Raw genomic sequence first — 112,021 nt, 5'->3', positions numbered from 1 at the left:
GATTGGACACGCCGCCCACGGGGGCCAGGAGCCGAAGCTGGTCCTTGGAGCCCACCAGGAGGTGGCCCCTGGGGAGCGTGGCAAGCGAAGTGCGCGCGCCGCTCTTCTGTTCCGACGACGCCGAGGACTGCGACGGCGGCGGCGACGCGTGATTCGGGAGGCCGCCCAACATCTGAAAAACGGCCACCGCAACAAATTCTTTAGCTGGCATGTCATCACCGTGGCACTCACCTTCTTCAAATCTGGACTTTCATTCATTTTTATAGAGTCCTGTTACAAAAAAGGAGTCTCCTTTGGGCACCTGTGTGTACACATGTGTCTCTTTCCTTGATGTTTAAATTCAGTTGTGTGTTTTTATCCATCCATGTCTCTCTTTTTTTGGTTAAGGAACATGCTACAAAAGCAGGTTGCATCTCTATATACACTTGTGTGTCTTGATGTTGAAACTCTTCTTCCTAAGGGAGTTGTGTGTGTATAGATGCACTTGTGTCTCTAGTTGATGTTTGAAGTTGTGCACCAATGTCTCTTTTCTTGGTGTTCTTAAGTCATTTAACAAAGGGAATTGTGCATCGGTGTGCATCTGTGTCTTTTTCCTTTGTTGTTTTAAAGTCACGTTATGAAAGGAGCTACGTGACTTTACACACCTGTCTCGGTCTTCGATGTTTAAAGACAAATTGGACAGCGTACGTACATATGCAACTGTGTCTATTTTACTTTTTAACTGCTGTTACAAAGGGAGTTGTGGGTCTATATGCGCCTGTGTCTCTGATACTTAAATTTGTGTTAGGAAGGGAGTTGTGCACCAGTCTCTCTTCCCTTGATAAAGTTGTATAACAAAGGGAGTTGTGAATCTTCATATATGCGGCTGTGTCTCTTTCTTGGATGTTATAACACTTGTTACGAAGGGAGATGTGCACCTGTGTCACTTTCCTTGGTTTAAAGTCGTGTAACAAAAGGAGTTGTGCATCTATGTGCGCCTGTGTTTCTTCGATATTTAAACTTGTGTTACGAAGGGAGTTGTGCGCCTATGTCACTTTCCTTGACGATTCAAGTCACGATACAAAGGGCGTTTTTGCAATTATGCACAGCCGTTACTTTCTTTGGTCTTTTCATGAGCCTGTATCTCTTTTATGCTTAATGTTATGAAAGGAGTCATGTGTCTTTAAGCACCTGTCTTTTTTTTTGTAACTCAGACATGTTACGAAAAGAGGTTGTTTATCTACATATATGCGCCTGTGTTTCTTTCGTGGCACACAGTTACAGTTAGCCTTGTTTTTAGCATTAGCATTCCCAGTCCACAGACTTCTAATCTTTGCGACTTGTTTGGTCCTTAATACTGTAATTGATGTAGCACGTTAACCGGCATTTCAGTGTTATGGAGAAATAGTCCTGAGAACAGGTGGTCGTCGTGCAATGTGGCCAAAAGTGGTGAACATAAGCAACAAGAAAAGGCGCAGGCATGTGTAACCACTCCATATGTCAAACGTAAACATAGCGTCCACAGGACAAATAGAAACAAAATTGGCAGGCGTAAAACGTGTCATGTCAATGTCGGGCTCGCACACGCGAGCCACTTTACTGTTTGTTTCCATGGCAATGGCTCAGGATGACGCAACTTGTTGTTTTATTTTGCCGTTTATGGTTCTGTTGTCTTTGACTATTTTTTTGTGCAATGCCTTATTCATAAAATGTCATGACACAGCATTTCAAATCAATCAATCAATTACACACACACACACACACACACACACAAGGAGGGACATCCGGGCTGTTGCCATGGAAACTGTCTCTCCGTAGCGATATAGCGCGGAAAGGCAGACATAAACACGTGATCTCCATGACGACAGCCTTTTGTTGCCACCCGTGCTTCCTGTCTGGTTGACGGACGCGTGTGTAACGCATCAACAAAAACAACAACATGGATGTCATCCCGCTTCGTCTCTCTTTGTTGTTTAAGGTCACAAAAACACAATCACAATATTTTTTTTTTATTTTAATCAATACGTTTACTTTGTATTGAATTTGTTTACTTCACATTGTGTGAAAATATATATGGGTAATTTTCACATAAATTTTCACATAATGTGATCAATAATGGTAGACATAACCCAGTGAATTTCAGTTCATCAAACTCAATTAATTTTACCGATGAGTGAGTTATTGGCAGTTGTTTTCATTCAAAACGTTCTGATTGTTTCGAAGGAAAAAACATTTTTAAAGTACAGTAATACTTTTCATGTTACATTGCGTGTTTTCTGATATGATTTGCCATTCAAGTTTAAGAAATCTTGCTGTTCAGATTTCAGGGCCAATATCAATGCTGAATGAGGCCGATAACCGATATTTGGAGCCAATATTCATTTGAAGAAAAAAGGAAAATATTGGCGTCAACATTTTGAATTATACAAACTCCAATACTTAACTTTGTTTAAATGAACATGAATGTATTAACAAGCTTTTCAGATTTGCAACATGTTAAAGTTGTTTTGTTTTGGTTTTTTTCTGAGACAATAGACCTCTTTGTTTGAGAGTTCTAACAAAAGGTGCAGGGAGTTCCCAGGTTCAGCAGGATGTCTTATGAAGATGTCAATGACAACTTCAATAAATAAATCGTTTCCTGAAGGTTAAACAGCTTAAATTGATCTCTTATCAATAGTCAGATTTGTGTCAAAATACCAAATATCGGCTGAGTTCAGATGACATTTTCATTGGACTGCAACGAAATGGGCGGCACGGTGGACGACTGGTTAGAGCGTCAGCCTCACAGTTCTGAGGACCGGGGTTCAATCCCCGGCCCCGCCTGTGTGGAGTTTGCATGTTCTCCCCGTGCCTGCGTGGCTTTTCTCCGGGCACTCCGGTTTCCTCCCACATCCCAAAAACATGCATGAATTGGAGACTCTAAATTGCCCGTAGGTGTGGATGTGAGTGCAAATGGTTGTTTGTTTGTATGTGCCCTGCGATTGGCTGGCAACCAGTTTAGGGTGTACCCCGCCTCCTGCCCGATGACAGCTGGGAGAGGCTCCGGCACGCCCGCGACCCTAGTGAGGAGAAGCGGCTCAGAAAATGGATGGATGGATGGATGCAATGAAATGACCATATTTAGCTCTGGATTGGCGGCACAGTGACCGACTGGTTAGCACGTCTGCCTCACAGTTGTGAGGTTGCGGGTTCAAATCCGGCCTCACCCCTGTGGAGTTTGCATGTTCTCCCTGTGCCTGCGTGGGTTTTCTCCGGATACTCGGGTTTCCTCCCACATCCCAAAAACATGCATGCTAGGTTAACTGAGGACTCAAAATGTTTCCCGTAGGTGTGAATGTGAGAATGGTTTGTTTATATGCGCCCTGCGATTGTCTGGCGACCAGTTCAGGGTGTACACCGCCTTTCGCCCGAAGATACCTGGGAGAGGAGGCCCCGGCACGCCCACGACCCGCGCTGTGGAAAATGGATGGATGGATGGATGGCTCTCTTGATTGTTTTTTTTACAATGGCCTAAAATTTTAAATCGTCAACTTTTTGAAAATGGGACTTTAAGCATTGCTATTCAGCATGGGAAACATTTTCCATCTCATATAAAACCAAGGCAGCATAAAAAATGCTTACAAGTCTCTTTAGTGTAATTAATCGAATTATATATAAACAAGCATAAAAAATGTATATTTTACAATCAATCAATGTGTTTGATGTATACATTTAATTGAATCTGTATGCATTTATTCGGTTTTAATATGTATATGTAATCTATCAGTTTCTTTTTAATTTTGTACAGTATTTATTAATGGATTTTCAGTTTAACTTTAATGTATTTTTTATGGTTTAATTTTATTGAATGATACAAGTACATAAATATACATTTTAATCATCCTTGGGTCCCTTGAAAGGGGCTACCTAAATATTAAATTTGTATTACATCGTGTAGGCTAAAATTAGTTGCTACGCTAACGCAGGCTCAAAAAGCAGAAACACACACGAACGCATGCACTCCCCAAAAGACACACAATGATTTGGATCACAGCTCACTGCGCCTACATGGATGACGTCACACCGTTGAACACGCACGCACGCGCGCGCGCGCTCACAGCACCATGCTGCAGTGTGGTGGCGTCTGCCAGCCCAGGAAAGCCCAGCGAGCACAGCTGCAGCTTGCAGTCGCACTGCCGATGAATCAATAACACACGCACACACAAACACACAAAGAGTGCGCCTCTGACAAAAATAAAGAGAGCGGCTCTGCAGTTTCAGCGCCGTTGCGGCGGCCAGGACGTGGTTAGCATACATGCTAAGCTAACCTGCTCTGATAGCAATATTCCCATTCACTGTGCTCAGGGTTACTTTAGCATTAGCGACATTCAAGTAGTACCGAGTGCTGGCACTGTTGTCGTTCCCAGCTAGTTAGTACACAAACCGCTGACTACTCCCACCCCTAGACAAAATGACACAGGAGCCATTCGACAAAGGTTCCACTATGACGTCATCACCTTTTTAAAGAGCGCTGAAGGCTAACACAACAAATAGGTCATTTGCTTAAGTACTTTCGGACATCCCTTCATGGCACTGTTAGCGTGTTAGGCTAAGATGTCATCACACTACATTACACGATAACACACACCGCGACACGCTCAGTCACAAGCACACGCTCTCATGTGATTGGGCGATTGGGCAAACAGACACACAGTCACAAGCACGCATACACTATATATACAAGAGCATACACACATACATATATGCAACACAGTCAAACACAAGCAACGGTCACATATAAGCAAGCAACACCCAGTCAAACACACACTCACATTTTCTCACACATAAGCAATACCCGGTCACATGCACACTCACACAAATTTTCACAGGCACACACACACTGTCAGACATGCACACACACGCACTCAGCACTCACATGCACACTCAGTCATGTGGGGACACACACACTCAGTAACTCTCAAACTCACACACACGCACGCAATCACTCACACGCTACACACTTGTACACACACACACACTCTCACAATTTCACACAGGCACACACAGAGTCAGACAGCCACACACACTATCATACACTCTCCCATAAAACACACACACACACACACACACTAGACTTTACACCGATCTGATCGGTTTGATTGGTATCGGCTGATAATTAGCATTTTATACTGATCGACTGATTGGCTTTTGTGTCATAATTCGCCGATCTGATCAATGACGTCAAAGTTTCGGTATGTGTGAAGTAATTGAATTACAATAAAGTAATTTAATTACAGTAAGTTGGCACCCATTATCGGATCGTTGATCAGTTATCGTTTTTTTAAACTCTGTGATGGCCCCCAAAAATCCTGATCGTGTGAAGCCTAACACACACACACAAACACACACACACACACACACAGGTGTTTTTGGAGGGAATTTCAATTCTTTTCAAGGAGCAAAATGTATTTGATGTCACAAAATACTTATATATAACGAATCAAAGCCATTCACTACCATAATAAAAAAAACTCCACTGCTGCACAGAAAAAACGTTTTTACGAAGAAGGGATACAGATTCTACATTCTGCGTAATTTAGCAACTGAATAGGACAGCTAAAAAAAAAAACAACTGCCACTGGATTGCTGGATCCACACAAGGCTTGAAACAATAAACTCAGTGTGTACATGTGCATGTGCATGTGTATGTCTGTGTGTGCGCGCGTGTGTGTCTGTGCGTGCGTACTGGATAACCAACCTGCTGCTGCTTGTCCTTCTTGTGAATTTTCATCTTCTACGTCGTCACTGCATCTGTCTCACACACAGACACACACAAGATTACGCACAAACCCCTCAACTTGTTGATGGATGCCCGCAAGTCAACATGGAGCAGGCGACATCAACGATCTCCCAAATCAACATTTTCTTCCGAGTGGGGAGAGAATATTTGGTCAAGTCAGTTGTCCTGAAGTCGCGACAGGCAGGCAGCTGCCGTTTAGGTAGGGCTAACGCATTCGCTCCATTCTAAAATCAGAGGAGCGAGTCCTTTAAAAGGTAAAATACATTTTTTTTTTAAATGAAAATTCGATTAACTAGCCAATAGTAGGGTTGGGCATCGTTTGAATTTGAGCGATTCCGGTTCCTTATTTCGATTCTGGTTCCAAGCGATTCTCGATTCCGATTCTTTTAGGGGGCTGGGTCAAAAAAAGTTTGCATGGTTTAAATAAAGGGTGTCAAAATTATGAACATCCATTTTCTTAGCAGCCCACAGCATAGACTAAAATTAACATTTGACTCGAGGGTCTTTCTAACCAGTATCAATATCAAACCTATGAACTAAAAGGCAATGTGTGTGGGACTAACCCAATTGACTTAATATTCATTAATGAATGTTTCATCTATAAGTTAAATATAGCATTGTTAAAGTCATTATTTGGCATTATCATTATTTTATCACGTCAAATGGCTTATATTTGAGAGTTTTAACTTGACTTCCTGTTTTAAGCTTGTAGCCTTTTATTTTAAAGGGTACGCACCGGAACTCAGCATTTTAGCACGAAAAGTAACATCACACGGCACCGGTGATTTTTTTTTGTTGTTTTTTTTAATTTTAATGGATGGACCCAAATGCTATTTTTATTCCTTTCCCTACCCACCTATAGGGCACAAGGTTAGTGTTTGTGATACCGTGAGACAACGTTTGTGTGAATTTTGTCACAATTCATTGTGATGTAAAGTTGCTACAGTGAAGTTTTAGTTTGGGTTTTTTTGGTCATCGGCGCTTATGTTGGTTTGAAGACTAAAATAAATGCTAGAAACCATCAGTGCAAAAGTCCAAGTAACCGTTTACCTTGTTAGCTGTCTCAATGTTGGCATAGACATATTTTATTGTTTCACTCACCCAACTGACTGAGAGTTGACTTGACTGAAGCTCCGCGGGGTGAAGGTTGAGGCTCGGAGCGGTCAGACGGTACGCATTGTGAAAGCCTCCTTTGCACAATATAATCTTATTGTGTTGCACTGAGGCGACTGGTCATTAATTTTAACAAAGTTAAGACACACACGCACAAGCACGTCATCGTGCGCGTTCTTCTTCGTTGGTTTACGCCGCTTCTTCGTTGTTTTTTTGCCACTTCTCCTTCACGGCTGGAGGACTCGGCATCGAAACTGGGAACCAATTATTTTTTATTTGAACGGTTCCAGGAGAACCGGAACGTTCGTCCCGGCTCCAATCGGTTCGCGATTCTCGATGCCCAACCCTAGCCAGTAGCCAGTCCCTCATGATGGTGTTAACTATGTATGGTTTTTGGCCACAAAAGTTGAATTTCAATCGATTTATCTCCTTCAACAAAAAGAATAGGCAAATGATAATGTTGAAAAAAAAAATCATAACATTAAAAAGTTCTTAATGTTGGTTTGCTGTTCAGCCACTTTAGGCCATTATTGATAGGGAATTTTTATGTAAGAGAGCCCTTTGCAGTGGAAAATAAAACATTATGCATGTTGTTACGTTATTTTGTTGTTTGTTTCAACCCTAATTTGGACTGTGAAATATATTGAGATACTGTGTTGTACATTGGTTCAATTTAAAAAAAAAAAGACATATTCTCATCATTTGTTCCTATTTAAAATGGCGTTAGGAAGTGTGTTGTTTGTTCCGCACCTCTAGAAGGGCTGACGACAAATGGTGGCCCCCTCGAGCATTTAAGTTTTAAACTTAAACAACAGAGCACCCAAAGGAACTGTCAACGTCTACAATAACTTTTATTCAACACAAAATCTCACCACAGAGCCACCAAAGATGACAACTTTCCATTTTTTTCTTTTTGGGAAATGGTTATTGCGGTTTATCCCCACTTGTCCAAGAACGTTTTTGTTTTAAAATGTTCGTCTTTTTTTTGTTTGTTTTTTATTGCAATTATAACAGGCGTCAATTATCCACAGATTTTGGCTTATTCGCAGCCCGGCCGGGTCCCTAACCCCCACGAATAGCAAACTTTCTTGTGTTTTTTTGACATACTTGGCAAATAAAAATGATTCTGATTTTGATTCTGTAATCATGCTTGTTAGCGCAGCATAGACATGGAATCCACAAAATTGTTTTCCGGCCACGTGACGTTTTGCGTGTGGCAGACTGATGAGGCGTCGCCGCTCGGACGGCCTGCTGGCACTTTTTCACGTTATTTTTGTTTGTTTGTTTTTAATCGAAAGACGTTACGTCATATGTGTGGGCTGAATCATATCTTTCCTATATTTAGTGTGTGTGCTGTTAGCGACTGCTAATCTTTATTTTTTTCATACAAGCGGATTTATTTATTTATGTATTTACTGTCTAGATAAGTTCAATGTTGAAGAAGTGCAGTCCACATGTTTGCATTTCCTGTTTCGTGAAATGTAAAAAGTCGGACATGTTGAAGTGGTCAAGCCACAGATTTGTTTGCATTATTGTTGTAATCTGATGTATATACTTATGTTTGCGCCTTCCTTGTTTGGCACAATTATGCCACGTTGTTGTGGTGAACGCTTTCAAGAATGCAAGTCAAATGCCTGGCTTACATGGAGCCTTCTCTTGCGTTTAGAATCGCTTTCGAAGCCCAAACTGAATAGAAATAAATGCCCCAAAGAAACACCTCCGTCGGAATAAACCGGCCGAATCTGAATGGCATTTCATTTGGTTTCACAGGGGTGGAATATTCCTTTTGCCGAACCGATCAGAAGTAAAATTTCGCCGTGTATGCTGTCATTCAGAATAGAGGCGGGAAAAGCTGTCTGGGCATGCTTCGTCTCGACGTAAAAGCGCGGTGACGTCATCGTTACGCACAGCGTAAATATGACAGCTCCCGACGGAGCTCGTATGCGACGGAGATCTGCTTTTAATGACTTATAAGTTGTTTTGAATCAAGCATTTTTTAAGTTTGCGTATAAAAACAATCCCGACAACTGCGCTGAAGAGACGACGCAACTCCATCTTGATAAATGACGAGACGTTGACGACGACGTGCGCACGTCACGCGGCTGTTCTGATGAAATATCGCACACAACACTGAATGAAAACTTCAATCTTCTTTTTGAGGGGAATCCAGGACACTTCAATTGTATTTCACTTTTTTTAAAGTACAACCCATATTTTGTTTTCAAACATTTATTTAGCTACCATTTTTATTTTACTTTTATGTGCATTACATTTTAAAGAAATTTAGTTTTTTATTTTTCTATATTTTTAGTGCAGCGTTAATGTTGAAACTGTGCCTAATGTTACAGTGACTTACGATAACATTTAATACACTTTTTAGGAGTAAAACTTATGCCTCATTTCTTCATGAACACTTGCTGACAATGAAGTTTTATGTTTATGTAGTTTAATGTTGGTCATTAAGAGCCAAGTATTTTTTGAGGTGCTACTTGTTGTAAAAAGTTCAATATCCACTGTTTTATTGTAATCCAGATTAATTAATTGTTTGTGTTTGTTGAAAAATACATCAGAAGAGGACCTTGAAAGAAATAATCGCATATTAAATCGCAATTGCAGTACTGAGGGGGGAAATATTTTTTAGCCCTAACTCCACGTACCAACAATATGAAGAAGTTCCTGGAACTTTAGGTGGAATAATCAAGTATTATTGTTTACTGTTGCTTTGGGGGCGTGTGCCTCTTGATATCTACATGGAAATAGTGGAGTCGGCACACATGTGCCTATCCGCCGCTGAATGGCGCCCGAAAGCAGCCAATCAACGAGTCACAATCATAATCGCGCATTTTGAGTGGCGGCGCAAGCGCTCCTTTCCGTGTTTCACTGCGTTCACTTTTTTACCTCAACAATATACAACATAGATGACGTAAAACAGGCGTCCTAGGCTTGATTACGGCTATGAAATTTCTCAAAATAACAATGTTTTGCGTTATAAGACTCGGACAACATTTCCCGAATTTGCAGTCAACAAACACCCTGTCAATAACCAGATTTTATAGATACACATCAAGAAATTTATGAGATACTTTTTTATGTTTCTGCCAAATTTGAAGTCAATTGGAGTCAAACAGCTGGCCAGGCGATGACAGCTCATACTTTATGTCACCGCCAACAATAAGTTCATGAATTTTATCAACTATACAGTATGTGCACATGCATATATTTATCCACTGTTTCACAATGTTACTGTAATTACTTAACTAATTACTTTATCTGTTTTTGTATTAAGCAAGCTTTCCATTGAAAATAGAATAAAGATGAGGAAAGTTACAAAAGTTTAAAACTTGGATTCAACAAAAGGTCACACCTAATGCCCGGATCAGACTACACGACAAATTTGTTTTTTTTGCGATTGCGCTATGTCAGACTACTGTCATCAAATCTTGCCGGATCTCGGGCAGAAAGTGGCAACACTACACCATGTTTATTCCGATTCCGCCGCATCCCGTCTTTTACGATCAGTGCGCTTTATCTCGTCAAATCAAACATTGTCGGGGAGGCGGGACCAGAAAACACGTCACATTACACCACAACCGGATACAACCGTTATTATGGCGACAACAAATTGTTGTCAAACAATGGATCACTGTGGCAATGTTGGGGGGAAAAATAAAGAGGAAAAAAAACATGCAGCGTCACCAAGTCCTCGGGATAGGACGTTTTCGGCTCTCCATTCAAGGATTGCTTGAGTTATGTTCACGTACTTTTAGTACAATACGGCTCGCAAGCAGGCAACAAAACGATATGTAGCCTAGCAAGCTAGTGCTAGCACTAACAGTTGTACATAGACACGCCGACGTTTGGTCGAATCACGCGCTAAAGCTTCGGTAAACATTGGTTGGTGCACGTGAATAAATGTTGACAACGGCAAGCACAGGAAGCGATGCGCCGCTCACAATACGCAATCCTATTGGTCGGCGTCAAGGTGCGCTGTCGGAGAGTTGTCGGTGATATGTCGCACTACACGGAAGACATCCCCCCAAAAAATTATCAAACATGCTCGACTTTTCATTTTGGAGTCGTAGGACCAAATCGATGGTCGTGGATTATGTCAAATAACAAGACGTTTTGTCGTTCCCGACAAAATACGTCGGGCCCGATCTGGGAAATCGCCCGCGATAGCAAACCGGGCCAATATCTGGACTGAATTCCTGTAATCTGATCTGGGCATAAAATCTGGACCCCACTGAAAATTGCATTTTCACCACTTTAAAATAGCAATAACTTTCTTCATATTTAATCACAGGAAAATGATACTTGTATCACTGCAATCACTTTAAATGATCTGTTAAATTCTACACATACCTAGAAATATAAACATAAAATTGGAATTGGGCACTTTTTCCATTGGGGCATTTTATCATTGGGGGTTTAACACTGAGGTGCATAGTTCATTTTGTAATTGTATTCCACCCTTTTATGTGGTTTAAACTCGCATTATGCCAATTTTTACAATTGTTGTGCGTTTTGTGATCGTATTTTGGTGGCTGCGCTAGTAGCCTAAAATCCAAGCGGCATCTTCGACCTCACACCTGGCCAGGTGAAAGCGAGTGGACGCGGGTCGACCATTCGCCTACAGAATCGTTTATTACACAGCTTCCAGGGACTAAATGTGAAGATAGTCGCCTGAGAAGCAGGCGAGCAAGGAGGCTGCCTAGCCACCTAGCCAGCCATCTAGCGAGCCAGCTAGCTTCCACATCGCTCGGGGGGCTCGGAGGGGATGCTAGCCGTCGCGGTGGCTAACGCTCGGCTAGCCCGCCTCCGTGTGCGGGTATGCCGTCAGTGAGCCGCTCGTTTGCGGCCGAAGGGGCTTCGCGAGGAGTCGGTTAGCATTTCAGAGGAAAAGCAGACGCCGGACGAGACCAACGCGCGCGGGGAAAGAGGAGACCCTCGCCGGCTTGTGTCTAGCTCCTGCCGCGTTAGCCACCTAGCTCGGCGGCTCTGCTAGCTCCGTCGTGCGGGAGTAAACGCATCCCCAACAGCCGCCTCCTTACACGTGTGGAGCTCCGAGGAAAAAGTCCGTCCGGGGCGACGCCGCCGCCGCCGCCGACGACGACGACGACGAACGAAGCATGAAGCACGAAGCCCGACCGGCACGCCGCTCACCTGCTCCGGCGGCCGCAGCGACGCTCTCTCTCAGTCCGGCGAGACGTCCGCCTCCCTCGGCCCGGTGAGCGCGAAAAACCGCCGCTGCTGCTGCTGCTTATTTCCAAGGACACCAAATCGCCATGACAGTTAGGAAAAATGCATAAAAAATGAGCGGGCGGGCGGCCGGGTAGGGTGGGGGAGGGAGAGGGTGATGGGGAGGAGGGGAGGACGGAAAGGAAGAGGAGGAGGAGGAGGAGGAGGAGTGCATCAGTGGTGGGATCCACATCCACCAAAAAAGAAAAAGAGTTCACTCCGGCTGGATGTCGGACGTGGAGGCCGCCATACCGACTCCAACGAGCCGCCGCCGCTGTCGCTGCATCCCCCCGAGCTGGACGAGCCAAAATGGCCCCCAAAAAAGAAGCGCTTGCCTGGATGGATGCGCGGGAAGGTCGCCAGCTGCGTGCGCGCGGCGCACGTAGACAAGCACGTTAGCGTAGATGTGTGTGCGCGCGTGCGTTTCAGTGTTATTGCTGAGTTTTACCTTTGACCCCCAGGTAAATCTAATCACTCAAAAATCATTACGGTTCTTGCATAGACAACCAACAATAATCTTATTGTTTACATATATACAATACAGTATACTATGAAAAGTACTACTAGAAAAAAAGTCATTATTTCAAGAAAAAAAAACTTTTACACAATACAAGCAGAATATAGTCTTGAGATTTTCGCGGAAAAAAAAGGTTGTACTATTATGCGCCAGAATAAAATTGTACCCCTTCCCCAAGAAACAAATAAATCATATGAAGTGAATAAAGTTTTTTTCACAGGAAAAAGTAAATGTATAACAACATTAATGGTATATATTTTATGAGGGAAAAAAAGTGAACAAACAATGCTTAATGGGTGAAAGCACACGCACAGAATGTATGGAAGCAGAGGCACGCAAACACACGCCTCACCTTGGGCAGCCATGTTGGCTCAGACAAGCCGGTCTGAGGCAGTTGCCATGGCAACTGATGCTGAGCTCCTGTGTCGGGCTCGTGCGTGTGTGTCACAAGAACAAAGCACCTCATTTGCTACACGTTACATGTTACTACCCGTGTTATTTTACTCGTCCATCCACTTACATATATAGATATATGTCAGGGTTTTGTGCTGATGGGGGGGGGAAAGTGGAGGACCCAAATGCAGGGAAACACGCAGGCAAGGGAGTCTCAAAAACAGCATTTATTTTCAAAAACAAAAAGGCACACAAGGCACATGGCATAATCAAAAATCCTAATTAACAAAGCAATAAAACAAGATTCAAAGTAATAAACTCACCACAACAGGAAACAAGACATGACCACGGAAACGACAACCGTGATCTGACACCAACTGACAGAAAGCCAACTGAGGAGACAACGAGGCACACCTGGAGAAGACAGGTGTGGCTGAAGGGAGCTGATTGGCTGACGCAAGGAACGGGGCTGACGAGAACAGGTGCAAAGGAAAACCTAATGAGTTGACAAGACGTGAACGACGAGGGACACGAAAAGATGAAATAACGAACCTAAAGCATCAACAAAAAAAGATTGTGACACAATGCTGTTCTATATGATCAGTCAGTGGTCATGTGATGACGCTTTGATATCCAGATTACCATTTTTAAAGAACAAAAAAAAAATCACATTTTTCTCCCCTTTTTTTCATTTTTCCTTTTAAAAAAATATTCACGTGAAACGTTTTTTCTCGATTTTTTGTTGAACATATTAAGCACAAAATAACCGTAGGGGGCGTCATCGCACAATAGTATGCTGCAGTCCAAATTTGCCTCACAAACGTGGCAGCAACATGCAGGCTTTTTTTGTGTGTGTGTACTTCATTATAAAATGTGCATAACAGTTTTAATTTGCTGCTTTCATGCGTGTAACGCTGCACCTCAACTTGAAAGCTTTTTACAGCCACTGAACGCATGACTTGAGTGATTTATAACATTCAAGATTGTATTTGATCTAATTAGAAAAATATTTAATTTTAAAATTGGTTTACTCTAAATGTGCCATTTAATTAGCATTTATTCATATCCCACAATTGTGTCTAATTCAATTTTAAAATATTTTACAATTGATTTAAATAAAACCATTTAACAGTAATGAAATAAAAAAACACTCATATGGATTTGATTAGGTCTGCTCAGAACATTCCAGAAATAACACACCAAACCTTTGTGACAACAGATTGACTGCAAGCTCACTGTACATGTGACATGTACAGTACACCATAGTGTACATACAGTACACATATGTATATATTGTGTATGTGTGTGCGAATGTACGGTGTACATATGATGAGTTGTATATATGTCAATGTTTATGCGCTGTGTGTTACATATCCCTCTGCAAATTTGGTCAATTTCATCTTTTTAACACATGGATACTATTGGTCCCTCCCCACGTGGCTATGTTGTTATTTCTGACTAATATAAAGCGTTGAAAATGGCGTGCTCTGTTTGACGAGGCAAACAAACGTGCAGTTTTGGGCTTTCCTGAGAGCTGATGCTTTTGGAGATGCGAGGTTTCCGCCCGACGCCAGCGATGTGTACGCTACGTACGTACGTAAGCGTAGAAGCTGTGGAATTGGGTGAGCGACGAGAGTGCGGGGGGAAGGGCACTGTGGAAGCAGAGGAAGGAAAAGAGGAGGAGGACGAAGCAAAGCAATGTCAACAAAGAGGAGGCAGGAAAAGGAGTGCAGCTGGAATCGGCAGAGGTCGAGAAAGAGCGGCAAGAAAGTGCAGGGGGGAAAGAAGCAAAAAAGAAAAGTGGGAAGAGAGCAGGTAGGCGAGAGGAAGCCGGATGAAGAGGAGGAGAGAGGCTCGAGGGGGAGTGGTGACGGCGAGAGAAGAGAAGGGATGAGGAGGAAAGGAAGAGTGGGAGTGGTGAGCAAAGCACAGCCGAGGCCAGAGAGTCAACAAGGCGAGTCGGCGATCGAAAACCTCCACAAAGTGCTATCAGCGACACACACGCCAGCATGTTTACGCAACACAGGCGGAGGAGCGCCCCAGAAGTCCAGGATGGAACCTCCGTGCTGAGGAAGCCTTGACCTCGGAGCCAACTTCTTCTCAAATTCTTCTTCTTCGTGCGCTCCACAAGTAAGTGGCCTGCTGCTGATCTTTGAATGTCCTAAGAGCAATCACCAGAGAGATGAAGAACATGTGCGTGCATGCGTGTGTGTACACAAACAAAGTTGAAATCTAGTTTGGAATTCCAAATATCCAGAACCATTCATCACAACCACATGGAAATGCGCAGTCAATGACAATTGTCAGTAGCAACAACAACTTCTTTGCCTCATAAATAGTCTATTTACAAGCCGTATATCGTAAATAGATACTAAAGATACACAGGTCAATGTGTACAGCAGCAATAATCGTCAGTAGCGTTGTATGTGGAAAAATAACGACATCGATCAATCGATAGCATATGTCAGTCAATATAGCAGCAGTAATGGTCAGCGTGGTATGTAGCAAGTATTACACATGTATCACAAGCACTCAATAGATATGGGAACAACAGCAAGAAAGGGCAGCTGTGGCTAAACTATACACGCTATATGTCCAGAAGTAAACGTTGTATGGAGCAAGAACGACACGTATCGATAGTCGAAAAACATCGATACTACTGGGTGTGAACAACAAGGTAACAATACAGGTGCATGAATTAGAAAACTTCACCCATTTCTGTAGTTCACTTCCAAAACTCATCTACTTTCACGACACAGAGTAAACTATTTGATGATTTGATTTGTTATTATTTGGATGATTTTAGCTTACAGCTAATGAAAACCAACATTTTAACCTCTCTGAGAAATTTGAATGTTACATAAGAAACGTTTAAAAAGATTGTATTATGGAAATGGGGTTGGAATTGGCCAGGGGCAGCGCAACATGGGGGGGGGGGGGGGGTTGACTCCCTCTTGTTCCACCACCTCTGGATTTGGCCTTGTGAAAAGTCTTTTCTTGTGTTGAATGAATTTGTATACTTTTGAGTTTCACTTTTGGAATGGCAATGGTGAAATACAATCAACTCTCCTAGTAAGTACTGTGTAATAAATACATACTACATGTAAAGATGTGACGGTGGACAGCAACAAGAATAGTCAGCAGCATTGCATGTAGCCAAAACACGAGACATGGATCAATAAATAGTCTTTATGTGAGCTGTATGTCATAAACACTATACGGTGGAGTCCCGCTCTTGGAGAAACTACGTGGATAATTGACACCCATTAATTATCTGCATTGAAAATGTTTTGATTATTTTTTTTGTATATACGAGGTAACCACTGAGCCTGTGTGTGTGTGTGCGTGTTTACATGTTGCGCTTCTCAGCAGGCGTCGCTCGTCTGTTGGCCGCCGATAGCCGAGCAAAGATAACAGCGAGCGCATGCAGCGACTTGTGACGCCACAAACGTTGTCGCATTCACGGTGGAAGGTCGCCTTTTTGTGAGCAAATGTTGAAACATAAATATGTCATTGAAATGCTGAAGCCTGTTTAAGGCAAACTATAAGACAGTTGTCATGGCAAAACATTTACATTTCCATGCCGAATGTAGCTTCTTCTTTTTTTTTGTGATCAAAATATTGCATTTACTTGGAAAATTAGCACAAATCTATCATCATTTGAATGGCCACATATTGGCAAATTATGAAGCCTAATGTCAACGTTTCTGACACTTTCATGCCTATCGTAGCCTTTTGTGAACAAATCTAGTGTTCTCATGGCAAAAACTATACCATACCATTTCCCTTGCTCAATTGTATTGTTTTTGTGACAATATGTCGTGTTTAAGGGACAAAGTATGCATTGCTTAAATACAACTTTTTTGTATTTAGCTATTGAATTTTAGTGTGCAAATGCGACACTTCAGTCATCATTTTCCCAGTTTCGTTTGTCAGTGAATTTCTGTCCATTTGTGATGTTGATCATGGCAAAACGCTTTTCCTGGCCCAAAGAAATCACTTTTTGTTACAATATTTTATGAAAGTACAGCATCTCGGAGGCAAAATATATCTTTATCTTCAACAATTGAATTTTTGTGCACAAGTATGACACTTGATTGCCATTTTATTAGTTTTGTGGCCAAAAAAATGTGCTTTGTGGGAAGACTTCCTACAAGATGTACATTGTAAATATTATAATTAGAAATATGATATTATTTTGGGCTGAATGCAGCCTTTTTGTGAGCAAATATCTAATGGCAATTTGGAGGTGACCTGTGACGATCGTCCAGTATATGTTTTGGGGGCGCCAAGTCGTGTGTGTCAAAATACAACTTTTTGCGATGAATTATTGCCTTTTTTGTGCACGTTTGTCTATTTGTCATGGACCTGAGACAGGTTCTGAACCAACCTCGAATAGATGAATTGAAAGATTGATTAGCAGTGGGAGAGGTGTCCCAGTAATTGTGTCAGCAAAGTGTACAAGTTTGTACAACTGTCATTGCTACCAAGTCACATTGGTCTGCCTTGTCCAACATCCTGCTTGTGTGTGTGTGTGTGTGTGCGCGCGCGTGTGTGCAGCATAGTTGCCCTCTCTGGGGAGCATGAGTCATTTCTAACCTCTGAACTCTGCAGCAAGCCGATGTTGTTTGAGTTGGTGCAGACCCCGAACGAAGAAGATAAAAGATAAATCCTGAAGCTGCATTGTTTTTAAAGTTGCGTTATGTTCTTTCAGCGCTTGTCCTCAGTTACGAGTGGAAACGAGAGGGAAGTGCAGACAGAGCAAGACAACAAAAGGAGGAAACGCGGCCTGGCAGTCGAAGATGACTCAGTCGTATGTGTGAGAGAGACGGAATTAAGTCGTACAATAGAAGAGGAAAAAAAGATGGGCTTTGCCTTCATCGGTGCCGGAAGTGGGAAATTGTGGTTTGACCGCAGAAAAAGGGGAGAGTCGCAAACAAATGGATAAGATCGAAGAAGCCAACATATGTGCGTGTCCGAGGTCTGAAGTCAAAGGTCCGAGGTCTGACATCTGAGGTCTGATGGGTTGAAGTCTAACATCTGTAGTATGAAGTAAGAGGTGTAAGGTCTGAAGTCTCAAGGCAAAGGTCGGGGCCTGAATTCTGATGTCTGAAGTACAGGCTCTGAAGTCTCTGATATTTGAAGTCTCAAGTCTAAATCTGATCTGAAGTCTAAGAATATTTAATGTCTGAAGTCTGACATCTGAGGTATGAGGTATGAGGTCTGAGTCTACAGTAACAGCTGTAGTCGGAATTATGAGGACTGAAATCTAAGGTCTGCAGTCTGAAGACTTAAGTCAAAGGTCTGAAGTCTGATGTCTGAAGTGATTTGAGATCTCTAATCTGAGATCTGAAGTGTGATGTCTAAAATCTGTGGTCTGAACTCTGAGCTGCGAAGTCTAAGATCTTGGGTATGAGGTGTACTTTCTTACGTTTCAGTTCAAAAGTCTGGAATCCCACGAGTGAAATCGGAGGAATGAAGGCTCAAATCTGAGGTCTGAAGCCTGAGAACTGAGGTCTAAGGTCTGGGTTCTGAAGTCCATGGATGAAATGTGAGGTCTAAGGTCTGAAGTTTGAGGTCTATGATCTGAAGTAATCCATTTGTGATTCTGAAAGAGGACTGTACCATTCACAGCACACCGACTCAAACGGGAAAATCATTTCCCGTGTCCTTTATCCACACCTTTATCTCGACCTCTGCCAAAACCTTCTTTCTATCAAATTAGTTTTTCCAGCCCATTTTGGAGTGTTTTGTGTTTCTAATAAAGACAAATAGCACCGTATCATAGAAAACACAATCAAACAAAAGAGAAGTTAAATAAATCAACTGTTTTCATGCAGTGTAATTACTGTTACATACTGTAGTATTCATGTGTCGGACGTGTGCCTTTAAGGGGCGCCGCCTGTTACGTGACATCAGTAGCGGGTTGGTTAGTCTGCGTGTGAGCGTCTGAGCGTGAGTTGTGGCCTCCAGCAGCTCCCTGCAAGTTTTCTCATTTTGTATTAACAGTATGTGTTTGTTCCTTTGAGTAAACATCTGAAAAGGTTTTGGCGACTGTGGCTCTCCCTTTTTTTTTTCGTATCTGAAGCTCGCTTGCAATTTCAAGCAAAAAAAAAAAAAATGACCAGGTGACGGCTCATAACTCAAAAAATTGGTAAGTTTGGGCACTGGTAAGTCAGGGAACCACCGTATTATCTTTGGGAAGGCCAGTGGTTGCCGTCACTGGTGACCGAGGCTGTGGTTGTTGTGGTTTTAGGATCAGGCGTGCGGTCTTTGCCATCAGTGAGCTGACGTGCGCGGAAACTGATCAGGAAACAGGAAACAGGACGCTTGACAACCACTTTTCTTGCTTTCAGGATGTCAGTCAAGCTGCGATTCGACTCTCCCTCTGAGGGAAATCCGATCCGGCGGAGTCGCTCCTTCACGGGCTTCGGCTCTCTGACAGGACGACGGCGGTGAGTGTTAGCATCGTTAAGGGCAGGCTAATGGGGAAAAAAGTACAAATACTTGGTTACTGTACTTAAATGACATTTTCAGCTATCTGTACTGAGTATTTATTTTTACGACAACTTTTTCACTTTGTCCCCCGAACATTTGAAAACAGATATCTGTACTTTCTACTCCTTACTTTGTACAAAGAGACTTTTTTCAGCCTCCGCGGATGGCGACGCTACGTTAAAAAAAGATGTAAAGAGAGAGAAAGTCATCAGCGGTTGACATCTCGTTGAACCAAGATCTTGTGGTGTTTTTTGGTGGGGGGAGAAAAAAAGGGATGGCAATGACATGGAGGAAAGGTGAACCAGGAAGCATTAACGACCACTGCTCCAGATTTGGAGAAGGAAGATATTCCCCATCAATGGCTCCAGGAACGATTTATGGCAAATACGTTGTGTCTTGTGGCAGCGTAAAAACTAGCAGGTTTTGACGTTCAAAACATTCTCAGTCTAATTTCAAAACAAGTAAGGTGTATTTTTTCAGTTACAGTTCATTAGCTTATTTAGCTTTTTTTTTTCTTTTTTTTTTTTGTGGGTCAGTTTGCAAGGTTAGCAAAGCTACCATTCATTCAGTCATTCATTCAAAGCTATGGGAACACGTTTTGATTGTATAAAAGTCGAGCCAATGCTAGCGAGCTCTTGTTGAAACAAAATAAAATAAAATAAACGTGACATATGACATCCATTTTTTTTGTATGAGCACTATTCAAATAAATAAAAGAAGGAAACTATTATTTGCAGAGAATTATTTTTTTTGTGCCAAGTTATCAAAATGGGTATTGTACATAAAAACAAACAGCGAAATTTGATTTAGACTTCTTATTTTTGTAATTTTCAATGTCTGTAGGTTTTCTTAAGTCAAGGAGTTGAATCAGTACTTCTTTTTTTATGCAAGTATCTTCACTTTGACTTAAGTACAGAGTGTGAGTACCTTTCCCCTTGTCTGGTCTTTTCAGGCCTTCCTCTGCTCGGAACTCGCTGCGCTCCAAAGTTGTCTCTGAAAGAAAAACTCCACGTGCTCCTTTATCTCCCAGAAGAGGATTCGGATCTGTCTGGTCCCTGCAGCCAGAGGATGTGGACCGCATCTTCCAGGCGCTGCGCAAAGGCCTCAAGTGGGTTTACTCCGCATCCCATCTTCTGCACACGTGGCCGAGGTAGAAGATCTGAGGTCTGGGTTCTGAAATCTGATGTTTAAGCTCTGTTGTCAGAAGTCTGAGGTCTCAGATCTAATGGCTCAGGTCTTAATTCTGAGTTCTTAGGACCGAGATCTGAGGTTTGACATCTGAGGAATAATATCTGGACTCTGAGGTCTAATATATGAGGTTTGAAGTCTCAGATCAAGGGTCTGAAAACAGATTTGTGGTCTTACATTTGAGTTCTGAGAATTAAAATCTGAAGTTTAAAATCTGTTAATCTGATATCAAAGCTCTGTTGTCAAAAGTCTGAGGTCCGAAGTCTGAGGACAGAGGTCTAGAGACAAAGGTCTTAAATCTGAGGTCTGTTATCTAAGGTCTGAGAACTGATGTTTGAGGTCTGGGGTACGAGGATTGGTATCTAGGGTCTGAAGTCTAAGGTTTGAAGTCTGAGATCAGTGGGCTCCAAACTGATTTGTGGTGCTATACAGTATATTGTCTACTCTCTTATATGTTGTCTTGTATGTTTTGAGGATTGAAATATGAAGTCTGAATCCTAAAGTCTGTGGTCTGAAATCTCAGATCTGTGGTCTGAGATCTGAAGTCTGCGGTTTAAAATCAGAGGTCTGGAAACTGAGGACTGAGATCTAAGATGTGAGATCTCAAGATTGATGAATATCAATCTTCCGGTTTAAAGTCTCAAATCTAATGTTTTAGATTGAATGTCTAAAATCTGAGGTCAGATGTCTATTGTGTGAAGTCTTTTTCCTTAAGTGTGTGTGCACGTGTGTGTGTGTGTGTGGGCAGGGAGCATGTGCAGCACCACCAGACTGAGATGGACTTCCTGTCGTCACGCCAGCGAGAAACCAAAAGAAACTCCAGACTGGTGAGCCAACAAGAAGATTATTTATACTCTTACCGTACACTATAGACCAATGCACCACGACGTCACACAAAGTTCAAATGACTTACTTCAAACACAACAAGGTGGTTTCAGTTCATGTCAGCGGTCCATACAGTTGATGAATGGATGTAACTTTACGCTTGGCCTTTTCTGTCTCTGCAGGCTTTCCAGTACGATCTGGAAAAGGTGAGGAACTCTTAGCTTCAAGTCTCCCAGAAGAAACCAATAATCACTTTTCATTTTTCTTTGCTCGTGCAGGAGATTCGAGCACAGGAGAGGATCCTCCGAAGGCTGGAATTCCAAATCAGCAAGGTAATCGGCAGAGTTGGGAGGTAGTCACATCAACGTCTCAAGTCTTGACCTTTCAGTTTCCGCCAAGTCCCAAGTGACTGTGGTTAAATAAAAAATAAAAGACAAAAACAAGTCAAATTCGGCTTAAGCAAGTCATAAGTCAAGTCATGCAACCTTGCCAATAGAAATTAGCATTACTGTAATGCTAAACCTTCAAAACAACTGCTCCTTCGCGCGAACATCATGGTCCACAGGGATTCAAGTCTAACCTCAACTGACTTCATCTGTCATAGGGTTTCTCTAGATATACAAAGCCACAATGTAGCTCCTTCTGACCTTCTCTGTACTTCCCCATCAACACCCTCAAGGTAAATAATGCATCTGTGGTACTCTTTCTAGGCATGGAACCACACTGTTGCTCGCAAATACTCAGTCCTGTCCTGAGTCTAGCCTCCATTACTCTTTCCCATAACTTCATTGTGTGGCTCATCAACTTTATTCCTCTATAGTTCCCACAGCTCTGCACATCACCCTTGTTCTTAAAAATGGGCACCGGCACACTTTCCCTCCATTCCTCAGGCATCTTCTCACCCGTCTGAATTCTGAGGAACAAGCTAGGAACTCCACAGCCACCTCTCCTAGATGCTTCCATACCGCCACAGGAATGTCGTCAGGACCAACTGCCTTTCCATTTTTCATCCTCTTTCATGCCTTTGTAACTTCCCCCTCACTAATCATTGCCACTTCCTGCCTCTTCTACTCTTCCTTCTTTCTCATTTTCCTCATTCATAAACTCCTCAAAGTATTCTTTCCATCGATCCAGCACACGACCGACTGGCAGTAGGCAACACATTTCCATCTCTATCCTTAATCACCCTAACCTGCTGCACATCCTTCCCATCTCTATCCCCCTGTCTGGCCTGTAGAGATCTTTCTCTCCTTCTTTAGTGTCCAAACTGGCATACATGTCATCATATGCCTCTTGTTTGGCCTTCGCCACCTCTACCTTCGCCTCATGTCGCATCTCCATGTATTCCTTTCTCCTCTCGTCAGTCCTCTCACTGTCCCACTTCTTCTGAGCTAACCTCTTTCTTTGTATGATTTCCCGTACCATTTATTTCTCCCCTTTCCTACCAGAAGATACACCAAGTACTCTCCTGCCTGTCTGTCTCTCACCTTGGCTATCGTGTTCCAGTCTTCTGGAAGCTCCTTCTGTCCACCGAGAGCCTGTCTCACCTCTTCCCCAAAAGCTGCACAACACTCGTCCTGTCTCAGCTTCCACCACATGGTTCTCTGCTCTGGCTTTGTCTTCTTAATCTTCCTCCCCACCACCGGAGTCATCTTCTTTCCTGTCTAGCCACACTCTCCCCTACCACTCCGTCAGTATGCTCCTTCAGATGACATCGTCTGCACAAGATGTAATCCACCTGCGTGCTTCTACCTCCGCTCTTGTATGTCACCCTATGTTCCTGCCTCTTCTAGTGTTCCCTGCAGCCATTTCCATCCTATTTGCAAAGTCTACCACCATCTGTCCCTCCAAGTTCCTTTCCTGGATGCCGTACTTACCCATCACTTCTTCATCACCCCTGTTTCCTTCACCAACTTGTCCATTACATTTTGCACCAATCACGACTCTCTCTCTGTCTGGGATGCTCGGAACTACTTCGTCTAGCTCCTTCCAGAATTTCTCTTCCACCTCTAGGTCACATCCTACCTGCGGGGCATAGCCGCTAATCACATTATACACCCTCAAGTTCAAGTTTCAGCCTCATCACTCCATCTGATACTCTTATCACCTCCCAGACATTCTGAGCCAACTCTTCTTTTAAAATAACCCCGAGTCCATTTCTCTTCCCATCTACACCATGGTCAAATAATTTCAACCCTGCCCCTAAACTTCTAGCCTTACTGCCTTTCCACCTGGTCTCCTGGACAAACAATATATCAACCTTTCTCCTAATCATCATATCAACCAACTCCCAAGCTTTTCCTGTCCTAGTCCCAAGATACAAAGTTCCCACATTCAGTTCTAGGCTCTGTGCTTTCCTCATCTCTTCCTGCCTAAGAACCCGCTTTCCATCTCTCCTTTGTCTTCGAGCCACAATAGCTGAATTTCCACCGGCGCTGGTAGCGGATTTTGTCAGCCTGGAAAACGACTGATCCGGCATGAAACTCTTTGGATGAATGCTGATATTTGTTTGGCAAAGTTTTAAGCCGGATACCCTTCCTGAGGCATCCCTCTACATTTATTCGGTCTTGGGACACGCCTACTGTTTGCACGGCTTTGTGCCCCACATAGGGCTGCATTAAAGGGGGCGTGTCATAGCTACCTATTCACATCTGTGGATACAGTACTGTAGAACGTGACGATGGTGACCCCAAGTGGACAAAAATACTACATGCACCTCACGTGCCTATTGCTGTGATATTTTGCATAACGCTTTAAAATATATGATAACAATAAAATGAATATATGGCTGCTACTTCGCGGATTCCGTCGACCGCGGGGGTGGTCTTAAACGTAAGCCCCGTGAAAAACGAGGGATTGCTGTAAAAAGACAAATGTTCCATTCTACTATCCGAAACTAATAATATTTAGATTCATACAATGAATAATCCTAACCGCAGGTGGACGAGCTCTACGAGAACTATTGCGTCCAGTGGCGCCTCTGCCAGGGAGCCGTCAACATGAAGAGAGCCTTTTCCCTCACGCCCTCCACCAGGGAGTCCAGGGAGAGCCTCCTGGAGCTTGGACGCAACCACAGGGACAGCGTGCAGGTTCTTACTCACCACCACACCACAATGTAAAGATGCTAAGCTAACTTAGCATACTCATAGCAGAGCACAGAATGATCTCAAATATCCACTGACTGCACTCTGGACAGTAATACGATTCAATTTTCAAAAATGACGTCCATATCATTTAAGTCACACAAAACAACATCCAGATGCTAAGCTAACTTAGCATACACAGAGGGCAAAAGAAAAGCCTACACCTGTCATCTTAATTCCTTGCAGGAATTTAACCAGAACGACAACTCCCGGTGTTTATTCCGCAGTTGATCAAGTTCCTGACCAACACGACTTGTGTTCTCCCTGCAGGACATGTCGGCCATGGAGGGAGAGCTAGAGGTCCTCCTGGGAGAACTTCACGTCAAGATGAAAGGTAGCGATGGCAGAGGCGAACTTTAGAGTTTGACCACAGATGGTAGTTTGGAGTTAGGGCAGCTTTAACGTTTTTTGCCACTCACAGGTCTCATTGGCTTCGCCCGGCTATGTCCTGGAGACCAGTATGAGGTGGGCATGTACAGCCAGCCACATACTGTCCCTACCAATTGAGCGACCTATCTACCGTGCCTTGTTTGTTCAGGTTGTGCTGCAGTTGGGCCGTCAGCGCTGGAGGATTCGCGGTCGGATCCAAAGCGACGACGCCCAGTCCTGGGACGAGGAGGAGATGCTCTTCCTACCGCACATCAACCACAACTTTGAGATCAAGGTGAGGACCGTACGGTGGAAGGTGTCTCCAGCAGCGCTTCTCAAACGAGGGGCTCAAAATAATTTGCAATAAATGACGAACAAACTTAGCCAATGGCTTCTCAATAGTTTACCTTTGGGCCAATTAAAAGTTCTAGAATGAAGTCCCAGTTTTTTGAGAAGATGAAGCAGCTAAGTAGGTAAGTACATACGTAGGTACAGTATGTTGTTAAAATATGACATTCATTCAGGGGTACACATGCTCGTAATGTTTCATTGGCATTAGGATTATGAAGAAGGGGTTCTTGGAAACATTTGTGGCTCTGAACATTTTGAGAAGCTCTGTGCTCGAGGTTGTCTGCTGAAGTATGTATGAACCCCCCAATCCCTCAGGTTTCGGAGGCCAAGGGTCTGGTCTGGCAGCTGGTGGGCACGGTGACCTGTGCCAGTGCACACTTCTTTGTGGCGACTCCCCAACTCATGCTGGTGGACATCACCCAGCTGGGGACCATCAAGCTACAGCTGGAGGTTACCTGGAAGTAAGCCAGACACACACCGCCACCTCCAAACAACAACGATAATTCATATTTCATGTTAACGGCCTTGTGCGTGTGTGTGCGTAGTCCGTTGGACAGTAGTGAGAAGGTGGGGCTTTTGTCTACTAGACCATCCGGGTGGAGCAGGAAGACTTCAGTGCAAAGTTGGACTGCCCCCAGCACGCCGTCCTTCTCGGAAAAGTACTTCCTGGTGAGTTGAGTGTGCGGGGCGCTGACAGGGTAGATACGGGTGAGGCTCTGCCCCCCGCTGCCTCCCCTGACCGCATCTCCTGCTCTGTTGCTAGGTAGCTATTGAAGGTGTTGTGAAAGTTGAATATAAAAATAGATTATGAAACAATAATGATTGTGCGGCACAGTGGACGACTGGTTAGCACAACTGCCTCACAGTTCTGAGGACCGGGGTTCAAATCCCCGACCCCGCCCGTGTGGAGTTTGCATGTTCTCCCCGTGCCAGCGTGGGTTTTCTCCGGGCACTCCGGTTTCCTCCCACATCCCAAAACCATGCGTGCTAGGTTGATTGACAACTCTAAATTGCCCGTAGGTGTGAATGTGAGCGCGAATGGTTTTTTGTTTCTATGTGCCCTGCGATTGGCTGGCAACCAGTTCAGGGTGTACCCCGCCACTCGCCCGAAGATTGCCGGGATAGGCTCCGGCATACCCGTGACCCGAGTGAGTTGAAGCGGAACGGAAGATGAATGAATGAATGAATCATGATTGTTGTGTTGTAGTCGATGGTGCGAGAGCTGCAGGACGGAGGAAGAGGAGGAGCTTCAGTCCCACTCCGGTTGTCTAAAAGTGGGTGGGACAGGGGCGTGTCTTTAATGAGCTACCTGTCACACGCGTCCATCACGTCTGACCAATCACAGGCCAACACACCACCAAGGTGCGCACACACCACACAACAGTGCATACAACTAACCATCCATTCACGCTTCTATCCTTCCAACCATCCTTTCTTCTCTCCGTCCATCCTTTAATCCAACATCCATCCGTCATCTGTCAATCCTTCTATTCTTCCATCCATCCATGTATTTTTGTCCTTTTATCCAACCATCCGAACATCCTTCCAATCTTCCAACCTTCCTTTCTGCTATCCTCTGCCCATCCTGCCATCCATCATTTCATCCATCCATCTGTCAATCCATTCTGTCCATCCCTACATCATCATTTCATGCGTCATCCATCTGTCAATCCTTCATTCTGTCTATCCCTGCATCCATCCAGCCTCAGCAGCAGCGTGGCGGGTAGTCACACTCATCTTTCCCTGGGTGAGGACGGGGAGGAAAGAGTGACCAGGAGGAGGAGGAGAAAGCCGGGTGAGGAGTTGGAGGAGGAGGAGGCCTGGGGAGGAACATTTGCGTCTCCTTCTTCTCTCCTGGACCTACACAGGTGACAACTTCAACAACATGTTATGAAGTAGTTAAGCAGGAATGGATCGCACGACATATTACAGCAACTCCAAACTATTTTCATCTTGTAGGCTCGAAGTTGGACATCTTTGCTTCCTCTTTTTTGTGGGGGTTCCGCGGGGGGGGGGGGGGGGTCAAATGGGTTTCATTCCAGACCCAACACTTGCAAATTACATGATATCAAATTTTGGGGTCTGGGGACATAATTTTGCTGAGTTTCCGAAAGGCATTTAAAATTTGATTTTAAGAAGTGAAGATATTCTGCTGACCATAGAGAAGAATTACATTTGAATTGAGGAGGGCGGGCGACCGGTTATCATGTCTGCCTCACAGTTGTGAGGTTCCGGGTTCAAATCCGGCCTGGCCTGTGTGGAGTTTGCATGTTCTCCCCGTGCCTGCCTGGCTTTTCTTTCCTCCCACATCCCAAAAACATGCGTGCAAGGTTAATTGACGACTCTAAATTGCCCGTGAGTGCGAATGGTTGTTTGTTTCTATATGTGCCTTGCGATTGGCTCGCGACCGGTTCAGGGTGAACCCCGCCTCTCTGGATATTTTACACTAATGTCAAGATCATCGCGCTATCCCAGCTGACTCTGAGCGAGACCCCTGAGCTGCACCCTGAACTGGTGGCCAGCCAATCGCAGGGCACATATAGAAACCTGAGAGTTAAGGCTTCAACTAATGAGGACTAATAATGATTCAGGTCCAGCACCCCCGACATCCTCAAAGACAAGCAAGACGACCCTGCAGGAGGTCGCGTGGAGGCTGAGGAGGGCCCGCCAGATGCTGTCAGCAAGGAGCTCAAAGTTCGTTTGATCCTTCATTTATCATCTTTACTCCGTTACATTTACTCAAGTAACATTTTCCATAAACTGTACTTGTCAGAGTACTTTAAATGCACCGTAACTTTGACTTTAACTTGAGTATTTATGTGAAGAAGGATCGATACTTCTACTCCGTTACAATCGTCGACCTCCCGTTCGCTACTTTCATTTATCCGTTCCTGCGTGTGCGGGTCACTTTTGAGACTCCATCTTCGACTTCCGCGTAGGGCGCCTGTCAGACGACACAAGGCAGTCGTACAGCCTTCGCGAGCCAATCAAAATGACGCATTTTGGGGAGAAAAACAAAAACAGAAAAACAGACGTGCGAGTGAGGTTCCTTTCCAGACTCTGCAAAACAACAGCTTTGTCATGCAGCTCTTCAATTGAAGCGTTATTTCAAGTTAGAAGTGGGCTGAAATAGTTCGATTTCAGCCCACTTCTAACTTGAGAAAACACCTTGCGGTAAGTTTCTATTGTTGTTTTGGCAATGATATGGCAAAATGAGCCCTGTCCTATGGTGTCGCACTCGCACGCGCGCACACACAATCACTCCGTCTGGTCAGCAAGCAGCTTCTTGAAAAAAGCTAATCGTGTTTCCGCAGGGCCCAATGCGCGTGTTGTTGGTTTTGGTTCAGTTTAAAATTGTCGACTCCCAGATATTAGGATTTTTTTTATTTTATTTGATGTTCATGCTCTGATTGAAAAATGAAATCAGTTTTTTCATTGAATACTCTTCCTCAAGTAAATATTTGGATGACTACTTTTGACTTTTACTTGAGTCATCTTATTCTAAAGTAACAGTACTCCTACTTGAGTACTCTCCCCAGCGCTGGTCAGTTCCCAGGTGGCTTTGTAACAAATGTCTCCTTTAAAGCACACACATGATGGAACAGTGACTTTTGACTTCCCCAACAACAGGACGTGCGGGACGCCGCCTGCCCCCCGCCCCCGGCCGTCGCGCCCCCCTCCCCGGCTGCCGGGGGGGCGGCGCCGATTGGCGGCCGGCGGCGGGCGCAAGCCCTGCGACTCGGGTCGCTGCTGGCCGAGCTGGAGAGAAACCTGAAGAAGCAGAGGAGCTGCGAGAGCCCCCTGAGGGTCCTGAAGCAGCAGACGGAACACCTCGACACCATTCTGAGGGTGAGACGCACGCGAACGCACCGTCCGCAGGGGGCGCTGGAGCTCTAAGCTCGCCTCCCGCCACAAATGGCGAATAGCAAAAATCTGCCAGTAATTGACACGCCCCCTAATAAGGTCGAAATTACCTATCGATGCCAGAAGCTGGCATCAAAACACTACTTTTGTCCAAATGAAGCTGCTCAACTCACTTCAAAATAGTTCATTGGCACCAAGAGGCCACAAGATGGCAGCAAACCACTATTTCTGTGTAAATGAAGCTCCTCAACTAACATAGTTCTTTGGCACCAAGATGATGGCAAAGCATTGCTTCTCTCTAAATGAAGCTCCTCAATTCACTCGAGCATACTTCCTTGGCACAGAGATGCCACAGGGTGGTGGCAAAGCACAACTTTTGTCTCAAAGAAACCCAACTAACGTCAAGGTATTTCCTTGGCACCAAGATGGTGGCAAAGCGCGGCTTGTGTTCAACTCATTTCACGTTACGGTTTGTGACGAGTCGGGCCACGAAGCAGCAACAGAGCAGACGGCAGATACTAATTCCATAGTATTCATTTTCAAAAAAAGGAAACGGGCAAAAGCAAACCAAAGCACCACAACAAAAGGCGAGACAGAAAAACGTGTGGCTTACGGTGAGTTGAGGAGGAAGCAAGGAGGGTGACCTTGAGGTCGCCAAAACCCCGACGAACGGGGACCCAGAAATGCAAAGAGCAGATCCTACAGACTATTGCGAATGGCTGCAAAGAGAATAAAAAGAGCAACGATTCCGCGGCACCTTCCCGCTGCGGACGCAGCGCTTAAGACCGGGAGCCGATTGCCGATCGCTCCCAGGTCCGCGCCTCCTCGCTCGCTCCAGCCGGTTCGCGGCGCCACCGGCAGCAAACAAGAAGAACGCCGGTGGCGGCCAGCTGACAGCAAGAAACAAAACGCAACTCAGGCAGATTTCGACATTTCAACAGAGTTCCTTGCCACCCAGATTCCAACAGATGGCGGCTACCTTTGTCAAAATGAAGCTCCTCAACTCACTTCCACCAAGAGGGTGGCAAAGCAGTGGTTCAGTCGAAATGAAGCTCCTCAATTCATTCGACCAGAGTTCCTCGGCACCGAGATGCCGCAAATGCGGCAAATATCGACGTGTGTTGTGAACGCCCTCAGAACGACCTGTCCCTGATGAGACGCTCGTCATCTGACGACACCTTGGCCGTGGAGGAGGTTCTCTGCAGCTTTGACTTCCTGTCACAGGACGACGACGCTTCCTGTTTCGGCAGGTGAGTTGCCGGGTAGAAAGTGCTCATTTAAACGAGAGGGAAAGTCAACGCGTGTTTGATTTTCATCAGTAAACGATGCGCGTAGATCGGCGTACGTAAGCATGTCGTGGATGTGTGTGAGCGAAGCCGTTTGCTTGTTCCGTCCCGAACAGCGCCGGCCCCCTCCGGCAGGACGGCCGCCCGGCCGGCGAGGAGGCCGCGCTGACTTGTGGGAACTGGGGCCTGGACCAGGCTCTGGAGACGCACCTGGAAGCGTGCTGCGTCCTGCTGGAGGTACGTCGGGATCCGAGGCGCGGACGTTCCGCGGACGTTCGTCCGATCTCGTTCTGGTTCTCCTCAGATGCTGCAGAGGGTCAACTTCCGTTTAGCTCGCGCGGTTCTCCTCGAGGACGTTTCTCAACAAGCGGACGTCCTGAAGACAATCGGCCGCTTGCTGCTGGAGGACAAGGACGACATCTCCGCTGAAGAGCGTCAGTACAACAAACAGCTAACTACGTAACTAACCACAGTAGATCACTAACCTGAGTGTTCGACAGAAAACCTGCTGGCTTCTGGCTTTGATGTGTGTACGTAAATATCCATTTGATGTATGCAAGTAAACAGAACTAGTAACTAACTCATTAGTCGCCTGAGTGTCGGACAAATAGCTGGATTCTTATTGGATAGATCGCTTACTTGGTTGGTTGACTGCTCGGTTACTTGGTTGGGTGGTAACTCGGTTGATTGATAACTCGCTTGCTTGGTTGGCTGGATGGTTGCTTACCTGATTAGTTGGTCGTTTTTTGGGGGAGGGGGCTTGGTCGGTTGGTTGTTTTTTTGGGTTGGTTGACCGAAGGTTTGTCAGTTGTGGTCGGTTGGGTTGCTTGCTTTCGATTGGTTGACTCAATCATTCAATCAGTCAAACTTTATTTGAATAGCACATATTGTAACTACAATGCAACGGAAGTGCTTTATATGAATTAAAATCCCCCACACACACACAACACACACACTGGTTCACAAGGACACATACACGCACACAAACATACAAGGAAACAAGAACTTGTAATGACCTAAGACGCATATGAGTTAAAAATACTGACATGATCTAAGAAACCAAAATGCTTGGTTGTTTGCTCGGTTAGATGGATGTTTGGTTGGTGTGTGAGTTTTTTTTTTTGTCCGGTTGGTCAAGCAGATGGATCGCCGGTTGCTTGTTTTTTGGTTGGTTGAATGAACGCTCGGTGGGTCGGTTTCACTCAGTCGTTCGGCGGGTCGCTTGTTTTGTCCGTCCGTCGGCTCGGGTCGCAGACCTTCTTCCCGTCTGTCCAGTGCTCCCCGAGGACCGGAGGAGCAAGGAGCTGGCGTCGTTCTGGGCCGACTGCGTGAAAGACGCCGGTTCCTCGGCTCCGTTCTGCTGCCGCTCGGACGACTTTGCGGAGGCGCTGAGGAGGCGCTACTCGCACCGAATTAAAGCCAAAGTCAAGGCCAAGCAGCCCGGGCTCCCCGAAAGAGGTAAACGCGGGACGGACGGCGTGCCAAGTTCAGTCGACGCGTGTACGTGCGTGTATGTGTTCTGCCGGCTTTGAAATGTGCAAGTCAGTGTGTGTGTGTCTGTGAGATGTGGATAAAAGTGTGTGTCTCGGATGTATCAAATTCAAGAACGTCTTTGATGCGGTGTAAGGAAACGTGTCTTTGATGCATGTAATGGAAAAAAAAAGTCTTTGATGGCTACGTAAATGTGCACCTTTGATGTCTATAATACAAAAATGTTTTCTTTTACGAGGTGTAAGTAAATAACACAGCTTTATGTCTTTGCTGCGCCTTGAGTGTTCGACACGCTGCTGCGGCAGGTGCGGGCGGCCAGCGGGGCGGCGCTGTGGCCTCCTCAGCCTCCGTGCGCCGCCAGCACAGTGAGCGTGTTCCAGCTGTCGCTTTACCTGAGACGATGCGACATCCCGACGCCCGGAGAACACGTGGCGCGCCTCTCCAAGGAAGGTGCGCCGCCGCACGCGCCCGCGCACGCCCCCGCACGTGCAAAAGGTCACAATCGTCTCCTCTGATCACGTTCCAGAACGTTTCCTGTCGGCCATGACGGGTCCCGAGCGCAGGGGCGCGCTGACCCGGATGAGGTCGCGGGGCGTGGCCCGCCTCCTCCCGCTGGGGGTCACGCTGCAGACGTTGGCGGCCCTGCAGGCGGATGCCGACCAGAGAGTGTGCCGGGCCGCCGCCCGCTGCCTGAGGCGGGCCGCCGCCTGCGCCGCCTTCCGGCCGAGGGTGGGACGCGCATCGCGCGTTAGCGTTTGGCTAGGCTAATATTAGCATGTGGCGAGGCTAACACTCAAAGAGTGTGCACGTGTGTCTGTGTTTACCATGCGTGTGTCTGTTTAATGTGTGTATTGTATATGCACTATATGTTTGTGTACATGTATTTATTAATTATTTATCAACGAGTGTACGTGTTTGTGTATTTGATGTTTGCATTGCGTGTGGACTCGAGCCACATGACTTGGACTCGAGTCATGAATTGAATGACTTTTGACTCGACAAGATGTTAAAAGACTTCCAACTCGACTCGGACTTGAACAGCATTGGCCGTTGACGTCACTTGGACTTGAACCCGTTGACTTGAAAAGACTTTCACCAAAGCGCTGAAAAACCAATGCTTTGTACTTTCTTTATCCGCTGTTGTATGTGCCACTTCCTGCAGGAAAACACGCTAAGCGTCGACATGTTGCCGAAGTTCTAAATGACACTTGACTGTGTTGCTATTTACCAGATGAATTTTGCAAACGTGAAGGATGTTCCTATTATCTTTCAACAGTTCATACCTGTTGTGCATACACAGAAACTACAATAGATTGAATGTAACAATCGTTGTATTCATAATTGCTCTTTAAGCAGGCAAAAATATATTTGATCCTTGTACTTCATTATTCCGATAGAAGAATAAAAGAAAGACTTGAGACTTGTCCCCATCTCTGCTATTTGACGTTTGTGTGCTTAATGCGCGCGCAGGCGCTGGTTTACTACACGGAGAGTTTGAGGAGCACCGACGTGGTCATCCAGCGGACCTCGTGCCTGGCGCTCCAATGTTTGGCGGTGAGCGGCGGCGGCGCATCGTCGGCGTGCTGTCATTTGCGCCCGCCTCGGCTCATTTGTGTGCGCGTCTTTGCAGGCCACGGAGAGCCTGGAGCACATGGTGGAGCTTCGCAGGTGTCCCGATGAGGCCGTTCGAAACGCCGCCAAGGAGGCGGTCCTCTCTTTCGGTAGGTTACGCCTGATTGGCTGATGGCTTTCATTCAAATGTATTTTTAAGTAACCTTTTTTCGCTCTCTCTTTTTTTTGGGGGTGAGGTAAAAAAGGCCACGCGGCCTTCCAGAGGATGGAGCAGCTTGACCTGGAGCTGCAGGAAGAGTTTTTCCAGAACTTGGAGACTGAGATCACTTTTCTTTAATGAAAACCTTTGCTTTTCTTGTCATCATGGCCAACGTGCACTCAACTTTTTATACATATTTAAAAATAATACTAAACCCAGTGAAACACAACCGTCTCTTTTTTGCCTTTTTTTTTTTTTTTTTTTTTAAAGTCTTCCTGCTTGGTTGCTCTCAAGTTGAAGTTGTCACTTGTTGCCAGGCAGACTTTGCAATCCAAAAACCAGTATCAAATTTTGCAATGTGAAAAAAAAAGTCATCAAGAAATTATTTTTAAATGTTTCGAGAATATTTAAGTCATTCTAAGGTTATATCATTTTATGTTCTCATGTTGGAAATGGCCATTTGTCGCAAGGCAAAATTGACACTTGAAAAAGTCCAAAATATTTCATTATGTACCGAACCGGTCGCCAGCCAATCGCAGGGCACAAAGAAACAAACGACCACTCGCACTCACATTCACACCTATGGGCAATTTAGTCTTCAATCAACCTGGCACGCATGTTTTGGGGATGTGGGAGGAAAGCCCACGCAGGCGCAGGGAGAACATGCAAACTCCACACAGGTCAGGCCGGGATTTGAACCCGCAACCTCACAACTGCGAGGCGGCTGTGCTAATCTGTGATTAAAAAACTAACTATTTTTTTAGTCCAAAAATGAATAAGGACAAACATTTTTCAAAAAAGCTTTGCAATATTCTGCTTGCATCATCCAGTTGTTCGTCTCTACTCGACTCCTTAAAAGTTGTGTTCGAGTTTCCGATGTTGACCAAAAACATGAAATGAATAATCATCTTATTTTTTTTTCTTTTTATGAAATCACAGACACCATTGGAGGAAAAACAAAAACTTTTATTCCACTTAAAAGCCCAAAAGTTTGTGAAGCAACATGAGATTAAAAAAATTCATGTTGCTGTCCAACTTGCACATGTGCGTGCGTGCGTGTGTGTGTGCGTGCGTGCGTGTGCATGTGTGTGTGTGTGCATATTGCTTCTTTTGCGTGTGGTGAAAATACTGCTCATCACATCAAGGAACATGAAAATGTTTGCACGTCAAGTCGGAGGGAAAGGAGTGCTCGCCCAGGTCGATTGTCCGCCGTGTCGAAGATTGAGAGGAAACAAAATGTCCGCCGCCGCCGTGTCCCTTTCAAACATCGCCGTCCGTTCAGTTTCAGTCACGGCGCCGGGCCCTTAGGCGCCCACGATGCCCGGGTGGTGGGCGGCGTGCGGCAGGGCGGCATCCTGCGGGCGACACGTGACGTCAGCGTTACGGTGGAGAAAAGGTCGAGCGCCAAAACAAATTTTTAGGGATGTCCCGATCCAACTTTTTCACTTCCGATCCGATACAAATCTTGTAGCCTTGAATCTTCGATTCGATTTCAGCAATAATCATACATACTTTACTTATTTTGTTGTATGAACTGTTACACGAGATTTGTTGTCGTGTTAAACATAAATGAAAACAGAATACAATGATTTGCAAATCGTGTTCAACCTATATTTAATTGAATACACTACAAAAACAAGATATTTCATGTTCAAACTGATCATCTGCATTGTTTTAAGCAAATAATCATGAACTTAGAATTTGATGGCTGCAACACGTTCCAAAAAAGCTGCGACAGGTGGCACAAAAACTAAGTTGAGGAATGCTCATCAAACACGTGTTTGGAAAATCCCACAGGTGAACAGGCGGGTGCCGTGATTGGGTAGAAAAGGAGCTTCCCTGAATTGCTCCGCCATTCACAAGCAAAGATGGGGCGAGGTTCACCTCTTTGGGAACAAGTTCGGCAGAAAATAGTCCAGCAGTTTAAGGACAATGTTCCTCAATGTACAATTGTAAGGAAGGAGGGATTTCATCATCTACGGTCCATAATATCATCCAAAGGTTCAGAGAATCTGGAGAAATCACTGCATGGAAGCGGCAAGCCCGAAAACCGACATTGAATGCTCGTGACCTTCGATCCCTCGGGCGGCGCTGCATCAAAAACCGACATCAATGTGTGAAGGATATCAACGCGTGGGCTCAGGAACACTTCAGAAAAACAATGTCACTAAATATAGTTTGGCGCTACATCCATAAAGGCAATTTGAAACTCTACTATGCAAAGCAAAAGCAATTTATCAACAACACCCAGAAACGCCGCAGGCTTCTCTGGGCCCGAGCTCATCTAAGATGGACCGACACAAGGTGGAAAAGTGTTCTATAGTCTGACGAGTCCACATTTCAAATTGTTTTTGGAAATTGTGGACGTTGTGTCCTCCGGGCCAAAGAGGAAAAGAACCATCCGGACTGTTATGGACGCAACGTTCAAAAGCCAGCATCTGTGATGGTATGGGGCTGTGTTAGTGCCAATGGCATGGGGAACTTACACATCTGTGAAGGCACCATTCATGCTGAAAGGTACATACAGGTTTTGGAGAAACATCCGCTGCCATCCAAGCGACGTCTTTTTCACGGACACCCCTGCTTATTTCAGAAAGACAATGCCAAACCACATTGTGCACGTGTTACAACAGCGTGGCTTGGTAGCAAAAGAGTGCGGGTACTAGACTGGCCTGCCTGCAGTCCTGACCTGTCTCCCATTGAAAATGCGTGGCGCATTATGAAGCGTACAATACGACAACAGAGACCCCGGACTGTTGAACGGCTGAAGCTGTGCATCGAGCAAGAATGGGAAAGAATTCCACCGACAAAGCTTCAACAATGAGCGTCCTCAGTTCCCAAACGTTTATTGAATGTCGCTCAAAGAAAAGGTGAAGTAACACAGTGGCAAACATGAGCCCGTCCGTCCCAGCTTTTTGGGAACGTGTTGCAGCCATCAAATTCGAAGTTCATGATTATTTGCTCAAAACAATCAAGTTGATCAGTTTGAACATGAAATATCTCGTCTTTGTAGTGTATTCAATTAAATATAGGTCGAACATGATTTGCAAATCATTGTATTCTGTTTTTATTGACGTTTTAACACAACATGCCAACGTCATTGGAATTGGGGTTGTACTCAAACAGAGAACAATAATCAGTAACAACAGGTATGCGAGTGAGGCAGAGCGCGCTCCGCTTTCTATGAATTTACCAACGAGCGTGTTGGCCATTGGCAGGGATACGTCGGTGCGTCCGCCATATTGAATGTGTCAGTTGGGCCCGTAAAGTTGCGGCCGCTCTGCCTCCTCGGTCAGAGCGGCGGCAGTGCGCTCCGAATAATTCGACGGCACGCTCCAACAACGCGGCGAGTTTCCGAACGTTCCGGAGTGTAGAGCGCGCGCTTGGAGTGACTTTCCAAACGTGGCCAAAGTTTGCACCTTAGCACGCTCCTGACGCGATCACGCGGGCTCTGCACGCCGTCCGGGCGCTGCTGGATCAAAGTTCTGTAGCGGTTTGCGTAAGACTGGTAAAATCGGACATTTTAGCTCCAGTCCGATCCGAGTTTTGGTTTTTTTGCTGCCAGGACACCCCTACAAATTTTCATGAGTGGGCTTCAAACGAGCGCAAGCGCAAAATTATTTGCTCGTATGCTTTTCCCTTCGTCCCCATTTTGGTGCCGATGAACTATGTAGAATTCAGTTGAGGAGCGACAGACAAAAATAGTTTTGACGTCATCTGGAAATATTTTGCTGCCGAGGACCAAGGTTGAAGTGAGTTGAGAGGCTTCATTTTGACAAACGTAGTGCTTTGCCACCATCTTGTTGCCAAGGAACTATGTTGAAGTGACGTGAGGAGCTTTATTTCAACAAACGTTCTGCTTTGAAGCCATCTGGAGGCATTTTGTTGCCAAGGAAATACGTTGAAGTGAGCTGACAACGGTCATCTAGGCAAAAGTAGTGTTTTGCCGCCCATTCACTGATCGGCTGGAGTCGAACGTCAGCGACTTTTTCACCGTTCGCGGCATGGTCACATGGCGCACTCGTGCTACGTTTACGCCACACACAAACGACGACGACTCAACTTGTCCGACTTCCGCGTTGCCTTTTCTTAGCCTCGTTCATAAATTAAGTCTATGAGGGGGAAAAACAATTCAAATAACACCCTAAAGATAGACTAAATATAAAAACGTGAAAAAAAATCAAACAAAAAATAAAAACTATTACATGTAAAAAAAACATTTGCAATTTATGAATAAAGTAAAAAAAAAATTAAGATTTGATTTTTATTTTACAGGAATAAAGTCAAAATGTAAGAAGCAAAATTGTGGGGAAATTTTTTTTTGACCTAAACAATGATTCAATTCAAATGTATTGCGCATGAAAGCTCAATCAAATTTGCACAAAAATAAAAGTTTCAAAACAAAGATGAAATGCAAATGTATGTAACATAACTAAACTGTACTTGTGCAGTGATTCATTGGCGCAAACACTAAACGAAGCTCTTCACCTCACTTCCACGTAGTTCCTCGGATGACTTGCTGCGTTTTGAGCCAATAACGGACCAAAAAAAAAAACTTGAAATTTAGCGCGTTGCCCGCATGGCGTTGTTAATCAGTTTTTTTGTGTTTTTTTGGGGGGGGTCTCCCTACCTGGCAGTGGTACAGGAAGCAGTTGCCCCAGCAGCTGTAGCAGATGAGGAAGAGCGCGGCGAGGAAGACCAAGGCACAGATGGTGCACGGCTTCCTCTCCAGCAGGAAGCTGAGCAGGTAGAAGCCCATAAACATGGAGTGGTTGAACCACAGCGCCGGGTTGAGCGGCTTGGGGATCAGCAGCACCGGCAGCAGCCACTGCAGGCAATACATGCCGGACGGGAGGGGGGGGGGGGGGCGCCGCGCCGCCTCAGCGGAGGCTCGCCACCGAGCGGGAGAAGACGCCGAACTTGGCCCAGGTCAGGTCAGCTCATCCCTGCGTGCGCAGCACAAACGCCGGACACTTGAGTTGCTCGCAGGTGCAGCCTTCCCGGCTTGACACGCGCCACAATTCACCCGGCATCAAATTCACCCGGCGCCATTCGCATCTTCCGCTCGCCCGTTAAAACTGAACACGGGCCAAACCCTCGCAATTTCAACAGTCGATATTTTCAGATTTGTTTTTGGGTCATCCTCCACGTTTGCAGACTGATTCGCTTTGGTTTTGTCAAAGTAAGACATTTGCAAACTTTTACTTCGGAAAACAAAATTCTAAGCTCATGATTATTTGCTAAAAACAATCAAATTGATCAGTTGGAACATGAAATATCTTGTCTTTCAATGAAACATAGGTTGAACATGATTTGCAAAAAAATTGTATTCTGTTTTGATTTATGTTTAACACAACATCCCGACTTCATTGGAATTGGGGTTGTAAAAAAAATAATACATTTAAAAAAAAAAGACTTTCTGCCTGAAACACAACATCAACATCATTTCCAATCACAACTGATTTTCACAATTTTCATTGACCGAATGTTTTAAAGATACCAAAGACATTTTCAACTTCTACTAAGACAACATAGTAGCAACCTGAATAATAATGTCGAGGTTGCCTGCAATGATATTAGAATCCAGCAGGTGTCCGTATTGAGCAACACAGTATCGATACAGTTTGCGCAACGCGCTCTGCATCACGATCCATTTTGGTTTGTGCAATTTCAAATAATGTCCTGACTTTGAATAAAAGCAAGGAAATAAGAACATTGGTTTAAATCTGATTCATCAATTCATATTTAAACAATATGAACAGATAGCAGCCATAATGAAAATAATCATTAGTTGTCGCTCTAGTTGAGACGTTTTTTTTTCCCCCAGGGTCAATACCGATTAGTTGTCCAGGAGGCCGATAACTGATATTTGTTGTCGATATTTATTTGCTGTAATGGGAAAATATCAGCTTCAAAATTTGGACTACACTGGGCTACACTTCATCTAAATTATTTTATGAATGCGTTTATTAAATCACTTTTCATCTTTTTGTACAACAGGTTCATGTTTTTTTATGTTTGTTTTTTTTAAACAGACCAAACCAGGACGTGAATCATAATAAATTTGTTTGTTTTCAAATAATGCCCTGCTTTTGCCCTGTTTTGTGCCGATGCTAATTCTTTTTTGTCAAAATGCCGACTATCGGTCTATCCCCAATTCAGCCGACGGCAACAGTTTGACCCCAGAACGGATTATGACTGTTGCTTGAGGTGCGTAAGTGTACCTAATGAAGTGACCAACACTACCTGCTTGGCTCAAGGCTTCCAAAAACCACAGCAAAGATCCAATTCAAGCACACACTAATAATAACAACAGTAACAAGTATCGATCAAATGTAGACTAGCGACGAACAGTCGGGATCGTCAACGCGTCAACTTAAAGGCCCAAAACATCACACTCGAAATCCAGAAACACACTTTCATACTTGGGCAGAGCGCAAAACGCAAACAAGTTGAAAACATTTTTAAAAAACAAAACAAAAAAAGAAACCAAAAAAAAAAAGTCGCCGTCACCGGCTGACGTCGTCCACGTCCGCGCTGCTAATGCTAACGTGGCGTGCTAGCTGCAGATGTTGCCTGTCACACGCGGGTGACGTCATTAAAAGCGCGCAGTGTCAAGTATGATTATCATTATGATTATTATTATAACATTGGTTATGAATGGCTTTGAAATGGCATGTTAAAGCAAGGTCACACCATCGAGGCAGTGGTTGACGGTGGAGGCCCGCGACGCCAAATGACTGCTTTCGCACAAAGGGGCCAAAAGGACCCAAAAGGGAGCAACGATCGAGCGAAGCAACGAGCGGACAAACCTGACATTTGTTTGCATCATTCGCCCGTCGGTTGTCCACAAAGAGTCTGTTCCGTTCCGTTCCGCTGGCCACTGCGTACGTGACGCGTTCGTTAGCAACTCGGCTAAGCGGCTACAAGGACCCCGGGCCGGCGGACAGCTGCTGGCACAGGTGTCCGTGGATCTGCCTGAAAACAAACATGCCCCTCGGCCGCATGCCGTCGATATAGGATATAACATAGAGGAAGGGGCCATCTCCAAACTGTTTGCCCGTCCAAAGCATTCAGAGTTGCCTTCACTGGAGCTCGGAGGCGAATATTTTGTGGGAAGACTATGGGCGGAAATCTGTGTGTACATTTGAATTTGAATTTCGAATTTTGAATAATTGCATTGGGAAAAAAAATGAATTTGAAAAACATAATTTGAATTTGTGTAGTTTAATTTGAAACACTGCATTAAAAAAACTGAATCTGAATAGTATAACTTGAAATTGAATGTATTCGTTTGAAACTGAAGTCCAATAAAGAATAAAGAAATGTAAGATTATTTTATCCACGATTTCACATTTCATTCGATTTTACAAATTCAATTTCAAATTCGCTGCGACAGACATCCAGGTGGCGGCACGGTGGACGACTGGTTGGCACATCCGAGTCTTTGTCTTGACTTATTTTTTAGGTTGTTTTCCAACTTGCACGTCGAGCCAACAACCTGGAATTTATATAAAACATTCTATACTATGTGTACTCCAATAACCCTCCTTATTTCCTTGTCTCTTCTTTAAAAAGGTTCAGTCAACATTTGCCTCTGGAAGTATCCATGGTGGTTTTATTGCTAAAACTAAATGTCCCCAATTCCAACGCTTTCATTTCCTGACTTACTGTCCATCCAAAGTTTGTCATTTTCTATATATATATATATATATATATATATATATATATATATATATATATCCCATTTCAACCTGTAATGCTGCTTTTGGAGTTGTTCTAAATGGCCCTGTATATATCCCTAACCCCTGATTTTTTATTACATGTATATATATTTTTTTTTAAAGTGTTTCTGTTGCTGACCTGTATACGATACATCCATAATCCATGTTTGATCTAATTAATCCACAGTATATTTTCTTTCGTGCCTCTATCTGATTCCCAATCTCTCCCCACTAAACATCTCATATGAATTACTCTCCTACATTTCCCCTCCTTGAGCCGTCACCTTATCGTGGTGGAGGGGTTTGTGTGTCCCAATGATCCTAGGAGCTAAGTTGTCTGGGGCTTTATGCCCCTGGCAAACAGGTCCTAGGTGAGGGACCAGACAAAGCACGGCTCAAAGACCCCTTATGAAGAGGACAAATTATGGACTCAGGTTTCCCTTACGCGGACGCGGGTCACCGGTGCCCCCCTCTGGAGCCAGGCCTGGAGGTGGGGCTCGAAGGCGAGCGGCCGGTGGCCGGGCCTGCACCCGTGGGGCTCGGCCAGGCACGGCCCGAAAGGGTAACGCGGGTCCCCCTTCCTGTGGGCTCACCACCTGTGGGAGGGGCCATAGGGGTCGGGTGCAGTGCGAGCTGGGCGGTGGCCGAAGGCGGGGACCTCGGCGATCCGATCCCCGGCTACAGAAGCTGGCTCTAGGGAATGTCACCTCTCTGGCAGGGAAGGAGCCCGAGCTGGTGCGTGAGGTCAAGAAGTTCCGACTAGATATAGTCGGATGCGCCTCCACGCACACCTTGGGCTCTGGTACCAGTCCTCTCGAGAGGGGTTGGACTCTCTTCCTCTCTGGAGTTGCCCACGGTGAGAGGCGCTGAGCAGGTGCGGGTATACCTATTGCTCCCCGGCTTGGCGCCTGTAGGTTGGGATTCACCCCGGTGGACGAGTGGGTAGCGTCCCTCCGCCTTCGGGTGGGGGGACGGGTCCTGACTGTTGTTTGTGCCTATGCAACAAACAGCAGTTCAGAGTACCCACCCTTTTTGGAGTCCTTGGAGGGGTTGCTGGAGAGCGCTCCCGCTGGGGACCAATGTTCCCTCTAAACTGCGCAATCGCGCACTGCTAGCACATACTCAGCGCACAAGAAAATCTATGCTGCGTAAAAAAAAGAAAATTCAGGACTCCTGTGGTTAAAGCATTTTCATTTCAAGTGGGCCAAATCAATTATATTAAAAGTTAACCAATGAAAATTGCTGCTGTAATTTCCTTCTTTAAATAAGCCATGCAACTTGCTATGATCCAAGGTTTTGAACAGGTGTCACACTGGTGTGTGGCCACAGCGGGCACATCTGATGTTGCTCACAGTGGTCCTCAGTGCGCTCAGGACACTTGTGTGTCTGCCCAGACACATGAAAAATTAGAGGGAACATTGCTGGGGACTCCATCGTTCTGCTGGGGGACTTCAATGCTCACGTGGGCAATGACAGTGAGACTCTCCTACATGTATCTATTCACTGCCTTCCTCACCTTCATTTTGTAACGCACAATTGTTGTGTAAAAAATACACTTAACTGCTGCTTCCGGTCATGCCGTGGCTGGGGTCTTCAAAGTAAAACCAAATTTCATGCTTAAACGTCAAATATCTTTTTGTTTGAATGTTGAAACCGGAAACGCCCGAGGGAAAAAACACATGAGCAAACTTGTCGGCGGCGCCAAGCGGGAGCTGCAGTTGTAATTGGACGAGAAAGAAGATGGCGGCGGCGTTGCGAGTCCTGGTGCTCTCGGGCAGCGGGAGAGCCCTCCTGTGCACCCCGAAAACCGTCACGACGCCAAAGGTAGACGAGTCGGAGTGTTTAACAACGGTCACGCGGCGCGTTTACGACAAAATGTGCTTCATGGTCGCCGTATGGGGACGCGCCGGGACGGACGTCCTGGCTACGAGCTAATGCTAATGCTAACGCGGATAGCAGCCGGCTGGGTGAGACAAGGTCACCCGCGTTATGCAGTCTCAAAAGCACTTTAATATTCTATTAGTTGCAGAGGTGGGGAGTAACGCGCTACGTTTACTCCGTTACATTTACTCAAGTAACATTTTCAATAAACTGTACTTTTTACTTTTACTTGAGTATTTACTTACTATACTTTTACTCAGTTACAATGATCGACAGAGGTGGTACGGTGGACGTCTGGTTAGAGCGTCTGCCTCACAGTTCTGAGGACTGGGGTTCAATCCCATGTTCTCCTCGTGCCTGCGTGGCTTTTCTCCGGGGACTCCGGTTTCCTCCCACATCCCAAAAACATGCATGCTAGGTTCATTGAAGTCTCTAAATTGCCCTTAGGTGTGAATGTGAGTGCGACTGGTTATTTGTTTGTATGTGCCCTGCGATTGGCTGGCGACCAGTTCAGGGTGTACCCCGCCTCCTGCCCGATGATAGCCGGGATGGGCTCCAGCATGCCCGCGACCCGCGTGAGGAGAAGCGGCTCAGAAAATGGATGGATGGACAATGATCGACATGCCGTTCGCTACTTTTATTTATCCAACTTTTATTTATCCATTGATGCGGGTGCGCGTATATTTTTAGACTCCATCTTCGACTTCCGCATAGGGCGGCCATTGCGCCAATCAAACGGGATCACTAGTGTCATTTGACTCCCATTTCACCAATCAGACGACACAAGACCGCACACGTACCCTTCGCGAGCCAATCAAAATGACTCATTTTTTGGGGGGGGGAAAACCCAGCAGCGCGAGCGTGTTTACTTTACAGACTCCAAAAAAACAACAGCTTTGTCATGCAGCTCTTCAATTGTGACTGCCCAAACTTGGATATTTCAGCCCACTTCTAACTCGAGAAAACACCGTGCTGTAAGTTGCAGATGTTTCTCTTGTTCTTTTGGCAGTGGGTATGGCACAATTTACACAATCGCGAAGTCTGGTCGGCGAACAGCTTCTTCAAGAAGTCATTTAAGTGAACAAAGCACATAACGTTTCTGTAGGGCCCATGCATGTGTTGTTGGTTTTTGGGCGCTTCGAAATTGAAATTGTGGCAGGTGTGTGTCGACTCTCACGTAATGCCCGGCAGGATCAGACTACAAGACAAATGTGCTCATTCACGATTGCACTATGTCAGACTGCTGCAATCAAATCTTGTATTCCGATACCACCGCATCCCGTTTTTTCCTGATCACTGGGCTTCATCGTGTCAACGCAAACGCGACCGGATACACTCGTCACCATGGCGACGAGAAAACTAATGGGTCGAGCCGTGTGTTTGTGGTCAGCGGTGCTCAGGAGAGGAGAGGACGTTGGTTTAAGGCTCGCTTGAGGTATGTTCACGTACTTTGAATACGATACGGCTCGCGAGCAGGCAACAAAACGTGTAGCCTAGCAAGCTGGGGGTAGCGCGAACGGTTTTCAAACTCGCTGATCGGCCCCAAAAATCCTGATTGTCTAAAGCCTAGTTGTCAACACTGACTGTTCTTTTGTAAACCAGCAAAATACAGGCTAAGCATAATTGTTCATGTGCGGAATTGTGTCCCCCGCAGGCCAACATGTCCTTCGCCAGCCTGCCTCGCGGCCAGAAGGTGGCCCTGACCGCTCTGGGCGTGGCGGGCGCGGGCGCGGCCGGCCTGGCCCTGGCGCTGCACCGGTCCGTCAAAGCCTCCGACCTGGAGCTCCACCCGCCCACCTACCCCTGGAGCCACGCCGGGCCGCTGTCGTCCCTGGACCACGCCAGGTCAGACGTCTTCCGGCAGGCGGGCGCCCACGGTGGCGTTTCTTTTTCAAAAGGCACACGTGGGAGGAGGTCAAAAGTGCACATGCGTGTGGCAAATAGGTTGTTTTATTCATACAGAAGTCATCCGCTTGTTTTCATTTAATTAATAATTCATTCAAGGATAATTAATAAAACAATTACTGGATAAAATAAATAGAAAATGTAATTGTCAAATTGGTTATTTCACTATTTTTTTTGTATTTACAAAAGGTTCACCAATTATTTGACGATAGCTTAAAAGTATGTTCAATAGTTGAGTTTACTGTTTTATTGTATTATTTAAAATGCGTACTAATTACCTCAAAAAAACAAACTTTATATCAAATATTTGTACTATTTTTTTGTTTTTCATTATTAAAATAAATACTTAAGAAAATAAAGTAATAATAGTAAAACATTTTAAAACAGGTATTCTAGCTTTACTTGAATAAAGTTATTCAATTAATTTAACAAACAAATGTTAAATGTATATTTAAAGTTTTTACTTTTTATTTTGTTTACAGTAAATAACCAATTATCCAAAACAATTAAACTGTTTTATTTTACAAATTTGTTTGATGATTTACAGTGAATAATGATTTTTTTAATAAGATAAGTGAATAATAATTTTTAAAAAAAGCACATTTTAACGAACCAATTTGAGGGGAAAACGTCTTAGTTAATGCAGCAAATATTACTGGACTCTTGACAACGTATGCACGTACTGTTCATTATTTATGAAAGGTGACTTTTTATTTGTGAATTGTCATCATGCGTGTGTGCGTGCAGTATTCGTCGCGGCTACCAGGTGTACATGCAGGTGTGCTCGGCCTGTCACAGCATGGAGTACCTGGCCTTCCGGAACCTGGTGGGAGTGTCGCACACCGAGGAAGAAGTCAAGGTCATCGCAGAGGAGGTGAGCTCCTTCGACGCGCTCCCGAAATGGAATATGTTCCTTTCACGGCAATGCGAGCACGTCTGCCTCGCAGTTGTGAGGTTGCGGGTTCAAATCCTGCCTGGCCTGTGTGGAGTTTGCATGTTCTCCCCCGTGCCTGCGTGGCTTTTCTGCGGGTACTCCGGTTTCCTCCCACATCCCCAAAACATGCGTGCTCGGTTCATTGAAGACTCTCAATTGCCCGTAGGTGGGAATGGTTGTTTGTTTCTATTGGCGATTGGCTGGCGACCAGTTCAGGGTGTACCCCGCCTCTCGCCCAGAGTCAGCTGGGATAGGCGCCAGCACGCCCGCGACCCCCGTCCGTTAAATCAGATTGCCCATAAAATTGAAGCACTTTTTTTTTTTTTGTGCCCTCCAACACCAGTACAGTACAAAATGATGTACGTGTGTGTGAAATGTATAATTACGCAAATAATTGATGCCACATGATTGCATTAAAGCACTTAACACAGAGAGGATCATAAAGCATCAACACCATGCTTCCAGTCTCATTGTCTCATTGTACATAAATGTTCATTTAAAAAACAAACACACTCCATACTTCCAGTCTGTACACAATCATAAACCCACGTTACATAAGCGACGATTCGATAGTTAAATGATTCAACACAAACAAAGCGCCTGCGCATGAGGCCCCCGAGTAATATTAGCCAGCATACTGGCCTAAATTACTGACGTGACATCACACATGCGAAACTAATATGCACATGAACATATTGTGTTTCCAATGTCTGTCTATGGATACAGTGCCTTATTGTTTTATCTGGCGGCCATTTTACGATTTCCCCCGCGTTCAGGTGGAGGTGGTGGACGGTCCCGACGAGACGGGTGAGATGTTCACCCGGCCCGGCAAGCTGTCCGACTACTTCCCCAAGCCCTACGCCAACCCGGAGGCGGCCCGCGCGGCCAACAACGGCGCCCTGCCGCCCGACCTCAGCTACATTGTCAATGCCAGGTGTGCAAAACCTCACTCAATCTCCTCTGTGAGTTCAGTTTTCCCCTCATAAATGCACACGCAGCAACTCATATTACCGGTAAAACACTGAATTGGAGAAGTGTTTGCCGATTAATTCAAAAAGTAGAAGTGAAATACCACGTGGTCTTAAGTATTCAGATCCATTTCTTCTGATCATCCCAGAGATGGTTCGTATGACCCGCGGGCCAGAACCGGCCTATGGGGGCGGAGAACACATTCAACTGTTGTTGCTGGTTTTGTCCACTGGAGGGCGCACTTAAATGAGATTGCGGCACTCAAACGAAAACAAACGATGCCAAGTTCCAGGAGCTCTGTGGGAGCTCACAAATTTCAAATGCTCTGCCACCTTTGCACTGCAGTTCTGTGAAAATAATTGCCTCCTGTAGGAATGTTTTAAGACATTGAATATTGTACAATTTTAGTCACGCTCAAGTTCAAAAGAGGTTGGGTTGGTGGAACTTTTTCCCACCCCCCTTGCACTAGTCCCCCACAACTTGTATTTTTATATGTATACATTTACAAAGGATGGATAACTGAACGGTGCGCTCGCCGATTCATTGCACCATGGAAATTGTAATCATTTTTGTTAAAAATTTCCCATTGTTCATATGATTTGCAACAAGATAATAATCCAAAAATGTGACTGTTTTCCGAATGAACTTGTAATTAATTGCACCACAAAGATGAGAACTTTTTTGAATAGTTGTTATTTAATGTATAGCTTTTCAAACAACAAATATACTAGTCCGGCGCACTCGAAATCGAGTTGTGGCAAATGAACTCAAATGAGTTGGAGTCCCCTGTTCTACACCTTCATTGGAGTCCAGCTGGGTTTAATCGCATGGGACTTAATTGGGAAAGGCATACGACTGTCGAGAGCGGTAAAGAAGAAGCCAAAGCCAAAGATCACTGTGGCTGAGCTCTGCAGATGCGGTGAGGAGATGAGAGAAAGTCCTGGAAAGTCAACCATCACCGCAGCCCTTCACCAGTCGGGGCTTGATGGGAGAGGGGCTCGACAGAAGCCTCTCCTCCCACACTGTGAGAAATAAGATTCTCTGGTGTGATGAGACCAAAAGAACTTTTTGGCCCTCATTCTAAGCGGTACGTGCGGCGAAAAGCAGGCACAGCCAAGTACTGCACGTGGACGAAAACCTTTTGTGGTGTGCTCAGGACCTCAGACTGGGCGGAAGGTTCCCCTTCCACTGAGCCAATGACCTTAAGCACGCAAATAAATTGAAGAACGGCCCAGCCAGAGCCCTGACTTAAACCCAAACGAGCATCTCCGGAGACATCTGAAAATGGCTGTCCACCAACGTTCACCATCCGACCTGACAGAACTGGAGAGGATCTACAAAATATATCAGAATCAGAATCATCTTTATTTGCCAAGTATGTCCAAAAAACACACAAGGAATTTGTCTCCGGTAGTCGGAGCCGCTCCAGTACGACAACAGACGGTCAATTGACGGAGAACACTTTGGAGACACAAAGACATTGACCAAAAAAAAAAACAATCACTGAGCAATAAAGGGTTGCTTGTTATCTGGTAAGGCCGGACACCATTTTTTATTTTTATTTTTTTGACAATTGTGCAAAAAGATGCAGAGTCCTCTCGCACTTAAAGCAGTTTGAATGACTAATCTCCCAATAGTCCGGTGCAATGACCATCGTGCGAAGGGCGCCGAGACTTCAAGGAGTGTATGCAGTTTAAAGTGACTAGAAGCGCGATCATCTGGGACAATGTCGATTGTGCAAATGTTGCAGATACTCCTCAGTCAGTGTGCAAGTGGGGCAGAGGCTACTCTGGCATGAGTGGCCAGTATTGGTCAACAACAGATAAGCAAATCGTGCAGCGTGGCGAGACAACTACAGTGAGTGCACGAGTGATACATAATTGGCCCCACAGAAATGTGACAACAAACTCAAGACAAAAAAATTGGCAGTATGTTGCTATGAAATTGTAAGTTGACGGAAAGAGGGAAGAAGCTGTTGGAATGTCTGCGAGTTCTAGTTTGCATTGATCGGTAGCGCCTACCTGAGGGAAGGAGCCGAATGTGCTCACAAATGTACTTACTGTGAAATGCGGGCCTTTTTGATTGCACACAAAGGTGCTGTGACTTAACTCTGTTGCATGAGTGGCGACGGGGTTTATTCTACCTCCTGCCATCGAATGGAAGCACATTCAATCGGTCTGACTGTCACTATATGACGCTGGCATAGCTAGCGCGATGAACAAGGATGTATTTACACGGCGACCTGGTTGGGAATCACTGGTACGAGAAGCATTACCGTTGGCATGCTTGTCAAAATCATTTTATTTTCTAACTCAAACTTAGGCACGGAGGCGAGGACTACGTGTTCAGCCTGCTGACGGGCTACTGCGAGCCCCCCGCCGGCGTGGAGGTGAGGGAGGGGCTCTACTACAACCCCTACTTCCCCGGACAGGCCATCGGCATGGCGCCGCCCATCTACAACGAGATTCTGGAGTACGACGACGGTAAGGCGGAAAATGCCACTGCAAAAACTTAACGACTCAAAAAGTTATGTATTGAGGAATGTATGAAGATGTTTTAAAGAACTCAAAATAGGATTAAAAAAAAAAAAAAGAAATATGTTGCAAATATGCTACATTAGCAGCGTATAGATATTAAATATGAGGCGGCGTTGCCATAGGAACCCCCGCCACAATGAGCCAGGTGGCCAAGGACGTGTGCACCTTCTTGAGGTGGGCGGCGGAGCCCGAGCACGACCAGCGCAAGCGCATGGGACTCAAGGTACACACACAAAAAATGTGGATGCTGCATTCGATGAAAGCGGGAAATTTCATTGATTTCTTTTTTGGTGCAGTTGCTGATGGGCTCGGCCATCCTGGTGCCGCTCCTTTATTACATGAAACGACACAGGTGGGCTGTGCTCAAGAGCAGGAAGATTGCCTACAGGCCGCCCAAATAAGGACGTGCGAGGAGCCGGATGACACACACAGACATCTTTCTATCATGTTTATTACACAAACAAAAGATAGCCGATCAATCTCGCTACTTGCTTTGTGTCAACATCTGATGGACATTTTTTTTTTCATGTGTTAAATACTCGACCATGTGAGGAACACGCCTCTGTTTTACTGTACAAAATAAATTATATCAAAAACATCTCTCTTCGATCTATGAGTGAATAGCAAAGATGAGTCATTCGCCAATTGAAAGGTGCGTGGGAATCAATGAGCAGCTTCCACCCAAAACATTCTTGGTTTAAAAGTACACGCTTCAGTTACAAAAGTCAAACATTGGTTCTACTTTCCACAGTTGGGGCATTAGCTCTCACAAAGGCGTATTAGGGCCGCACGTTGAAAAGAAAAAACAGTTCAAGCATTCAAGTGGACGTTGACCGTTTTCATGGTGCATCGCAACAAATTTGGATACTGTGGAAAACCAGATGAATTTCATTGGGCCCTGGCGTGCATAGCTCAAATCCAGACGGGCACACAAAAAGCTTTCGAACTCTTGGGTTAGGGATGGGAACTCAGAAGAAATGAGGGATTCCTTGACCGATATTTTGTTTTTGTTTTTTGGAGAGAGAGGTTTCTCATTTACAATTCCGACCTGTAGGCAATTTAGGGTTAACCAAGGACACTTTGGCAGTGGACAGTTGGAGCCCGGATTTGGGTGGGTTTTTGGCTCCATTTTAAACATTGACATCACTTCAATCATTCCCGCCAGGATATCCGCTCTCTTTTTATATACCAGGTATAGTTTTTTTGTTCCCCCCCCTCCCACTGAGTAAATTTCGCCATACATGTATGACACTTTGGCTACTCGCATTTGGGAATATTTAGTGCTATTTTTCAACTTAATACAACATAGGTCTGTTGAAAAAAAAACCCCAATTGTGTGAAATATTGGGTTAGCTCTGTTGCTGCAGTAATTCGTTGACGTTCTCCTCGTGCCTCACACTCTGGCATGCCCAAACACAGTAGGACGTGGTCTTTTTTTTCTTGTTCTTAATGCATTGCCTAGGTGTCGGATCGGGACTCGATATCAGCAGATACCGAAAATTGAGTGACTAACTCCTGTGCACAAAAAATCACTGCTTTGGCTTAAGCACAAAAATATTTCACTATTTTGATTTCAACTACTGAAACAAAATAACTTCTACAATGTCCAAATTTGTTGAGATGCACCTGCATAAAAAAAAAAAAAACGTAAAAAAAATCCTCCTATGTGGTGGCCCCAATATTCTTTCATAAATTGTCCTCATTGCGAATAATAAAAAAACATCATTGAACTTCCTGTTAGTGATCACATGATGTTGTGTAAACAAAGTCACAAAACAAAAGCCCTGCAGGACATGGGCGAGGACCAAAAAGAACGGGTCATCACAACCGGAGATTGTTCCTTTTCCACCCTCCAAAGTTCTTTGGTGCGGTCCCTCGTCGGGTTTTATTTGAGCACCAGCGTGGCCTCGGAGCCGTCTTTCTTCTTCAAGTAGAGTCCGTGGGTCAGGTGGTGCTCTCGCCTCAAGAAGGCGTAGAAGTAGTCCGACACCAGCAGGATCTGAACGAGCGACAGGAAGACATCAGCGGGAGAAGAGACACGACGCAACAGACGAGTATCTCCCAAAGAACAAGGATGAAGGTCAACGGACCAGCGATAACCTTTGAGGCCGTTATTGGTACACTTTGAAAATATAAATAGTAGGAAAAGCAAAGAACTGATGCAGCAAAACTGTAAAAATGAAGATGCATACAAGGTGAAGGAGAAACAAACAAAAGCAGTGTGCAAGGAGAAGCAGCTACGTCAAGGTGGTGGAGAAAAAGCAGTGGAGATGGTGGTGAATAAGCGGTGCGGAAGGCGACACTACAAAGCAGAAGAAAAAGTAGTATGAGAAGGAATCGAAGCAGCATAGGGGTCAAAGGAGAGGGTGAAGAAAAGGCAGTGTAGAAGGAAAAAGAACAAGTACCAGACAAGTTGAAGAAGCTACCGAGGAAATATAGAGAAGCAGACGCGAAGGAACGAAGGACAAAAACCACAGTAAAAGCAGAAGGAAGGAAGGAAGGAACCAGAAAGGTGTGGAGCAGAGAAGCCGCCGCGAGGGAGAAGAAACGGCGTCGGTGTAGAACAATACATTTTAGTGTTCGACCTGAGAGACGTTGAAGAGTAGCGTAGTGGCGTAGTAGAAGTTGGAGTTGGCGCTGCCCGCGTAAATCCACAAGTGCCACAACACCGGGAAGAGAGCCGAACACGCCAGCAGCACGCAGGACACCAGGAACACGTTCCGAAGGACTACGGACAACAAAACCAACTTTATTTCTACCACAAGACAACATTCACATTTTGTTTTTGTTTTTTAATGCCTGATTCACATCTGGTAAGGTGACTCCAGACAGGGAGGAAGGCCATGTAGAGAGCCATGTCCCCCACTGTGGGGTACGACTTGAAGATGGAGATGATGGCCAGCTGCATGAAGATCAGGAACACCGGATGGTCCCTGGAACACACGGATATCAATTCAGCCATTCGGTTTCGGGTTTTTTATTCACCTCTGTGTCGGAGGAGGACTCACTTGAGCTTGATGGACAGAGGGATGGTGTAGATGAAGACGTTAATCTGGAACACGCAGAGGAAGAAGAGGCGGAAGTGTTCGAACATCTCCGCGAAGAAGTACCAGAAGAGGCCGATGTTGGGCGTTAGGTCGGGAACGGAGAGGCTGAAGAAAAAAGAATGCAAAAGCGGCGTGGCGTAATCGTACTCTGTCCACCATTTGGACCACCTAATCAGCGATTTTGTGTATATCATCATTTCACATAACCAATGGCTTTAGTAAGGCGCCCTGAGGGACACCACATTTACAACTACAAAGGTTCAACCAACAATATGCCCCAAAATTTCAGGGCTACAACGAGGAGGTGTGCCAAGTCCAACCCACAAGACCTCCTTTCAGCTAGCATGAAAGGAATAATTATGCTTTGCTTAATTTTTCATTTTTTTGCGATTATATAACACGACATAAGTGCATTATTTATATTTCTGGCAACATTTACAAAACTGTAGAGCAAAAAGGGTATCGGGGTCGTCACTATGATGGCATTTGTGTTAATTAGCATCTCCCAAAAACTTGGTCCGAATCCTAAAACTTCATTTGAGACGACATAACGGTAAAGACAATTTGGCATTAAATATAGAAAAATATTACGACACAATATTTGTTTTCTTAGAAACGACTTGTATTCATATGATCTATCTGCCACTTAATTAAATACAAAAACAATCCAAATTATTTTTTGTTGATACTTTTACTTCCAGTACTAAAGTGCATTTACGATCAGAAAATGACTTTGTACAAAGTATGACTTCCAGGTAGCCGGGCGCTAATACTCACATGAAGCCGTAGACCGAAGGCAGGAAGTCCCAGGAGCCCAGCAGGAAGAAGGAGAGGCCCACCGTGACGAAGAGGCTGCCCAGGTACATGAAGGCGTACTGGGCCACGAACCACCAGAAACTCAGGCGACGCGCGTTGACAGGGATGAACTGACGCTAACAAACACACACTGTCAAGCCTTCTACCAAGAGGAGATTTTCTTTTCACGCTCGCTGTAACAGCTGACACGTTTTCCTCCATGTGTCGCTGTTCTTAATAAAACGGCGGAATTCTTTGAGGGGTGGGACACCATCTTGTGCCCAAAAATGGAACTGAAGTGAGCTGAGAAGTTTCATTCAAAAAAAAAGTAGCGTATGCCTCGGTGTGGGACGCGTCCCGTCCGCCGGGCTCCTCTCGGGCGGACCCCCGGGCCCGATCCCGCCCCTCGATTGATCGGGTGGGGTCCTCGGCCACAGCAATTGCAGGACACTTCTGCCGATCTTTGTGCGTGTAAAACGGTGTCGATTTAATTGCACGTGTCTGCAGACACACACCCCTGGGACTCTTTTCACTGGGTGTGGGGTCACGCACTTATTGCGACAAATAACTCATGAATATGCAAATTGCTTGTGTATCCCCTCACTAACCCCCCTCTCGTCCTATAGACTTTTATACTTTACATAGTCAATCCCAGCCCACTTCAGTTGTACAGCCGGGTTCACAGCCCTGGTCCTGCATGCTGCTTGTCCTGTTCCATCTCGTCCTGTCCTTGTCCTGTTCCATCTCGTCCCGTCCTTGTCCTGTTCCATCTCGTCCTGTCCTTGTCCTGTTCCATCTCGTCCTGTCCTTGTCCTGTTCCATCTCGTCCTGTCCTTGTCCTGTTCCATCCTGTCCTGTCCTTGTCCTGTTCCATCTCGTCCTGTCCTTGTCCTGTTCCATCTTGTCCTGTCCTGTTCCATCTCGTCCTGTCCTTCCCTCACAGGGTGGCGCACTACAGCCCCATACGACACTCATATTTAACGTTTCATTCGTGTAGATAATGTAATGATTGACTTCTCTCATCCTGTTTACAATGAGTGCTTTGTCTTTTGTCTTTGTTTCTCTCTCCCCTCTAGAAACTTTGTTCTGTTCGACTGATCGACTCGGATTCTCAATAAAGCTCAATTCTAATACCACAGCGGACGCTTCAAAACTTCACTGTGACACAGTAAAACGGCATGAAAGGGATACAGATTTTCCATTCTGCTTGACCTAACAGCCGAACAGGACAAAAACAAAAAGTAGTGCTTTGCCACCATCTTATGGCATCCTTATGCCAAGAAACGACTACGTTGAGAGGAGTTGAGGGGCTTCATTTAGACATAATAGTGCTTTGCTGGCATCTTGCTGCCAAGGGAACTACGTTGCAGTGAGTTGAGGATCTTCATTGAAACAAAAAGTAGTGCTTCGATACCATGTCGCGTGGCATCTTTGTGCCAAGGAACTACACTGAAGTGAGTCGAGGAGCTTCATTTCGACAAAAGTAGCGCTTTGTGGCATCTAAAAGCAATTCTAAATCGTTTTAGGCGCATGTCTGTCAATAATTGCCAGCTTTTTGCTTACCTGCATCAGGTAGAGCAGAGCGGCGGCACACAGCGTGAGCGGGTAGATGCTCTGGTACGTAGCCAAGGCCAAGAAGATGGCGCTCAGCAACGCGTTTCCTGTCCACAAACAAAAGGCGTGACGCCGGCCGCCTTCCTGCGGGAGGTCGTGCCGCTTTACCTTTAACGGTGGCCAGGACGAAGAGCGACACCACGGCGTTGTTCAGGCCGCACGTGGACTTGGCGACGCACGACAGCACGGTGAACGGGTTCAGGAGGTAACTGCGGGAGCAGACCGCACGGGACATCCCATATGTCAAAAGAAATGGACTTGTCTTTGTGTCGCGTTGGCAACGAGGGAAGAACACAGGAAATGGAACTTGTTGGTATCTTAAGCGTGATCTCGCCCAATCGCGTGAGACTTCAGCTCAGTGAGCAACTTAACACATTGATTGCCGTGGACGTTTCTATTCGTCAACTGGAATCCAACCGTTTACTGCCACCGACTAACAGATGCCTGTAGATGGCAGCGTTACGTCACTTCGGATTTGAGATCAGCACAGCTTTTGAGTTGAAGATAAAGATTAGCATGTTGAGAAATGCCCACACGTTAAGGCACCGTCGTAGCGATATGGCGGTATCCGGTATGAATATCAAGATATGACACGTTGTCCAAATCGTTTTGCCCTACCAAATATGGAAAGAGCTAGAAACACTTTTTTTTCCTGGTGAAGAAGAGCGTCGACTCTTTCTGTTGGTCGGTCGGGTGCACGCAAAATGTCAGCGGATCGGCCAAACTGCTCGCAAACGGCTGGCGATATGCAGAACTGCTTTCGAAAACAGCTGGCAGTGAACGCATTCGGGATTCACCGCGCAAAACCGCGTTTAGCTTTTTCTTCGGCGCCGTACTCACAACATGGCCACCTTCAGGGGGATGTAGTGCATCTCCGCGGGGCTTCTGACCAGCTCGTGACAGTCGGCGGGGTAGCGCTCGGCTTCCAGAGCGTATTTCTGCTTCCTGAACTGGGAACACGATTGACGGGCGTCAGCGGTTATCGGCGGTTATTGACCATCGCGCCGTTTGGCTTCCTCACCACTTGTTTGTTGTAGTCCTGCACGGCGTAGTAGAGGGCCACCGCCGAGATGCCATCGGCCACCTGGGGAGAAAGCGCGACACTTTGTAGTTTGAACCCGCAGAACTTTCACAGGATTTCCCCATTTCAGGGATTTGTGATGGCTTTACAACTTTGAGGATTTCTCATAATCTTAATTTTTAGAGGGTTTAGTCTTATTTTATTAACATGTGCCGTTTTTGGGGGAAGCCTTGTCTTAATATTGTGTGTAACAGTGTAACAATTGGCACACGTGATTTACCATGAATGTAATCTCTGCATAGTCCACCAAGAAGTGGAAGAGGTAGATGATGAGAGGAGTCTAAGGAAGAGGAAAATAATGTTTACCCATAAAGGTTGCCATGACAACAAGTACAGAAGTGCCTAGAATGCTTTGCACGTGCGCGTTCAATCGCTCACCTCATGAAAAACATCTCCCGCATACGGCGACACTCCCAAATCGAGCAGAGCCAAACCTTCAACCACTATGGGGGAGAGAAAAAAAAATAATAAAAATCAAAACGTTTTTTTTTTTTTAGGGTTATGTATATAAAAGGGTTTTTTTTTCAATTTATAGTCCAATCTCAGTCAGCAAAGTATTAGTCCTGTATTGTTTGGTTGGATCCCATTACACAGCTAGACTTTCTTGTTTACTCATCTCTATTTATAGATATAAATATCTACCTTACACATATATGCATAAAGATACAAATCTGTGCATATATGTGTAAAAAAAATGTTTGACCCTCATCTCTTCCAACTAGCCAACGCTTCGACTAATTAAGCCATTTTCCCAGCGCCACGGGTGTCCAAACTTTTTCCCCCAAGGGTGACGTACAGAAAAATCTAAGAATGCAAGGGCCACTTTGAAATTCTTTGGCGTTAAATATTGAAACATGCTAAAACCAATGAACCAAGCAATTATTATGTTGCTTTTACATGAGTTATTTTTGAAGAACTGCTACATCACAGCTTTCTGTTGAAGGCGATTCGGCAAATGGGCACAACAAGAGCAATCTGTAGTCAATAAATCATTTTAAAAGTGGTTAAACGAGGATCATTAATGTAATATGTTCACAAATTGGACCTTGACACAGCAAAAAAAAAAAAAAAAAAAAAAAAGTGGAGGAAAGTTGCTTCTAAAAACAAATTATCTTTATTCACCAGTGTTATGAAGAGGAATTTTGTTACTATTTTTATAGTTGATTTACATCTTCGCCTCTCCAGAAAAGGAATTTATTAGTAGTCCCCATCACCTCCATGAATTACTTTTATTTATTTATGTTTTGAAATAGCACTCACTGCGGGCCATGTCAAATGTCTCTTTTATTCTATCCCACGGGCCGCTGATGGATGGCGGGCCACACGTTTGGACACCCCTGGCCTAAGTGGTTCAGTCCTTCACAAAAGCTCCATTTGCGGTTCACTTTCTTTGGTGTGTACTTGTACTTATACATACTTTGAGTGACTTTACTTTTTAAACTTGCATTTACATGGCCACACGTGAAAGGCATGATGTTACAACAACTACATACACAACAATAGTGCAGTTAAAGTAACGATATCAATCATTAACTGCGGTGATACAGTTCCTGTGAGATAGTGAAGGTCTACCTAATGTTGTGCCCAGTGAGTGAATGCATGGCGGAAGTGGAACATCCGGGTATTTGTGGCGTCGCCGATGCACACGAACGTGGGAAAAATCCTTCGATTGGAGGCGATAACGCACAATAACATTCAAAACCTTAACGTGACCTTAAGTATCTTTTTCTTGTTAGCTCGCTTCTGTCACACTGTGTGGATGCTAACACAATAGTGGCTTTGTAGGCAAAGCAGGACACTCGAGCGACGCTTCACCCGTACAATTGACCCCCCGAGTGGCCTCCACGCTCACCTCTTTTCCAGGCGGTTAACGGGGACACCACCTCCACCCTCTCGGCGATCAAGTGTGCCAAAGTGGACCTAAAAAGAGCTGCGCGGACAGTGACGGCCACGATCAGCAGCAGAGTCAAAGGAGCTGCCATCTTGGTATCACCTGCGCGGGGCACGCTGGGAAATGGAGGCACACGTGCGACATCCTAAACGAGCAGATTCACGACAAATGCACGGTTTTAGATTAAGTTGTTGAATGAATTTTTTTTTGGAAACCATTTATTACATTTTATAAGTAAATAACACATTTTAATTTGACGTCAGGAGCCATAACCGCTAGTTTCGGTTTTAAGTGGTGCGGAACGAAAGTGCGGGCTGATGTTTTCACGGGGCGCATTTTATGTGCTCGGATCAAAACACGACCGACGAGTAAAGTGGGATTACGGAACTCATTGTCACTATATATAACTAAAACGCGATTAATTCGCTGTAAGCATTCAAGAGTAATCTTGGCAAGTAACGGAGATTGTGTCACACGCAGTTACCGTTATAGGATAAAACGTGTGAGAACGAAGACGAACGATTTTAAAATGGCTGCCGGCAACTTTTCTTAGTTCCTCCCCACATAAGAGATAATACGTGTTCCATCAAACTATTCGATTTGGCTGGTTGGCGTTCATTTTAAGAGGAGGTAGTTATTGCAAAGTCAGTTGCTCTTTGCGCTTTACGTTGAAAAGGCCGAGCGGGAAGTGCAAGCCCGTCTCCGGTTGCTTGTGAGCGTGTCGACGTTCTATTTATTCGGTTTCGTTTGCTTTCGTCCCATGGCGGGTTTGGAGTTGTTGTATTCGTGCTGCGGCGACTCCATCTCATGTCCGCAGGACGCCGTCGTGTGTTTTGTCCACTGGGAGGTCGTCAAAAGCGGATACAAGTGCCTCGGCTCCGGGGATGAGGTAAACCAAACGTGAACAAGTTATTATTATTATTATTATTATTATGATTTGTTTTGTGTCCTTCGCATTTTGGTCAATAAGTGAAGGTTTTAGGCATGATTGCAAATGACTAACGTTACGAAGTCTTGTCGTTTTTGAAGAAGACATGTTAGACTTTTGTGTGTGTGTGTGTGTCATCATCGGGTTGCTACTAGTGCTGTCACTGTCGAATATGTACACAAATCTATTTTGCATTCAAGTTTAGTGCAAAATCATTCTTTTTCCGCTTTCTTCACCGTCGGTTGATTGAACAAAAGCAAAGATTTAACTTGACCTGAAAATGTGTGGTTCGCTTCCACTTTTTAAAAGTATATTCAAAATTAAGACACTGGAAAAATAGGTGGCTCCGATATCAACCAAATCAATTCCATTGTGTCAGTTGACTTTTGGGACAAATTTGTGCAAAGCTTGTTTGTGTTGTTTTCGTTCACTGTAAGATGTTGAAATTAGTTTTGGCGCTCTGAGGGATTTGTTGCTCAACTACGTCTGTTTTTGTTTTGTCAAACTCTGCGCAGGCACAATAAGCCATTGTTGTTGTTTTTCTGAAATGATTCTGTAAGTGACTGAAATGCAATGAAGTAAACCTAACCTCACCTCGCCAATGACACCAGAGGGAGTGACGTTGCACTCTGCAACCTTTTTGAAAGCGAGAGCTCCCTTTTGGGTACTGATGAATGCAAACGAAGAGGCTACTAGTTTGAGATGCACTTCTGAAGCTGCTTGGGGTTCAACTACATGCCAGTTGCAGGGGATTCGTACTACGGCAGCAAATAACAATTATTTTCATGAGAGATTCAGCTATTATTTTTTCCCCCATAATGATTCGGTTAGTGTCAGAAAAGATGTCCTCGTGTACAGGACAAGTGGTTGGGGGGGTTGCTTTTAATTCGTGTAAGTACTATATCAATAAAGTTTGATTGATTGAAAAAATCGGCCAAAATGTTGATCATTGTTTTCCAAAGTAAAAGCAGATGTTTGCAAATGTCTTATTCGGGAAAAAAACAAAACAAAGATAATCAGTCTGCTTTCATGGAGGATGACAGAAATCAGAGAATTGATTGATTTTTTTTTTTTTATTATTATTATTTTTAATACAGTTGAAGAGGCTGAAAGTCGGAAGATTTGCGCAATTTTCATGTTCATTGTTTGGAGGCCTCCAAACAATGAATCGATTATCAAACCTCGTTGTCGAGTAGTTTGATAATCAATTAGTTGTCGATCAATTGATATATTTTTGCATCGCTATTTGCCTCAGAGAGACTGGAAGAGTCACAGAAAAGCTTGTGATTGGTTAGGGGGATCTCCTTGGAAACTAAATATAGAAGCAAATTAAATGTTTAAAAAAAATACTAAAGTAAGCGTAAATGTAAGTAAGAACACACGCACACAAAAATACAAAGGAATAAATGTAAGTTTAAAAAAAAACAACCAACAAAGGCCAGCTTTGTTTTGGCTCTGCCGCTTCGACTTTGTGCCACATTCCGCGTCTGCTCTGTTTGTTTGGAACAACGACACGGGCAAAAGGCTGCTCGTGATATTTTTCTTTTTTGGGGGGGGGCTTGTGTTTGTCAGGCTCGGAGCAGCGACAAAAAGTCTGAGCTGCTGCCGTCGGACTGGAGCAGCAACAAGGCGGAATACGCCCTGAGGTACGCCTCGGAGCACGGAGACGCTCAGCTGCTGCTCAAAGCGCTCCTGGTGGACTCGGCGCTGGTCTTCAACCTCATGGTAGGACATCGCCGTTGTCGTCACTTCGGGATTCGGGCTGCAGCGTCCCAGGAATTTTATACGTTGGAAACTTTGCACGGGAACAGAACGTGAGAACAAATTTTCTTTTTCTTTTTTTATCTGCTTCGTGTAAAAAAAAAAAAAAAAATCTTGGCAGACTGCATGAAAGCAGACTAATTGTTTTTGTGGTTACAAATTTGGCTTTTACTTTGGAAAACAGTCATCAACGTTTTTGCCGATTTTCTGACGGATGTTATGGACTAAACCAGGAACTGAAACGCTTTGGGCATTTCCTGCACTGTCACTTTTAAATAATATCGAGTTTTTTTTTTTAATGAAGGATGGAAATTGAAAAAAGAAGAAGAAGAATCACCTTTTACTGTCATGAACATGCATGCATGCATGCATGTAGTGAACACACCCACACACATGTTAGTGGAACACACTGGGGCAGGGGGAAGCATTTCAGGGTATCAGTGTCTTGCTCGAGGACACCACAGGCGTGAGTCCGGGGCATGTCGGCGGACGGTCCGGTTGGGGTCTTGAACCTGGGTGCCCCACGGTGGCAGGCGAAGATCTTAACCATTGGGCCACGGCTGCCCAAAAATTTACATAGGGTTATTTGCAGCCCGAATGAATAATGAACAAAAAACAATGGTCTACTTTGCGGATTTTGTTTATTGTGAGGGTTGTCTGCAACGCAAACCCCGCGATAAACGAGGATGACTAAAATAGGTTTTGCATCATCCTGATGATCAAAAGTCGCGTTTGTGTGCGTGCGTGCGTGTGTGTGTGTGCGCGCGTACGTGTGTGTGTGTGTGTGTGTGTGTGTAGAACCGCAGCACACGGCAGAGCTCGGACGTGATCGTCAACCTCAACGAGCACGTGGACGGCGCCCACCTGCGCACCTTTGACAGGTGCGTGTGACTTCAGTTCAGCGAGCACGTCAGGATTTACCCCGAGATCGCAATCTCGCTTTCGCTTTGGATATATTTATTTTATTTTTTTTGCAGTATGCTAACAGGCGACTCCCACAATATCACGTGTTGTGATGCCGCCGCTCGGCACGGACTTCCAAGTGGATTAGCGACTCGCGCGTTTGTTTTGGAATCACATACAAGGGGCGGGGCCTATTGTGCATTGCCTGCTTCATAGTGAAGCAACCGACGCATTTGTTGTAAAGCAGAATTCCAGCGAAGGGGGCGCCAGAGCTCGCGGATTCTATAGCTTTAATGCCATTTTTTTTCCCTCCTTGACCTTTGGTCTTGAAATATTTGCACGTTTGCGTGTCCAGTGTCTTCAAGGACGCGGGCGGCCTGGCGGCGGCGCTTCGGTCTCGACTGCTGCCGTCGCGGGACAAACGGACGCAAGCGGAGCAAAGCGAGCGGACGCGGAGGCGGGACGATGACGACGACCCCCTGCGGGTCCCCGACAGGCACCCGCGGCACGCGGCGCAGCCACACTGGTACCTGGGGTGGGCTCGGGCGCTCGCATTTTGTTGATTTTCTTGGCTGACATATTGCGGCGGCATCGTGCCAAACAAACTAAATGTAGTCCTCCTCCGCAATCTTGATGCCAAAGAAGCATACTTTCGTATAGTTTCCCCTCTCTCTCTCTCTCTAGCTATATATATAGATGTATAGATATATCTATATATATATACTTGTAAAAGCAGTGCTTTTCTGCAATCTTGGTGCCAAAGAATTATGTTGACATGAGTTGAGGAGCTTCACTGAGAATACAGTAGTGCTTTGCTGCCTTATTATGGCATCTTTATACCAAGGAACTATGTTGATGTGAGTGGAGGTGTTTCATTCAGACAAAAGTTGTACTTTTCTAGCATCTTGGTGCCCAAAAGTTATGTTAACGCGAGCGAGAGAGAGGAAACTCTACGAAACTCCTCAACTCGTGTCAGTATGCTTCTTTGGCATTTGGCATATTTTATTTATGTTTAACACAATGTCCCATCTTCATTGGAATTGGGCTTGTATGTTGACATGAGTTGAGGCGCTTCGATACTATAAAAGTAGTGCTTTGCTGCCATCTTGTGGCGTCTTTGTACCTTTGAACCATGTTGACTTGATGAATTTAATGTAGACAAAAGTAGTGCTTTGCTGTGGCATCTATTGGCAATGATAAATCTTGCATATTTTTGTTGTTCACGGCAGGAATTGTGTTAGAAACCCTCCCAAAAAAGGTTTATAATTGCCATAGATGCCACAAAATGGCGGCAAAGCACTCTTGTTCTCTTGTAGAACCTCCTCCCAGATCACTTCAACATGGATTCCTCGGCATCAAAATGTCGTAAGGTGGCGCCAAAGCGCTTGTTTTTGTATGAGACAGATTTGGCCATGAAAACAGTGACTAGGTGAGATAGCCAGCAAATATTGGAGAACGAAAGTTTCACGAATATGCAGGGGAACGCGTACGATGTAGCTAGCAGCATGTAAGCTAGCATGTTAGCTCATAAAAGCATTTCTATCATCCACCACGGTGTCAAAGGTATTGGGACACGCCCTTGAATTCACTAACTATTCAATCGGATGCTGGGCTGCTGGGCTGCAACACTTCTAATTGTAAATGTTTTCCAAGATACACGTTTTCTTGGCTTTTTCTGGGAATTCCCACACTGACTTTTGGCTTCCTGTGTTGTGCCTTTTTCAGGCCTGATCCGATGGGGCCGCCGTTCTCTGTGGGAGGCGCAGATTTGGATCCGTTGGGGTGAGTCCCGCAAACTCGACGACAACAAACAGTTGCCCCCCCGCCACCCCCCCTTTTGCCCGACCCCATTTTCACATTTTCTTGCCTTTTCACTTCCTCCCGGCAGGTCCATGTCGGGCGGCGGGATGATCGTGGACCCTCTGCGGATGGGCTACCCTCGCTCCGGTTTCCACCCGTCCGGCGGCATCCCGGACATCCTGCCTCCTGGCGCGGTGCCGCCCGGCGCCCGCTTCGACCCGTTCGGCCCCGTGGGACGCCACCGACCCGGGTGAGACGCGCCGGTGGCGCCGCCGCCTTGCATGTGCCCCTCGGGGTGCGGGGGTACCGTTATTCTGACGAAGCCTCGCGGTGTTTCCCCCAGACCCGACCCGGACCACATGCCCCCGCCGGGCTACGACGACATGTTCATGTAGCCGCTTCCCGTGTGCAGGCCGCCGTTTCCCGCCCGCTCGCCAATCAGAGTCCGGACGGTACTCCATAAGGAAACCTAGCAACTTGCCATAAACGCAGTTGTAATTGAGTGTTTAAAATAATAATAATAGTTTTGGTGTGAATCAGTGAAGAAACGTGGCAAGAGGAGGGAAATATGTAAAATATCTCCTCGTTTGTGAAGTTCGCTGTTCAGATATTGGGAATTTCCCATTAAAAAAAACAAACCAAGTGCGTTACTGATCAATGTAGATGACGTGCGCTATAAATTGACAGTGTCCATGGCAACCACCACCAAGCTCGATCCCGTTTGACTCCGCCCCTTTAAGCGTTCATGTACGTCAAGTAACAGCAAATGTCAACTTTAGTATTTTTACTTCATCATAATGAGCTTTTTTACACGCAAAAAAAACAACAACAAAAAATGTCTTATAGGTGTTAGGTGTCTGCTAGCATTAGCTTCTTCAAACAAATCTTAAAAAAAAACGTTTTTCGTTTTAGTGACAGTCATAGAGCTTACACAACGGAATCTCGAAAGTGGAACATGACCAAGTTCAGATCACAAAATATCGTGAAAACAAATCTGAGACGGGCTCAAACTTGTCACCGTCATAGCACCTTTGCTAACTGCCTGCGTTTGAAGTCACATTGAAACATTCTTAAGCGTCGTCGTAACACGACTTTTTGACGTGTTTTTGCCAAGAAAAAAAATGCTATTAAAACCTCTTCTTCAAATTGCAGCACAAAATTAAAATGGCTTATGCGGCAATCGGCCTATGTTAGCCCTTTTCAAATCAGCAAAAATCCGCCGTTTCTTCTTTTTTTTTTTTTTAACACATTACGACATAAGACCCATCTGTCATTCAAACAAAAATAAAAAAAATACAAATCAGCAATAAAATTGGATGATTTTTCCCTATTTGTATCTCTGTAAAGTTAAGCAAATGCTAAAGGGCAAAGTATAGTAAAAGAGTCAAATATTCTGCCTGTAATTCAAGGACCAAGTTATTTTCTTCATTATATATATATATTTTAAATTATTTGCCTGATTAATCACTTATAATGTTATTTGCCAAACATCGGCATCGGCCTAAAAAAAACAAAAAAACGTACTTGTTGGGCCCTAATTACACCAAACATGCAAGACGCAATTAAAACACAATCACACGCAGTACAAGCAAAACAAGTGGGATTTGCGTGACCTTCAAATTGTACCACCTTTGGGGCGTTCCACTTTGGAGGTTGACACGTGTGTGTGTGCGTGTGTGCGTGTGTGTGTGTGTGCGTGCGTGTGTGTACTTCCATTACATCGCAGTTAGATTAGATGAGACGTTTTTAAGGCTTAGCATGAACGACGACGACAGTAATGGAGTGTGCAATTTCCGACTTTTGTCCCGAACTCGAACGCCGCACGGACCAAAGCATCAAGACGAGGTCTTTGTTGTTTGGCGTGCCAACGGTCGGAAGGCAAAAAGTATTGGGACGAGCCTCTCTTTTGGCACTCGGAGCGTTCAAGTCACGTAAGTGGCCTCAATCAAAATGGACGAAAGTTGCACCAAAGTCTTCAAAGTCCATGCTTGACAAAATGTTCACTTCCTGAATGTGCCACAATTCTTTTGTTTTTGTTTTTTTGGTCCCAATTTTTTTGTACTTTTCACCTCCAGCGAGTGTCCAAATTGGCACAATTTTGGTCACGTTTTTTCTTTGCCATTTTCTCCGTTTTCTTTTCTTCTTTGTCTCAATCATTTTCTCCCTCTTAAATTCTGCAACGTTGTCACTTTTTTTTTGTCCCACTACTTTTGTCCTAATTTTCTTCACTTTATACTTCTATTGGGTGTCTGAAAACTTTTGTCCAAATGACCACAATTTTTCCACATTTCCTAGCAAAATCCACATTTTCTTAACTTTTTTGTTCCAGTACTTTGATCCCAATTCCAAATGTTCTTGTCTTCTGTCGTCCCATTACTTTTTGCCCCAAGTACCACAATTTCTCCACATTTTCCAAATTACGTGTTTTTTCCCCATTTTTTTTTTGGTTTTGTTTTTGTTCCAATACTTTTGTTCTCTTTCCGAGCTTTCTTCACGTTTTGTGTCCAACTTCCACACGTCGCCGTTTCCCTCCCAGCGGGTGTCCCAATACTTTTGCGCACGTAGCGTATCGCCGATGCCGCCGCCACTCGGCACGCGGCGTCACTCCTTCGGCAGCGCGGCGGACGGCGGCGGGTCCTCCCCGGCGGCGAGCTGCTTCATCCTCACGTGGACGGAGCCGTACGTCCTGGCGGGCCGGACGAAGGGCGCCCGGCGGCGCAGGAGGAGGGCGGCGGCGGCGTGACCCCGGCACACAGACGCCGTGAGGAGCAGAGAGAGGAAGACGCCGCCCAGGGTGAGCAGCCCCAGGCCGGCGACGATGCACTTGTCCAGGCGCGAGCCCAGCCGGGCGTAGTACAGCTCCAGCTGCTCCATCTGTCGGGCCGACACGGCGTCGCGGTTCACGCGGGCCTCTCTGGGGACGGCGTAGGCCACCAGGACCAACGCGATGCCGCTCACCAGCAGGACCACGGCCAGGGCCAGGCCCGAGTCGGACGAGCGACGCTCGCCGCCGCGATGAGGTGCGGTCCGCTCGCCCCCGGAGTCCCGAACCGCGTTGTAGTCATCGTCGTCGCGGGACGGAACGCACGAGTCCTGAAGGAAGGGATAAAAACAAAAAAAGGAATCTCAGCTTCTACTTTGAACTTTTCCACACATTCACTGCCATTGACGGCTTTAGAAGTCAAATATGGGAAGGCTGGCAGTGAATGAGTTTCAATGGACGTGTCCCAATACTTTTGTCCAAACTCCACATTTTTGTCCGAATAATTTGGTCCAGGTCCAAATTTTCTTCACTTTTGGCTCGGCGTTGTCGTGTGTCTCAAAACTTTTGTCCTTCACATTCGGCTGAACAAATACGCTCGTCCAAATTCCAATTGCTTTTGCATTTCACTTCCAAAGTTCACAAAAAATGGCCACATTTTTCCTCCCTCTTGACTTCCTGTACGTGTCCGAAAAATAAAAGTCATTTGTGCTTCTACTTTGACTCTATGGGGATCCACTTCCTTCATTGTTTCCCCCTTTCAACTTCATTTCTACCGACTTTGGCTTTACTGTGACTTTTCTGCTCTGCTGTGTTGACTGTGACTCTATTTTGTAAGTCTACTCTAACTCTACTTCTACTCTGCTTACCACTTTTTGTACCTACCTGGACTCTACTGTGTCTCTGCTTTCAGTATCTATTGTGTTTTGTCTTGACTTTTTGTATCTACTCTGACTCTCGTGATCTTTCTCCATCAATTGGGACTTTTAAACTCTTATCGATGCATCTGCTCTGACTCTCTAATTTCTGAGCCTACTTTGACTGTTCTTTCTGCGTCGACTGTGATTCTACTGTCTTCGTCTTTGATTCTACTGTGTGCGTCGAACACAGAAAACGAACCTCGCAGCTTCCCGCGGCGTCAGGCAAGCCGCCGGTCGCCCCCTGGTGCCGGTGTTGCTCGCGGTCGGGCTGGTAGGAAGCGTTGCGGAAGCCTCGGCTAACGTCGCCGTTAGCGTCGGGCAGCTCGCGGAGCTCGACGACGTCCAGCGACGAGTCCATGGAAACGTGATCATGTCGTCACCCCTCGTCCAATCGGCATCTTCCTCACTGTACACCATGATCATTTTTACTAATACTATCATTATTACCATTAGAGGAAACGAGCCCCTTTGTTTTAGACGAGCTATAAACAGTGGTTTCCATGGCAACACCAATGTTAACCGCTTTGGTGCCGCTTGTATCGGCCAACTTTTTCCTGCCATTTTTTTCTCCTCTTAGCATTGGTTAACTTCTTTTTACACTTGCATGACAATTAAGATTGCAAAATTTTGAGTATTCTTAATTTATTTTGCCACCAACAACGTAAGAAAAAATATTCAAATCCTACATTACATATATATTTGTATCAAGCCCAATAAAATGAGTGATCTTCTTTTTACACTTAAACAAACACTAAAAAGCTTGTTTTTCATTTTACCATTTAGAACGGTTAGCTTCTTTTTACATTAGTACAAGAATGTTTGAATGGTAATTAGGATCTTTAACTACTATTAACACTTTTCAAACGTATAAATATGAATGTTAAATGAAAAATGTGCATATAAAATAATATTCACCTATATAATAAACAAACTTATCAGAAAAAAGAAATATTAACAGTACACAGGCAAAAACATATTAGGTATTAACCAATTACTACACAATACAGCTTAATACAGTGGTTCTATAAAACACTAAAAAAAAAAAAAAAAAATGAAGTGCACGACGGCGGAACAGTGGCGACTAGCACGTCTGCCTCACAGTTGTGAGGACCGGGGTTCGAATCCCGGCCCGGCCTGTGTGGAGTTTGCATGTTCTCCCCGTGCCTGCGAGGGTTTTCTCCGGGTACGCCGCTTTCCTCCCACATCCCCAAAACATGCATGCTAGGTTCATTGAAGACTCTAAATTGCCCGCAGGTGCGAATGGTTGTTTGTTTGTATGTGCCCTGCGATTGGCTGGCAACCAGTTGAGGGTGTACCCCGCCTCCCGCCCCAAGATAGCTGGGATGGGCTCCAGCACGCCCGCGACCCGCGTGAGGACAAGCAGTTAAGAAAATGGATGGATGGATGAACTGCACGGCAGTGATGATTTGGCGTACCACCAGAGGGAGCCCGTGTACCACAAGTGGTACGAGTGCCACACTTTGACAATCCCTGGCCTAAATCCAAATGACTAGTTTTAACCAGGAAACAAAAACTAGAAACGAAAAACCTAATAACAAAAATGGGCTCGTCTGCTTTTCTATTTGAACTGTTCAAATAAAAAATAGCATTTTGAACTATAAAAAAATATTAACAAAGGTTAACGACCAATAGAAGTGACCCTGTAAAACATAATAATAGAAATCCGTGCTGTCAGCGTTTTTTGGATTTCACATGGTCTAGTTGTCGCTTTAAAGAAAGCAATGTGACCGCTTCCGCTTGAAAAGATGACGTCAAAACCGCAATTTTATCTCCTTCAAAGACCACCACCGTGTCAGCGCATGCGCACAGGCCGTGTGGCGCGCGCGACCTTGCGATGGCGTTCACGACTGCACGTGCGCGCGCGCCTGACAAGCGTCCAGGCGCGATCAATCACACGCCGATTTCGATCATGCTTGATGATGAAGAACCGAGGAAGAGGAGTGTCCTTACCTGACGGAAGTGCGGCGGGAAGGATGGAAGGATGGACGACGCGACGAGGAGGAGAGCGAAGACCCGATGAGATGAGATGAGCAGCGCGCATGCGCACAAGGCACCGAAGCCGCGTCCTGTGCCGCAGCTGGCCGCCAGAGGGCAGAAGACACCAGTGATTTTCAGATCATTCAGACGTCATCACTGTCGCCACGCCTACCTTGAAAAAGTGACTTAGCTACTTTACTGATTATTTGAGTTTCAAGGTAATTTTAGTTACTATACTGATTACTTGAGCTTAAAAGTAACTAAATTACATTACAAGTACCTTTTTAGTTACTTTCAGCAGCGGCCAAGTGGAAGGAATATATATCACTTATCAGCAGTACAAAAAAACCATTAGCTTAATCATACCCATTACTTGCTAATATATATCGCATCGTATGTAAATTCCATCATGACGTCATCAACATGAACCGCTAACTTCAATATTGGTGTAGTTGAAGCCACATGAAATGAGCAACTTAGTGCAGACTTGACATGCCAAATACAGGAAGTACCTCAACATGGAAAGCAGTCCGGACTGAAAACAGTTTCAACTTTGGTCAAAAAGACAAAAAAGATACATGATGTTTTAAGAATCTTATCAAGTCCGATCATATTAGTTCCACTGGCGTATTTTTTTCCTCCTTATTTTAGCCACAAAATGTCTGAAAAATGTTTTACCAATAGAACTCGTAGGAACTGACTTAAAAGATAATTAAAATAAGATCTCGTATCTTAAAAGTATTTTGTCTGTCTGCAAATAAGTACAGTAAGATGTTTTCACTAGAAATAATTCTGTTTTTGGGGTCTAAAAACAAAGTTCAAAGTCAAAGTTCTGTTTTTTAATTATTTTCATGTAAAAAAAATACATTCTAAATCAAATCGAGACAAACGTGAGCTTCCATTCATATTTTCTCACTTCTACACAACAAAAACTAAATGTAGTTTTATATGAAATTAGACCAATGATGGTTGAAGCAAGCAAGCGTTATTTTTAATGTGCAGATTGGAGAACATTAAGTATAATAACGTATTATCATTACTCCAATAGAATGCAAAAACAATCACTTCAAATACACGTTTGGTTTTGGTTTCACAAGTCAACCTACAAAGTCACACGCAGAAAAAAAAGCAAGAAAAAGTTCAACGCACACACACACGAGAGAGCAAACAGTGACAATAATCGAGCAGGTTCAAGGGAAGGAAAAAAAAAAAACAAAAGCTAAAAACAAACATTTTACAAATATTTTGATTGACAGTCGGAACAAATAAAACCAAACACCCGTAGCATGCTAACAGTTAGCACGGCGTCGTCCTCAAGTGGAAGAAACGACAAATATACACTTTTATGCACGTTTTTTGTCTTGCCTCATGATGACGACGTCACATTCAAATCAACAAATGCCAGCATGCTAGCATATCTCCACAGTGACCAGTTACGCCTGAGTTTGAGTTAGCCGGCTAATGACGGGTCACGTTTAGCAGAGTTAGCCTTAGCTTTAGACAACATTAGCTCAGTAACAACCAGTCACGTTAGCATGCTAGCGTTAGCTCCACCGCAACCGGTCACGCGAGTTAGCTAAGTGACAACAGGTCACATTTAGCAATGACCAGTCATGGTAGCATGCTAGCATTGGCGCTGTAATAATGAGTCATGTCAGTGTGCGAGGATTCATCACATGACAGCATTAGCTTGGTAATCACTAGTCATGTTAGTTCTAGAGCTAATGCTACCACGCTAACAGTTCCCGTTAAGGAGTTAACATTAGCTCTGTCATGTCATGTTAGTGTGCAAGCGTTAGCTCCACAGTGACAGGTCATACGAGTTAGCGTCAGCTTGGTAATGACCAGTCACGTTAGCATGCTAGCATTAGCACTATAACCAACAGTCATGTTAAGGCGTTAACGTTAGCTCGATGACGACCGTCTGTCTGTCAGTGGCTCTGTCTCTCCGACACGACATCCTGTAGCCTCTTCAGCAAGACGTCGGGGCTGCCGCCGCTGTTCTCGGGACACGCCCGCTTGCTGGGGGAGTCGCATGCTGATGACATCATCAGCTCGCCCTCCATGCCCAGTGCTCTCTTGCGGCCATTGCAGCCCTGACGCAGCATGCGGTTGATGTCACACAGATCCTGAGGAAGAGAGGAACGAGGGGTTAAGGCCTTTTTTATACTCCCGCGCCCGCATTGCATCACGTGAGCGACGCATAGGGGCCGCACGGCAAAAATTGTTACCGCGCGTAGAATGCCGCGGAGATCATCTTTCGTGATTGGTCCGTTTTCGTTACATGCTGCGATGACGTACTCAGCGTTCCTCTCGGTTCTTTCTACATAGCACCTACACCGCCGCCGCCTTGATCGATTTTGCAGCATCATTAAACGTATCATCTGCTCATCGAGGTCCATTTGTTCGAGCAGACGCTGTTCCACGGTCGCCATTGTTGTTGCGTTTGTTCCTTCTTCCGGAAAGCAAAGTCAAAACGAAACTCCACCCTGTGGTGTCCTGGCCAATAGCAGCCATAGCGACACCCCCGACTTGGAGGAGAACTGCAGCACATTTTCAAAACTGCGCTCGAGTAGAAAGGATTAATACAACTAATGACATTGGATTACATTTTGAGGACTTTTCTTAATTTTGAATGAATGCGTTAACAGGACCATTGGATGTTTCCTAGAAAAAAAGTGGATTCAAAGACTCACAGGAACCTTTTCATTGAAAAACTAACAGATCGGACCGCAAGGTGGCGCTACGAGGTCATATGTGGAAAATTAGGAGACGACAGCAGAATGGCACACCGCCAGAGAGCCAATCACAAGCGACGGTCGGCTTTACAAGGCTGAAGTGAAAAAATGTCTTAAACGGAACTAAAATTGGAATCATGGAGCCTTTTCTCTGGACTTGAAGCTTCCCTTAACACTAGTAGCTTCCCTGTTTACTAGTGGCTAGTTTGTGTTTACCTTGGAGGGGCTGCTGTTGATGCGGTAGGTGAAGGAGTTGGGGGCGAGTCCTCCCGCCGAAGCTTTGTGCGGCGACACGTAAACGGAATGGCGCTGCGACACTCGGCGAGGAGACGGAGGGTGACAGCGCACCGACGGGAACGGAGACACGGGCGGCGCGTCCATCTGAGACACACGTGCGAGTAAAATACAGCAAACATCAACACACACGCCAAGTTCAGTTCACGTGCGTGTTTGTGCGCGGCGCGTACTCTGTTGTCGTGCGGCGCGTATCTCATGGCGAAGCTTTTCATCTTCAGCATGTAGATGTTGTTGTAAAATTGGATCAGGTCGCCGCGTTCCTCCTCGGGCGATCGCTCGCCGCCGTCCGCTCCTCCGGAGGCGGAGCGCGTCTTCTCGGCAGCTGCAAAAAAAGCAAAAGTTGACGCAAGTTGTAGGAGAAGAAAATACAAGCGAATAAATAGATGCCGCACGTTACACTTGCACAATGACATCGAAAGCGGCTCCTCGTGCAGCGCGAAACACACACACTTGAAACCAGATTGGTTACATACACGTCACAAAAAGGGTTTTCCCCTCATGGTCGGACATGAAATCAGATAAGACAATTAGGATCACCACAATTATTTGCTAAATGTCCAAATAATGAGAGAATTTGTTTTTGTTTTTTTTTTAGACAAATTTTCATGACTTTTTCAAAGTCAGAAGTTGACATGCACTAAGATTACGATGTGAAAACCCAGACGATGATGTCATCATGTCTTTGGAAGCTTCTTTTTGAAATAATTAGAGACGCACCTGTGGATGTACTGTAACGAGGCCGACCCGAAACACTCTTTCTTTGTGTGACATCACGGGAATAAAGTCAAAAGAAATCAGCCAAGAGGACTGTGGACTTGCACAAGTCTGGTTCATCCTTAGGTGCAATTTCCAGATGCCTGAAAGTTCCACGTTAATCTCTTCAAATAATTAAAGGTACATTTAAATACCGTGGGAATGTCCAGCCATCGTACCGCTCAGCGTTCCCGAGATGAACGTGCTGTGGTTCCAAATTTGCAAATCAAGCCAAGAACAAAAGCAAAAGACCTTGTGAGGATGCTGGCTGAAGCTAGTCTGAAGACTGTGTCATTATCGGCAGTGAAACGAGTACTGTTCCCACATGGGCTGAAAGGCCAATCGGCCAGAAAGAAGCGCTTGCTCCAAAAGAAACATCAAAAAGGCAGATTACACTTTGCAAATGCACACATGGACAAAGACCTTCATTATGGGCATGTGAGAACACCATCCCAACTATGAAATACGAGGAATGTGGGGTTGCCTTGCAACAGGCGCGACTGGGGCGCTTGCCAAAATAGAAAGAACACGATGTGGAAACACTGAAGCAACATCTCAAGACTTCAGCCAGGAAGTTGCGCAGCAAACGGATCTTCCGAATGGACAACGACCCGAAACTTGTCACCAAGACAGCTTCCGCTGAAAGCCCAATTCACAAGGTTATTGGAGGTTAAAGGCTCATGTACAAGTGTGTCAGTTTGAGTCTGAGTTTTAGAAATCCCACATTAAGATTTGTGTGATTTGGTGGGAGTGGTACTGGCACATTTTCACGTGTGCATAAATAAATATAAAAAATAAATAAATAGCTAGACGAGCTGGTCCTCCATTTCTAAGGTCCACCAGACTTCGTGTTTCGGGTGTGTGAACCGGATTGCTGTACTGGTATGCTTTTATTTTGAAGGCTACAGGATACTGTATGTCGCGCCGATATTTCCCCAGTGTTTCTGAAGAGATCAGCGGTGGAAGTGTTGTAGCACGGCAAAGTCGTCAATAAAAAGACTTCCTTAAATCAAAAACGACATCGGATGGGACACGTTTCTTTTTGTTTACGGCTGCTTCCTTGTTCCTCAGTCAGGACGCTTTTCGATTGGCTACATTCCGATTGACGGCGTCATGACTCGGGATACGTCGGCTTTCCCCACGCACGTGAAGATTTGTGCTCATAATGTCGGCCCCGACCTGTTTCACACCCTATTATCGGGTCTCATCCACTCCTAACACACCTCAGACCGCACGATCATCTAATAGGATGATCTTATAAAGCGTAAGAGGGTTAGCCGTTTGATGTGCTTGGATGGGAAAGGGCAAAACAGCCTGATTATTGTAATGTGTGTACCGGTGATATTCGTGTGCTAGCGTTATCTCTGTAGCTCCGACCAGCCGCCCCAGCGCATTAGCATTAGTTAGCAGGTTAGCTTACATCCCGTTCCTGACGCAGGGTCCACCTCCATGTTCTCATCTGATACCGCCACCTGCTGTCTGGGAGTGCGATGCAGGAGGACACTGCGGTACACCTGCACGCACGCACGCACGCACACACACACACGCCTGTCACTATGGCAACAGACAGGGGGCAGTAGGTGGGTGGGCGTGTCCTCACGTGGCTGCTGGCCTGCGGTTGGCTGCGGTAACACTTCATGATGTCCTGGAATGTGTGCGTCTCCTTGGAGATCTGCGGGAGGGATGGAGAGAGCACACGGAAGGCTAACTTCAATGTTAGCATTGGCTCGCTGATGAGCAGCCACATTAGCATTTTAGTATTAACTTTTCAACCACTCGTCAAAATAGCGTGTTAGCATTAGCTTTGTAACGACTCGTCACATTACCATGTTAGCATTAGCTCTGTAATGACCAGTAACATTAGCATGTTAGCATTAGCTCTGTAACCACTAGTCATAATTGTGTTAGCATCAGCTTTGTAAGAAACAGTAACATTAGCATGTTAGTATTAGCGCGTGTGTGTGTGTGTGTGAGAGAGCGTGAGCTTGTGAGAGTGCCCGCGGTGCCAGTGTTTTACTTTGGCGATGATGAAGACGGTGCAGAGCAGCATCTGGTCCAGGTGTCGGTCTCTCATGAGTTCGGTGGCGTGAACCAGAGAATGTTCGAAGCCCGTCCAGATCTTTGCGCGCAGCTCAGACGAGATGGCGAGTCTGCCGCACAGATCGCGAAGACGCACGCTGGCCAGGTGGTACACCTGCGACGCGCAACCGCAAAGAGGTCAGAGGACGAGACGATGTGAGCCTCAAAGCGGCCGACCTCGGACGCCGTTCGTACCTTCCGGAAAAAGAGCGCCAGAGATCCGGTGCGTTGCGGCCGCCCACTTCCCGTCTGGGTGTCGGCGGGCGCGGCGGGCGCAGAAACGGGAACGGGGCGGCCGGGCGACGCGGTCAACAGGAACTGAGCGGTGACGCCGCCCGACGAGTCGCACGGCTGCACGGGGATCAGCGTGATGGTGTGCTCGCCCCCGCCGCCGCCTGGACGCAAAATGCGACGTCACCACTCCTACGGCCATGTGATCACTACTAAATGATGATCATCCTAATAAATAATCATGATAACTAGACTGTGCAATTTCTGGAGAAATTGTGGGTGAATGCCGAAATGCTGAATGAAATCGTACGGAACGACGTGGAATGATGTTGAATAAAACTGATATATGATAATGCGGCATGACATTGAATAATATGGCATGATATGAAATGCAATTGAATGATTTGGAATGACTGCCAGGCTTCCATGTTAACATGGATATTTGAATTCGACAGCCGTCAATGGCAGCGAATGAGTTAAACGACCAATTAATATAATTTCTGTTGTATTGCAATTCGCGCGTCAATGTGTTTTATTTTGAAAATTGACTGCATCTTCTCCGCCGCACGTCTCAATTGACACGTCGAGACGGCACAGAACACTTCCGTTTCCGGGCCGACTTAACGGCACGGCTCAAAGAACGAAATCATTTCCTAAACTAAGTCAGTTCATGACGTTTACTGAAAAGATTTGTTCTTTTGAACGAAATATCAGGAGTCCTACTTACAATACGGGTTTATCGCAACAGTTAACTCTCACGCGCCAAGTCCGCTCTGATGCAGATACTACGGTCGTCGGTTGCTGTTCGACAGGCAGAACTACTTTTACGGAGTTCAAAATCTACTCTCATTGAGGAGAACCGGAACTGCAGTCTGGTCTGGGTGCCTACAACAACTCCGACCCCCACTCCTGCATCACGCCCACAGTGGACGCGCCACGAACGGCGGAGGAGGAAGCAGAAGCGAGGCAAGCGTGTGTGTGTGTGTGTGTGTGTGTGTATGTGTATATATATATATATATATATATATATATATTATATATATATCAATATATCAAAAATGCCGACTCCTAACCGGTCTGCGGTGCAAAGAAGGTTGGGGAACAGTGGTCTACGTGACTCCCACCTGGCAGCGGTATGCTGAGCACGGTGGTCTGGCCCTGGGGGCCGATCTTCAGGGTGCCGGCGGAGCTGAGCGTCAGGCGTTTGGCGGGAGACGTGACGGTGCCGGTCGCAGTCGTCGCGTCGTCGCCGAACAGACGTCGCTTGGCGCTGCCGGCGGCGGGAGAGCTGTAGCGGTCGTGTACCGACAGCGGGGACGGCGGAATTTCTACAGGAAACGAGAACCAAAACTCATGACGGGAGCAATGTGAAGCAAAATGATTTTGAAAATTGGAGTCAACGTAGCCAACACACCGTCCACAATGTCGCCAAAGCTCCTGTGAGTCTTGTCCTTTTATCTGTCTGCATGTGTTCCTACGGCCCTTGTGTGTCAAGATTCTTTATTTCAAGCTTTATCAGTCCGGGACTTCAATGCTAATTTTTGTTAGCCAGTCGATGGTGTTTTACATTATGTGCTAGCATTAAGCTGGTGAGTTACGCATGTGTCTTTGTTGTGCGTTTAGTTTTACAGTAACAGTACAGTAAAGTTTAAAGTAAAAGTACATGCCCAACTTGTTTTTGGTTGGTTGTTTTTGTACACTCATATGTTAAGAGTATTAAAGCCTCTATGTCTTTTTATTATGTACATTTAGAACAGATACAAAACGTGCAATTAATTTTGCGATTAATCACAACTTCACTCTGGAAATCACGATTAAAATTTGTAATCCATTGACAGCCCTGGTCTTCATACCTTTACATTTTTAAGAACAAAAACACAAAGTCAATTTTTTGTATTTGTCAACTGGATGCGTCGCGTTTACTGCCACCTAGGGCTGGGGAGGAAAAAAATAAAAAATCCATCAATAATCAACTGGAGAATGGATTGTAGACAGTGTCAGCGTGGAGGAGGGCCTCGCCGAGCTCGTCTGTGAAATTCAGGTTCGTAAACCGCTGTAATGACTAACAGAGGCCAGCAGATGGCGGCGTTGCATCGCCATCGATTGGGGAGCAGTACAACTTTGGAGGAGAACAGAAAGTTTCGGCGGCCAATCTCCATTTGTCACGTCAATTACGAGGGTGAGACATGCCGACATGTCGGAAGTCGGACGAGTGTCGGCACGCGACACTGCAACACGGTATGTATACGTATGCTATAGACAGAGTATGTGTGGCGCTAGCTAGTAGAAAGTGTGTGTCGCGAGGGTGAAAAAAGATGACGCAGTTTATGGACACAAAATTCTTGTTAATATTGCGATCCTGGAAGCAGAAGAGAAAAGAAGAGACCGCGCTTCCTTTTGGTCGGGTAGGCGCTTCTATTTGTCACAGAAAACGACATCGGGCGGGCTCTGTGGGGCGTTGGGCGGGTTACCTTTTCGCGCGGTGCCCACGCCCGAGCGGACCTCCCTGATGCGAGGGTGCACGATGGGCGACAGCGCCACCAGGGGCAGGTGGGACGGGGCGGCACCGCCGGCAGCGGTAGCGCCCGAGTCCAGGCTGGACGGGAAGTTCACCTGGCAGAAAAAGCCCCCCCCCAAAAAAATGAAAAAACATTTGAAAGGCCGCAGTGAGTCAAGTCACCCACTAGGGGGCAGCGTGAGCGGTCAACGAAAAGTCGCATCGAACGAAAAGAAAAGCACACGCCGGGGGAATGAACTTCAGCAAGGGGACCCAAAAGTCGTGTCAAAGTTCAAGTTAGTCTCTCAAGTCCAACAAAAGCTGCTTTCGTGTCGTTCACCTTCACGACGTTGACTACGTGTTGCTGTTCGTCCGTGTTGGGTTTTTTGTCTCCGTGTCTATGTTCCGTAGAGATGCAACAAGTAATCAATTAAATTGATCACATGAATCAGCAAAAATAATCATCCATTAATTGTTCAGAAACCTAGTTGAACCTAAAAATGTCAAAAGAGCCTCAAAATTTCAGCTCGTCTAGAGTAAAAATCCTCGGATTTCTGTCGTCCTCCGTGATTATGTTGGTGTTTTTTTCAAAATGAGACAATTTGCAAACGTCTGCTTTTACTTCGGCAAAACAGTCATCAACATCTTTGCCGGTTTTCTGACGGACCAAACAAGGAACGCAACCAAAACCAATTTCAGCTTGTAAACTATTTGCACTCTCAATTTGAATAAAGGGATGGAAATTTGGAAAAGTTTCTTTTAAATCACATAAATCAATTCTTAAAGTAATAGTTGCAGCCCCAATGTTCATACAGTATTTGTTGACGTGTTGTTGTTGATCTAATTGTGTGTTTACATGTTGACCATGTTTGTCCGTGTGCTGTTTTGGATGTTTGTTTACGTTTGCCTTTATGATGCTCATCGATGTCTTCATTTAGCCGTCGTCGTCTGTCTAACATTATCCTTGTTGATATCAACATGTCGCCGTTTGTCCACGTTATTGCTGGCGATATTTTTTACATCGACAACCATGTTTGTCTGCACGTTGCAGCGTGTCGAACTTTTATTCGTCTAATTGTTTTTGTCGATAACGATCAACACCGTACATGAAGAGAGTTGCCGTCGTTATCGACGCGTCGCACTGACCTCCTCCACGGTGGGCACCTTATTGCCGGCGGCCCCCAAGGCGTTCCACAGGGCGGAGTCCGCGGTCCACGCTCGGCTCTCGAGCACCTGCTCCTCGACCTGGTTCAGATGCTTCACCATGTCCCTGGACAGGCCTTCTTCGGCACGGATGAACACCTCGATCACCTGCGCGCGCGCACACATATACAAAGCTGGTAAATCGTGTGTGTGTGCGCGCGCGCGTGTGTGTGTGTCCGTGTGCGCGTGCCAAACCTTGAAGAAGTAGAAGGGGGCCAGCTTGAAGACGTTGATGATCCACGGGAAGGTCCTCTGGGAGCTGTAGGAGAACAAAACCACCTCCAAGCTACACGCCAGAAGAGAGCATTGGAAGATGTCCTGCTCCAGTAGAGCCTGTCACACACACGCACACACACACACACACAAAACAAGATGTGAACATCAAATGAACACACATAAATCCCACACACGCAAAAATGCGAGACATGCACACAAAAATAAAGACGGGACCGAATGAACACACAGGAAAAAACACACATAACATGCACGCAAGACGGCCAACACACACACAGGAAAATAAATAAATTAATCAAAACAGGAAGGGAAAGAAAACAGAATGCGTACACAAAAAAGATGAACAGCAGCAAAAAACATGCACACAAAAAATACAACAAAAACGCACACAAGACATGAACACACAGAAATCACAAACACACAAATGCAAGATGTGTACACCAAAATAAAAGTGTGGAAAATCACGCACACGCATGGCCAAATAAACACTCACAAAAAAAAATAAAAACACTCAAGAGGGGAAAACACACAGTAAAAAATACACACAGACCCAAAAAACAAACAAACAAAAAAAGATACCTGTGCATAAAAAAAATTAAAGTAAACACATGCACATGAAAATACACAAAAACACAAACATGAACCCACAACACAGGCACACACGCACACACACATTCATTCGAGGTCTTGATTGTTTTGTCCAAATGTTTGTGCCGGACACGCGTGTGCGCATACGCTCATGTCTTTTCCGTGCAGCCTCTTGGTCTCCTGCATCAAAACGTTCTCCAGAACTTTGTAGAAGAGGACCTCGGCCAGCTTCAGGCGACTCTCGGCAAAATCTGAGCACACACGCACGCACGCCGCAATGTGTACAATCAGCCAGGCGTCAAAAACAACATTTGAATACTCGAACGTCGATGGCGTTCACTCCGCCAGGTAACTTGACGACTGGACAATATTCGAGTGAGTCGTCTTCCAAAAGTCCTTTTGAAGGCCGATATCCCGAATATTGTTCGGCGGTCAGGGCAACGGGTCAAGAACGTTTTGCTTTGGGAAACGACGTTTCCGCGCACGCGCGTACCGATGTGCGACCCCGGCGAGCGATCCGAGTCGTCGGTGTAATGCTTTTTGAAGGTCTGGCCCAGGGTCTTCACCCGGCTCACGATGGACTCTGTGGGGTCTCTGGAGCAGGACCTGAAGTCCAAAGCAGGTTTCATGATTGGATCAGGGCAGAAACAAAGTTGAAGCAAAAGCAAAGTTACTTGAAGATGCGCAGCAGCTGCTCGCCGGGCGCCGCCCTGAGGCCGGCCAGCACGCTCTGCAGACGGCTGACGCTCTGCGTGGCCGACGACACGGGCGTGGCCGCCGCGTCCTTCTCCTTCAGGTACAGGCGGCCCGTCAGAGGCGTAGAGGGCGCCAGAGAGGCCGACTGCACGCAGTCCAGAATCAGAATCGTCAAGTATGTCCAAAAAACACACAAGGAAATTGCGCGTCCCGTTAGCCGCGCGCCTTTAGCCACAGAGTTTAGCATTCGTAATCATTTTCTAACAAGTGCTCGTTTGAAAGGATTTAGCGACCGTGAGATGAAGTGACAATGACTTCAACTTCAAATTGTTGCGGTTTCCCTCCTCCGTGTGTATCCGTTAGAGCCGCTACGTTCTTATTAGCCTACGCGTGTTCCTGTTCCCGTTTGCACGTTGGTTATCAATCGCACTGGTGCGTTCTAGTTCCCGATGGCGTCGGTGTGCTTCTGTTCCTGTTGGCATTCATTATCATACGCACTGGTGTGTTCCTGTTCCAGCTGGCTGATTGTGACGTCCCACGTTTTACCTTCTCCACGTGATGCTGCAGCTGCTGCTGAGCGCTGGTCTGTCCCGCGCCCGCGCCGGGCCGCTGGAAGCTTTTCCTCGGCGTTCCGATTTCTTCGTCGGCGTGAGCGTCCAGGAAGACGCGCTCGTCAAAGTCTCCCACCGTCAGCACGTACTCCTCGTACTCGCGGTTCAGCGCTTTGCTGAGAGCAAAACGAGAGCGACGCGTCAGGCGGCCCGACACACAAACAAACAAACAAAACAAAAAACGGTGACAACTTACTTGTTGTCAATAAAGTTGTGAGGATCCAAAAGTTCAGTCAGAAGATCCTCGTTGCCTTTCAGGATCTGATCGGGAACAGAATCAAGTCAGAGGTTCCTTCTTTGAGGCTGCGCCAGGAAGAGCGCGCGCATGCATGTCGTCGCCCCGCTCGCTCTATCGCCCATTCGTAAATCGTAAACATCTGATTTCATATCGCAGATTTTTATTTTTTTTTATAGCCGACTCTATGCTCTCATTGGCCCCGCCTTCTCGAGCCACACACGTTCAAAGTCACGCATACTACAGCGAACTGTATGAGAATGGTGACCCCAAGTGGACCTCACGTGCATATTTTGTGCCGGTCTTGTGCAAAATCTATTTTATGCGACTACTTGAAAAATCGCTGAGTCACGATCAGGAGAATAATTGATTCGAAAAAATATCCGATAGCCCCGAATAGGACGCCTTTGTAAGAGTACAGGGTAACCTCGTTTTAACGGCTATCGGAATGAGCGCGTGGCTCATTTACACGCGCCAGGGAGCATGCTAGCTGCACGGGAATGAGTCATAAAATAATCATTTTGGACTGTAAGGTGTGTGTGTGTGTGTATATATATATATATATATATATATTTTTTTTTTAAATGATGTGAGAGTCCGCTCTGTGAACATATGAAATGTACTTGCTTGCTCACTTGCATTAAGGGACAAAATAGGACATAATGAGACGCATTGGGGGGCATTATGGGCCAAATGGGATATGACAGCCGTTGGGACACAGTTGGGCAAAATGGGAAACGTAATCGGGAATATTATGGGACACCGTGTGCAACAATGGATGAAGGCTGTGGAACAAAAGGAGACATGAACGGGTGACGAGGCAACGTGGAGTAAAGCAAGTGTTCCTGTACCTGTCTGCGGAAGAGCTTGCGCATGTAAGGTTTGAAGTAGTGCTGTTTGATGCCTTTGGCTTCCACCACCAGGCCGTCGTGAAGCTCGCACAAGCGCTCCAGCGCGCACGGAGACGCCTCGTCGGCGCACGCTTGGACTTCGTCCCCCGACGTGCCTGACGCGTGCCACATTCCGTCATCAGCGCCATACAAACAAATCCTTCTCGTCCTTTCGTGTCAAAATAACATTTTTACTCTCGTAATATTCAGACTTTTTTCCTGCTCTTAATTTTACGATTCAAGATCCACGCATCCACCGTCAACAGCGCTCGGGGCGCCGGAGCCTCACCCGGCCGACTCGGGGCACGCCCCGAACGGGTCGCGGGGCACATCTAGACACGGGCAACCGTTCGCATTGTCAGATTTTTTTCCATAAATTGATGATGATTGACTTGTCGGTTTGGTTTTCCAAAGTCAAAGCGGATGTTTGCTAACGTCTGATTTCAACTGAACACAAAAGATAACCGGCCCGCTTGCAAACGGGAAAATATTTACTGTTGAGGGGCCGAAATGGGAGGAGTCGACCGACGGCTCTCGGCGACAAACGCGTTTACGGGTGACACGGCTGAATGGATCTGACCGATGAAGGCGGGGTTGATGAGCTCCTTCCTGTTGGCGCACATCAGCGCGTTTCCGAAGACCAGGTCCAGACAGCACAGCAGCAGGTGGTACGAGTTGACCAGGTCGTCGCCGATCATGTGGAAGTTACCTGCCGCACGCGGGAGGAGTTACAACGCTACGCAAACGCCGCAACAACACTCACAGGCATAAAAAAAAAAAAAAGCTACAAATAACAAAAACAATCATAAGAATAGTGCCGCTTACTAAGTCACCGGCAGTGTCTGCATGACTGGATTATACTGCCCCCAGTGGCCAAGTCGCACATTGAACGCGCATTTCAAGGCACCGCTGTAATATTTTTCCTTAAAATGACTTTTTTTGGACTTCCATTTATTTACGGGTCATTTTCAGATCATTTGATCAATAATAGTAAAGGCAGACTCCACTGAATGTCATTTTGAAAATCAATTCATCTGACTGATAGTATTGGAAAGATCGGAACATGAACAGATTATAAATGTTTCTACGAAAAAAAAAAAAAAGGTTCTACAGTGGTATTTGTGAGAGACTTCCCTCTCCCCAGCCACTTCATCCATTTCTTCCGGGGGGATCCCGAGGCGTTCCCGGGGTCTCCTCCCGGTGGGACGTTAGCCCATTGTTGTTCTCAGCGGCTTAATTAAGGATTAGCCTAGCGCACTCGCACAGTTGGGCGGCGTACCTTTGGTGTAGACGAAGAGCGTCCAGCAGAACTTGAAGACGTCGGCGACGTGACACGGTTGCCGGCGGTGCTTCCTGCCTCGGGGCTGCCGCGGCGGAGGGGGCGGAGCCTCGGACCCCCGCGGGCTGCGGAACACGGCGGCGAAGATGGGCTCGAACTTGCGGAAGATGACGGTGGAAACCTCGAAGTTGCGCTCCAGACGCTCCACGCGCAGGCAGAAGTTCTCGCACAGGTTGGACATGTCGGACCACTTGCGCATCTTGGAGAAGAACTCGATCAGGCTGCCGGACGCACGCACGCACACACCGGCGAACACAAGCGTGTCCAGCGTCATTCAAAAAATGAACTTGAATCCCATCTTCTTCTTCTTTTTCTTTTCTACTATCATCTTGTAATGTTAGTTTGTTTTTCCCCACCGAAAAAAAAAAACTACTAGTTTTTTTTTCTTTAAGTAGATCTGTTAAATATTTAGGCTGTTTGCTCACATCAACACTTCTAACATCACTTTTTGAGTCTTTGTTTGAAAAATATATTTTAATCCCATAAAATTATTATTTGTAATTATTATTATTATTATGTTCATCTTAGAACATTATTTGTGTCTCTAAAAAAATAGGCCATTTTAACATGGTAAAGTTCAGTTAGTTCTTAAAAATGTACAACTTTAATGTGACTATAAAACTTTTTTAAAAATGTCATAATAACTGCACGAAAAAACAATATTGTCATCATTTTAACTGTCATGTTCTTTATTTTTTACTTGAATCTAATTGATGACTTTTTATGAAAACTAAAAATTGAATCCTGTAATTTCTAAAAGTATTGTCTTCAAAATATCATTTGAATCCATTGAAATATGACTTTATTATACTTGCAGAATTGAGGCTGTTTCTCTTTAAACTTTTATGCGCGAATATGAAGGCATTGGTTTTTTTTTTCCCCCCTTTCCTGAGCGCGCCGTCGTCGTTCTTTTCTCACCTGAGTTTGGCGGTGCGCAGGATCCTGGTGAGCGACACGCAGTTTCCCTCCATCAGGCCTTTGCCCACCGTGGGCGTGGATCCTTTCCTGCAGGCGGCGTACAGCGAGCACGCCAGCCAGTGCGCCACCTCGCCCTGCGCACAAGCAGCGGCAACAACAACAACATGTCACTTTCACACAAAACGTGCACGCAAGTGGCTTTCCTCCGGGCTCTAGGTTAATTGAAGTCTCTAAATTGCCCGTAGGTGTGAATGTGAGTGCCAATGGTTGTTTGTTTCTATGTGCCCTGCGATTGGCCGGCGACCAGTTTGGGGTGTACCCCGCCTCCTGCCGGCAGTGTTATCTTTTCATCCCCCCTCTATTCTGCTCTTTGTTTTTTATTAGCGCACATACCGGTACTGTATATTCATGCGTATGTGCGTGTATCAGTTGCCCTCAGGGACGGTCAGAAATCCCAGCTTTCCACACACAACTAAATGTCACGAATAGTTTTGTTACAGCATTTGTCTATTTACTGACATATGGTGTTGCCTTCGTGGGACAGTCAGAAATCACAGCTTTCCCCACACAATAACTAAACAACCTTAACTGTTTAGTTAATGAGTTCTACCAATCAGTCAGTGATTGAAGGTGTTGCCTTCACCGCATTAATTACCTTAATTAATTGCCTTGTCCTGAATTAATTACTGTAGTTACATTCTCCAGCTTCCCATGAATTTATGTAGTTACAGTGGGAAGGGAAAGTATTCTAACCCCCTCGAATTTTTCAGTTTCTTATATTGCAGCCATTTGCTAAAATCATTGTTAATTTTTTTTCCTCATGAATGTACACATAGCACCCCATAGTGACAGAAAAAAATTGAATTGATTTTTTTTGCTGATTTATTAAAAAAGAACAACTGAAATGTCACACAGCCATACGTGTGTGTGTGTGTGTGTGTGTATATATATATATATATATATATATATATATATATATATATAAATAAATATTTGCATATAACTTGTGACGTCGGTCGCGGTTGTTGTGACGCGCCGGAAGCCGGTCGAGTTGGAGCCAGCCTCACCTCCAGCGTGTACGTGTTCCAGATGGCCGTGAAGTTGTCCATGGCCTCGGTGGCCGTGTGCTCGTCCATGTTGAGCTCCTGACACAGCGTCTCCAAACTCCTCCGCACGACGCTCTCCTCCATGCGGCCCGACTCCGAATCGGACGACTCCTCGCCCCGCATCGGGATGGGCAAAGTTTGTGGTGGCCGGAGAGGGGGGGGGGGGCGGTTAAAGAGAGGGGGGGGAAAACAAACAAACAAACAAACAAACAAAGGCCCAAAAAATGAGAGCAAAACAAAACAAAAACACGACGCTCGTCCGGCGACCGAGACGACGACCTAGCTCACTTCCGCTAACCAGTGGCGCCAAAACTGCCGAGCGAGGACCAATAGGAGACGAGGGGCGTGTCGTTCACTCGCCCCAAACCAACAGTCATTCGTCATGCTCTTGTTTGCTCACTTACGAACTGTTTAACGGTCGCTAAAAATAAACTAGAAAAACGTTGTAGTCAGTTCACTGTGTATTAGAACTCAATACACTTCTTATAACTAATTATAAGATCTATTTTTCATTTTCGTTTTAGTACAGTCACTGGCGTACACTGAGTTGCGTCTCCTCCGCACCGCCTTTTCCCGTTCTCATTTCATCACTTCCGGAATCGCTGGGGAAAAAAATCATAGTAGATACGCCAGCGCATTGTAGCAGTCCGGCTCACCGAGGCGCCTATTTAGCGGCCATGTTGGAGAGGTCGACGTTCCCATGGAAGGCCATGCAGGGACACCGAAATTAAGTTGGAACTTGCTTATTCCTCAACTGATTTTCATGATGGGTACCGTTTTGTTCAACGCCAAAGCGTATGCTATCAATACACAACAAGTAAAAAAGGGAATATATTATATAGGGGTTGTTTTCCCCAGTTCCTTTTTCGTAATTGTACAACGTTTTACGCAACCTTAAGCAGTACAATGTACCGGCATATTTGGTCTTTCGATTTTCTTGCGTTCCACATACATGGAATGCACTGACGACTTTGCCCCCCCCCCCCCCCCCCCCCCCCCCCCCTAGCTTAGCGTCGCCGTCGGCACAGGTGAAAATCGGCATGTCGTATTTACCAATATAGATGTGTGCTAAAAATGATTTGAAAAAAATATATATAAATTGACGTCGCGTGAAGTATTATTTTTTAAGTTCCCTTTAAAATACTTATTTTTATGTTCGTCATATTTACGGTCGATGACGTGACTGACCGACCAATTAACTAAGCCTCTCAAGTTTCATTATGCCGAACTATTTATAGCTATCTTTAGCCCCGAAAAAAATAAAAAAAATAAGGTAGGGACCAATTAACATGTATCAGTTTATCAGATTTTGTTATTTGCACCTGTTTTAGTAAAATGAACCACCCTGCACAATGTACACCCTGCACTGGTCGCCAGCCAATCGCAGGGCACATACATACATACAAACAACCATTCACACCGACGGGCAATTTAGAGTTGTCAATAACCTAGCATGAATGTTTTTGGATGTGGATGAGTTCCGCGTGCGCCTGATGAAGACTGGTTAGAGCGTCTGCCTCACAGTTCTGGGGACCGGGGTTCAAATCCCGGCCCCGCCTGTGTGGAGTTGGCATGTTCTCCCCGTGCCTGCGTGGCTTTTCTCTGGGCACTCCGGTTTCTGCCAACATCCCCAAAACATGCATGAATTGGACTCTAAATTGCCCCTAGGTGTGAATGGTTGTTTGCTTCCATGTGCCCTGCGATTGGCTGGCAACCAGTTCAGGGTGTACCCCGCCTCCTGGCCGATGAAAGCTATGATAGGCTCCAGCTCAGAAAATGGATGGATGAATAATAATAATAATAAAAATAATAATAATAGACAAACTAAATAAGCAAGCTGTTGGGCGATCAACGGCGTCCTCTAGCGACACTTAATGTGAACTACATCTCAACGTTCCCTGCGCGGAGTGTGGCCACACTGCGCATGCGCGGCCCAAACTGGCTGCGGTGCGTTGCGTTCACAGACGACGAAAAAGATGAAGAGGAAGATGAGGTGCACCGCAGCGGACATGGCGGACCTGCTCCTTTTGATTTTCGTCACGCTGATTGGTCAGTCTACACACACACACACACACGCGCACGCACGCACGTGGGAGGTACGCTGCAGTGCGGGGTCGTGGTTGCTGACTAATGAACGTTGTATGAATGAGCCATGTTCACAGCATTGAGTTCGCGTGCTTTTTCTTTGGCCCCTTTCACGCAGAGATTCCACACAATTGCTGCATTAGAGCAGTAACAGAAAGGCGCCTTTGCCTTTCACACACAACCCAGTCAAATTGAGATGCATGGGATTTCACAAAGCAACATGGCATTCTGCCATCAGATAATTCAATGACCTCGAGAGACAATCGATCATTCATCCGTCTTTGCCTTTCATGCGAAACCCAGTTCAAGTAGGGAACAGTATTTCCGAAACTGGGCGATTTCACACGGAATGACAACGTGGCATTCCGCTATCAGATAAGTCAATGACCACAACTGAAGATCGGCATTTCCCCGTCATTGCCTTTCACACAGAACCCAGTAAAAGCAGGATATTTTCACAATTGAGTGTGATTTCACACAGCAACAGGGCAGCAAGTGATCAGTCAGTGTCTGGTGTGACCATAACTGGTAGTTATGTCTTGTTTTGCATGCAGAACCCTGCAGAAGTGAGATATTTCCATAATTTCACACAGTAACACAGCATCCCAACATTTGATAATTTGTTGACGTTAGCATCTGGTGTGGCCTAAATACAAGAATAAAAAGGTTTTGGCCTTTTGTTTTTCACACAGAACCCGGAAAAGGTGTAACTCTGCTGTGGCTGTGTGAACTTTCACACAGAATGCAGTAAAGGCAGGATATTGTCACAACTGGGTGCACTCTTATACAAAACAGATCATCTTGCCATCAGAAAATGAGGTGATGTCTCGTTTGGTGTGACCGTAACACACAAACCATTTTCCCCTTACTTTTCCTTTCACACAGAACCCAGTCAAGGCGCGATATTGCCAAGACTTGGTGTGATTTCACACAGCAACACAACATCATACCATCGTCAGATTATTTGCTGGCAACACACCAGTGTCTGGGGTGACCGTAACAGAAGAATGTGATTTTTTTTGTTTGTTTTGCCTTTCATACAGACCACAGTAAAGACAGGATATTTCTGCAATTGAATGAAATTTGACACAGTAACATCGTATTAGATGATGTCAGTGTCTGGTGTGCCGTAACAGAAGAATTTTTTTTTTTGTGCCTTTCACACAGAGCACAGTAAAGACAGGATGTTTCTACAATTGAATGAGATGTGTCTGGTCTGACTGAAACAGAAGAATTGATCTTCCTCTGCCTTTTGCACAGAACCCTGCAAAGGCTGGATATTTCTGCAACGTTGTCTCCTGTCACATAGCAACACTGAATCCTGCAATCAGTTAATTAGCAAGCGGCTGGTGTGACGTATGCAATGTCGCTGACAATTGCTTTCGACACAACAGGGCGGGATGAGCGTCGGTGCGAAACTTGCCCTATATCCTTTCACACGGACGGGGCTGTGAGAAAAACACTTTTTGCGGTCCGTCTGCTGATTGGCTCTTGAACCAGGAAGCAACAATCTGTTGGGCTCGAGCCTTGGCGGAGGTCCGACACTGAAGTGTTTTTTTTTTTCTCTGTCGTTCAGCATTTCCGCTCTCCGAGTCCTTCGCGGGCAGGTCCCGAAACCCGGTGAGGAGACCAACCAAGGCCGCCGACCGCTCCCTCGCCCGCTCGTCTCCTTTGTCTCAGTGTCCTGCGGTTTTTCCTCAGCAGTACCCGATGAGGGTGGCGGCGGCGGCGGGCAGCGACGGCGAGTCTTCCCAGGAGGAGGCCTCGGGTTCCCCGGGACCGGTCGGGAGGACGCACGCCGCGCCGGAGCTGGAGGCCATGATTGGTCAGTGGGGATGCGCTAGCTTCATTGGGTACACCGTCAGAACGGTCCCCCGAGTTTGTCCCAGATGACTTTGGGCGAGAGGTAGGGCTCGCCCCGGATCGGGCGCCGGTCGTTGGATATACGTATTCCGGTGTGCACTTATGTATGATTTCTGACATTTTTATTGGTTAGTGGCACACATTGGTTGCGATGTGTTGAGAGGGTGTACCTAATGAAGTGTCTGATGTGACACGCTGGGGGAGGAGTCAAACGTGACGGTAACATGTGACTTGTTGACAGGCTACTCTCCTCCCTCCGCACCCCGTGACCTCGCCCAGGAGATGGAGCCTCACCAGGTGATCATCCACTGACAAACTCACCAACACAAAGCAAAATAACTCAAAATAACTAAATAACTCAAACTCAGTAAGTGACTGAAACTAAAAGAGCCCAAAAGCTAAATACTTAAAATAACAACTCAAACATCTGCCAACTAACTCAATATTGGTGATGCTGTTAAGTGTTTGTTGTGTTTTTGTTTTATTGTTGGTTGATTTTTCATCTTTGTTTTGTTTGGTGTTGTTTGTTTGTTTGTTTGTTTGTTTGACTTGTGCGGTTTGAGTTTTCCGAGGCGGCGCTGGACGAAGGCGGGCACTTCAGCGGTTTTGGCGTCCTTCGCTCTTCCGCGCCAGCGCCGACGACAGCAGGCACGGCCTCTTCTGACATCGCCGCGGCGACGGTGGCCCCCGAGACCGGCCCGGGCACCGACTTTGGACTCCTGGGGGTCAAAGGTAAAGCAGGAGATTGGCCGTCTTGGCTGTCAGTCAAACTCCTTTTCCTTCCTTCCTGCAGAGCTCACCCACAATGCCACTGTGGCACACGTCGACGTGGCCACCAGCACGCCGCCTTGGCAGCCCAAAGAGGAGGAAGGAGAGGAAACCAGGCCAACGCCCACCTCTGATATTTCGCCCAATGTTGGCTTAGCTGAGACCAACTGGGACTGGATGACCACGCCCCCTCAGAAGCCACACGTACGTTTTTTTAAATTGGGAAAACGTTTAAAGTCGACAGAGCCGTTTAATAATTCAGCCCCTGAAGTCAGGTTGACTTCGTAACATGAAATCTGGTCAACATATCTGTTATGAGTAGACCCACAAAAAAATCTCAAGCCATGCCCCCCCAAAAAATACAAAATAAACAATCAAAAGAACGGGGAAGTCTGCTATTTAGGTTCAAAGTGGACATTTCCCCGCAACCCTCGTTAGTGAGGGTAAGCAGCCCAGAAAATGGATGGATGGTTGGCTGAGTTGCACCCAACTGGATAACAAACATAAATCTAAAATTCAGCCCCTGAAGCCGGTTTGACTTGGCAACATGGAATTTGCTAGAAACGTCGATCCTGAGTAGACCCACCAAAAAAGTGTGAACACACACAGGAGGTCTGCCATTTTGCGTTGAATGAGCTACTGTGGGATCAGTTGTTCTCTGATGTTTGTCTGTCGTCAGGTGGTGTGCGTGGACTGGACGCAGCCGAGTGGACAGGGCTACGTCCTCCTCAACATGATGCGCAACCTCAAATGCGTGAGTGATAATAACATGCTAACCATGCTAACTACGTCCTCCTCAACATGATGCGCAACCTCAAATGCGTGAGTGATAATAACATGCTAACCATGCTAACTACGTCCTCCTCAACATGATGCGCAACCTCAAATGCGTGAGTGATAATAACATGCTAACCATGCTAACTACGTCCTCCTCAACATGATGCGCAACCTCAAATGCGTGAGTGATAATAACATGCTAACCATGCTAACTACGTCCTCCTCAACATGATGCGCAACCTCAAATGGGTGAGTGCTAATAACATGCTAACCATGCTAACTACGTCCTCCTCAACATGATGCGCAACCTCAAATGCGTGAGTGATAATAACATGCTAACCATGCTAACTACGTCCTCCTCAACATGATGCGCAACCTCAAATGGGTGAGTGCTAATAACATGCTAACCATGCTAACTACGTCCTCCTCAACATGATGCGCAACCTCAAATGCGTGAGTGATAATAACATGCTAACCATGCTAACTACGTCCTCCTCAACATGATGCGCAACCTCAAATGGGTGAGTGCTAATAACATGCTAACCATGCTAACTTCGTCATCCTCAACATGATGCGCAACCTGAAATGGGTGAGTGCTCATAACAATCTAATCATGCTAACTTCCCAAATCTATAGACCCACCCACACACACACACACACACATACGCGCGCACATGCACACGCAAAAGCACACACCGACAAACACACAAACATATGCTCACACACGGACTTAGACACACACACACATTAAGTACACGCACATGCATGAACGTGCCGATGCACACAGGTAAAAACACGAGCACATACAAAAAATCACATTGCTTGACACACACAAAAAAGCAAACATACTCACACACACACTTAACACAGTTGCGCGTGTGCGTGACGCACAGGAGGAGTTCCGCGGCGACGGCGGCGTGCGCCTGATGAAGACGATGGAGCGACGCGTTGCGCGGCGCATGAACAGCACAGAGGGATCATGGGTAATTTACCTGAGCAAGCCCAGGCACCAACAACGACAGATGCTGATGCACGTGGCGTCTGACGACGGTACGCACACACGTACGCACACACGTAAGCACTGTATTGTATGAAATCAAACATTTTCCATATTGTGTGCGCGTTTGTGTGCGCGTGCACTTCCAGGCGTAATGGCCACCAAGGACCTGCTGAGTCTGCTGGGAGAAATGCGTCCAAGTTTAAACAGGGTAACTTTTCCGAGAACATTCTCCTGCCCTCGCGGGATCTCTGCGCTGAACCCTAACCCGCCTACACCCACCCCTCAGGTGGGCATCCAAGAATACGGCGCGCCACCTACGTGCCAACCCCGCCGCAGCGCGTCCCAGCGCAGCGACTACAGCAAACTGTTTGTTGTCCTGGTGGTCATCGGCTCCATCTGCCTGGTCATCATCACGTCAGGCTTCATCTACATCTGCTGGCAGAGACGCCCCCCTTCCACCAAGACCACTGTAAGACCACCTTAAGACCACAGGGATTGAAAGGTTACGCTAAAGTTACGAATGATGTATGTATTATGTAGACGTGGTATATTCTTTGTACTATTGGGAATACATGAATATAATTTCATGTATTCATGTATGCATTCACTGTATTCGGCTTCCTGTACTGATATTCGTCTTTTTGGTGTTCAGTTCCGCGGCGAGGAGCTTCGCTTTGTGGAGAACGGTTGCCATGACAACCCCACCCTGGACGTGGCGGGCGACAACCAGCCTGACGCCCGGCCTGAAGACCAGCGAGAAGAAGAACTGAAGAAGAAGCAGCCTAGTACCAACGGACTGGTGGGGGGAGGCGAGGGCGTCTGCATGGAGGAGAACCCTCGCTGGCAGGTGAGATGAAAACCTTGGCAGAGTATCTGTCATGTGCCTTCTATTCTGCTTGGCAATGACCACCAGTTTAGTTCAGAGAGAAGCTTGTACCTGTATATAGTCCCAGGAGAGGTTCCGGTCCCAAGAAAAGCTTGTGGTCCAGAGAAAAGGTTCGCATCTCAAGAGAAAGTTTTACTCCAGACAAAAAGCTACTTGTCTCGAGAGAAGCTTGTAGCTCATAGAGGTTCTCATCCTAAGAAAAGAATCTTGTCCCAAGAGAACATTGTAGTCCCGAGAGAAGGTACAAGTCCCGAGCATTGGTTTGAGTTCCAAGAGAAGGTTCTAGTCCAAAGAAAAGGTTCTTGTCCCAAGGGAAGAGGCTTCTCATCACAAGAGAAGGTTCTAGTACAGAGTGCAGCTTGTAGTCCTGAGAAAAGGTTCTCGTCCCAAGAGAATGTTTGTCTCCCGAGAGAACGTTCTTATCTCAGGTTTGTAGACCAGAGAGAAGTCTTCCATCCTAAGACAAGGTTCTAGTATGGAGAGAAAGGTTGTCGTACACGGAGAAGCTTCTCATCCCAAGTGGTTTTATTGCAGAAAAAGGTACTAGTCCCGAGAGGTTCTAGTCCCGAGCAAATGTTTTAGCCCCGAGAGGATTTTGCCCCAAGAGAGGGCTCTAGTCCCAAAAGAAGGTCGTAGTCCCAAGAGAAGGTTCTACCCTGTCATGTTTGTATTCTGCTTGGTAACGAGCACCAGTTTTTTCATTGGTCTTCCAGGTCTTTGTCAATCAAGCAGCAGCTGAGGAAGAGGAAGAAGAGGACACACACCTCTGATGGAGGACAAGGAAGAGGATGGAGGGACGTCTCCAAAGAGGAGTCACCCACCCACGTCGCCGCCGGGCCTCGGTAGCCACGCTAGCCGTTAGCCACACTAGCTGTTAGCTTGTGATTGGCATTCATCGCAAACATGAGACACACGGCGAAAAAACAAACAACCCCGAAGCACTTTAACAACGTTGGAAATAAAAGCGCCTTTTCACTACCGTCGGCTGCCTGCTTGGCAATGTTCGCATTTTTTGACCAATGCTAAGGCTAATGACGCTGCAAGTTAGCTAGTATTTCCATGAAGAAAACTACAAGTTGCTTGCGTTGACAGATTGTGTTCCTGATGCGCCGCGATAGCGTCATGGCTTGCTCGTCAAGTTGTAACCTGTCAAATAAAGTTTTGCAACTCTCATTATTGAAGCAACGGACGAGTTTCTCTTAGAACGTGAACTCATTCTTAATTTATATCCATACATTTGTGTTGTCCTGCCAACTATAAATGTCGTCTTTGAAAGAAAGACATTTTTAAAACGTTAAGAGAGCAAATTTGAAAGTGAACTCGGAAACTAAAACGAGTATAAAATTCGGGATCCACACACACACACACACACACGCGTGCGTGCGCACCATTATGCTTTGTTCTCTCAAAAATTTTTTATTTTTTACGATTAGGACTTTTTTTCTGCAGGAATATATTATATTATATAATATTTTTGTGCGTTGTGCTTGTGTCCACGCCACATCTGCAAATTGGCCCCTGGGACGTTTTGGTGTGTAATTTTGAAATGTGTGAAAAAGTCACCTAAACAATAATTTTTTTAAAAATTCACCAATTCAATTCATTTTCATCACGATCTAAAGTAATTATTTATAAAAAAAAAAGTTTTCTGTCGTCCTGCCACAAATGTATTCATCCTGTAAAAGAAAGACATTTACAAAAATAAAAAAATGACTAGATTAAACCATACATTTACACTTAAAACACATTTGATATTTGTCAACTTTATCTCGTATCTGTGGTGCCTGAAAAAAAAACCGTGAAATATGAATTGAAATAGTCCGCGCATTCCTGAGGTGCCTCATTGGGATTTGTCCGGCTTATCGACGTCACTCGCCGAGATCTCCGCTCCCTGTCGACATAACAAACACCGAGGTAACCAATCAGAGGAAAGGGGGCGGTCGTAGCCAAATATGGACAAAGCGGATACAAAAGTGGCTCGAACAGAAGTAGCTGGAGCAAGTTTGACTGAATATGCGGTCGGGTCATTATTTCGGGGCATCCTCCCCTCGTCCGGCCGGTCGAGCGGGCGAGTTCCTCCCGCTGGTTTAGTGCCACCGACGCTTTGATTTTGACACGCTAATCACGTCGACAATAAAAATCATTCTGCCGGTGTCACAATATTGTTGAATCGATTCGAATCCACGACTTCAGATGATGGTAGATGGATTCTTTCGGTTTTGAAAGTGGACAATTGGACGTTTGAAATGCGACTCATGCAAAGGACCCGTTGGCTGAATTCACATTCTCCGCGACCCTGGAAACCCCCAAAAACTCAAAGTCGCGCATCATCACAGGAAGAGACCATAACGACGCTTCTGATGGCGAAAAGCGCACGCAACCTCCGAGATCTGCATCGACGGCAGGTTGCAAACCCGCTGTGTTGATCGGTTACAATAGTTTGCTTTCAGATGTGTGGATATTTATGAATCCAGATGTTATACAGTATGCATGGTCAAACTCCAAGAGATCTTTACGATCTCGATTTATGCTGGATGTCATCACAAACAAGGTTTACAATTTGTTACAGATGTCTCACATTCTCGTGCGCCGCGATTCATTCATTCATCATCCGTCTTCCGTTCCGCTTGTCCCCACGCGGGTCGCGGGCGTGCTCGAGCCGAACCCAGCAGTCTTCGGGCGGGAGGCGGGCTACGCCCTGAACTGGCCGACGGCCAATGGCAGGGCGGCCACACATAAACAAACAACCATCCGCACTCACATTCACACCTTGGGCAATTCGGAGTCGTCCATTAACCGAGCACGCGTGTTTTTGGGATGCGGGAGGAAACCGGAGTGCCCGGAGAAAACCCAAGCAGGCACGGGGAGAACTTGCAAATCCACACAGGCGGGGCCGGGATTTGAACCCCGGTCCTCAGAACTGTGAGGCAGACATGCTAACCATACCAAATTTGTATTTTGGTGGCTTTATTTAAAAGTTTCATCCATCCATCCATTGTCTTCCACTTATCCGAGGTCGGGTCGCGGGGTCAACAGCCTCAGCAGGGAAGCCCAGACTTCCCTCTCCCCAGCCACTTCCTCCGGATCTTCCGAGGGGATCCCGAGGCGTTTTCCAGGCCAGCCGAGAAACGTAGTCTCTGCAGCGTGTCCCGGGTCGTCCCCGGGGTCTCCTTCCGGCGGGACGTGCCCGGAACACCTCACCGGGGAGGCGTCCGGGTGGCATCCTAAACAGATGCCCGAGCCACCTCATCTGGCTGGTTGTTCCTGCCCGCCTGCCACTGGCTTCTTACGCGCAACACGAGACGACGTTCGTGCACGTGAGATTATTAAATGCCAATTATTTGAATAATTGATTTTTAATTTTAGGACTTGGTTGAAAATGTTGTAAATTATAATTCACTAAAGGCCATATCCCGCCTTTGGTGCAGTATTTTATGCGTTTTCAGGTTGCACCGATTCTGCCATAACGACCTCTGACACACCTCAGGCGTTCCGGCCACGTTGCGCGGAACGATCGAGGTCCGCAGGGGGGGGGCGGGGGGGGGGGAGCGAAAGCCCAAAAGCAACATTTATTAGAAACAGTGAAGGTGTTAAAAAAAAACTCACTCGCTCTCGACTGTCTTGGAAATCTGACTCAGATGAAATCATATTGCTGCATTTGAATGTTGGTCATGATGGTGCCACTTGGAGAGGAGAGGATTTTTTTTAGGAGGGTGGGGGGGTAAAAAGGTTTGAAGAGGTTCCTTCAAGGGTGGGGGGGGGGGGCCGCTACAGAAGAACAAACGCAGGACGTCGCAAGCAAAGCCACACTCGGCCGCAATCGCTTTCATCCAACGGCGACGAGTGCAATTCCGTGGATTCACGCGAAAGGCTCTCAATAGTTGCACTCACGCGACTCACCAGATGAAAGGCCAACAAAACACTTATGAGCTCAACTGCGCCACACTCAATTTCACCCTTTTAGGAGATCCTGCTGTTTTCCTTCTGCGTTGCTTTGAACATATCGCCCGTTTTAGTTTTGGTCGGTGTCTGAATTTTGGGGAATTTTTCCACCCCGTGTGGAAAAATACATTTGAGATCGGCGCCCATCCCAGCTGACCGCGGGTACACCCTCAACCGGTCGCCAGCCAATCGCAGGGCTTATAGAAACAAACGAGCATTGGCGCTCACATTCACACCTACGGGCAATTCGGCGTCCTCAATCAACCTCGCACGCATGTTTTTTGGGGATGTGGGCGGGAAGACACGCAGGCGCAGGGACAACATGCAAACTCCGGCCGGATTTGAACCCGCAACCTCACGGCTGTGAGGCAAGATGTGCTAAACATAAATAAATGAAGAAAAGTTATTTTTGTCACTAAACAGTAAAGTTGACCAAAATGACATTTACGCATTTACACGGAGCAAAATGGACAGAAAGTCGACCAACAAAGTGACGCGGAAAAGTTGAGACCGTGAAAACATCTTGACTATTTAAAAAAAAAAAAAAAAAAAAAAAACCTCATGGAAAGAGGATTTGGACTTCCTTCAAATGAAAAACGTCTTTATATCAAATTGATTGTTTTTCCTTTCAAGTGTTTTATTATTTTAATAATGCAAGGAGGCACTTGAGTGCAGAGGCTGAAAGAAATGCAAAGCTTCAACTTGCGTGTGCGTAAGTACGTGGAATGAGGCCACTGTCTGCGCGCGTGTGTGCGCTTTTAAGATGCAAACAAAAGCTAATGAAAGGCGCACGCACACACACACACACACACACACACTGCTGCATTAGCCCTGCTAGCAATAAGCATAAGGAGCAATCACGTAACTACTGTACTGTGTTGCATTTGTGTGTATTTTCTGAACTCAAGCATTCGCATTCTTGGATGTCATACAAGTGTAAAAAGAAGTTAACGACTGTGGCCAAAGAAAAAGCCAAACACCAATAGTTCAACCCTTTTGACATTTACCTCCATGACTAGCGCAAAGGAATAGCAAATGTGACGATGAGCGCTAGCGACGTTCTGCATGAATAATCGACGGAGTTAGCGCTCGCTAACGCCATTAGCGTCACGTCGCCGCGATTACGCTTCATCTGTGGGATGAATTATTGCTTCAAAAGATGACCGGGCCTCAAAAACGCTGAAATTTCTGCTGAGCATTACTTCTCGCTCTGTGGATTTCTGGAAGTGGAATGTGAAAGGAAGTAAGAGGGAGCAAGTCAAGTCCATTGAGGAAGTAAGGAGTGAAAGGAAGTCAGCCAAAGTGAAAGTCCCACATTTGCCAAAGATGTTTTACAAGATTAGCCCATAAGCTCCTCCATTGGTCTGAGGTGATTTGTCACGAGATGAGGGTCCGAGCGGGGCGTCGGTTTGCAGAAAATCGTTAGAAGGATAGAGATTGTTTAAGGCAGGGGTGTCCAAGTCATTATAGTTCGGGGGCCACATAAAGCGAGACTGTAATTCCCAGGAACTTGAATGCCTCGACGGTCGGCGCGGGGCAGTCGGACGGCGTGAGGGGCGGCTGTGGTGCAAGATGCTTCCTGAAGTCCGCGATCATCTCTTGAGCGTGCTCAGCTCCGACTCGTCCTTGTCTTTGATGAGGCCGATGACCGTGGTGTCGTCTGCAAACTTCAGGAGTTTGACAGCCGGGTGCATTGAGGTGGACCTGTTCGTGTAGAGAGAGAAGATCCGCGAAGAGAGAGAGGACACATCCTCGGGGCGCCCCGGTGCTGGCGGTGGGTGTAGATGAGCTTGGAGGAGAGGAGTTTGGGGATGATGGTGTTGAATGCAGAGCTGAAGTCCACCGACAGGATCCTCGCCGTAGTTCAACATTCAAGTTTGTGCCTGTATGTTGGTATTAAGTGAATCAAACAGTGACCCATATACGCGAGGTATATTCATATAGGGTATATGAATGTCTCTGAGTGTATGCCTTAAATATATAATATATCAATTATACATACATTGACATCCAGTCACATTCAAGTCACATGCGACAAAAATTCCCAAACAAAAACGTTTCTCGTCTTCGTGGTGTGACGCAGACATCTGTCCACTCTTCTTCCTCCTCCTCCTCTTCCTCCTCTCCCCTGTGTGAGTGTTTGGCGGTCTTCATCTTCATCGGAGGACCACCCGCAGAGGAGCAACACATCACGCCCGCCGCCGTCCTCCTCATCACCTCCCGACGAAGGTGAGTTCCTTCCATTTACTCTTTACACATTTTTTTTTCTGCTGATTTTCTGCGGTCACATTATTTCACCGTCTCATGAGATCCAACATGGGGAAGCATTTTTGTTTTTGTTTTAATTGACACTATGCGAAGTAAACTCCTGGTTTAACACATTCACTGCCATTGACGGCTTTAGAAGTCAAATATCCATGTTAACTGGGAAGGCTGGCAGTGAATGAGAGGAATACCCCAGAAATTAGTTGAAATAAGTATATCTATTACAAATTAGAATACAAAATATCAGAAATGTAAATAAGAAAATAGAATAAATAAATACCATGTATTGACAGTTTTACATGAAATGAGTTGAAATAATTTATGACAATAAAAAACTCAAGTCAAGATTCTAAAATCGAAATAAACAACAACTGTATATTTGTGGTATTACATTCGATGTGTTTAATCAAATGCATTCATTACAATACCATGAAAATTGTAATAAATAAAAATACAATGGAATAAATTACATGTGTGCATGTACATGAAATACAACACAATACAAATAAATGTAAATACAAATAATAAAATAGCACTGACCCTATCGCATGAAATGCATTTAATTAAATACATTTGTTCCTATACAAATTCAAATAAATCAAACTAAAATTTATATATATATATATATATAAAATAAAACTATAATAAAAAAAATTGGTTTTATAATATTAAAAAAATGTAAAATAAAAATAAACATACATACATTGTGAAATCAAAATAAAATTACATTTAAAAACATACAACAAAAAGGAGCTCAAATACAATATGTGTTTTGTAGGGTTTTTGGTCTTTTTTTCTGGAGCTATAGATAACAGTATATACAGAAGGTATACTGAAATGATGTACAAATGTATCATGATGTAATGATATAATGTATGATGTATAATGAAATAAGTACATTTCTTTCATCAGAAAAGGAGCAATGAAGTCAAACTAAAACATATAATGACGAAAACCCAATCACATATAGAATCACATTTATTACATCACATTACAAATCATATATGGAATTAAAGTAACCTCCAAAATGAAAACATACATCAAAAATCAATGCATGACTGAATTCCTTTTTAACAAAATAACATCATTTTGATCCAAAAAGAATGGGAGAAAAGCAAGTATAAAATTGAAAAAAAAAGATTATTATTATCATAAGGATTTATTTTTTATTTAAATTTTATTTTTTTTACAAGGATTTATTTTTTGCAATAATTTAGTTGAACAAAAGTGTTAAGATTTGATATTTTTGCGTGTGCCTTGAAAGAGTTGCCGACGTGTTTTTGAAGAAAATTCAAATTCAGGAGAAAAATGGATTGAAAAAGAAAAAGATTTGAAAGCTCTGGTCTTGACTCGTTCTGCGCTTCCAGAAGTCTCGGTCTCGGTCTCGGTCTCGGTCTCGGTCTGTCGCGCTCCGGAGCACAACACCAGTGCGTACCTCGCTCGTACAAAGTACGACGATAGCCGCTCAAGCGTGATCAAATATGGCTCGAGCAACGTTTTAAGCAGTGACGGAGATCCAATATGTAGAATGTTTTTGCTTTTTCTTTGGCTTTTTGCTTCTTTTTTTTTTTAAATGATTACGCAGAATGTTGCAAAATAAAAAAACAATGGCCTCACTTCTGTTTCGTCAAGACCAAGTTGTGTTTTTATGAACGGCGTTCGGCCCGAAACGGAACGACTGATTTGGACGAGCCGTCCGACATTACTGACGCTTTGCGCGTTGCGTTTGCTTTTCTCCAGCTGGTCTCGCCGTCGTCGTCCGGCTTCATGTCGCCGCCGGTCCGGACCAGCAACGTGACCAACCGGCGCGACGCCAAGTCGGTGGCGTCCCGCGTGTTCATCGGCAACCTGAACACGGCGCTGGTGAGCAAGCGGGACGTGGTGGCCGTCTTCTGCGCGTACGGCCGCGTGCTGGGCTGCTCCGTGCACAAGGGCTTCGCCTTCGTGCAGTACGCCGGCCGCGGCCACGCCCGCGCCGCCGTCAGCGGGCACGACGGACGCGTCCTGGCCGGCCAAACGCTCGGTGAGTCGCCGCCGCGTGCCGACGGGCCATTTCAAAACATTTGCTCGCCGACTTTCGAGCGTTTCGATTTACGAGACGTCGCTCAGTCTGCTCGATTGATTTGCGCTGAAACAAATAAATAGCTCCTTCAAGTATTTGACTGCAAATCAAAACTTCAATGTAACTGAAACATTTATCTTTCAAACAAAGTGAAAAGTTCAAACAAAACCAAAAGAGCAGGCGTCTCCCGGGCTTGTAAGTGAACCCGAAACGGAAATCCGGAAATACGTACATCCATACATTGTACCGCTGAAGTTTCCCCAGTCTTAAATTGCAAAAAGCTTTCTGCCGTCAGCTTTGAAAAAACGGCCGCCAAACGTTACGGCACGTCCGTATTTCGTTGCGGAAGTGAACTGCACATTGACTCGTTATGGCCGTAACACTGATTGTTGTCCTGCGTGCGTCCTCTCCTGCCCTTGTCCTGTTCCATCTTGTCCTGCCCTTCCCGCACAGGACGGAGCACTACGGCCCCATGCGAGACTCCTATTTGATGTTTCATTCTTGTAGATGACGTCATGACTTACTTTTCGCATCCTGTTTGAAATGAGTGCTTTGTCTTTTGTCTTCGTTTCTCTCTCCCCTCGAGAAACTTTGTTCTGTTCGACTCTGATTCTCAATAAACTTCAATTGTAATACGAAGAAACCGAAGCGGCAGCTTCAAAACTCCACTGTGACACAGTAAAACCGTTCCGGCATAAACGGGATACAGATCCTCCATTGTGCTTGACCCAACAGCCGAACAGGACAAAAAAAAAAAAAAAAAAAAAAAAAAAAAAAACACTGATTGTTCCGGATATTGAAAAAAACAAAAAACAAATCCAGCGTCCGCTTGGTTCACGCGATTTTATTACGTCGCCCGGCTGCCGCGGAGGCGAAAGTTCTGCGTCACAATGCCGAACATCGCCGACGATCAGCCAATATCCCGAATCGCTAGCGATCTTCAGACATTTAGTTAACGAGATCTAAATGTCGGCCGACTTCACGCGGTGACCTCGGAGTCCGAGTAAAGCTACAGTGTGTCTCTTGTGTTTTCCAGATTTTGCGCAGGTATTTTGCCAAATGTCTTCCCTCTAACCATGAAAACGAGCGCCAAGAAGAAAAAAACGGACGTCCAATGCATTCAACTTGAAACGATAGACAACGCGAGCGAGGCGCGCGTGTCGTCGACTCGGCGAGGCGGTACGAGCGCAGCGCTTGTACGATGCGCACCAAAGGAAAGGACTTCGCATATGAAATCCGACGTTTAGATCCTTGACAATAGGTGACGCGCATGAACAATCCTCGGGTGATATTTGAACAGCTGACCGGGAAAGAAGCCCAAAGAATTCTTGCCGAGTCGGAACGATTCAAATCCGGTGCCGCAAATTGGACGCTCCTCTGAAATACGCACGTTTTGTAAATACTGTACCATAAACGAAGGTTTTGCGATGGCGACAGTTTGAACGGAAGTTTCCTCCGCGTCCTCCTCGCAGACGTCAAGATGGCGGGCGAGCCCGACGAGCCCGACGAGCCCGACGCGCCCGTCGGGCGACGCTGCCGTCGGCTGAGGGGAGACTTGGACCGCAGGTCAGAACACTCGCGGCTTTCTTGTCAAGTTCTACTGTCTACTATCGTCATTACTATTGCTATTATAATTGTATTATTACCAAAAGTATTTCATAATAATCGCTAAATATATATATATATATATATATATATATATACAGATATATATTTTTGAGATCAAATGGGAAATGTTCCAACTTTTAGTTACAGCCCTTTTATATGTTTTTTATTCCGATGAATTCGTGCAGCTATACCCTGCGACCAGTTCAGGGCGTACCCCGCCTCTCGCCCAGAGTGGGCTGGGATGGGCGCCAGCACGCCCGTCAGGAGAATAAGTGGTACGGGAAATGGATGATTCATGTATACATTATTATTATTATTGATAAATAATGTTGGTAATAATACAATTATAACAGCAATAGTATTACTGACAGTAGTAAATACTACTACTGCTACTAATAATAATAAACTACTGATATTAATGAACTTAAACAAATTGTTATTATAATAATAATTATTACATTTTTTACTAATGTTATTACTGAATTTTATAATTTATTATAATTACTAACATTATTATGAACGACAGCAACACAACCAATAATATATATTTTAATTGCTTTTCATTATCAAATGTGAAATGTTACACGTTGTAGTTAGTCCCTTTTTTTGAAGTTGTAATTACGATGAGGCAATTTCGATTCGTCGGCGCGGCCAACGCGGGTAATTTTGGCGTCGCCGATTCGCCATCGGCGACCCTGAGAGCTGAGCTCGTCATATCGCATGTCGTGTTATGTCATCTTCAATCCGTCTGCGTCCAGCTTGTTGGACTTCCGCCGTCGGGCGCCGCCCCCCGTCGGCGTCGAGTGGCCGCGCGTGTCGCCCCCTGGCGCCCGGAGGCCGTCGTCGCTTCCTGCGCAACAGCGGCCGCAGGACGCCGAGATCCTCCGCGCCGACGCGACAGGTGGCGCTGCGCTGTGACGTGCGTCTCCGAAAGCTTCGGAGCCAATCGCAAGTCATTGCTTGTCACGTGTCGCGTGTGTGCGTGTGTGTGCGCGCAAGCAGGGAGACGAGTTCAGCTGCGGGTCATCAAGTCGCACTTGACTCAAATCAAAGAAAACGTCGACGCTTTGCTGGGACGCTTGGAACACGTGACGGAAGGCGCACACGCCGGAGACACAGGTGACGCACACGCAGGTCCTCGCGCAACAGACGTGCACGCGCACGGGTCTCCTTCTCACGCGCGCACAAAGAAGCCAACGCTTCTTGGGTTTGTCGGGTTTGTCGGTGGCCGCAATTGCGCTTTTGACCACAGGAGGGTGCTGTCGAGCATCCCGCTGAGTTGCAACGGACTGGAAAGTTCAAAGAGCGCCACGACGCCGGCGTTCTTTCCGCAGCAGAGGAGGCGAAACGCGCACGGCGACCTCGACAGCGACGACTTTCTCATCCCACGCACTTAGCGAATCGTTTTATAGACGTGAAAGAGTCATACATTTTGTTCGTCACGTCGTGTGTTTCGACATTCACCGGCAACCTGCGTCATGCGCTCATCGGCGCAGCGTCGTCATCTCGAAGCTCACGTTGGCGTTTCTCGCCTCTTCAACACTCCGAACGTGCGTGCCCGGGCCACATTTTGGGGGGGAGCAAAGAAAGCGAAGTGAAGGAAGGAAGGAAATTCACAAAAGTAAGTTCAAGCACAGGATAATCACGATGAAGGCATAAAGGAAAGGCCACCTGCGGAAGCAAAGGAGGAGCTCATGACGGAAGAAAAGGGAAGGAATTCTGCAAAATGGTCTGAGGAAAGGAAGTGATCGCAGGTCCAAAAGAAAGGAAGGAAGGCAGAGGAGGGGGTCAGGTTTAAGCGAAGGAACGCAAGTAAGGGTGCATACATAAAAAGTGAGTCAAGGTGGGAAAAGAAGGAGGGAATGAAGGAAGCCAAGCAGGTTTAGGTGAAGGAAGGAAAGAGAGAACAATGAAGGACAGAAGGAAGGAAAGAAATAAAGGACGGATGGAAGGGAGAAAGGAAGGAAGAAAGGACAGAAGCAAGGAAAAAGGAAGGAAATAAATAAAGGACGGATGGAAGGAAAGAAGGGAGAAAGGAAGGAAGGAAAGACAGAAGCAAGGACAAAAGGAAGGAAAGAAATAAAGGACGGATGGAAGGAAGGAAGGAAGGAAGGAAGGAACAGATGTTAGGAACAAAGTTGTAAATGCAAAAAAGTGACCCATTTGAAAACGGTTACTTTTGTTTGCTGTCATATCGAGGGGGAAAAAAAAAGGAATATGAATTTGTCTGTTTTGAAGAGAGGACGTCGTCACGGCGACATGACGGCGAGGAGGCCCGAGACGAAGGCGAGGAGGAGCGCCGCGGCGCCGTGACGGAAAAGCGAGGCCAAGCGGAGCGGCTCGCCGACGGAGAGCGCTCGCTTTGATCCGTTTCACGATTGCGGAAAACCACGCGGGCCAGGAAGCGCGGCGGTCAGCGGTCGGCACGGCCGCCGCGTTCCGGGTGGAATCGGAGTTTGCGTGGTCATCCCGAAACGCGGCGGCACGTTCGCGTCCTTGCTTTTGTCCGGATGGGACCTGACAGGAATTGGCGACCATTCCATTCATTGTCTTTTTAGCGTTTATCATAGTTTGATTTTTGTCTTTAACATTTTTGAAAATAGCCGTATTTTTTAGAATTCGGATTATTTTTGGGTCATTAAGACTTTTTTTATCAGCTTGTTTAATTGTCAATCCTTTTTTTTTTTTTTTAGTAATGTAATACTTTTTTAATCGTACAACCCCAATTCAGATGAAAGTTGGGACGTTGTGTTAAACATAAATCAAAAGGGAATCCAATCATTTGCAAATCATGTTCAAGCTATCTTCCATTGAATGCGCGACATTCAAGATATTTCATGTTCAAACTGACAAACGTGAACGTTTTAGCAAATAATCATCAACTTAGAATTTGATGGCTGCAACAGGTTCCAAAAAAGCTGGCACAGGTGGCACAAAAACTAAGTTGAGGAATGCTCATCAAAAATCCCACGGGTGAACACGGGTGGGGGCCATGATTGGCTAGAAAAGGAGCGTTCACAAGCAAAGATGGGGCGAGGTTCACCTCTTGGTGAACAAGTGCGGGAGAAAATAGTCCAGCAGTTTAAGGACAATGTTCCTCAACGTACAATTGCAAGGGATTGAGGGATTTCATCATCTACGGTCCATAAGATCATCCAAAGGTTCAGAGAATCCGGAGAAATCACTGCATGGAAGCGGCGAGCCCGAAAACCGACATTGAATGCCCGTGACCTTCGATCCCTCGGGCGGCGCTGCATCAAAAAATCGACATCGATGTGTAAAGGATATCACCCCGTGGGCTCAGGAACACTTCAGAAAACCAATGTCGGTAAATACAGTTGGGCGCTACATCCGGAAGTGCAACTTGAAACTCTACTATGCAAAGCAAAAGCCATTTATCAAGAACACCCAGAAACGCCGCCGGCTTCTCTGGGCCCGAGCTCATCTCAGATGGACCGACGCAAAGTGGAAAAGCGTTCTGTGGAGTCCACATTTCAAATAGTTTTTGCAAATTGTGGACGTCGTGTCCTCCGGGCCAAAGAGGAAAAGAACCATCCGGACTGTTATGGACGCAAAGTTCAAAAGCCAGCATCTGTGATGGTATGGGGCTGTGTTAGTGCCAATGGCATGGGGAACTTACACATCTGTGAAGGCACCATTCATGCTGACAGGTACATACAGGTTTTGGAGAAACATATGCTGCCATCCAAGCAACGTCTTTTTTTTGCTTATTTCGGCAAGACAATGCCAAACCACATTGTGCACGTGTTACAACAGCGTGGCTTGGTAGTAAAAGAATGCGGGGTACTAGACTGGCCTGCCTGCAGTCCAGACCCGTCTCCCATTGAAAATGCGCGGCGCATTATGAAGCGTAAAATACGACAACGGAGACCCCGGACTGTTCAACAATGAGCGTCCTCAGTTCCCAAACGTTTATTGAATGTTGTTCAAGGAGAAGGTGACGTGACACAGCGGGAAACCTGAGCCTGGCCCAGCTTTTTTGGCAACGATTCTAAATTCATGATTATTTGCTAAAAACAATCAACTTGATCAGTTTGAACATGAAAGATCTTGTCTTTGTAGTGTTTTCAATTCAATATAGGTCTGCCTCACAGTTGTGAGGACCGGGGTTCGAATTCCGGCCCCGCCTGTGTGGAGTTTGCATGTTCTCCTCGTGGCCTACGTGGCTTTTCCTGGTTCTCCGGGAACTCCGCTTTCCTCCCACGTCCCAAAAACATGCATGCGAGGTTGATTGAAGTCTCTAAATTGCCCGTAGGTGGGAATGGTTGTTTGTTTCTGTGCGCCCTGCGATTGGCTGGCAACCAGTTGAGGGTGTGGCCCACTTCTCGCCCGAAGCCAGCTGCGACCCGCGTGAGGAGAAGCGCGACAGAAAATGGCTGGATGGATGATTTGCAAATCCGCGTATTCAGTTTTGATGGCTGTTTAACACAACGTCGCGACTTCATTGCAATCGGCGCTCCATGATCCTCTTTTATCATCATTGTCGAAGTCATTTTTAGCTTGTTTTTATTGCCGTGAAGATTTTATTTGTCTCTGACACTTCGCCTTAAGACTTCTTTGAATCGTCATTTGTACGGTCGTTAATAATCGGTTTCCTAATCATTGAGGCTTCCTCGTGTTTATCATCGTTAAAATGTTTGTATTGTCATCGTTCATTGGATTGTAATTGTCGCGAAGACTTTTCATCGTTTCTGCTCGGTTGTAAAGCATCGCCACAACTTTGTCATGACCGCTTTTTTTTGTTTTTTTATTAATCATGACTCAGACTATTTTTTTTCTCGCCATTCGGACATTTTTACCATCATTAGCGTTCATATTTTTTTACCAATGCATATTTTTCTTCTCGATTGTTACTCCATTGTCATGAAGTTCCTTTTTTATCCTCAAAAACGTTCTGATCATCCATTTTTTTTCATCATCATTTATTTGCGTCATCATTTATTGTCCTAATAATATTTGACTTTTGTCTTTGTCATTGTTAAGACTGTTTTTTTGTCTTTTTATCGTGATTAATAATCCTTTCATCGACTCAAATCGTCAGTCATTTCTCTTCGTCAGGCGTACGACTCTTTTATTGTCACTGACTTTTATGACTCATCCTTCCTTTTGAAATAATCCCGAACTCTCATTTTTTTTTTCATCACCTATTTATCGTTGTCAAGCCGTCGAGTCCCTTTTTGATCGTCACTCGTTTTTTTTTTGTAATGATATTTCATCCCCTTCATTGACTTCTTTCATTTTTCCGTTCGACTCTCTTCAATAGATTTGCGCTTTTCGTTCAAAAAGTGACCACACAAGCGTCGGCGTCGACGTTCGTTCGGCATGTGAGAAAATGTGCGGCCCCAACGGTCGGCCATCGCGGTGTTGCGTTTCAAGCCGCTTTGACGATCAAGAAAATTTATCGCCGACCGGGCGGTTAATCACCCGGAGCGACTGATTTCCCTTTCATCCGCCGCCCGGCGCGCTGCGCCAGGTGTGTCGTCTCCACACTTTCTTAGCGCAACGGCTCATTCGTCTTTTTTATCTGCGCTATCAATCATTTTGTAATTTTCTTTGAATGCTGAGAATCTTTTTTTCTGGTGGTTCTTCTTGTCATTCCGACTCTTTTCTTCTCTTCTTGCTTATCCGACCGAAAGCTTTTTGATTGCGTTTAAGGCCCTAATCCTATTTTTGAATCATCATTGTTCTATTGATCTTTTTTTTTTTTGGGGGGGATTGTCATTACAACTTTGATTCAATCTTTTATCATCGTGATTTAAAAAAATAAAAATAAAATAAATACCTTCATATTTTTTATGGTCATTTAATAATCATTTTATCCTCCTAAGTCGTCATGAATACCATATTATTTTTGGAATCCGAACATTTTAAAATCATATATTTATCATCATTAGTCTTTCGTGGTCATGAACGCTTTTTGTTTTTAGAATCACTTTTGTTCTTTTCATCATCATTTACACGATGGTATGTTATCCTTTAATCATAATTAGTTTTATTGTTATTAAGACTTTCTTAATCATATATCATCTTTTTATCTTATTGAAAGTTCCATTTTTAAAAATCATAATTACTTTTTTTTTTATCGTGATCAAGACCTAATCATGTTTTTACACCATTATTCTTTTTGGATTATCGTTAACATTCATCTTATTTTTCATCATTTTTAAATTTTTTGTCATCATTTGTAATGATATCAAATATGTATTTTACTATTTGTGTAATTTGATTTTTGAATGAATGTACTCAGTTCCTACCTTGGGCCACGAATTTCCTCAACGGAGGCAATTATTTAGATATAAATGATACATAAATAACAAAAATAAATGCATCTAAAATGAAATGAAAATGTCGTTTTTGTATTTATTGAGCATATTTTTTGAAATTGTTGCTAAATTGCCAACTTTATATTCTGTTATCTTGTATCGACGACTCCGTCCTTTAGAGTTAAAATCCATTGAAATATCAAATACACATTTTGAAAATGGAACATATTTAACGTCTCCCTTTTCGTCTGTCAATGTATTAAAATGACTCAATTATTGAAAATGTAATCCTAAGAAATACAATGGAATCAATATGTTTCATCCGTTTAATTTGTCCCAATATTTGGGATTTGGGATTTGGGATTTTCTTGTTATTTTCGATGGACTTTCGGGCGTTTGGAGGTTTCGAACGTGTTTTATCGCAGTGAACTCGTGCGCGTTTGATGTGAGCGTTTTGTTCCTCCTCAACGCGCCCCCAAATCAGCGTGACCCCGTGACCCCCACACCTGTAAACACTTAAACTCAAAAACTCCCCCCCCCCCCCCCACCCCCCTCGCCTTAAAAAAAGCTTAAAAAGCGTGAGAACACAAATGTGTCGCACTAGTGGTTAGCGTGTCTGCCTCACAGCTGACAGGTTCTGGGTTCAAATCTCGTCCCGTCCTACGCGGGCTTCGCATCGAATTCAAGGTTTTGCAAAGGTAGGAATGTTTGTCTGTGACCAAACAATTCAAATATCATATTCAATAAAACATTGACGATGAAAACAAATGATAAAACTGGATCCAGTCGTATTTGCTGATTTTGTTTTTCTTCAATTCCCCCAAAAAAACTACAATTAGAATTTTTTTTTTTTTTCAATTTTCTGGGGTTTAAAAAAAAAAACCCGATTGTTTTTCAATGCACTTAAAATGATTTTGCTATTTGCAGCCTAATTCTCACCAATCGTGCGGGCCCACTCTCAACCCCCGACCCCAATGTTGGACCAACTCGATATTTGTGTGGTAAATAATCTCCGCAATGAATTAATATCCTCCTAAATTGATATTTTTCATTTATTTTCACGTCATATTTTTGGCCGATCAATTTCATAACATTACGCGTGCAATGAAGTCAATGTTTATTTCCATCCTTATTTATTTTTGGGCAGGGTGTATACTTTGAAATGTGCACTTATAAATATAAGATGTTTGGATTTTGTGACATTGCAGTTTATTGGCGAAACACTAAGATGCCCAAAATAGATATACTTCCTTTTTAATGTTATAGCCACGTCATGTTCTTCTTACCTGGCAGCAATCGTCAATCAAAGACAAAAATAAGACGATGCCGGCCCTTGAGAAAAACCATTTTGGGGCTCAAATCCGAAATGCACAACACTAAATATCATTTTGACTGGAATATTTCATTTATTGGGAGTCAAATCCCAAATGTGCAGCCCGTACGAAATGCTTGGGCCGGCCGGCCGCCCGCTCCAGCGTCTTCCGCTAGCGTGCGCGTGTGTTTGTTCCCCGCGATGCGTCAAATGCAGAGAACAAATTTCTTCTTCTTCTTCTTCTTGAAAAGAAATCAAATCATTTCCTTGTCGCCTGGTTTGGAAGCAAAACTATATTTTGCTGTTAAACCAAAGTCACTTTTAAACTTAAATCAAATACGCGTGGGACTGATAAACGAGATACTGTTTATAGATATATATATATATATATATATATATATGATATTATGATTCAAACATTTTCATCTCGCGTGGATCGGTAACTTTGTCATTGTGGGAAAAAGAATGACACGAGTTTATTCAAATGCATACAAAATAATCATTTACTCAAAAAGAGAAACATATTACCCATATCAGAAGGAACAGTAAAAAGATGTTTTGTTCCTTTTAAAAACAAATTTTTTTTTTTTAACATGATCAAAAAAAATCATCTTGCATGAAGAAAACGAAAAAGAGGAGATTTGTCGGCACGCGAGCGAGCGAAATGCAGGTTGAGGAGGATGTCGAGGTTTTTTTTTTTCCGGGCGGCGTCCCGATCCCGATGTGCGATCTCCACACATGTTCGCACTTAACTTGTGATTCTCCACTTGTGCGCACCACTTTCTTCTTCTTTCTCTCATCTTCCTCTCATCTTGACCCTTCAGCCCACCGCAAATTGACTCAGACCTCTGCGGGTGACATTTTCTTTAAACTCCCATTTCCTGTGTGAGGGGAAAGAACGAGGCCGAAATGTGTTCCAGCTGCGATGTCTCCTCTCAAATGTTTCATCGCGCGACGTAGCGGCAGCGTGACAGCGGCGGTGGTCCGCCCGTGACAAAACAAAAACAAACAAAACCCCCAAAAATGAAAACTCCTTTTCTGTACCATTTTCATTAACCGTGCAAATTGGAAAATATGCAGCATTGTTATTTCCTCTCGATTGCTTTGAAATGTTCGTTTGAAAGTGCGAGTGCGAGTGCGAGTGCGGCGGCGGCGACTCTGATGTCAGGATGCTGCGGGTGGCTGCGTGGCTTCAAAAGCCTGCAGTGTGTTTGGTTTGGTTTGGTTTTCTTTTGCCCTTAAGTCAAAAACATTTTGAGGGTCAAAGGTGAGCCAAGAGGTGTTGGGGGGGGGGGGGGGGGCGTGGCTTAAGAAATGAAGAGGAAGGTGATTTTGGGCCATGGGGAAGCGCGAGGGGCGGCAGGATGTTGCTCGGACGCCGCGCGTGGCTTCGGGGAATGACCCTGTCGAAAAGGTCATCGTCGTGGAACGACGGTGTTTCAAAGTAACACAAATGACATTTGATGACTTTTCTTCACTTTGACTCCGCTAAAAAAAAAA

The 112,021-nt window shown here is 45.4% G+C and overlaps 10 protein-coding genes across 25 annotated transcripts in view; 5 read left to right on the top strand and 5 right to left on the bottom strand.

Annotated features, from left to right (window-relative positions):
- The window catches only part of chd6 (chromodomain helicase DNA binding protein 6), a 58,139-nt gene extending 45,633 nt beyond the window's left edge, over nucleotides 1-12,506 (bottom strand). For 5 of the 9 annotated variants that reach the window (XM_061785486.1, XM_061785489.1, XM_061785493.1 and 2 more), the window contains exons 1-3: nucleotides 12,035-12,505; nucleotides 5,717-5,769; nucleotides 1-172 (exon numbers count right to left, since the gene is read on the bottom strand). The exon at nucleotides 1-172 is cut by the window's left edge and continues 194 nt beyond it. In XM_061785486.1, the coding sequence (XP_061641470.1) occupies nucleotides 1-172; nucleotides 5,717-5,749 (205 nt within the window). In that variant the 5' untranslated portion in view covers nucleotides 5,750-5,769; nucleotides 12,035-12,505. Of the gene's footprint in view, nucleotides 173-5,716; nucleotides 5,770-12,034 lie in introns of all 9 variants that reach the window. The other 4 variants (XM_061785491.1, XM_061785495.1, XM_061785490.1 and 1 more) reach the window with 3 other exon arrangements.
- A 2,145-nt stretch (nucleotides 12,507-14,651) lies between these two features.
- On the top strand, nucleotides 14,652-34,088 carry ripor3 (RIPOR family member 3). 2 transcript variants are annotated; one of them, XM_061785496.1, is made up of 25 exons: nucleotides 14,652-15,149; nucleotides 19,376-19,474; nucleotides 20,470-20,667; nucleotides 21,454-21,532; nucleotides 21,713-21,736; nucleotides 21,809-21,862; nucleotides 24,470-24,619; nucleotides 24,944-25,007; nucleotides 25,095-25,138; nucleotides 25,212-25,337; nucleotides 25,709-25,854; nucleotides 25,939-26,062; nucleotides 26,601-26,755; nucleotides 27,097-27,261; nucleotides 27,985-28,087; nucleotides 29,024-29,242; nucleotides 30,395-30,507; nucleotides 30,660-30,780; nucleotides 30,848-30,977; nucleotides 31,819-32,001; nucleotides 32,317-32,484; nucleotides 32,561-32,763; nucleotides 33,505-33,588; nucleotides 33,665-33,756; nucleotides 33,836-34,088. In XM_061785496.1, exons 2-25 carry the CDS (start codon nucleotides 19,377-19,379, stop codon nucleotides 34,071-34,073), a joined length of 3,081 nt encoding a protein of 1,026 aa, XP_061641480.1. In that variant the 5' UTR covers nucleotides 14,652-15,149; nucleotide 19,376; the 3' UTR covers nucleotides 34,074-34,088. The 2 variants fall into 2 exon arrangements, with proteins under 2 accessions (XP_061641480.1, XP_061641481.1); XM_061785497.1 differs by having other exon boundaries at nucleotides 14,654-15,149; nucleotides 20,470-20,625.
- A 662-nt stretch (nucleotides 34,089-34,750) lies between these two features.
- blcap (bladder cancer associated protein) lies at nucleotides 34,751-40,778 on the bottom strand. Of its 2 annotated transcripts, none has more exons than XM_061785500.1 (3): nucleotides 40,623-40,778; nucleotides 38,436-38,751; nucleotides 34,751-35,160 (listed from the first exon to the last, which is right to left on the bottom strand). In XM_061785500.1, exons 2-3 carry the CDS (start codon nucleotides 38,646-38,648, stop codon nucleotides 35,110-35,112), a joined length of 264 nt encoding a protein of 87 aa, XP_061641484.1. In that variant the 5' UTR covers nucleotides 38,649-38,751; nucleotides 40,623-40,778; the 3' UTR covers nucleotides 34,751-35,109. The 2 variants fall into 2 exon arrangements, with proteins under 2 accessions (XP_061641484.1, XP_061641482.1); XM_061785498.1 differs by having other exon boundaries at nucleotides 40,618-40,775.
- Nucleotides 40,779-43,195: 2,417 nt separating this feature from the next.
- Nucleotides 43,196-50,353, top strand: LOC133484075 (cytochrome c1, heme protein, mitochondrial). Its single transcript, XM_061786156.1, has 7 exons — nucleotides 43,196-43,353; nucleotides 45,065-45,255; nucleotides 46,063-46,189; nucleotides 47,026-47,183; nucleotides 49,541-49,701; nucleotides 49,878-49,978; nucleotides 50,052-50,353. Exons 1-7 carry the CDS (start codon nucleotides 43,270-43,272, stop codon nucleotides 50,154-50,156), a joined length of 927 nt encoding a protein of 308 aa, XP_061642140.1. The 5' UTR covers nucleotides 43,196-43,269; the 3' UTR covers nucleotides 50,157-50,353.
- On the bottom strand, nucleotides 50,191-58,311 carry pigu (phosphatidylinositol glycan anchor biosynthesis, class U). The gene is made up of 12 exons (XM_061786155.1): nucleotides 58,145-58,311; nucleotides 56,671-56,735; nucleotides 56,513-56,572; nucleotides 56,233-56,295; nucleotides 56,052-56,161; nucleotides 55,320-55,420; nucleotides 55,161-55,258; nucleotides 53,580-53,734; nucleotides 52,764-52,907; nucleotides 52,564-52,688; nucleotides 52,341-52,483; nucleotides 50,191-51,754 (listed from the first exon to the last, which is right to left on the bottom strand). Exons 1-12 carry the CDS (start codon nucleotides 58,272-58,274, stop codon nucleotides 51,641-51,643), a joined length of 1,308 nt encoding a protein of 435 aa, XP_061642139.1. The 5' UTR covers nucleotides 58,275-58,311; the 3' UTR covers nucleotides 50,191-51,640.
- A 125-nt stretch (nucleotides 58,312-58,436) lies between these two features.
- psmf1 (proteasome inhibitor subunit 1) lies at nucleotides 58,437-64,217 on the top strand. The gene is made up of 7 exons (XM_061786157.1): nucleotides 58,437-59,072; nucleotides 60,684-60,836; nucleotides 61,671-61,753; nucleotides 62,131-62,301; nucleotides 63,501-63,557; nucleotides 63,664-63,825; nucleotides 63,919-64,217. Exons 1-7 carry the CDS (start codon nucleotides 58,944-58,946, stop codon nucleotides 63,968-63,970), a joined length of 807 nt encoding a protein of 268 aa, XP_061642141.1. The 5' UTR covers nucleotides 58,437-58,943; the 3' UTR covers nucleotides 63,971-64,217.
- A 1,615-nt stretch (nucleotides 64,218-65,832) lies between these two features.
- Nucleotides 65,833-67,689, bottom strand: tmem74b (transmembrane protein 74B). The gene is made up of 2 exons (XM_061786158.1): nucleotides 67,456-67,689; nucleotides 65,833-66,668 (listed from the first exon to the last, which is right to left on the bottom strand). Exons 1-2 carry the CDS (start codon nucleotides 67,612-67,614, stop codon nucleotides 66,177-66,179), a joined length of 651 nt encoding a protein of 216 aa, XP_061642142.1. The 5' UTR covers nucleotides 67,615-67,689; the 3' UTR covers nucleotides 65,833-66,176.
- A 2,534-nt stretch (nucleotides 67,690-70,223) lies between these two features.
- rbl1 (retinoblastoma-like 1 (p107)) lies at nucleotides 70,224-86,215 on the bottom strand. 3 transcript variants are annotated; one of them, XM_061786153.1, is made up of 21 exons: nucleotides 85,631-86,178; nucleotides 84,564-84,697; nucleotides 83,586-83,866; nucleotides 82,887-83,015; nucleotides 82,268-82,422; nucleotides 81,378-81,442; nucleotides 81,117-81,297; nucleotides 80,549-80,715; nucleotides 80,368-80,480; nucleotides 80,022-80,125; nucleotides 79,248-79,385; nucleotides 78,996-79,160; nucleotides 77,824-77,965; nucleotides 76,477-76,680; nucleotides 75,317-75,516; nucleotides 75,060-75,236; nucleotides 74,643-74,714; nucleotides 74,463-74,556; nucleotides 72,460-72,611; nucleotides 72,209-72,373; nucleotides 70,224-71,383 (listed from the first exon to the last, which is right to left on the bottom strand). In XM_061786153.1, exons 1-21 carry the CDS (start codon nucleotides 85,790-85,792, stop codon nucleotides 71,186-71,188), a joined length of 3,198 nt encoding a protein of 1,065 aa, XP_061642137.1. In that variant the 5' UTR covers nucleotides 85,793-86,178; the 3' UTR covers nucleotides 70,224-71,185. The 3 variants fall into 3 exon arrangements, 2 of the variants coding, with proteins under 2 accessions (XP_061642137.1, XP_061642138.1); XR_009790287.1 differs by lacking the exons at nucleotides 70,224-71,383; nucleotides 72,209-72,373 and having other exon boundaries at nucleotides 72,565-72,611; nucleotides 74,643-74,746; nucleotides 85,631-86,215; XM_061786154.1 differs by lacking the exons at nucleotides 80,022-80,125; nucleotides 80,368-80,480; nucleotides 80,549-80,715 and having other exon boundaries at nucleotides 85,631-86,048.
- A 496-nt stretch (nucleotides 86,216-86,711) lies between these two features.
- podxl2 (podocalyxin-like 2) lies at nucleotides 86,712-94,221 on the top strand. 4 transcript variants are annotated; one of them, XM_061786222.1, is made up of 12 exons: nucleotides 86,714-87,718; nucleotides 89,331-89,374; nucleotides 89,459-89,579; nucleotides 89,859-89,914; nucleotides 90,181-90,349; nucleotides 90,411-90,589; nucleotides 91,065-91,139; nucleotides 92,056-92,212; nucleotides 92,309-92,370; nucleotides 92,449-92,631; nucleotides 92,815-93,009; nucleotides 93,762-94,221. In XM_061786222.1, the coding sequence occupies exons 1-12, from the start codon at nucleotides 87,646-87,648 to the stop codon at nucleotides 93,816-93,818; spliced, it is 1,371 nt and encodes a 456-aa protein (XP_061642206.1). In that variant the 5' UTR covers nucleotides 86,714-87,645; the 3' UTR covers nucleotides 93,819-94,221. The 4 variants fall into 4 exon arrangements, with proteins under 4 accessions (XP_061642204.1, XP_061642206.1, XP_061642205.1 ...); XM_061786221.1 differs by having other exon boundaries at nucleotides 89,456-89,579; XM_061786220.1 differs by having other exon boundaries at nucleotides 86,712-87,718; nucleotides 89,331-89,579.
- A 4,580-nt stretch (nucleotides 94,222-98,801) lies between these two features.
- Nucleotides 98,802-108,802, top strand: raly (RALY heterogeneous nuclear ribonucleoprotein). Its single transcript, XM_061786433.1, has 6 exons — nucleotides 98,802-99,219; nucleotides 100,996-101,278; nucleotides 102,790-102,839; nucleotides 103,628-103,826; nucleotides 103,928-104,044; nucleotides 105,164-108,802. The coding sequence occupies exons 2-6, from the start codon at nucleotides 101,023-101,025 to the stop codon at nucleotides 105,289-105,291; spliced, it is 750 nt and encodes a 249-aa protein (XP_061642417.1). The 5' UTR covers nucleotides 98,802-99,219; nucleotides 100,996-101,022; the 3' UTR covers nucleotides 105,292-108,802.
- Nucleotides 108,803-112,021: the final 3,219 nt, after the last annotated feature.

The sequence above is a fragment of the Phyllopteryx taeniolatus genome, chromosome 9 (assembly GCF_024500385.1).
Source record: "Phyllopteryx taeniolatus isolate TA_2022b chromosome 9, UOR_Ptae_1.2, whole genome shotgun sequence".
Classification (NCBI taxonomy): domain Eukaryota; kingdom Metazoa; phylum Chordata; class Actinopteri; order Syngnathiformes; family Syngnathidae; genus Phyllopteryx; species Phyllopteryx taeniolatus.
This window is presented reverse-complemented; position numbering and strand designations above follow the sequence as displayed.

Bases quoted from the DNA above. Each gene is read 5' to 3' on its own strand.
- ripor3 (XM_061785496.1), top strand. From the start codon at position 19,377: ATGTCAGTCAAGCTGCGATTCGACTCTCCCTCTGAGGGAAATCCGATC. The intron at 29,243-30,394 runs GTGAGACGCACG...GAACGCCCTCAG, and splicing joins ACCTCGACACCATTCTGAGG to AACGACCTGTCCCTGATGAG. The intron at 33,757-33,835 runs TAGGTTACGCCT...TCTTTTTTTTGG, and splicing joins GAGGCGGTCCTCTCTTTCGG to GGGTGAGGTAAAAAAGGCCA.
- blcap (XM_061785500.1), bottom strand. From the start codon at position 38,648: ATGTATTGCCTGCAGTGGCTGCTGCCGGTGCTGCTGATCCCCAAGCCG. The intron at 35,161-38,435 runs GTAGGGAGACCC...TGTCGCCCGCAG, and splicing joins GCTTCCTGTACCACTGCCAG to GATGCCGCCCTGCCGCACGC.
- LOC133484075 (XM_061786156.1), top strand. From the start codon at position 43,270: ATGGCGGCGGCGTTGCGAGTCCTGGTGCTCTCGGGCAGCGGGAGAGCC. The intron at 45,256-46,062 runs GTCAGACGTCTT...GTGTGCGTGCAG, and splicing joins TCGTCCCTGGACCACGCCAG to TATTCGTCGCGGCTACCAGG. The intron at 49,979-50,051 runs GTACACACACAA...TTTTTGGTGCAG, and splicing joins GCAAGCGCATGGGACTCAAG to TTGCTGATGGGCTCGGCCAT.
- pigu (XM_061786155.1), bottom strand. From the start codon at position 58,274: ATGGCAGCTCCTTTGACTCTGCTGCTGATCGTGGCCGTCACTGTCCGC. The intron at 56,736-58,144 runs GTGAGCGTGGAG...TCTCCCCCATAG, and splicing joins GTTAACCGCCTGGAAAAGAG to TGGTTGAAGGTTTGGCTCTG. The intron at 52,908-53,579 runs GTGAGTATTAGC...TTTTTTCTTCAG, and splicing joins CCTTCGGTCTACGGCTTCAT to CCTCTCCGTTCCCGACCTAA.
- psmf1 (XM_061786157.1), top strand. From the start codon at position 58,944: ATGGCGGGTTTGGAGTTGTTGTATTCGTGCTGCGGCGACTCCATCTCA. The intron at 62,302-63,500 runs GTACCTGGGGTG...TGCCTTTTTCAG, and splicing joins CACGCGGCGCAGCCACACTG to GCCTGATCCGATGGGGCCGC. The intron at 63,558-63,663 runs GTGAGTCCCGCA...TCCTCCCGGCAG, and splicing joins GCAGATTTGGATCCGTTGGG to GTCCATGTCGGGCGGCGGGA.
- tmem74b (XM_061786158.1), bottom strand. From the start codon at position 67,614: ATGGACTCGTCGCTGGACGTCGTCGAGCTCCGCGAGCTGCCCGACGCT. The intron at 66,669-67,455 runs GTTCGTTTTCTG...CCCTTCCTTCAG, and splicing joins ACGCCGCGGGAAGCTGCGAG to GACTCGTGCGTTCCGTCCCG.
- rbl1 (XM_061786153.1), bottom strand. From the start codon at position 85,792: ATGCGGGGCGAGGAGTCGTCCGATTCGGAGTCGGGCCGCATGGAGGAG. The intron at 75,517-76,476 runs GTGGGAGTCACG...TTTTGCGTCCAG, and splicing joins GCTCAGCATACCGCTGCCAG to GCGGCGGCGGGGGCGAGCAC. The intron at 72,612-74,462 runs GTAAGCTAACCT...CTTTTTTTGCAG, and splicing joins CCCTGCGTCAGGAACGGGAT to CTGCCGAGAAGACGCGCTCC.
- podxl2 (XM_061786220.1), top strand. From the start codon at position 87,646: ATGAAGAGGAAGATGAGGTGCACCGCAGCGGACATGGCGGACCTGCTC. The intron at 91,140-92,055 runs GTGAGTGATAAT...CGTGACGCACAG, and splicing joins TGATGCGCAACCTCAAATGC to GAGGAGTTCCGCGGCGACGG. The intron at 92,371-92,448 runs GTAACTTTTCCG...CCCACCCCTCAG, and splicing joins TGCGTCCAAGTTTAAACAGG to GTGGGCATCCAAGAATACGG.
- raly (XM_061786433.1), top strand. From the start codon at position 101,023: ATGTCGCCGCCGGTCCGGACCAGCAACGTGACCAACCGGCGCGACGCC. The intron at 102,840-103,627 runs GTCGGGCGACGC...CGACCCTGAGAG, and splicing joins CCGACGAGCCCGACGCGCCC to CTGAGCTCGTCATATCGCAT. The intron at 103,827-103,927 runs GTGGCGCTGCGC...GCGCGCAAGCAG, and splicing joins CCTCCGCGCCGACGCGACAG to GGAGACGAGTTCAGCTGCGG.